This window comes from Apus apus, chromosome 14, assembly GCF_020740795.1.
Source record: "Apus apus isolate bApuApu2 chromosome 14, bApuApu2.pri.cur, whole genome shotgun sequence".
NCBI classification, from domain to species: Eukaryota; Metazoa; Chordata; class Aves; order Apodiformes; family Apodidae; genus Apus; species Apus apus.
In genome coordinates, this window is record NC_067295.1 from 7,557,735 (window position 1) to 7,683,620 (window position 125,886).

Consider the following 125,886-nt stretch of genomic DNA (forward strand, 5'->3'; position numbering starts at 1 on the left):
ATTCTTATGTCAACCAGAACTTTTCCCTCTGTTACAGTTGAAGAGACACTGCAATTAAAAAAGTGACATCTCATGCTGCAAACTGGGACTGGGCAGCATCAGGAGATCAAAAACGTTTTGCCCAAAGAAATCTAGGTCTTTTGTGTGTCCCCTCTCCTTTTTCTTAAGAACAAAAGAGAGGTAGAAAATGCAGTTCTGATGGTTGCAGTGCTGTAAATGGGACTGTGACCAGTGCAGACTTCAGGTACTCTGCAATGTTGTGACTGCCCTAAAGCAACTGGAACTGGTGCAGCAAAATTAATTTTTATCTTTTTGCAGTCTATTTGTAACTCAGTTTTGGTCTATTTACAATCAGTTATGGGGAGGTTTTTATAAAAGAGGCTTACCCAGACCTTTTCTGTTATGCAGAGACAAGTACATGTTCCCACTGCTGTTCATGGCTTCCATCATTCACAAGCCTTTGAAAGATTAACACTGCTGAGGAAGAGATCTAATCTCTGTAGGGTTACTTCTGTGCTGGTTACTTCTTGTTCTGTCTTCATGCATGTATTAGTTACCATATAATTATGAGTGTAAGTTTGTGGTTTATGTTACAATGCGGAATAAAAAAGCTGTAATTGAGTTAATAATCAGATTAAAGCCTATAGGTGGAAAGAAACCTGGCAAAAGTTACTCAGATCTGTGTGGTAGTTTGTCTTGTGTTAGAAGAATTAGAGCAGATGAATGAACTGTTGTCCAGAACAGTGTGTGGACCAGCCAATCCCAGGGGCAGCGTTACAGCTCTGCCTCACGTGGTTCTGTGCTCTGCAGTGCAGAGGGTTCTTCTGGCCACTCATGCAAAATGCTGCTTTTTAAATATCCTTTTAAAACCAAACCCAATCTATCTCTTTTTAAATATGTTTTTCTTGCAGTTGTTAATGATGGAATTGCCCCACCACAAATGATTCTTTTTCCACCGGAGAAAATTTGTATGGATTGGGAGCAAACACAAAGTGTTGGAGTTGGACTGCTCAATCTTGGCAACAACTGTTTCCTCAATTCTACTCTGCAATGTCTGACCTACACGCCTCCCCTCGCCAATTACATGCTTTCCCTTGAACACACCCAGTTGTGTGAGTACTTTCCAACATGACTGTACATCTGTGTGACAGCTCTAAAGGTGAAAGAGCACCAGTGGTTCTGTGAAGGAAACTCTTAGTTGTCTTATTTTAGCTGTAGAAGCTGGTTTGCAACATGGTCTTAAAGGTCATTTCCAACCCAATGATTCTGTGTTTGTATTAACAGGAGGCTCAGAACAGCATATAAAGTGCATTTGTTCCCATCACAATGGGAAAACTTGAAAACAAGATCATTTCTTGTTTCACGTGAATACTCAAGTGCACTGTAATGTAAGGAATTAGGTGAACATTTGGCACTTGGCTTTCCTGCTGGTAGAAACGTGATAAATGTTAGGATATTGGCATAATTCTTAGTCTTTGCAGCCTAGATAGTGTAATGAACTAACACCGTCAGAACTTGTGAGTTCACAGCTGACACACTTAAAAACCACCCCCAGCAGCCTAGAAAGCACTTTGAGCTAATCTCTTATGGAACCCCAACAGGACTTTGTGTGGAACTGTATTAACAGTTTGACAGATTTTATTCTGAAGAAAATTCTGTATTTTTTAAGCCCTTGAATTTGTATTACTTGAATTTTATTTTTATACTTGAATTTACTGAAGCCTAGGAGCCCCTTTTCACAACTACGGATGTGTATTTTACAGAGGCACCCTGTGCTTGCCAGCCTGGGATCTTAATGTTTATTCCTAGAGTCACAGAATCGTTTGGAAGTGAATGAACTCCATACTAATGAATATTTAGCAACCTCTGCTGGCTCATTGACTAGTGCCTTACATACTTCTAGGATTGCAAAACCTGTGGGCAACCTGCACCACCCTAAACCTAAACTATGCTTAGGGAAAGCACAGGGAGTTCAGATGTCTTAATAGTGTTGGCCACTAGCAAAATGTTTCTCCATATGCAGGCAGGTTGAACTTTCGTATAGGCTGTGATGGCAGAGGAAGGGTAAGACAACTGTAGTAAGCACCTCACATGTGAACTGTGTGATCTGTCAGAGATGTGGAGCCAGTTTAGTCACACCTCAAGCCAGAAGTCTGTGTCTTTTTTTTTTTTTGAATTTAAAAAGAAAGGTGTAGCCTATGCCCATATCATTTCAATTGCTGGTAAACTATCCTTTTACTTTTAAGTTTTTCCTAATTGGTGTTTTCCTTTTCTATTTCTTTGAATTCTTGTAATACAGATCACTGCCACAGAACCTGGTGTCTAATTACAGGTTTCATAGAATTTTATAGAACACTTTTTTTTTTTTTATTCTGTATGGGTCTCTTTTGTTCTCAGGCATTCTCCATCACTTTGGCATTCTCGGCCTTTTACAAACCTTATTGTGTCAGTAAACACCATTCAAATAACATAAGCACGTGTGGGAGGTGAAAACTTATGTTTGACTTATGGGAGGGAAAAGAATGTGTTGTTAAACATCTGTCTGTGCTTGTTTTGAAGGTGTGAAAAGATGGTTTCTGCAACCAAGAGATGTTCTATCCATCACTCTCCAAATGTTCTGATCCTGTCACTGAAAAGGTTCCCAAGTTATACCAGTGGAAAGATCAACAAGGTAATACTTACAGCTGTAATGCAACTTTATCTTCTTGGAATGGGAGGTTTCCCAACAATGAATACTCATGTAAAAGCTGCTCATGTTTGCAGGCAGTAACTCTAGACTCCTAACTGTAGTCTAAGACTAAAGTCAGGATCACAGCTCTGGCTTCTTTATTTATAGTGAGAAAGTTCCTGTATGACAGTGACAACAGACCTTCTTCTTGAAGAGCTCATTCTGTAGAAAACAGCCTGTGCAATGTAACTTAATAAACATTGTTGATGAGAATAGGTTTTTATAAGTGAATCAAAAATATATTAATATAATCCTAGTCTGTGTTTTTAGAAGTGATTTTCTCAGGTTATTCCATGAAGAATTTCAGGATGATTTTTGAATCCTCTTGGTGTGTCCTTAGGCAGTAAAATATCCAGAATATTTGGACCTCCAGACATATATGTCACAATCAAGTGGAGAACCAGTCTGGAACAGATTATATGCAGTGCTGGTTCATAAAGTCTTGAGCTCAACTACAGGGCACTACATCTGCTACCTAAAGGTAGCAGTTGATTTCTAACAGGGTAAATCAGTGCTGACAAAGAAATTGTTCCTGGTAAGCACTGTTTTTAGGACAAAAGGGAGGATTATGGGTTTGGTTTGGTGTGTAGTGTTGCATCGGAGATCTCCTTTGGCAAACAGATCATCAGGAACTGAACGGAAGAAAGTGCATCTGCTGGAGTCTTCTCCGGCCAGCAGGTGGCAAACTCGTTTTTTAAAAAGCCAGAGAAAAGTGCAGTAAGAAAGTCAATGTCTGGCATCTCATGACACAAGTCAGGGGCACGAAGATCACGGGCCGTGCAGGCGAACGACGTGTTCATTGAGCCACAGGAAGGCAGCGCCCCGCTTGGATGCACCGCTGGCAGCAAAAGCGGGATGTGAGGGCTGTGAAAAAGCAGTTCTTATAAATCAGGAGAATTTCAGTATGGAGATCTGATCCTCCCCCTCACTGACACCTGACTGAAACTCATGGAAGGGACCTAACAAAAGACCTTCTTAGTTTAGGGTGGCTCTCAAGGGAGACCAGCTCGTGATGGAAACCACTCATAGCTGGAGCACACTTGACTGGGATGATGTATTTTGTTTGGAAGGTTTTTCTCTCTGCAAATGCGAGCCTGATCCTGCGAATCTGTGTCTAAAGACAGGGAAAAGAGGCCTTTTCCTGACACCAGCAGCGATGGCACATGCTATAAAACTGAACCTTCATCTCTAAGGAAAGAAATCAGCAATTGCCTCCCATGCATTCCTTGGTAAATGAGGAGCTATACAGCAGGATAGCTTGACACTTTATTGTTGTGAAAATCTCCAGACTTAAGCAACAGGTCATAATGATAAATGGAAACATTAATATTGCAGTGGATTTACAGAGAACATCACATCTTTACCAATGATTGATACGGAGCATTTGTCATGCAAACCACTGGTGTACACCAAGTAATACTTGTTTCAATACATATCTGTACAATATTTACATTTGGTATTTAAACTCTAGCTAGAAACATTTTCCAAGAAAATAGAGCAATTGGTAAGCCACAAGTCTCGATTTGTAGCATTTGGTCTACAACAGACCGAGCTTTTCCAGCAAGCATATCTACATAGATATGTAATAACTCTTAAAAATATGCATTGTTTTCATACAGGAAGCATTAGAAATGCTGTTTAGTTGACAAGGTTTGGTTTTTGTACCAGTTTAAAATGGTTCAAAATGTGAAGTGACAGCTTGTTTTATCAGCATATGGTAAAATCTAAGTCAGTCCAGCTGAGCTCAAGTATTACAGACACTTCTCTCCCTCAGCTGCACTGGCAGCAGGGCTGATGTTAGAGGCCCCTGGGTTGGACGCTGAGCAAAGCCCCTCCTGTGGCAGGAGCAGCAGTGGCTCTTTTGCTGGCCTCAGATGCTGGAAGGGGCCATGCGAGAAACAAAGAGGTGAAAAACTACACAAGTTTCTGTGCAACAGGAAGGGAGAAGTCTGCTGTGCCCAGAGGACTTCTCTTTAGCCTGGCTGAGCCCTAACAGACACTGCTGCAGGCCACCGAGCAGCGAGTCTGAGTAGCCACCCCTGGGCTTGAAGCCCATTCAAAGCAAGGGAAAGGTTGAGAGATTTTGATTCCCCCTCCTGGATAGTACCTGATTTGGCCCAAATTTTCACAAGCCACTTTGTTTTACTGGCCTCGTGGCCAGTGGAAATTCCAGGCCAGTTTCACTCCCTGTTAACACTGTTACAAGGAACATTTGAAACCAAATCTCACAAACAAGAATGCTCTTCCATTAGCTTTGGTAAATTAAATACATATATTGAGCACCACAAAGAGCTGCTAACGACGCTGCATTTAATGCTGAGAAATAATCTATTTCTGGCTCTAATACCTCAGTTACATGTTACTCTGAATAATTACTTCTGCTGGTTATATGAACTTCAAACTGAATACAGCAAACGAACTCTCAAGGCGTCTCCTTCGTGCTTACTGCAGACATCTTCACCCAGTTAAAGAAGGAGATTTTCTTTGAAGGTGGCATCTCAGAAGATAAGAACTGACACCAAAGTGCTTCATGGCTTATTCATGCTTTTGTAATCTGACATTTCTCCATCAATACTTTATTTGCTGCTTTTCACCTTGACACTCCTCAGTACCACTGGTTCTGGTGCATCACTGCTGGCATTACAAATCTGCTTGCCCAAAGCTCAACCTGACACTTGCCTTGCTCGAAAACAGAACTGGAAGCTGCCGAGCAGAAGACCCAAACCCAGCCCTGTCATCGTGCTGCTTTGCAAACACAGGACATACAGTTCAAGTCTTTTCTATGAAGAGTTTAAATGTGTTCCATTAAGCAAAGATGTTCACACACTAACACTTACTTGAGGCTGCTACCTCATTTGGTGGTTTGACTCCCTTGAAAGTACTTGGATTTGAATGGTCATCCAAGCAGACTTCAATTCCACACACTAGGGACAATCTAGGCGTAAAGAAGTTTCCTTTGTTCTTTTCCTCTCAGCCTTTTTTGCCAACATGCAATAAAGCAGAACACTCACAGGCTGACACCCCATGAAAAAGAAGGACAAATTAGTAAGACGGAGCAATGAAACAGACTCTCCCTTACAGTTTAAGGGAGATACAAAATATACTTTGCTAATGCATCACATTTGCCTATAATGTAGCCAGAGATGCTTCTGTAACTCAAACAAGCAAAATAGCTTTGACAAAGTATTGGGTCTCCAAAGCATTCATTGGCACAGTAGGCACGGCTCAGGTTCAACAAGTTGGTGAAAAAGTGAGTATGAACAGAAGCAGTAAGGTCCAAAAAAAGATTTTTTGCCCCCACCGTGGAATTAGGGGCTTTACCTTAAGAATGGTACGTGCGCTCCCCACAGGAAAGCGCTGCAGCAAAATCTGGCAGAGCAGTTTACATGTTACCGGGAGAACATCAGCAGGACCACAGAAAGATCTGCCACAAATTTAACAGCAAAAATAAAAGGTTTGTGCTTGTAGGGGAGCTTAGTTGCACCAGGTAATCGATGGGGAAGGTTTCATTTGTTAAGAAAAAACCGGCTGTCGATTCGTGGTTTCAGTTTCAACTGCTGAAGCACAGATCCGAAAAATCCCCGTTAAGAATGCAACAAAAAGGATGAATCCTGCTTGGATTAATCCTATCTAGGGCTGTGTCTTACAGGAAGGTGTCACCCTCCTGGATTTCCCGTTTAAAAACATCAAATGCATGTGAACATGTTCGGGGTGTTTTCACACGCAAAGCCTAAACTCACGCCAGCCCTGTCATCTTACCCCTTTCCTAGTAACTTAGTGTTGCTTAAACCACAACAAATCTAAAACATCAGAGAGGTTTTGCTGAATAAAAAGCAGATTATCGCAGTTGTCAAATCTTACTGCTGCTCGTGAGTGAACGAGCAGGCAGGAATGAGTTTGATCCTGCTGGCAAACTCCGCTCCACACCCGTGCCTAGCGCAGTGTCTCCAGGCTCAAACCTTTGTTGCTTGGACCTGCACATATTTCAGTGCAGATCAACCAAGCCCTTTGGCATAACTAGTTAACTATGTAGCTGACAGTCTACTGCTGAGTTGCATTTCTGAAGGAAAGGAAAAGCTATTTCCATAAAGGTAGGAGTGAATCCTAAATGAAAGCTGCATTCAGCTGTTGATCATTTACTGTGAAACACACAAGACTTGAAAAGTCATACTGAGACTGTGGATTTTCTATGCCCAAAAAATTTTAAGTGCTAGATCATACTGTACTGTAATTTTGGTGATGCATTTTAGCAAGAGATGCAAGTCTTTCAGCCACTCCTCCTTTTATGGGAAAAGCGCACAAATAAGTAGTATAGCGTTATTAGCCTCAAATTCCTTCTCTCCCAACCCAAGTAAACTGGAGTTGTAACTAAGTGAAAACAAGGCTTCCATGTTTTCAGTTGAATTAAGTTCCAATAATCATCCACTGGGATTTGAAGCTTGCTTCAAATTTTATGCCCATAAATATTTACTCTGAAAAGGTCTTGCCAATTTTTCATGTAATAGTAAAGTGTATGTATTTCTAAAATGTACAGTCATTATCTTCATTTAGTTTGTCCAATTTTTACTTTATCACTCAACCACATGCTCATTTATAGGTTGATGCAGGTGTACAAGTTGCTGATCATGTTTTATTTCTTATTTGCAATTCTTCGTTTCCTTGTTGCCAGCATATCATAGAAGGGATCCCTGCTGATGCTTGCTCTAAAAAAGAAAAAAGGAAACATTAGTGTGATTAGCAAATACCTGGTTTTGAAAACTTAAACTATTTTGTTCTCTCTTCCCTGTGGGTGAACTCCATGCTCTTAAGAAGGCAACAGATGGTTCAAATACTTCTTTAGAACAAGATATTGCTCAACTGTGATTTGTGAAGAGTTCACAGTTTCATCTTCACCCTTATTTGTTTCTGTAAGTGTGGGTCTGCTTTATAAACCTTCCTAGATAAAGTCAAGCTGTGAAAGTTTAAAGCTGCACTGTGAACATGCTTAAGACACATACCACTGAAGTTAATTATTAGGTGAAGTAAGAATCCAATAAAATTAGGGTTTAAGAAATTCACACAAAGCTTTACTTTTGCTTAAAAATATAAATCTAAATTTTCCTTATTTGATATAGTAGCATTGTTTCCTTAGGACCAGACAGTAACAGGAGACTCCTGTCTTGATCCATCAACCTCATGTAGCTTGTCATTAATCCTAGAGGATGGTGCCACATCAGAATTCTTCACACAAGTTAGAATACAAATTCTCTTAGTATCTTACTCTGAAAAGAGGTTACACTTAATTTCTGAAGCACATTTCAGACTTTAAACTCACTTGATCGATTTAATCCACTCTTCCTTTTCCTCTGGGGTGGGAGCAGATATTCTATACACGACATGGTTCCCTTCCACCACTCTGCCATCAGCTTCAGTTTTACATGCTTTAATTACCTGACCTTTATGACTGGGGTTATAGAGTTCAAAGCAGTTCTGGAGGACAGAAATAAAAAAATAAATTTAAAGGACAAAACATAACTGACAAACATCTTCATTTAACACTAGATCTAAGTTTTATATGGTTTACTTAATAATAATAAAAAAATTATTAACATCTTACTGGTTTTCTAGGGTCTTCAACTTCTCTTATGCTAAGATTTTCTAATGGAATAATTCCTCTAGGTTCTTTGTCCTAAAAAATTAGAAAAATATCACATTATTACCCTCTTAAATACTTTCATTACAAACAAAGCTTATTGTAATATATACTCACTGTTGTGTATTCAAAGTAGTACAGGCAATTATCAGTCAGAATAAACCATCTCCGTTTCCATGTTTTCACTCTTCCCCCTGCAATCAAAAGGTATGGCTGGAGTAAACATGTGTTGTTGTCAAGGCTTCAGCAATGGATAAGAAAGTAATTTAGTTTTGCTTGTTTTTCAAAATACGGCTTAATTATTCAATTGTCAATGGATCAGGCACAGATGAGCCAAGATTAAAGGGGCATGTTACTGTAACTCTTGCACTAAGATTGAACTCCTGAGACATTAACTGTGGTGTTGCTGACCAGCCACAAAAAAATGCATGCTCTCAAGTTGCAAATGTCTCCTCTCTTAAAGAGAACAAGTGCAATAGTTTAGCTCTTGGACCTGCTCCCTCTGCCCATGCCATCACAGCTGTTTACTGCATCAGAAGTATTGAAGCTATAGAGCCCTCAGCTGGTGCTGCTATGGCAAAGGGAGGCCAGTCACCAGCAAAGCCAGTAACTGGGCTCCAGCAACAGGACCATCCCTCTCCATAGCCTGTCTTGTACAAGGAAATGGTCCCATCTATAAAATTAAGGGCATTATATCACCTTCCTTTCACTCCACTCATTAAGATCTCTAATTTCAGACTTTACATCAAGTTTGTGAGATGCTTATAGACATTATTAGCAGAAGACATACAATATATGGTCAATATGGAGCAAATCCTATGTCAAAATGTACCATCGTTAGTCACTTTTAATAATTTAGTATTTAAAAAATATGTTCTTTTTATGGGTTAATATATCATTGAGTACACCTGGTAATAAACAGGTACTGCTCCAAAAATGCCAATTTTTCCTGCATTAACACTTTAGACAACAGCAACCACAGAGCTCATCTTTCTTACACGTGCTGATGTCACAGTTTCTTTTAGAAACACACATTATTGTCTCAGTCCTTTCACCTGGTTTCTGCCATCAGCTTCTTCAGAACATGTCTAACATTCCTCAATTAACTTATTTTAAAAACTCATTTCCAGGAAAGACAACTGTAGATAAAGCATTCACGTGTTATAAAGGTTTAGTTCCACCATAGTTATCTGACTTGGGGATTATGTCACCACCTGTGCATCATCCATTCAGCAGTGATTTAATCTCATTAACCCAACATTTCAAAATAGTCAGTCTTCTTATTGACTACCCGTGCATAAAAGAGTACCATTTATACAAACAAGATCACTAATTTAATCCAAGTCATATCACTAAATCTAAGACACCAGCATAATTTTTAAAATCTTTTTGCTCTACTTGAGATAGCTGGGGTTTTGTTTAATACAGAAATTCAAACAATATTAAAGAACAAATCCAGGAATATAATGAAATTTTTTTGAACCATCCTACTAGATGTTGCATGTGAAGTCTTCCTTTGGCTTGTTCCATCGCCTGCATGACAACTCAGTCCTAACAGACTGCAATGTTCCAACGTGCTCAATAAACATTACATTTCCACTACACACACACATATCTTAAGAAAAAATTAATCTGCAAGCAGGTGCAGTGAAATTTGAGAAGGCAAAATAGTGCAAGATGCAGAAGCTGTGACAGAATGAATGGTTGAGTGAACTGGAAACAGTGAGGGAAGAACTAGTGGCATTTTAGTACAACCACTGTGACAGATCCTTCAGTAAAGTAATGTAGAAACATTCAAACTGGCACATAAGTCACTAGAAAAATGGCCATCACCTTGACTGAGAGTTGGGTCAAGCATCAGCAAGTATTTGGGCTAGGAATGGAAAGCTGAGGGACTTGGGTTGACTCAGTTCCAGATCAATGAATAAGCAGCAGCTGAGTCAAGACGACTGCTGGGGCCGTCCTTGCTATGGCCAGAACATGACATTTTTTCACCTAACCCAAGGTTCATTGCCATGACTTTAAGTCACGTTCTTCTCTCTTGGTTAACACAATTCAACGTTTTTATGATACAAAATCATCACCATGCTTTTCAGGCTAACAGGTAACATCAGCCAGCATCAAATGTCATGGCTTGCCCAGTTCTAGTAGAAAAACAATTCAACAGGAAAGAGGAAGAAACAAAATGGCAAACAGGTTGCTATCACAGAGGCAGCTTAAACTGAACAAAGGAGTTTCTCACAAACTGTGATATTGTGTCAAAAAACAATTTAAAAAATAATCAAGTAATAACCATATATTTAAAAGAAGGCCTGCTTATCACTTAAGGCAGAAACAATGGACATAAAACATACACCTCCAAGAACAATATGAAATGCCAAGTAGTAAATGACAGTTGAGTTTGCTGAATTTTTTCCTGGCAACACCTTCTCTCTTTGGGAAAGCCAGATTTCTCAAACCTGAAACCTTCTGTAATCACGCTGCAGTTTTGATGAAGCTTCTGTCATGGAACATTTCCCAGCTCCAGGACAGTATTGATGTTGAAGCCAGAAAGAAGATTAAATATTTCCAACAACATCCCTCTTACTGCTCCCTTCTCCCTAGGCCAGCCAGTAGCTCACCAGCTTACAGCACTCACAAGGTTGCAGAAATAGACCCTAAGATGCTCCACCAAGCTATGAATTACTCTTCCAGAAAAAGAGCAACAAGGCAGGATTTCTTGGCAGTACAAGGAACTATTCTCACGTATTAGTCTCTGCCTCCCCACCCCATTACTTAGTTGCAGCTGTCAACAGCACAGAAACTCTAATAAAGCCTGAGAGGCAATCTAATCTGTACTCGTCAAGTTTGCAGGGGTCACCATATAACATGCATTTAATGTGCCTTTGCAGTGGGCAAAAACCCAAGGCTGGTTGATAAGGCTTTGCAGCCCCTTCATACAAGATTAATGGGTAGGAGCTCCTGATAATGAAACATTCTTTTTCTTGGCCAAGATTACTGTAGGCTCACAAAACAACAACAAAGGGTGTAGTACCATACTTCGTCTCTTATTCCAGCTCCCAGCCTTTTAAAGACTAAAACTGGAAGGAATTAAGTTACCAGAAGCAGATCAGGAAAGTCAGAGTACGAATCCATAAACACTTACAGAAATTGAGAGATTTAAGTGATGGACTTCTCAAAGATCTGATTAACTAAACTGCAAGGACATCTCAAACAAAATGAAGTGCACTATCTTGTAGGTGGAAATCTCAAGAAACTACAAGAAAAGGCCACAACAAGGCAAAATGTACAGAAAGAGGAACAGAAATCCTCTTAATCTCTGTAACACAGCATAGGATTATTACTGGTCCAAGTACAAACTAGAGAACAAGTTAAAAGAAACCACCTATACTAAAGGGGAAAACAGCGGGCAATGACTTGGGAAATACCAATTTCAAAACTGAAAAAGGCCTTAAGACTAAAGCCAGCAATGTATCAAAAGTTACAAAATTCTACCCAAATCTTCAGCCTGTCTGCATAGTTTTAGAGGGGAAAGCCAGAGACACACCCATCATTAATGTTGTTTTCTCCTCCGTTGATTTAGGTACCACTAGGCAGAATGGACTCAGAAACTGCACAGTTACAAAGGCTGAAGTCTGGGCTGCTTTGAAAAAGAATCTTCCCTTGACTATAACATTAAGTTAGAAGAGCATCAGTTACCAGGAGAGCCAGGGAGGTACCAGAGGGAACCAGTATCCTGATCAACCACCGCTGTTCTCTCACCCTGGATCAGGGAAGAGAACCCACTGGAACAGGCACCACTGGCACGACGGGCTCAGATGCAAAGCTTTTGGACAATCTCCAAGCTCTCAGTGACTGCCTGACTGGTAGAAAAAAAAATAACAGGCTCACGTGTCTGGTTTGAACGATTTCCCCTCCTGTTTGGTGGGATACTGTCACAGTTTCCCTGGAACTAGAAGAAAATATTACGCAACACGAGGTACTTGCCAAGAGAAACCGTTTCAGGCAAGGAAACGCCTCTCTGCGCAAAACGACTGAAACTTGGGCTTCAGGACAGAGAGCATGGACAACAATTTCAAAATATCTAAAAGTGATTTAGGCAGACAATTTCATGGTACTACCACCACTAGAAATTATGACACAGAAAAACCTAAAAGCTCATAATGGCTCAAGCTCAAGCTCCTCGGAGTGGAGATTGATTAGCACTCAGTAGCTTTCAGTTTTTTCACTGGTAGCATTCATTTTCATCACACCATGCTTCAAATGATGTAGAACTGAATGGTAATTTAGGTTTACCAAGATAAAGATGTCTATATAAAGGTACCAGCTGAGTCCAGACAGATAAAACTAGAATTGCTGTCTGGCTGCCAGGTCTGGCACTTGGACTTACACAAAGTCACCTCTGAATTCAAAGCAGCATATTCACCACAAATATTTTGTACCCTCCCTGAACTCTAAGACCCAAGGCCAGGCTAGAGGGTGAGAGTGGCCTTTAGCAGAGATGAATTTTATGATATATGGAAGTTTCATTATATCCATCTCCCACCCAGAGGATAATCAATACAGTGAGCTGGGGTACTAAAAAGAGGGATGCAAGTAGATCAGTGGGAAGAGTTGACTCTACAAAATACCAAATACAAAATACTGTCTTGATACACTCCAGGCTTGCAAGTTGTCGTAGTCATATTATTAGTTTTATATAAAACTTGCTATTCCAACTTTCAAGCATAATCACAACAGAGCACTTGAACTCTCATGCAGGAATGGAGTCTCCTTAGCATTTCAACAATGCTGAAACTTTTAGTATCAGCATCATCCAGAACTGAAGGAAACCCTACCCATTTCACAAGAATTGTTTCCCAACAGAAAGGACTGTAAAAATGCCAACAATGTGGATCGAGACAGCGCTCTCAAACACACAGTTTAAGCCTCCAAACAAATAGGGAAGGAAAGGAAGGGAAGGGAGAGAGGGGAGGGAAGGTTAAAAAGATGGCCAAGTTTATTTCTGGTCACTGCAGCTAGACTAGCAAAATCTATTTGTCTGTCCCAGCCTGTGTCTACTGAAAAAAATGCAGTCTTTCATGGAAGCACAGCTTCATGCCTTTACAGGCTGATTCACCAGAGGCTTCTGGACAAATTTCATTTCTTCATTCAAATAACCCTCATGCTGTGGGAGTGTTACATGCAACACCCTTCCTGTCACACATGTTTTTAGTATTGGGTTTTCTGTGCACTCTCTCCCCTCTACATCCCATGTAATGAAAAGCTGGTTTTATTGACCTTCCACCAGAGCCAGAGATGGGTTATGCAGAGGTACGTGGCAGCTCTCACTGACTTGCAGTCACCTTTTTCTTCAGTTTCTTTGTTCCTCTCCTTTTCAATTTGATCTCTTATATGCCTTATATTGACAGTTTCTTCCAAAAGGGGTGCTGTCACTCCTTTACACACACTCACACTCTTGCTTGCACTCTCGGTTTGTTTAAGTACATGAGAGAGCACTGGCAAGAGAAAGAGAAACACACACAGCATGGGCTTATACCCAACCTCTTCTCCAGACAGCACATTTTATCTACATCATCTTGAAAGCCTTTTCTGTTGGAATAGCTATCACCTCATACTACAAAATGGAAAAAAGCTCCAAAGTCATATTTGAAATTGTGCCAGCTGAGCCAGCCCAAGTTGAAAAACAAGAACTTTGCTTCTTAGTAGTTAGAAACACAGAGAACTCTACAGCATCTGTAGTGCAGAGGTCAAAATAAGACACTGGAGGGCATGTGAACAAATTCCAAAGGCTTCCTGTTCACATCAATTTCCTTCCAGCACTAGCATGACCAGTAGTTTCCAGGTGCAATCAGTAGAGCAGGCCCATGGCCCTACCCAGCCTCTACTTTCACCATATTCACGCCCACGTGCATCCCCAGCACACATCCCTGCTCACACTTTAGTCACTACTCTCCAATGCAAAGTTCCTTCTACTTAAACAAGCAGTTATACATTAAAGTGGCCAACAAATTAGTCTTTACTGGCATGTTATATAAAAGAGGTTTATTTAATTGACGAAGAAATGCTAAAATAAAATTTCAGCCTCCTTTATATAGGAAAAAAGTTCCCTAAGCTCAAGCAAAAACACAGAGTTCCACCAACATCAAGAGTCTGTAAATAAGGCCATCTTCCAGTGCCAGGAGACTGCCAATTACCAGAGGTTTCCTTAATTTGGTGCTCATTTAAGATTTTGTTAAGTAAGCTAAACATGTTATTTGAAAAGGAAAATAATCAGGAATAAGAACAGCTTTTATAAATGCATGGTTCAAATGTAATCAATCTTTCAATAATCTAATATAACTGATGTACAAGCAACAAAATAGCTCTGGAACTTTATAACAAGAGTAAGATTTTTATTTTCTCTCAGTAGAAATCATTCTTTCCTTGTCACGTTCTTCCATGAACAAGGAAAGTGTTCTGAATAGTCATCCTGATTTTTCTGCTTTACATGTAACCACTTCCCTCTTTTGCAGAAGACACTTGCATGTGAGCTAGACACTGACATGCCAGTCTTTCAGAGTGCCACTGATGATGCTATTAGTGACACTGAGTGAAAAAGCACAATGCTACAATAAATTTGATTTTAAAAAATAGAAAAAAGAAAAAAAAAACAAAACCAAAAGAGGAGGAAGGAGGAAGAAAACAAAAGAAATGAGCAACTGAAGAAGAGGGGACTGGAAAGCAATCAGATACGTACCTCCTAATGCAGAATAAGCAGAGACAGCCAGTCACAGAACAGAAAGGTGATAGGTCATAGGCCATAAGGAAAACAAGAAGGCACATTTAAACCACTCATTAAAAATCATAGCCAAAACCAAACCAAGAGAAACTCACAAATAATATGGAAAAATAAAGACATACAAAAATAACTATTTGAAGAGATTTTTTTTGTAGACAGAAAACTGAGCTGAAATTTCACACAGTTTTCTGAAATGACCTTATGGAGACTTAGTTGTTATTTATCAATCACAGGATGTGGAACATAACATAATGCATTTCCTTTTTGTTGCTGAGTTTTTATTTCTCATGTATCAGAAATAAAACTCCAAAGTTTGAAACAAGACTGCTAATTTGGGTGTGAAAAAATAAGTAGTAACAACCTTCAGATGTAAAGGAGTTACTTACTTTGTTTCACGCACTTTAAAATACAAATTGCAAAGACAATCCTATTACCTTCACAAGAAAGCAAGATACACAGAAGCAGCAAACAAGGAAAAAACACACAGCAGCAAAACTGCCCTTATAACTAACCTAATTTCAGCAGCCAACCTTCTCTATCTGGATTAAAAAATGTATGCGTTAGATCATTCCCATCATCCTCTGGAATTTTAAACGGCTCATTCTTAATACTTTCATACAAATTCTAGAAGAATAAAAAAAAAAGAGGAAAAAGACCTCGTTAATAAATGTCTAACAGAAAATGCAACCAGGACATCTTCTCAAACTACTTGTATAAAAGCACAGGAAATACTGTCCATAAAATTCTGGACCATACCTTCTCAACCATTGTTTACTACTTTGATTAAGTTTGACTTTAGATTACTTCAACTCTGAGCAAATGTCTCTTTTTCATAGATTTTTATAAGCACTCCTAGCAAGGACATTTTATCTTTTCAGCATTCAGTATCTCAAAGGTTTCAGTTTCAGGTCTCATTTAGCATAAGTTTTTCCAAATTAATCTGGATTTTCAGAAAATGGTTAGACCATCATGCTGCCTCAGAGAAGGAAGTATTTTCACTGATATCTCAAGGGACAGGAGGAGGCTCCACAAGACACATGAAAAGAAATTAGAGGCAACAATAGCACTTTTTTTTTGCTCTCTCTGACTTAATCAGAAATACTAGTTTATTTTTCTTTCTTTTTTTTCATAAGAAGCAAATTCTACAATAATTTTACCATCAGCAAACTACAGAGATACAGAAAGTTTTCTCTGGAATCTATTCTCCCCAACAAAGTCCTGAATACAGGAAGAACTAGCTCAAAGCAGCTGTGGGTGTCAGAAAATGCTTCTTGCAGCTACTCAAATGGTAGAAAATGTTCTTTTTACTCTTCCTTGTCAAATTTGCTTGAGAACTGTTGCACACACTTCTAAGCTTCCTATTAAAAACACAAAGCAAGGCCTTGTCTTACCCAGTCTAACTTACCCGTAGTAATTCTTCTGGAAGGTCTCCACCTTCATTAATGCCACGATTCATAGAAATAAACCTCTCTACTGTTGGTTTATCTCTTACATTGTGGTTGTGCAGACTGGTATTTAACATAATGATGGCAAATGAAAGCACATAGCATGTATCTGAAAGAAGATTTGAAAAATTAGTTCTCTTTCTATGTGTTGTGGCACAAACCTGTAAAATGAATGTATAATTCATCCTGACTGATAAAGGTAGTAAAAAAAATCCTGAATAATATACACAAAAGCAAAGCCTTGAATCTTCCTTTAAACTGTTTAAGTAAGCCTAAGAAGACAAAGTATGTAACAATTCAAACTAAAAGCCAGTATGGGAATTTACAGTACATTATAATAATAAAAATATTTAAACTCTCTGAAATCATTGCTATCAACCTAAATCAGCATTTCATTTGAAACACTAAAGTGTTGTTGGGCAAAATGTTCTCTGCACACAGATTCTGCTCTGTAGATCCTGTAATAGGCTTGGTCAATCAGACTCTAATTCAAAGTACTTCCAAAGCTTTCTCCAAGGAACAGTCTCCTCAGAATACCATTTGAAGTGCATTTAAACAGACTGAAAATGATATTGACTCAATTCCTTGGCATACACAAGCTGGCTAGTACCACTGAGTAACAGCAAAAGATGACAAAGGAGATCTTATCATGCCTCTTGACATTGTTATGATTACAGTAAATTCTCCCAGAATTCAAGTGCAAGATCCTGTGTAAGAAAAAGCAGGATGGAAACCTCTCTGCTACGTAGAGGAAAAATGTGTTTGCATCTTCAGCATTTTGTTTTCAGTAACTATTTTTCTCTCTAGCTGTTGCCAGACCTGCTTTATATTAACCTTTTCCTAGCCTATTTGCTTCTGAAGTAGTGATCAACAGCAAGCTAAGTGTGTCTATAACTAGACAGACCAACAACTGCAGAACATGAGCGCATTCTGTGCAGTGTCAGTTTTGTTAGCTTTTATGACCTGACTGATCCTGAACCATGTAATTCAACAGAAAAATGAGGTGCATTTCTGAGACACATTATTGCTGAGCAGATTGCTAAGGAGAAAGGATACAGTTCTTATAACAAAAATGGATTACTTTCTAGGTAACATACTATAGCCAAATACAGGTGAAGCGTAAAGTCCTTACAATTGACAGATGAGACTGGCCAACCTATTGGACTCTTCTGCCTTTAAGCACCTAAGAATCTTACTTTCCCAATTCTTAGCCAAAACCTTTAGTGACATTTCTGAAGTGTGTTTTATACTAATTGCCTTAGATATATATTAATGATGAAGTTTTACAAATGGAAATGCATTCTGACCAGCAGCTTGCACCTGCTGGAAACAACATGTAGGATGAGACAGTTTCATGTTCTCAGAAATTCCTCATTTCACATTATTATTTTATCCTGGACTTCCAAATTGGCCATTGTTGCATCAGATGTAGAACACATTTGAGACAAAAATATTTATACACACACACTCTTAATAACCCCTATTGTTTTCTGTAACCAACCTGTAGACTGGAAGACTCCGGGGTTACAAAGGCAATAGCGTGAAGCAAAAGCTTCCATCATACGATCAATTTTTTGAGCCTCTCCTGGGAGTCTGAAGCTCCACAAAAACTGCCTACAGAAGGGAAGAATGGCTGTTAGACTCGTTCCAGTATTTATACGTTAAGCGTATATTACTAATAATCAGAAAAACAAAACAAAAAACACATCCCAAAATATCAGCAATGTCTATATAAAATGTCCAGAAATGTTTTCTCAGTCTCTCAACACACAAGTCAGGAGCTACTATAAAGCAACATGCACAGATGGCTAGCCCAGAAACTCAGCCAGCAACACTGCATGCTATCAGGCAACGTAATATGGCAATTCTTATCCTGAGAGTCTCTTTTTTCCAGACTAGTAAACAATTTTCTGTATGCATCCCATTTTTGCCATGAGAATGCTATGGGGAAACAATCAGTTCAATCCGCCCTGGGTTTCCTGGCTACTGAAAGCAATAAACATTCAGTTAGTCTTTACCTACAAGTGTAAAAAGACACATTACATAAAATATTTCTGGTAGGGGAGAGATGCAAGGAATACAAACACTTAACTTGAACTCCTCAAACATTCAAAATATAGTACTAACAAGAACCCCAGTGCTTAGAGAGGTGCTGTCTGTCTAGTGTAAGTTCACTCTACATGAATCAGGCCCACATCTTGAAAGTAAAGACTCATTATATCACCCCAGTAATTTTGTAATACATGCAGGAGATCTTGTGCTCCTGTTTAGCAGCAGGAACTGAAACAGTTTTTACATTCATACCTTATTATTTCTACATATAGGTACACTGGAATGCATACAGCACAGAAATCTTCACAAATATAGTTTTGGCACAATGTGGCACTAAAAAGCTCAAATAAATTTAATCACTTATTCATTTTAAATTATTCTTTTCTTAGCAAAAGAAGTATCTAAATTAAAACAGGATCTAAACCAGCAAAGTTACATGCTCTGCCATGCAAAACAACTTCTCAATATTCCCTGTATGCTGGGTACCAATGTAATAATCATCTACTCCTGTCTTCATAATTTTTCATTTTAGGACATTCTATTAAAGTGCCTCAGGCCATCTCCAGTTTGTCAGCACCATGTACTGTCTTCTACTCACCTCGTGCAAGGTTCCAACCCAGATCACGAATTTTGTAAGCTACCAAAATACAAACATTTAATAGTAGCAGCTGCTAAGGAAGAATAAAGTCAAACCTAACATTAAACTGGGTAAAAGAGATAGGAATATGAAGCCTCCCAGACTAGCTTCAGCCGCCAGAGAAAAGGGTTCCTTAGCTCAAGCCTCCGGCAACTCAAGTTATCATCACCACATCACTCAACCATAGCAAAGCTGTTCTGACTTCACATCACAAGGCTCTGCACCAGAGACAAAGATCACATGGACATTTCAATTTATCTGATGTCAGGAGGGAGTCACTAGTGGCAGCAAAGCTGGCAGAACTGTCTACATCAGCTTCATTTGCTAGAGCTGTTATGGATTTCCACCAAGATGAGAAGGGACTTCTCAAGGTCACTATATGCTGGCATCCCAGAGAAACAAGTAAACTGTTCACTCAGCAAGGGAAAAAACTATACTATTACACTTTCTTTTACATGACAAGTGGGAAAGTCTAAAGGAAGTAGAAGGGATTTGTTTGCTTTTAGCTACCTCTGTGCTAACATATAAAACAGATCCTCAAATATCCACATATGGCAGGCAGACCAGAGAGTTACAGCTATGTTTTAGTTGTATTTGTCTGAATTAAAAATTTTCACCTCCCAAGGCAGCAGACACACAGGCAGTTGGGAGGGTTAAACCAGAGCTGTCTGCTAACTTGCACAGTAATGCAGGTAATTGTGCTGAGATTTCCGAGGAACAAATCAACACAGTGACTCACATCAATGTGCAATTTGATAAAGGAAGCTCAGGTCAAAAAAAAGAAAGAATTTACTCACCTTAAGGCTTGTACAAGATTGAGATCAGCGAACTCATGGAGTTCAACAAAAGCCTGAAGAACTTTAATATTAAATTCATCTCTATGAAAGACAAAAATGGAAACAATTACAATTCTGAACTTTAAAGGATTGTTAGATACCTCTATTTGCTCCCAAGAATAAGCAAGGAAATAAGTGATCATACTGAGCAAATCAAATCATCATTATTTACTTGAGAAGTATTTTAATATTTAACACTAGTATTTTGCCTAGTTTTGCTGAAATTTAAAAGTTAGGTTAGCAAGAGTCAGTACACCTGAAATTATTTTAGCACAGCTTATTTAAATGACCCAAAACCAGCCTGACCTTCTTTGTTTCACGTCTTGCTACTGCATGTGATGATACCTGATAAATATATCCAGTAAAAAAATCTTTTGTGGAAATTTTGTCATGAACTCTTAAATCCAACAATAATTTTAGCCATACAGCACACAAGAAATAAACCACCCCATTTTTAATTCTAAGAACTGAAAAATGTAAAGCAGTATATTAATTTATGTACAAAGATGAGGAACAGAAATGCTTCAACTGGTTGTACTTACGAATAAAGAGCTTTTTAAAGGAGCTACTTAATATGTAGTATGTTCTTACTCCATTCTAAAAAAATCATTACAATAAAAGTTACTAAAATCAGAATAAATTTTGAAAGGGCTTCTTCTCACTTGTCTTTTATACTGTTAAGTAAAGCTGTTTAAATACAGAAGAAACGTTTTAACATTAATGAGCACAAAATTATTTGTTAGTCTACACCATTGAGTTCATATGCCAGAAGCATGAAGGCTTATAATCCTCAGGGTGTGCTTTAAATACATCACTCAGACAGAATGTTGCCTATCAGCCTCCTCCCAAAAATAGAAAGGTGTTCACCCACCAAGAATCATCTGTTGCATTACTGACTGACTGCAGAGTCAGACTAACCTGTCACCCTCAGGAGTAAATACCTTAAAATGAACTATTTGTTCATTAAGATGTCCCCATATTGTTTACACCCTCCCCTACTAATTAATGTAAGTGAAAAAAAAAATAGAGGGAAATAGCATTTGCTTTTCCTTACCAAATTACTATTATTCCCTTCACAGAAATGAAGAAACATGCAAAAAACAAGTAGAGCAGACTGATTGGATACATTAAAAAAACAGCTCCTTTTAAAGAAAAAAGAAAAAAATAATCTTCTGGCTTCAATTGTTCCTTAAAATGGAGGATAAGTTGCTTCTGCTCTGTGACAGAACAGAAGCAGGATGCTAATTTTTTTTACTTCTCCTAAGATTTTATTATCTAGTTGATAGATTTATACAAAATTTCCTGATCAGATTTGCTATTCAGTATGAACACTATATTTGTATGTATTTAAGTCTTGAAAGATTAAGAAGATCTTGCATTGTATATTTATCTGTATACATGCTCAATATTAAGAAAGGCTGCTTTGTATTTTCAGCATAGACAACAGTGATGTTGTTGCACCCTGCCAGGGATGCAAAAGAGCAAGCAATAAACTTTTACATTTTAAATGTGAACACATAAATAGTCACACAAATATTACTGATGACTCCAGTGGTCCTGGACATATTGGTAAGACCTTTCTACATGAGTTCTGGGAATAGGGATAGAAACACTGGAAGTATTTCAGAACATGTGACCGAGGCAGAATGCAGCTCTCAAAAATGAACACACACTGCTTTATACAAGCTTTGCTAGAATTTTGCTATTATGGGAAATAATATGTAAGTGATTTTATAATAATGATTGCCCAAATATTCAAGTAAAACAACATAATGCTGCAATAAAAAAAATGTTTAAGTGCTTACATACACTGTACAGAAACTTCATAGTGATCTGTTTTCAAAAGACACATATTACAGTGAAACCTATTAAAGCCAAGAGGAAATTGCTGAGCACACACTAAGTCCCTGACACTGTAAACAGAGCACGATGCCTCAGAAGGGATCTGCCAGAACAAATCACTACAGCAGATCCTAAATGAGTCAACTTTTAAACCTCCATAACTGGCATCTGAACAAGAACATGCGCAAGCACGTAGATGCCCGCACTCCAGCCCACACTTCACTCCTGCCTCTTTCTGCTGCCTTTTTCAAAATCAATTCCTGGGTTGCAGAGCAAGAGAAATAATTTGCCTTTTGATTGTGTTTTGAAATAGGATGCACGGATCTGCACGCTGCATGTTTGTTGTACTGGGAGGAATGAAGATACAGTGCAGCTGCCCTTTTGAGACTCCTGCTTACTAATGGGAAGAAGGCAACACCAAAACCTGCCCATAACTATTGTCCCAGGAACTACCCATTTTAGTGAGTGATTTCTTTACTACCCAATTATTAGTGACTGTAAATCACTCCTTGTCTGGGCACAGTATCAAGAGTTACCGGAACTGTTGCAACACAACTCTCAGACATTCCTAAAGCTTATGGTATTAAATTCTGCACTACAGCAAAACTTAAGAGCGTTTTCTCAAAATAGTAAGTTACAATTAATAATTATGCCACAATGTACACATTTAAAAAGAAAAACAACCAAACCAAAAAAAGGTATCAAAGCACCATAGTAATTTTGCTTCTTGCTGTAGCTTTTAAAGATCTCGGAGTGTATGAGAGCAGCTCCCTCATGCAGCCTGGGAAGGGGAAGGTAAGTACCAAAATCCAGAAGTATGCTGAAGAAGTTTCAATAGTTGTACTTTACCTTTCACCGAGGTAATCTCCAATTACCGTTTTATTTAATCCTTCTCCTTTATAAAGGAACTGTGCAATGTCTTCTGCAGTGTTCTGCAGGAGGTCATTTTCTATCAGAAACTGTATTCCCTAGGAAGAGCAATTCCAGAGGAAAAGGAGTATTATGTTTTCTTCCACAAGCATTTATGTAAATACCACTCATAACATTGGGTATTAATATACTGACACAGACATATACACAGCACACTAAGAATTACATTAGCCTACAGAATTGTTTTCAGTGAAATGGTGAACAGATGTTTTTCAGTTAGATAACCTATATTTAGTACTGGTTAACATGAGAACACATTTTTAAGGCTAGAAGTACTAGGTGGCAGTTTGAATCCCTCAACAACAGAAATATAAAATATTAATTGAATAATGTTTACATGTAGTTCTTTGGAGTTAATGTATGAATTGACTTGTTTACAGTATTGCATAAGCATCTGCAGGGACATAATCTGTAAAATCATATAATGAAGAGGTACGTAGGAAGAACTTAATTACCACCATGACACAAATTAAAGCATCTGTTACAATCTACAAACTGCAACCCAATACATCAAGCCACTACTTGTAGTAGAAGTCATGGCTGAAGATACTGAAACCGGTTTAAAAGAGTTTATGCTGACACTGGGATGATCAAGGACTTCTGGTTGTGCTGGAACTAAGCTATTCACAAAGGACTTGAGCTAGACTATTCACAAAGGACTGTTCACCAACCAGTCAAGCTTCTAGCACGAAGCCAGGAGGAGAGTCTTACCCTGTCCCTCAGTGGGTACTTGATCAAGCCCCTGGACTCCTATGCCTCCAAAAATTACTGCCCCTACAACTGGCAGACTCTGGGGAGGCCCAGAGAACTTTCTGCAAAGTGGTAAAAAAGGAGACTGAGAGTTACATAAAGGTTATGTAAAGGGTGGAAGGGATGTCAGGCCAACACTCATGGAATAGCACCCTTTGTTTCCCCACCACACACCCCAAAGATGTTGCTACGCCTGCTGATTTTATAAAAATGTTAATAGCATGCTAGTGAAAAGCAGAAATAGCAACAGTAAGTAACCTTAATGTCTTGGGACTCCAAACATGTACTGAAGAGTCTAATAAATTATTCAAAATATTTTCTAGTAGAATATTTCATCATTTCAGAAATACTAGAAGTTTTTCAATTTGTGTAAATGGAACATATTTCTTTATTTCATTACAACTGGGAAAACTTCAATTATTTTTTTTATATAGCACAGGAGGCCCTGTAGTAACATTCAAAAAAGCAATTATCCTTCTGTTAGGTTGATTCTGGCTTTTTATAATAAAGTGATTACCTGCCTGACAAAAAGCAGTCAATTTTCTAACCTAATTTAACAAAGAAAATGAACTGTGATGTTATAAGGCCTCAAGCTTTTTTTTAAAAAAGTCTGGAATGCAGTTCTCTCAAAACAATTTTATTGTATCTGAAAATTTCAGTTCAATGACAGGCTGGTATTCTGATACTGACAATTCAGTATTTTGATAAGTCATTTCAAAAGAAACATGACTTTGTTGCAAAGAATATATCCATTTTATCTTGAAGCAGAATTAGCTGTTGTCAGATCCGAGTCAAACGGTGACAGCTTTCCTCAAAAATGATCCCTGCAAAGCTTATTTGGTAACTAAACGTTTCTACAAAAATTTTATATGACTTGAAACACAATGTTTTTTCCCCATACCAAGTTATTAAAAAAGCTCTCAGCTCTGTCAACCAACAGAGAACCTTCCTTCTAACAAATATCAGAAACAGCAGTTGAAGATTCCCTTGTTCAACACCTGGACCTCATTACTCACACTTGGGATAAACAGGCTAACCAGAATAGTTTAAAAAAAACACCTGTATAAGTTATTGAAAAAATAGAATGGATATGACTAGAAGCATGGAGAACAAATTGCTGTGCACAGCAGCAGACACTTGAACATACTTCAAAAAACCAACTCCATTTTCCTTTTTCTGGATTTTTCTTCCTATGTTTTTTTGTTGGTTGGTTGGTTGGTTTTTTTAATTCTTAAGATGTTAAAGAACCAGAAGTCAAATAGACAGGAAAAGGCATCTGTCTGGGACAACTCCATGTCTGGAATAAATGGCAGGACAGATCAGCCAAACAGGACAGATCAGCCAAACTCCCATTAACTCCTATAATACCTTTTGTCTTGGTGCAGTTTTCTTTCTGTAGCCTGACGGCAGGGGCAGCTGTACTAGTTTGACCTCTCCCCACCAAATTCATGGCTACAGAAATACTCTATATTCTCTACACATATTGCATAGACTTTTTTTAAACTCAGTGCAATGAAACCTGCTTTGAATTTCATAGCTCTTACAGTAATTTAATTATAAATTTTGCAGTTACTTAAATGCTGCCTTTGTCATCCACAATTCACCTTCTCGGCCCAACACAGGCAGCAAGGACTCACAGTGCTGTGAATTTCACACACAGCTTTCTGTTTTCTGCACAGGGATCTTTGGAGTGTTTCACAAACTCGACCATGACAGCACTTCCCACAGTAACTAACCAAACCCAAACTAGTACGTGAGGGCCCATCACCCCACTGCGTTCAACAGCAATTCTGAGGGAGGATCTCCTAGGTGGGGGCTGAGAGAACTACTCTACATATACACTAGAGCATGGAAAGGTCTTCAAATATAAGTGGAAGAAGAAAATTACCTCACTCTTTTCCTGCTAATGCAAAAACATTAGATCTCTTATTTGGTTTTAAAGAAAAAAACTTGGGGGATTCAGCACCCGTATTATTACCTCAGTGCTTTCACATTCCTAACTCCAGAGACCATCTTCCCTCCCACTTCTGAAGGAAAAACATCCTTTTCACAATGACCCCAAGTTTATCCTATCAACATTAGAAGGACTTACATTTTAGCTGCCTGTAATTTAAAGTAGCAGCTGCAAACAAGATGATCCAGCTTTAGAGCAGCCAGATACTGCAGGCCACCACTGATTCACAGACATTATTAAGAAATTACTACTCTAAGTCTGTTTACCACATTTAAATTATGTTACAGTAGCAATGCAGTCACAGCATCTATTTATAGAAATACTTTCACCCAGCAAGAACAGTAACAAAAAATAGTTAACATTGGAATGAAAGCATCTGACATCATCCTGTGACTTTGCCACAAACTCCTTTGACATGAAAGAGCTGGAAGACAACAGCAAACTTCAGGATATTTCAGGGTATTCTGCCCTCAACAGAACAGAATTTAGACAGTCACCAAAACAGAAAATAAAAATAAAATACATGGTTCAGTAGCTTAAAAAGTTTTCACTGTCTCAAAGTACAGAGTGTTTCTGGTAAGTGGAAAACAGCCTGAAGGACAGCAGTCATCACTATACCTGGAATACTACAGAAAAGCCACCAAAATGTGACTGAAATCAATACAATTAGGAAGAAAACATGTCAAGAACTAACACAGAAAAAAAAATAGCTAAACAATTTCAAAAAGACCTTAAAGAAGACTCCTATAAATTCAAAATGGAATCTCAGTTACAAACAACAGAAGGCAGTAAAACAAAGCAAGGAAGATGTAAAACGAAAAGTAAAGGCTACAGGTCAAATGTCTAAGCAGCTCTTTTAAATATATTGGGAGGGGTCTGTAAGATAACACACAGAACCCTGGATTTTCCAGTAATTGACAATTATTTAAGAAAAGTAGAGGCATTCCAGATAAATTAACTTTACTTCTTGGCTAAATGCATGGTAGACTTCTTGAAAATTGTAACCAACTTTCTACCTGCAGGTGTTTGTACCAGTCACACAGGTACACATCCAGATGTGTCCATATGTACAAACATACAGGTATTCATACATGCCTTTTTCAAAGACAGAATTTAGATATGCAAATATAAAGATCTGTATGACAACAAATTTTTAACCATGTTAAAGGTGTTCTGAAAGAACCAAAAATAAGAGGGCATAGAATAATACATATGGCTTCACTAATAACCAAACAAATATTTTTAGAGTTACATTTGACATATCCACATAGAACACCTCTATCAGGTACAAATAATCTTTCTGCAAGCCAGTTCAATCAATACTGGGCATATTTAATTGTTGATAAATAACCTCCATTATCAAAAACTGCCTCTGATTTGACCCTCTGATCAGTGTGTTACAGGATATAAAAAAAGGCCTCTCAGCTTTTATTAACAGAAATGTTTTCTTAAGAAGATATTACTGTATTTGTCATAGATAATATTAAAAGCAGAAAATTGATTCCTGACAAGTAGAAATAAAAATTCTCTACCTTCTTAGGGTCCATGTTGAATTTCTTCCTTCCCATGGCTATTTGCTTATTTCTCTGTGTAGTTTTGCTACAGGTGGAGAAAAAGAAGAAACAGCAACCAGTTAACAGTTGATTTTTTAAAAACCAACAACTTCTGGAGGAGCTTCTTTTCATTTGTATTTTGGCTACTTTGTACTTTGTATTACAAAAACAAGACATTTACTTTTTATAAGGGGAAAATTATGTTACTATTTTCAATTACTTGAAGTGATTGCAGCTTGGGAACTGCATCATTATCAACTGGACAGTCTAAAACACTATGTTCCATCCATTCTCTATCCTAGTGAATTACATATCTGAATAGGATAAAGTCAGGCTTTAAAGACTTCATAACAGACTGAATAAAGGTGATCCAATGCTTGTTCAGTCTGATAAAAGTATTTGTATTTGCATTCCTGGAAGACCTGTTCCAAGGTCTTACTGAATCATGTTAACATTACTTACCTTTCTTCTACACTAGTCAGATTATCAATTTCTGTCATAACCTCAGCAATTTCAAATTTTAATCTCTGCCAAAAGAAGGAATGACAATGTTAACCTCTATTAAAACATCTTTGAAATAATCTATCAATATTAATACTATCAATTAGGTGTTATTTTCTATTATTTGCTAGTCACTTGAAGGAAAGTGATTAATCTTATGGATTCTTTAGATATTTAGGTTCAAGATTTCTACCACAACCAAATGACTATTAAAACACATGGATCTGAACTCCCGGTGTGTGCTCATGTCAGAGCATCAAGACCAAATTGACATTACAAATTTCAGTATAAGATTTCTTTACCTGGATTTCTCACTCACTCCTATCCTGTATGCAAATCTGATGCTTAATGAGCTGTTGATTACACAAATCAAATGTGTACATATGCACATTACATAAATACAGAATTACCATTTTCAAAAGCATACAAATGATGCATAAATCCTATTAATTATGTTTAATGAATAATGAATGAATGTTTAGTTGAAGCCATTTGTATGCTTTGTTTTACCTGGAATTCATACCTAGGTACGCAGTTTACTGTAACTTAGTCTACTTCTAAGGATCTTTAAAGATAAATTAATTACCTCAATATCATCAATAAGTTCTTTTTTCCTGCGACGAATATTTAAAAGCTCTTCTCTTTCTTCAATCGAGAGGTCATCAGGCACTGGAATAGAGCAAGATACACAGTCTTTTAGCATTTGCAAACATACCTCATCACAGAAAACTGAATAAACCTGATTCAGAAAAGTACATGAACCATGTACATGAAACATCAGGGCATTTTTTTTAAGCTGGGATCATTTGCTACCCTGCTGATCAAAATGAGTTGCTGGTGAAGACGCAGATGCGCTTCTGTCCACAGCTATGGCTGTCACTCACTCTAGCAGCCCCTCACCCTGTAGTGTCTGCTGGACAACCAGCAAATGTGAAAAGTATTCACACAAGGCCTCTGCTTCTCTTGAGCAATTATATTTTCCCTACCAGCAAACTTCTTTGGGCAGAGGTAACTCCCACTTGTAAAGCACTAAACATTAAGTACAAACATTCACCTCCCTTGGAATGATCTATATTGACAGTTTTAATGCAACCTCTTTCTTGGAAATAGCTCCCTAATTATGGAACATCTTTCCTTCTAGTTCAGTAAAATGGAACAATGAAAATAACTATTAAGATGTTTAAATGGGATGGCCGAGGCTGTTTCTTCATGTCATATGCACTTGTTAACAGACTGTAGAAACAGCATTACAAGCAAAGCTTCAGCTTTACAAGAGACTTTAAAAAACATATTTGAAACACAGTCTCAGTTCAAATCTTAAAAATAGAGTATTATTAGTATTTTCAACAAAGAGTGGTTGACCTCCTTTCCTGTCAGGATTCAAATTAAAACATAAAATCCAAATGGTATCAGACCTTGTTAGACATTAAGTAACTATGGCAAATGATCTAATTTAACCACTCCAGATACAAATATAATTCTATTACTTCCAGTTTAGGAAATGAAGTCTCCTGTTGAACAAAACCCAGATTTCAGTATGTTTACCTGCTTTTTCCCTTCATCAGAAATCCACCCACTCCTAAAAATTATTTTCATGCAAATACCAGTAAGATTCTTTTCACATCAAGCCTTATAAATACACGTGCCTGCATCACATCTTTGGCTTCTATGTATACTCTAAGACCTTAAAACATCAAAACTCAAGAGATTTTTATGACCATATGCACACTATGTACATACACATACCACAAATATTCCAATTATTTAAACATTTTAAAAAATGAACTTTGCTATCCAGTGTTGATTATTAAAAAGGCAAACTGTGTATAATCAATCACTCTCTTAGTCAGGAAGTGCACTCAAGTATCCTTAGAGCATTTTTGCAGTATTACATTAGTAGACAAAATTAGATAAATTTGCAGTACCAGTATTAGTGAGAGTTCTTAATTGTTAAACTTTTTGCTACATAGACATTTTGGTAACTCCCACCTTCGTTGGCAACTGGAAATACTAATCAGAACCCAAACATAAAATAATCTTTAAGGATTAAATGTATAGTTCAGAGATGGTGTTTCATTTTTCTCCAAATTACAAAATCCCTGGATTAGCTGCTATCCCAAACTCTTTCCAAAGCAGAACGGTGGGGCTGTAGTTTCTTCTCCCTTGTAGTACCACACAGTGAAAGCTCCCTGGGACAGGTTTGAAATATCTGAAATGAAATTACTACTTGAAATAAACATGAACTGTGACAGTTTTCTGTGCTCCCAAGACTGTCTGCTGTGTTTTTGCCTTTCCTCTGATCACAGCCACAGAGACACAACCGTCACAGTGTAATTAATTATGCTGTTAGACGACAAGGAAATAAACTTAGAAGGCAGCACTTGCAGAAAACTGCACATTAATGCAACATTTTAAAATAACAGTATTAATATCAGAGCACAAAGATTCTGGTATCTATTGATAAAAGATAAAGGATACAACTGAGCGAGATTACAAGTACTGCTCAGCTTCCAGAAACTACTGGTATAGACAATATTTTACTTCCACTCACACTAGAGCAGAGAAGGAATGACTGACTGACTTGTCAGGATGATCCCACAGAGCACTGTCCTATTGTCACCATAAATTGGCATGAGTGCAAGATACTGAAGAAGTTTGCCTTATTCTCATACTTCTGTTGGTTGTGTCTCATCACTGCCTCCCATATCCAGAGCTACTGTTCATGCTAATGAGAAAACATATCAATTGGAAAAGGAATTCCCCAGAAAAAACGGTTCTTTAGAGTCTACATGTGGCATTACAGCCTGCACCTTCAGGGACTGAGAGAGTCTGCTCCAGGGTCCCAGTTGTTTCAATTACCTGTCATAAAACAAAATTAAGCAATATTTCTGTATTTCAATAAGAGCTTTTGAAATACTAATATTGGAGAATGTGCCTGGGTACCCACAATTACTTAAACCTTTACAAGTAGGGAAAAGTAAGGATCTGTGTTTTTCCTTCTCATTGATCCCTAATGATTCAAAAACACCTAGAAAACATTAAAACCCCTACGTTCTGCTCCTAAATAAACTGTTTCCTCAGTGGTACTGTAAGACCACAGTGAGAGCCTGAAAATAATTTTCTTTGGAAAGCAAACTTCTAGAGCCGTTGTGTCCAGGTGTTCTTAGAAAGTGGAATAAGCACTTTCAGTATTTCCAGCTTGAAAAGAAAAACATTCTTTTATTTATTAAAAAAAAAAAAATAAAACCACAGCTGAAATGTTTGGTGTCCAAGCTGATGTGACACTCATGGCAAGCACACAGATAAAAAATGGCCACAGTGCCAGGGTGCACAACAGTGCACCAAACATCTGTACAGTCCTAGGCAAATATTGCAGATACCTGACAAGTGATGATCTGCCCTGGCAAGACCCTTTCCATAAGCCACTTTTTTGACTTCAGCAGCTAGAACACTTGTGCTTTTTCTAACCTGGTGTCCCCACAACCATCCACACAGAAGGGCCTGTAGAGCCTATTCCCTGTTTGTTCTATAAAACAAATTTTCTAGCAGTTCTTTCTGAGCCATTTCCAAGCTTTATGTCTTTCAGCAATTCTAAACACAAAGTAGACAGGGTGGGAGGAGTTGGCATGAACATTTAAATAATAAAAAAGACAAAAGCATTTCAGTTCAGTGAACAAAGTGCAGTTGCAGCATGCTTTCATGCTATCTTCTAATCTTTAAATAAAGACAACATACTAATGTAAGTAATCTGTGTGGAAACCTTTAAGTTTACAGGGAGGGGGTTTCCTTTTTATTGGCCAAGTAGTAAGTAATGAAAACAACAGCAGATATGCTGCTATTAACACTACTCTTACTGCCACCGGGGGGGGGGGGAATCAAACAAATTAATATATTCCAATTGGCCTGCCTCTGTTCAATTACTGTAACTGATCTAAATGCACTTAATTTCCTGTAAAAACCCCATGTATTAGAATACACACTTTTAATAAAGGTAATGTGTAAAAAACCAAACCAAAACACCAACCAAAAAACAAACTGTAGCTTGCCACAGAAATCAGTGTTGTCCTGCAGTTGTGATGTCACTTTGTTAAGTAATTCTCCACTACTGACAACACAAGTATAGCAGCCAAACAAGAGTGTTAGCCCAGAACACTCACACTTATGAAGACGTAAGAAACGTTTTTGAGCAAGTAGGCACAAGAAAAGTCTTCCAAGTGGAGAAAGGACTGCAACAGATCAACTTGTAAAAAGTCCCACAGGTTAGTGAAAATTAGGAGTAAATCCCATAATGGGAGACAGAAATCTAGTACTTTCCAAGTCTACATCCCTGACACTATCATTTTTTTCAGAAGCAAAAAATTAAATCTATTCCAGCTCTTTCTCCAACGGTATTATATGAACCAAAACTCCTGTGTTTAAATGTTGGAGTTTTTTTATTTACTAACCTTTTGACTGGCAGTCACTGGCCAAGGTGTAAAGCAATCTCAATCAACCACTTCAACTGACTTGCAGTCTTTCAGGGCACAGCAATATAATCCATAGCCAGCAGAAAACAAACATCTATCAATACCTAACGATACCTTACAAAGCAACACAACTCCCTGACTCTCACTGCTCAACTGACTTTTTGGTTTCATAAAGATAAATATTTTCCTTCTTCTGTGTCAGCCCTAAATTGGTGGTCTTAAGTATTTTCATTCTGAGCAATGTTCAATTAGATGGAATTTAATTTTGCTGCAATTGAAACATCTTGCAAGTGTAAAGATATTTACACAATGCAAGGCTTAGAACTAAACAAAACTCTCCTTACCCATACACAGAGTGGGTAGACATGTTTCTTCTGGCCTTTAAAATAATACACATTCATCTCTGAGAACAAATCTGATTGTCTTGGGACAACGGATATTCTCAGGCTATTCTCTCTTCCTTTCCCCCTACATGCCCCTTTTTTTTTAAAAACTTAATTATAGGAACACTTTCCAGATTTCAGATGAGATGTATAAACAAAGCTGTGACCACTTGTGGCTATTCAAAATTCCACAGAAGTTTTTGTAGGAAGACATCCTCCTGAGTAGATTTATTTCACAGTGCAAAACCAAACTGTATCTGCATTAGATTTAATAAGTAAAACTAACTAGATTTGGTTGCTTCCCTCTTTTAACTGCCTCACTGCATTAATCTTTGCTATTTAGCCACTGCTGAACATGTTATAGCACAGGAGTGACCACACTTCCCATTAGGGGGGGAAATAATCCTGTACACAATACCCTTTCACACACAAAAACTACCAGTCAGTGGTGTGAGGAATTTAGGACTGAGTCCATGGCTTGTAGTTACTTTGAGAGATTTCAGTCACAAGGGACACAGTGGCCAGAAAGCACATTAGTGGCCAAACCCAGAGGAGAACCTCAAACTTACATCCATCGTCCTCACTGTTTAGCTGCTGGAAATCACACCAATTCAAGATGTTCCTGAAAACATCTTTCACTCTAGGATAAAGAAATACTTCACAGGCAAAATATAGTTAAGCCCTTTCGGGCTTCTAGTAATACAGGGGAGGGGGGAAGCCTAACAATATTAATCCTATTACCACAAAAAAATATGTTTTCAGGAATTTAGAGGAATGACATGACCTCTGACATGATTCACTAATCTTTAAGATTTCTCTCCCCACACTGCAAGGTAGGTTTAATTATACTGCATTCACCATGTTTATTTTAAAGAACAAAAACAAACAATTGGAAATATGGAATAAATTTTTATTCTATACAGAAAAAAAAATATGGCAGGCTAATTGCACAGCCAAGTGTGAAATCATTTATTGTGAAAAACAAACAGTATTTATCATAATCCATAAGAATGACTTTAGATAAGGCAAGATTATATTCTTGTCCGAGTCAGAAGTTGCCATGTATAATTTAATGTTAACATCCCTAGTCAAGCAGAAAGCAGGCAGTTCCAAAATAGTGCAAAATCAGCATCCAGATAACACTAAGAAGGAGGAGGGATGCTAGGAGGGGGGAAAAAAAAAAAAAAAACACAACAAACCAATCCAATCCATGCATTTTACCTGCCTCTCAAAAAACCATTTGGTTTCAGCTGTGGCACACAGAAGTGCTGCCTCGCCATGGTACCTGCAAATGTGCTCTGTCTAGAAACCACAGTAAATACATTTTGTGAACAGGACAGGAGTTTGAAGTGAACAACTGCAGCATATGTATCTGTACAAACTGTATGTAGATAACATGAGCAACAACAGCTGTGAAAGGAAAGAGTATAAAGGCTTTTCATAGCTCTCACATGAGCTGCTAACCCTTGCTGCTAGCTATTAGTTGCCCTTCTTGATGGCAATGAAGCACAAATAATTACAACAGCTTTCAGATCTTCACCTTGCTATACAGATATGCCCATGGAAAGAACTGGAGAGACATTCACTTTGCTTTTTCAGTTTCTAATTACACTGTTGACACAGGTATTTGCCATTTGAAAGCAGTGTGTGTTTAAGTTAATAAGTATTTCTTTTTACTGTCCATGCTCTATTATTTTTATGAACAGGCAGTACTGAAGGCCATGATTACATTTTATTTACCTCCTTTGTATCTTATATTTAATAACATATCTTTTTTTTTTCTTATTTCCATTAGAAAACCAAGTGTTTTGCAACAAAAAAGAACTACCTTCAAGCAAATGAAGGAGCATCATTTGTGGAGGAAGAAGAAAAAAACACCTGGGGACCAGCTCTGAGCGAGATTTAGCAGGTAATGAGTTGTCTCCTAGTCCCATATGTTCCTTCTTCGTTTTGCCACTTTCTGCTCCTAGATCCTGTTTTTTTCTGGGTTTGTTTTTTGCCAGTTTAACAGGACAAATGGTATCACTGAGGGACCACAGAAAGAAACAGGCTCAGCAGAAACCCCTGCCAGGAGGGAGGCCGAGGGGGCAGTGACCCCCTTTGTCCTCAGCCAGACCTAAAATCAGCTTAGATCAGCCCCAGAACTCCACCCTTACAGGCTGCATTCTGTAAAAGTAGTTCAACTTGATATTAAAAATAGATAAGTGTGGATTTCCTTTCAGGAACATTTTTCTTTTGAAGTCACTCTGCTCTTGCATCAAGATCAGAAGGCGCTTCCAGGCCAACTTTTCTTTTTAAAATATGTAAAATAAAGCTGAGTTTAACTTAACATTCTAGGTCTCTTAACCAAAATACATTAATATTTCCATTAATAATATGAAGTTACAATATGCATGGCTATGCATAGTTAAGAAGTGCAGAAAATTTTTGTGCTAGCTAATGTGGCAATTATAAAGGGAGATGTGGGCCACACTGCAGTGGCATGAGCTTCAGAGAGGGTTATGAACAGATTAGCACAGGTACAGGAAACACTATCCAAGGTAACATGTGCCTTCATTAGCATTAGTTACCAATAACTGTTCAAGAAATCTGGTGAATCACCATCTGATTAGTCTTACAACTATACACTGATACTATCATCTTAACATTATAGTCCTGTCAACAGGGAAAACACATCGAAGCAATGTGGGACAAATGTTAATACTTTGCACTGCCAAGCACTGTAAGTAAAAATGCGGTCTTGCATTGTCTTGCTGTTTTCAGGACAGCAGTGCATTTATATTGCCTTAATATTTTCCCACTTGCCTTTCAGCTTTTTAACAAAACGTCTGCATCTGCTTTCTTTTTCTCACAGAGAACAACAGGGAGGAGTGATCAGAATAAGCTTTGTGCAGTAACACCACCAGTATAAATGGATACTGCTCTTCCAAAAACAAGATGCCTCAAGCCTTTTCCTTACCCAGCATCAGACCAACAAAATCTTGTCAAACAGAATAAAATTATTTTTCCCTCTCAATATATGTATGCTGCAAGGCAGAGACTCACAGATAGTTTTGAGAGAACTTGGTAATAATTTTCTCCCTATGGAGCACTCATATGTGCAAAACCAGAGAACAAATATGTAGGTTATTTCATGATAGAGCTGAAATCAAATACACATTCTCTATGTTTGCTTTTGACATCCTTTGCTTATATAGTATATTACATTACAGTAAGCATTACCAAAAAAAGTTAGTCTTTACAGAGCAAATTCTGAATTTCATTTGTTCACTTTCATCGTAAGATCCAGGCCACGTGAGATTTTAGCACCCCAGAGTGAGAGAATGATCCAGCAATTACAACTGGAAAGACCAGGGGTAAAAGCTGATAGCAACTAACGTATCCAATTGCAATGCAGAACAACAGCCACTTTTTAAGTGAGAATTTTAAGAAAGGAAATCTGGGTTCCCCCTCAGCATTATGTAGGTGAAAGGAACAGTATGCCAAGTATGTACAGCATAGCTAAGTGACATTAAAGATACCACTTATTTAATTGAAACCCTTCATTTGTTACAGTGCAAAGAAAGGGCAGCAAAAGAACAGTGGATTTTGCTTGCCTGCAGCAGGAAAACTCTGAAATTAAAAAGCATATATGTAATAGCTTTCAGAGTAAGACCTTTTAAGCCACAGAACAGAAGCAGCGTGTACCTTTTAACTTGGGGCATTTATGATTTTGCCCAATAAAAGTGTAGTGTATTACTACATAGAATTATACAAAGAATGGTATAGAAAAGAACTGGGTGGTCCCATGACTAATTTCTGTGACAGCACAGTTCAGTTCTGATTGAGCCAAGCATACAGGCAATGTTGACAGTGATTTAAAAACACTTCAGTTTTAAACAACTGCAGGATGACAACCCTGAGGTAAGCAAGCTTTAACAGATTTCCACTTAGTCTTTGGCAGAGTGACCCTGTGCTGTATAATACGAAGGCATTATCTAGTTCAAATCCAGATCAGAAAACTGGCAAAGAGTATCTATGGTTGTGAATCACACCGCATTCCCTCTTCAGGTAAAGTGGGAGATGCTTAGCACTGGACTACTTCCAGCTCATCAACCACCACTAAAGAGTGGGAAGCTGGACTGCTCGAACTCCTGCTTCCACTGGCATGGCTTTGGCCCTGCATTCACATCAGAGGGTTTGGGATGATTGTTAGCAACTCCACAGGGCATCAGGCAAAGTTTGAACCACTGACAGAAGAGAAAATCCTCCACTGTTGACTTTTTGTCAACCAGGACTGGCCTCTCTCCCAGCAATCCAAAGGAATATGTGTGGATGAAAAGCAAAGCAGGGATACTCCATCTCCCATGGGCACACAACTCCCAGTAGTCCATGTGAACAATAGTCCATGTGAACAACTGGACTAACCACAGATGTCCTGCTGCCAATCTAGACTGCTTTCAGCTCCAGATCCAAGCACCTCAGACCAAGGGTGGGACAACTCCTTCTGAAAGCAGAGATAATTTCATCATCTCTTGGGTGAGGACGAGGCAAACAAGAACATGCTGATCCCTTCAGCTTTTGAAATGATGTTATGAGAAGGAAATATATATATATGAATGTAGCAACGTGTTTCAGCTTTGCCCTTACAAAACAGCTGTGTTTCCCACAGCACCCTCAGTTACTGGGGAGAGGAAATGGTTGGCTGATGTGCACCTACCTTTTTTCCTAGGAGAGACCCTGGAAAAGACTTGAAAAGCAAACACACCAGAGTAGCAGCAGACATTCCTGTCAGATCCTTTTTGAGTAGCAGCATGGAAAATTGAGAGGAATGTTGCTGAGCAGCTGCAGGGGGGGTCCAGGAACACAGCCCCTACGGCCACCCGCCAGCAGTACCCTTGAATCCTGCTCCAAATACAGGCACAGCTCAACAAACCTACCACGTTCCCAGGAAAACACTCGGGGCTCAGACAGTATTTCTGTCACAAATTTCCAGTAACATCTACTCTTGGCAATAAAGGAGCTGCTTGCTGTACTTCACTTATTAGTGGAGAGCATTAGCCAGTTACTTAGGATTGCTGGCTGTTTCTAGAGCACACAAATCTGATTTTCAGAAAAAGCAAGGCAAAGTTCATATTTCCCCTTCCCCCATGCCTGCCTGACACAGCTCTGGAGTTAGATTTCAGAAGCAGTATTTATTGCAGAAACTTTCTATGTATTCATTTTCCAAGATCAGCTGCACACTGAAGGAGGTGAAGCAACTGCTGGATTTGAAAGCAGCCTTGGTTCTCTGAAGCATGTCTCCAAAAGGCAGCTACAGAGTGACACACGACACTGCTCACCTATCAAATAACTCCTTGAGCAGCAAGAAAGGTTAATTCCAGGATGCCCAGAGCTAGTAGAATGTGATGCTTGATGCTGTGTAAACCTTCAAAGTCCCTGCAGTCTCCACCAAAAAAGTAACCCTGATACCTGCTATGGAAACCTTTGAGCTGTACTTGGGAGAGAAACGCACTATAGATAATACAGTATTTTGCTTCTTGGTCATTTTAGGTTTGATTTGCTCCTGCTTCTTGCTATTGCATCAAAAGACCCATTGTCCACATGCCCTGTAGCCTGAGAGGGCACTAAGAGACGTCAGGAATTTTTTCATAGATTTATTAGTAAAGAACAGTAAGGCTCAGTTTAAAACCATAGAGCATTTTCAGATTACTCAGAAAGCAGTAAATTTAGCTGTTGTGAAGTGTTGGTTGCCACACCATGAAACAATCAGCTTGACAGCTCACTAACCCAGCTATTAAAAGAGTGTTTTATCTGGTCCACTGATAGGAAGTTTGCTGGATGGACCCACTTAGTGTAAGGTCAAATCCCCAGTCTCCCCTTCTTTGCTTGGCAGAAGACCACTGGCAGTTCATACCACATCTGGCTCACCAGGCCTCCACAACAGAGCACAGTCAGCACAGGCTTGAATCGTTTTAAGTGCAGACATAAGTTCTGTGTTACAGAAAGAATTTTCATACTTCAAGCATACCTTCTGGCATTCTGATCAAAAACTCATTTGAATAAATACATTATTCCTATTTAAACTTAGCCTAACTGTTTCTGCCAGATCTGCTAAAATATTACAGTACCCTTTCTAAGCTGTTTTTTCTGCTTAATATTGGCAAAATCACTGCATTCCTCCCAGAGATCAGTGAAAAATAATCTGAACATACAATCTTTTGTAGTTTATTTTCACATAACTTCTCTTTTTTGCTCAGCTAAGTACTTAATAAGAAACATCACAAAAGATCTAAGCAATTTAGTTTTATCACTCTCAATGTCTCTGACTTACAGCTTATAAAATTCAGCATTTTCTTTGAAAATTAGAGATTTAAAAACTTTAAGCAACTAACTGGAAACCAACCCCCAATCGCTTTTTAAATCCACCAGCTCCTGCTTCTCCTATTAATAAACATTCTTTCTCAGATTTCCACTTCATCCTGCCATGCTGAAATAGGAAACATTTTTGTTGACTGGGAAACAATTGAGTGAGACCAAATGCTGTAGTTCTGCTACTCCTCACCATGACACAAAGGGTAACAATAAAAGATATCACTTCCTCAATGAGTAAAACCTACAGCAAATCATTCTTTTTGTTCCTGCAGATACCTGCTTCATAGACAAGGTGGTTATAGGTAGTGTCTGCTCAGCATATTTCCAAAGGTATTATCTTATTCAGAGCAGTGCTCTACCTGGCATGAGCTTTCACTGTACAAAGATAAACTTTGTATAAGGCTGAAAAAAATCTGACTCATTAACATACTTGCAACCATCCTAAATTTGCCTTAGGGCAACCAGAAATACCAAGCTGTAACCACTGTTACACAGTCTGCAGCAACAGTGTCTGCAGCTCTGCAGACACTGCTCACGCAAGAAGCAGCAAGAAAAGTTCTTAATGCAGTTTAGAACTTCTTCTGTATTTCACAAACATGAACCATGCAGTGAGTTCAAAACACCTGGAGAACAGCAGGCACAGATAAATTCCTTATTGTTTTAAGTACTTCTCAACCAGTGAGAAAAGTGATTGGCAATAGAAGTGGTGTCACTATTAAACATAGATTTTTGTCACTGGCAACCATTTAACCCTGACAGCACGTCTGGACAGGCAGCAGCCTACAGTCCACTTCAAAATAATACAAAACTAGTCTCAAAGATTCCTCAACACAACACCTGTCCTACAATCTCTTTGATGTCTTAATAAATTGGACTTTACAACTTTGTTGAAGTGTTTGGAGCTTGATCAGAACACCTGAGTGCCATACCCACCTGAAGCTGCAGATGTTCAGCCAGTGTCTCTACACATCCAATAGTTGGTTCTGAAAGATTACATTTTGATCCTTTAAAGAAAAAGGGTTAACAAAAATCACTCCTATACAAGTTTTCAATCAAGTAAGCCATTAGATTCCACTAATCTGACTGCACATATTTTATCATGAAGGTTTACAACTGCTAAGACATCTGATTATTTTTCCTGAATTCCTCCACGGTTGTACCTTAAAAAAATGTCTTTTCATAGGCCAAGGAACATCTAAGCATAACTAATTACAAACTATCAATGAAGTCTACCCATCCTGCATTATTCTCACTAAGAACTTATGAAAAGGAAAATCTTAACCACAAATTTTCCATTTTAAATGCTGGATTGCTCACTAATTAAAATAAAAAATACTTTATACTGATTTAATGATGATGTACATCTTAAATACTCCATCAGGCAACTTTGCATGGCACACATAACGTGCTCATACTAAATAGGTTACATAGTTTCCATAAGAATTAGTAGCAATGGAAAATGACAGCTTATACAGCCCCTCAGAATATAATCATGACATTGTTCATATTAATGCCTGCCACTGCTGTTAACTCTTCCAGAAAGTCTCAAGAGGAAGCTAGATATAGTAGCAGAAGCTGATGAACTTCCAGCTGCAAGGGGGTGGGAGGGAAAGGAAGCAGACTGATTAGCTGAATAGATTTATTGTATGCACATATTCTATGTTAAAGCCCTGTATCTACTAGAACATAAATTTTTTTCAGTTGTTTGACTGTTCACAATTCAAATACAGGAAAATGCTATCAGGCTAACATGTGTTTGTTCAGCAGGAAACCCTTTCTTCAAAATGCAGAAGGCAGTAAGAAGCCAGAACTTTGCTAGAATTGTCATACTATTATTTCTCTAATGCGAGAAGGACCTTTTAATGTTCTCCCATCACATTAGAAAATCATCTCAACTTCGTATTAGCTCCAAAGAAAAATGTAATGTTCTCTCTCAAAGGTGCAAGATACTATCATGCTACTTTCTTCAGTTTAGCTGGCAGATTTTATGTCAGGCCACAAATATTTTCAGAATTGTCCTTATAATTCATCTGACCAAAGCATCATAAAAACAAATCTGTAAGTAAAGTTTCCTATTCTAATTGCTTGGTTTTAATGATCTTTGACATTGGCAGGGTCTACACACAACCAGTTTTCAAAATGTACTGTAAGTTGACCTGCACTTCAGAAAGACAAACTGAAAGAGATTCCCCCAGGCTCTTCACAAATCAAATAATTATCATAGCCCTTAAAACTGGGAGAAAAGAACTTTGACTACCATTCTTGAAAAACAGGGATAAAACACAGTACTGCTTATTTAATCACTGGAATGTCAAAAAAAAAAAAAGGGGGGGAAAGTAAATTATTTGCCTTATAGTAATTTATAATACTGTATTTAAAACAAAAATGCAATAAAAAAGAAAATAAAACAAGAGTGTTTGGGAGAGGAAACAATCTGACTGAAGCCTGAATACAGGTAGACAATATACATCACCTGATCGATGCAGAAATAGAGCAAAATAAGTCATCATCTACTTAATCAAACAGAAAAAGAAACACACGCAAAATAAAAATAGTACTAATAATAATAATTTGGTTGCAGCTTTACAAAACACATTAACAATTAATTCAGGCAAATTCTTTCAACTCCTATTGTCCTAGACTGCAACAGTCCTGCCACTGAAATAAACCTTCCTCATTCTTACAACCAGCCTTGGTGAGTCCAATCAAGAACTCTAAAAACTACGACATTTTACCTTGTTTTATGGACATGACTGGTATTTTAAATTCTGATTGATACGTGTTTTGCCTCCAAAGCACACTGTTTTGTCATATTTCACTTCCACTTTGAAGTCACAGATCAGCTCCTGCTAACTCAGGAAGGAAAATAAATTGTTGTTGCTGTATGTTCCAGAACTGTGGGGCAAAATGCCAGGCTGTCCAGCAGCCAACAAACCAGCCACAAATCTTTCTCCTTTTTTTTTTTCTTCTTGCCCAATAAAAGAATTAGTATCAACAACCAATTAAGGCGTGTGGAAAGGAATGTACTAATGCTGTCCAGGATTATGCCTGAGACAGTAGTTATGCTTTAAAAATCCTTTCACTGTCACCAGTAATGGAAATAACTTATAGTTCTTCAAGTTTGCTCTTCCAGTCAATTAGGACTTATAATTTGAATACTATTGTTATTAAACTTACTAAATTAGACTAGTCTAACTACAAACTGATTAAGTAACAACATTAAAAATTAAAGACTCAAGAGTAATAGTAAAGAATCCTGCAATTCAGGTATCCATTTGATGGACTCCATCAGCAAGTTAAGTTTGAAGGAAAGATTTGGAAAGCAAGCAGGTACCTACAGAACAGTGCATTTCTACACTGGCATTGCCAGTCTCAAGTAACTAGGAAACAGGATGACTGGCTACAATTACAAAGGAACTTGAGAAACATGACATTTTTAACATGGAAAAAAGTCTGTTCTGAAAGAAAAAAGGCTACATCTTTTTATAATAATCAAGTATTCTCACTATTCCATATACCTGCTGTATTGCTCACTTATTTTGTTTAATCCAAGGCATGAACTGAGAAGGTTGGAAGCACCAAATATACCAAAGGTAAACAAACTACAGAATAATATTAGGCTCCTCCCTCCTTACATACTTAGGCTCTGTAAAGCAAAGACTAGCAAAACACAGTGTGAATATAGCAAAATCAAAACTGTTTGTATACTCCACACTGCAGCATTACATATTGTACCAATACTTTAAAGAGAAAAAATAATTTTGTTTTAACTAAAACTTTGTACTATGAATGAGAAACTGGTATCTTCTTCCATAAGCAATCTAAAAGAATGACCGCCTTCCCACTCCAATAAGCTAACTTCATTTTTGTTTTAAAAAAAACAACAAACCCGAGAACTCTTAGGTGACTTAAAGTCTACAGCAAAATCTGAAGGCGTTTAAGTACTTCAGGATGGGATTTATGGCAGAGTTCTGAAATTGATACTCCTAGTTCCTGTTGCTTTTACTGAAATATTTTTATAGAGAGTTACTTTTTTCCCACCCTACCCTTTTCCTTTACTGAATTTCCACACAATAACTTAGATTTGACCATCACCGGACATCTGAGCAACAATAAAAAAAGTTACAGCTGGATCCTGTATTAGTCCCAGCTGCACAGGATCTTTGGCTGCCTTCAGAAAACAAGAGACCCAATAGGAAAACAGTAGGAGAACTTCTTTTAGCAGCTTACCTTTGAATAAATTGTTTTTCCATATGCTACTACAACAAACTATTTTACTACTCAATGCAAACTGAAGTTATGCTTCCTACTTTTCATCTCTTTTCTAAAAAAATAAAAATAAAAAAACTTCTTCAAAAACCTTTACTACAACATGCCAGAAAATAATCATCTCCATATGGTCTTTCAAGTCTAACATACCACAATGGATATTTCTGCCAAGTCCACCCACCCACAGGCTCCATAAACTTTAGAGTTTTATTTATATTTAATTTGGATTACCAATTTCACCCAACCTTTTCCCTTCCTAACAAGTTACCTTTTCAGGCTTACAACAAAGGTAGGAGATACAAAAGGAGAAAAAGTTTTCAGCAAAATGAGAACAATACCATCATGTACACTCTCTTTACTTTGGATATCAGTGATTTCATAGCGGAAGGACTTAAACTAGTCTTCTTTTTATGTTTGCTCTTATAAAATATCACCTAATCTTTTAAAACATTCATGTGATACTATGTCATTTATTGGTACAAGACCAAGACTAAACACTGCAGTCTTTCCAACTTACATTGCACAAATGAGAGTGAAGAGAGCTAAATGTATTTTGAGTTTAAAAAAAAAATAAAAAAAAAATCACTGGGGGTGGAGAAGCTTCCTCTTAGATATTAAAAAAGTTACTATATTTAATGCACAAAAATCCACTCCCTATAGCCAAAAGAATAATCAACTCCATATGCTCCATTTATCTGTCCTTGCTAAAACATCTACAGCAAATTGAAATACCACAAGCTGTCTAGAAAGGTTGACCTCATGTAAAAAACAGGACAAAGGCTGAAGATCCAGTTTGAGATTCCCACATTACAGAATTAACCAGCAACACCTACATGAAGAAAAAAACAGTCACATACCTAAAACTTCTCAAATCTCTCCCTTCTGTGACTGCAAACTCTTTCATGACACAAGGTCATTACTCTGAACTTTGCCTCTAACTATGGTTACCAGCTTCAACTTACACTTAGGAAACAGTTTCTGTGCAAATTGCAGCTCAGAAACAGCAGCACAAATTATAAGAGATGGTGGTAAAACAAGCACAGGTAGTCTCCCTGTGACCAGATCAATGTCAGATGCTGCTTAAAAATGTTTCATGTATGTGATATGATAACTTTAATAACTTAAAGGCAGTATAATAGGTCAAAACTGACTTGCAGAAGGGCAAGTTAAATAATAATATTCTATTAAAAGTTACTTTTGAGAATAGAAACATATATTCTCAAATATAGATATATATTATCATATATATATAATACAGAATACCTATGTAGGCATTTATGTGATAGATACCACAAGCAAAATTAGTTTTCTCCTATTAGTATGTACTGAAGTTACAAAATGCAAGACAAAACCAATGATTACTTCAGCCTGATAGAAGTTCTTGAAGGTACACCCCTGAAATATTAAAGTGTTTGGTTTGGGTGGTGGCAAGCAGAACCCTTTCAGCTAAAAGAAAAAAAAGAAAAAACAACAACAAAAAACACTAGAGAAAAAAAAAAAAGAAAAAAGAGAGAACCACAAAACAATATATAGTCACACATTCACCTACCCCATGCAATAAAGTCCATAGACCTATGATATTGGATCCTCAACCTGCAGGGTTTGTACACAGCAGCTCTTGTGTGGGCAGCCAGAAACAGCTGAGCACTTTGTATGTACAAGAAAGCAGTCAGGTCCACTTGGTCTTCTCCAGAAGGACTCGAAATAGCCCTATGCCATTCTGACCATTGTCTAAGGGGACAAGGGACCAAGTCCCTGTTCTGCACACGTTAGCAGTTTCATTCATTTACATCACAAGGTTCTTCCCAAGGAATGGAGTTATGCCATAACAGAGCCACCATCTCTTCTTACAGCCAATTGGTTTAACCTCAGATTCCTGGGAAAACTTCCCTTCACATCCCATAGCTGGCCAACTATGAGATACTGAAACAAAAACATGCAGCAGCTTTACAAATTCAAAAATTACATTTGCAAGTGGTCAAAGTTGTACTCAGACAGTGTACACAGGCTGGTGGGAAAATTCCTCCTCAGTGTATTAGAATGACTAGGCAGGAAGTTCATTAGTCCAAACTTCCATGAGCAAGAAAGAAAAAGAAATGTATTTGGAGTCTGACTACTGAATACTGCTTCAAGCAACAATAATTCCTTATTTCATAATATCTCAATGCAATTATAAATGTCCCTTTTGACAATTCCCCCTCTCTTGTAGTAAGGCAACAGGATTTGTTCATGTCAGAATTTGACCCTGCAAACAACACTGCTTATGAGCTAAACAAGGATCTTATTAAAGAACATGATCTCTACAGCACATGAAAGCAAAAATGTAACAGCAAATAAAGACTCTTGGATACTTGGAATTAAACAAGAAAACAACCTGAATGGTATTTTGCAACATGAATCAGATAGTAAAAAAAAAAAGCCAACAACCAAACACAAACCAAACATCTCCACACTAATAATTACACTGACTATCAATGAAGTGGTTGTATAAAAATGTAGAGGTGACTCATTAAATGATTACATCTCACAGTTTGTCTCAGAGAAAACAGTAAGAGGCATTTCCCCTACTTACACATTCCAATTTTTCAGCCTTTTTTTGTGCATGCATGTGTGTGAGAACAAGAGTGAACACAAGGGAGATTGGACACATTTCTTTTCCTACTCATCAACTCCCTCTGCCAAAGTACACCCCGCACAGCACTCAATTTCAATCTAATTTGACTGAGTAGATGTTCCTACAAGCTGTGTGAAAACTGGTAGCTGGGTAGAAGAGCCACTGAAATTAATTCCCACAGTTATTGTTCAGTCTCTTTCATATCCTGAGAGTCAGAAGACTTGCATCTTACCATTCTCACACAGCTTTTTTGTTAAGAGTTTAATCTAAAAATCAACAATTGTTTCTCCTTTGCATTAAGGATCTGTATCTGCAAAGAACAGCAGCAGCTCCTCAAAAACCAACTGAACCCTTGGACATGATAGCAGAAGTCAGACCTGAAAGCAGACTCAACTTTTCACAAATGAACTGATCTTCAACTATTGTTGAATAAATTTTTTGTGGATCCAGAAGAATTATTACTTAACAGTCTTGCAGTAAAATCCATCCTTGGTGGTACCAATTCCACTAATTGCTAAATAACAGCATCAGTTTCACAGTTCTTCTATACAGCTGGCATAAGGTAGCTACTTCTTTTTATTATAAAAAGAACATCTGAAAATGAGGCCAATTAGTAAAACTGCTTCAAGAAGTGTGACCTGTTGAAAAATTAGATCAAAGACCTTCAGTACTCCATGTCCTAGATGAGATTCTGATTTAGATTTCACAAGCTTCCAGCACACAACATTTCCTGTTAACTCCATGAGATCCCATTGAGTTTGTCAAATACTTTTTTTCTAGAAATACTAGATAATGTTTGTTCTTGCCTTTAACAGGTTAACTTTCACTGGAAAACCTACTTGCTTATATGGTACCTATATATATGCAGATATCAGAATTTCATTAGAATTGTGGAAGCAAGTATGCATCACTTTCTTTTCCTTAAATAAAACTTTCTATTAACAAATAGGTTTAAAGAACCTCAGAAAGTAATGAAATAAATGTAACACAGATGTTCACCACAAAAAAAAAAAAAAGAAAAAAAAGAACAAGAATGTTTTTACTTCATAGCAACCAAATAGGTCAAGCCATTTCCTTCTTCAGGCAAATCTCAGAGGACCACAAAACACATGGTTTTCTAGTGGATTTTGTGTGTCTATCCCACTAAGAGGAAATACTGCTGTCCAAAAAATTTGCAATACGAAGTTTTCCCATGAAACTGTTGGAATTAAAAGAAGGAAGTCATATGCAATTAAAAACAAATTGCTAGATGTTAAAAGTTATACAAATAGCATAATTAAACACACTTTTATTACCCAAGTCACATACCTTTCCTACACAACATCTTGCTTTAAAAGAATGCAATGAAGAAGTCAGAAATGCCAACATTATGGGTGTTCATACAGTGTTCCTTTGCTTCTATAAATCTCAAAAACATCACATATTCTTCATCTCCATGAGATTCCTGCCTTGCTGTTCTGTAAGTCGACAGGTTTTTCTAATAAACCGGCTAAGTATCCTCTGTGAATGAAGCACAGTCAATGTGTCCAAACTCCTCTCAAAAATAAGTGCAATCCTTCCACATGTACTTAAGTACTCATGAATTACAGAGAGACAAAGTGAAGCAGACATCATTAACTATCATTTTACTTTTTAAAAGGAGGAAAAAAAATATATAGATTCCTTCAATCATCACAAAACCTACCCTACGTGCTGGCTAGCTCCATATATAAGTCTACAGAAAATGTAATGTGTGATCCCATAACCAGATTAAATCTATTTGTGCATTCAAACAGGAAAATTAATATTGCATAGGAGAACATAGCTTGTTTCATAACCTCAAGATTGCAAAAGTGTTCCAGTGCTTTTGCATTGCCCTTTTACTGCCATTTTTATCACAACCTTTCTACAGACTATTTTTAAAGCAAGAACAAATTAAAACATCTGTTTTCATGTCAATAACCACTTGGGATGTCAGCTTGTGTCCACAGACATCAAAAAAAAGGCAGTGGGTGGAAGCAACATTAAGAGCTCTCTTTTAGACTAATTAAGCTTAAGATCACAATTATGCAATCTTAAGATGTCAAACAAGCCAACATTTTAGCTGGGACAGACAGTGCTGGATCCAGAGCACACAATATATGCTGTGAGTCATCAATTTAAATATGATAGTTCAATTTTTATTTGCAAATTTGGTTATACAGAAACAAGACATAGAAAGGAAGAGAGTATTAAATCAGGCACAGGGTCCTACAAATCTTCATAAAAACTTGGAAGCAGAAATATCATCTTCCAAATGAAAAAACGATTACCAAGATAGGAGGGAAATGAGGAGAGAGCAGTCAAAGAAGCCAAGAAAGAGCAAGATTTCAAAAAGAAAAGTATAGTAAACAGTACTAGAGGCAGCTGGCAGGACAAAAAGGAGGAAGGGAATGTACCGAGTACAAGGGGTCAGGACAAGTGTGGAAAGGACCCAGGATGAGCCTGGAGGAGATGCTCTTCAAACAGTGACTGCAAACAGCTCATTCAATGACTTTCAACATGAAAAGGAGATGGGGCAGTAGTTCAAGAACTAAACCGAGCCAAAGATGTGGGGTAAAAAGAAACAGACTCAAGCATGTTTGCAGTGGGAGGGAAAGGAAGAGAGCAAAAGATAGCAGCAGATAAGATGGAGCTGCAGTATAAGCGAAAAGTTTAAAGCTTTCACAATCTTTATGTTGTACTACGAAAGGAGAGACAAAAAAGGAGGACAAAAAGGTGACAAGCAGAAGAAACTGGAGGAAAGCCATGACGTATTTAATTTGCTTTCCCTTGAAAAAGTGTTCAAAATCCTGTAAAGAAAGAAGGGGAGACAATAAACATGATGGGAATGAGAAACCCAATGTGAACTGCAGAATCTATCTTGGAGAACTGTGTGTTGGCTCAAGATCTGCAGCCCCTCAACTGGTAAAAGCTCTTACAACTACAGTGATATTAAGAGATTGCAATACCCATTCAGTAACGGCAGCACACGGGCAGCCCACTGTCACGTGGCTATTACTGTGATTCCCAGGCATTGTTCTGTAAAGTACACACTGTTCCCATAAGCAAACCCTACAGCTTTCTTTCCTAGCTGTAACAGTGCCCACAGATGCTGTTATAGCCATACTGTTCCCCTAAATCCATGGCATGCTTGTACTGCTGAGCACAACTCACCAAGTACCATTATATATGAACACACCAACTTTGGCAACTGACAAGCTCTGGAAAATCTATCAGCAAAAATTTCAAGTTTGCTTCCAAGTCTCACCTAAAAATATTAAACATTAGGCTAAGAAAAACGTGTTACTGCAATTAACAAGCCCATTTTCTGACTCCACCAGAAATAACTAATATTTACAACACAATTCTTAATATTGTACCATGGCACTTTCATCAGAGTGGTAACAGATTAAATGGTTTTGGGCTAAAATTAAGATACTGCTGAGCTGACAGGTAATCTGTACAAATGTGAGATTAGTTTAACATTAAGAAGTATTTATTTAGCAAAAAGACATTTAGCATCTAGCTCTGCTGGTTGATAAAAGTTATATTTATGTCATTTAGGTTTTCGTGTTTTATCTCTGTGTCTGCTCTTTTATCTCTCTGGAATCAATCCAGGTGGTTGGTCTAACTCTGGTGTATTTTAATTCCTGACATTTATCTAGAGTGCTCTTTAAAACTACAAGCCCTCTTCTAAAGAACTTTTGGGACAACTCTTTAAAACAATCAGTACAAATTACCCACTTTGATGACCAGGGAGTGAAACATACTTAACTTTCTTCTGTGTTAGAATACACTTCTAATTTTATGAGTTTCTTTTGTTTTAAACAAAACATGCAAATTTAGTCTTAAATGCAGAGCAAATGCCTATAACCAGGAAGAGGCCATGTGGACTCTTCTATCTTTAACATCTATCTTTGAAAGACACTAGTGTGAAAAAGAACAGATCAGGCTGCTCACGTCTAAAATGAGATATATAATTTATTTTAAAACATTATTTATAAGAAAAATGTGTGTTTTGTTACATTTAACAGCTTTTACCTATAAATGGATAATTGCCTTGCCCTGCAGAAGAACAGAAGTCATCCTGCTAAATCTGGTTGGCAGCAAATCCATTCTTCCTAGTTCTCTGCAAGACGATCTGGTCTCTTGGTCTGGTTCCTTGAGAAGGGCTTTCTACACAACAGAACCAATGTGCTACCTGGCACCACTGCGGGCAAGTATGGCCAGCAGCTTAACAGAGCATGCCAACTGAACTGCTCTCTTCCCCCCAAAGCAGCTTCAAAATTCAGAAAGCAAACACAGAGTGTGGGGAACTGCAGGGAAATGTCAATGCCATAATTAGTGATACAATTTGGTCTATTTGTCAAGCAGAACCAGGACTTTAACCTTTTGGCATGTCGGTTTAGAGCCCTTCACAGAGACTGTTTAAAACAAACACACACACAAAAGTTGGTAAGTGCTCAGACTTGCGGTCTTTTCCAAGAGGAATGGCACAGAGTTGAATCTGAGGGAGCACAAAGCTGCTGCATGACCAGACTCCAATTCAGAAAAAACAAAGAAGTATTATTGTGCTCCTGCAGCACAAAGCGACCCACGCAGAGCGTTTGTGCACTTCGAGGTTCTCCAGAAGATCACTCCCTGCTTAGTGGCAGTGGTCACACCACCTGCTGCCAGCAGCACTGCCCAAGAGGGCCCCAGCTCACTGGTACCACCATGGAACAGCACACACATAAAAAAGCCTCAGTCGAGTCACAAAAGATGTGATTTTAAACCCAGGGAGGAGAGGGAGGAGGAGAAATTTCCTGGATTAAGTGAACCAGAGAGATATTTTAATCAGAACACAAAAGAAGGCTGAGACAAACACCAACTGACTCGGCTCATATCGCATCAATAATCCATGCACGGAGGCTCTGCTGAAATCAATGGAGGGCTTGTGCCTAAGTGGATTGTATAACATAAATGCATGCCCCTATTTAGGGCTCCACACACAAAAGACAAAGCAGTACTGAGAACAATTCCCTTAATTAAAATTTCTCTTCCATCAAGTGCTTCTAAAATAATAAATCCTAACTTCACATATAGCTCTGTTTTCATTCAGTTTTTACCAGAGGTAGCAAAACAACTGACCCCATTTGACAAATAAGGGAACTGAAGCACAGGATGCAAATTAAACTGAAGAGCAGGGCAGCAGGCAGAACTCAACTGGGAAACAGCAGTTTACCTTCTGAATCACACTTTAATGTTCTAGATATTTAGATGCTTATCTAGTTCAAGTCTCTAATTAGGGTGACTCTGTGCAGTCCTCAAATAATTTTGCATACTTCCTAAAGCACCTGTGCACAGCCATATGCTTATCTCTCTGAGTTTCCCACTCAATAAAGTCCATTTTTTAGGCTTGTAAATGCTCTGCAGAGGTTCAAAACACTGGACTGCCCTGATCAGATGCCCTTGGTACCCCAGGAGTCTTACTACTCAGCGACAATAATGGATTTTTAAATTGGCCGTCAAATCCACACTTTTCACAAGCTTTCTATTGTTTAAAAAAGGAGGAAGAAAAAAAAACCCACAACAAAACAACACCTTTAAATTCAAAATACCAGTTCATTAGCTGGAAATGACCCAACTAACCCTCGTGTTCCAAACTGACATCTATCCATAAGAAAAAGCCAGACTGGATGTCTATACAATAAAAAAGTGCAATATTGACAAGACGCCAGTGTAAAACATTGAATACACTGATGGCAAAAAAATTTCCAGTCTCATTAGTCTACAGTCATTTAACAACAAAGCCAAGTAAGGAGGAACATAAACCCTGGTGTAATCTGACCCCCCAAAAAAGCATCAGGTTTATTAATGCAAAATGAAGTTATTAATAAAAGAACAGTTTCACTTGCATGCTATGAGAAAATCTGACTTCACCTACAGAACCAGCTTTTAGTTAAATACAGACTGTCTCTTCCCTGAGGTTCTGAGTACCTTTCCCCCCATGAAAATCCAACTTTGAATGCTTAACATCTTGTGAAAGATTGATTCAGCAACACATCTACTTTCTAGTTTACATCTCACATGTGTTAAGTATTACATTACAAAGGTTTAGGGCCAGTAACAAGCATGTTCATTTCCTTAAGGACAGATGCAAGTCCATAATACTGTGAAAATAACATATTTTGAGTTGAATGAGCTTTCTGCTCTTTACAATTACAGTATTCAATTGCTTTTAATTATAACTTTTCAGGACTGGCTTGTTCTGTCTTTTCTTTTTTCAGATTTATTTTTTTTTAGAGTTTAAATCTATCGATGACAAAACGAGCAGGAAAAGTGCCTGCTGCAAAAAGGCCACATTTCCAGGGGACTGCTTGAAGAACTATTTTTCTGATTCATCACAGCATTTATTTTTTTTCAAGTTGACAAAACAAACACCACACCCACTTGATTTCCGAGTTCTGGGTAATTATCCTTGGAATTAGCAAGCAGCGTGCAACTATTAATCATACGACGTTCAGCCCTTACTTTACCTATTTAGAAATAAGCCAATGCGTCCAAACGCGGTCTGTTTAGCATTTTATTTAAGAGATATGCTCATCGTTTAATTCTGTACCGCCACCACCGAGGCAGCCAGCCACAGACACAGAGAATATAGGGCAGTCCATTCAGTCAATCCCTCTGCCCCAAGGCAGGATCAGCTACTCCTCAGCCACCATTATCACTGATGATACACCAGCACTGGTTATTTCAGGCAGCAGCTTTACACAGGCACTCACAAAACACATCATAAATTAAAGGAGAGATGCGTGTTGCAAAGTCTGCAGCGCCTTAAACTGGGACGGTGCAGAAGCCGGTCTCCCAAAGGTAAAGATACAAAAATAAAAGCTGCCCCAAGACCTGAGTCGGGATTTTCTAAAAGCGGCAGCTGGCAGCACTAACGCCGCTGCCTTCAGCAACAGTTCACCTTGTTCAAACTGCATGAAGCACCCCACGAGTACCGCCGAGCCTCCCTGAGGATGACAGACACCAGCAGAGCCCTCCAAGTCCCAATGATTCCTCTCACACAGCAAGACACACACGCTGCCCCCCGCAGACGCGCAGCTGCAGGCAGGGCGCGCAGCGATGTCGCGGGGCTGTCACCGGGCCGGGGGGACGGCGACCTGCCCTCTCGCCCCCGTTCCGTGCCCGAACCCCCCCCAGCCCCGGCCGGCCCTCCCCAGCGCGGGGGCGCAGAGCCCGCTCTCTGGCCGCGGGCCGAAGGGCCACGCACCGCACGGCTCCGCGGGAGCTGGCGCAGCTCGGGCTGCCCCGCAGCGCCGGGGGGCGGGAAGGGCGCGGGGGGAGCCACGGCGGCAGCAAATGTCACAGCCCCAGAGGCGGGAGAGATTCCCCCCCGCCGGGACCGGGACGCCCCGGCGGCCAAGGCGCCTCTCCCAGGCGCACGGCGGGCAGGTGAGGGGCCGCGTCCCGCCGCGCCGGTCCCGCCGGTCCCGCCACTCACCTCCGCCGCCTCCGCCGCCCTCTTCGTCCATGTTGGGGCCGCAGGCAGGGCGCTCCGCAACGGCCGCGGTTGCGGGAGGCCCGGGGCTCGCTCCACTCGCTCGGCGGCCCCTCCGAGGCGCTCGGCCCCTCCCGGCCGCCTCTCCTGCCTCTCCTCCTCCACCGCCGCCGCGCTCCGCCGCCGCCCCGCTCTGCCCCGTCCCTCCCCGCCCCGCTCTGCCCCGCGGCAGCCGCCGCCTCGGCCCAGCCGCCCGCCCCTCTCATGTGACCCGCCGAGGGGCGGGGTGGAAGGCAGGCCCGGCCGGCCCGGCCCCGCCGCCCCCGCAGGGTCGCCGGCCACCGCCGCCTTGTCTCCTCCCCGCAGGGGGCGGCAGCTCCCGAGCCGAGCCGAGCCGTGCGGCGGAGCGCGCCCGGAGTGCGGAGCGTCTCCTTTTCCTCTGCGTGTTGGTCGTGCCCTTCCCGGCAGGACTCACACGGCGCGGCCTGGCAGCGCTGAGGCCCCTTGAGCGGGTTCCCCGCGGTTGCCAGGGCCCGCCCGGGCGGGCAGGGGCTGTCGGGGAGCGGGAGGAGCCGGGCCTGCGGGCGCCCGCGGCCCGTGGCGGGGGCGCTGAGGGAGCCGTCGAGTCCGCTGGGCTTCGTGTCGGTTGGGGTTGGCTCTTGGGGTCTGCAGCTGCCAGAGAATGTCTGCAGAGCTGCTGAGTCCTTCGGAGGGCTCTAAAAGGGAGGGGGAAAAGCGGGAGATGACAAGAGAGGACGGAGCTGGCTTGAAGCCGCATCGTGAGAGGCGACGAGGTGCGTTGAAGTCTCCGAAAAGGAGCCCGAGACGTAGGATGTTTCTGTGTGTTTTCTGCCGATTGTTGCTGCTCCTCGCTCCTGGGTGCAGGGTCTGGCGTGTAAATGGAACTGTTCCCCGTACGCGGTCTAGGGGTTTACCTCGGTGTGTGTTGTCTGTGTTGGTAACAGGATTGTTTCTTTAACGCCCTAGGAGTCAGAGCATCTGTGGGATTTCCTGAATCCTCGATAAAGATAAGATCTTCAGTGAGGTGTCACGGGAGTCGGGATATCAGCAGGCTCCAAAGTCTGTAAAGGTAAGCAGAAATGTGCTGGCACAGACCGCTCTTCCTTCCTTCCTTCCTTCCTTCTCCGGCACCACCTCTTTTTTTTAAAAAAAAACTTTGCTGTCAAAATTTTATTAACATAGGAAGCTGTGGGAGGAAAGGGTCAGCCAACAGGAAAATATCGTGTTTTTCATTTTCCTCTTGTAGGCTGGCATGGGGCAGAGCACTGTTTGGGAAGCTGTGTTGGGAGCACTCAGGTCTTGACACCGCTGCTAATAGGTGGTTATTACAGCCCATTTTGCTGAGAGCTGCGGTTTGACTCTAACAGCTGCTCTGGCGATAGAGTATTTTACCTCATCTAGAAGACATAAACATCACATACCTTTAAAATACTCCTCTGTATTTCATATTTTGAATTAAACATTGTTATAAGGTTAGTAAGTTAGTGTATAAAAAGGATACGGTTACATAAAACAGAAGCATTACCTTGGTAAGAGATTTATTTTGAAATGTGTGTCCATAAAGTGCAATTACAGGATGTTTTAAAGTAAGTCTGAATGCAGATGAGCTGACAAGGGGGCTTTGAATAATTTTGCACATTGGGCAAACTGTTAATTTACATTAAAGCGGAATTTGGTTAGTGAGAAAACTTCTAATTTTATAATTGGTCACAATATTGTTTGCTTCCATTTCATATGTGTTGTTTTACACGTTTAATATCTTACACCTCGTATTTATTTCTCTTGTTGCTTTTGTTTGTTAGTATAATTTGTTCCTTCCTTCGTGTATTTCAGTATAACTTAATATACTTTTGCTATAAAGAAAATTCTAGTGCAAAATAAAATCTAGCCCAGTCACTAATTGTAATAGCAGTGAGCCATGGAGAACAATCCCCCACCCACCAATTCAGTGCAAAATTCCTGTTGACTTAATGGAAGCAATATTAGGTTTTAGAATTTGCCAAATTAATATATAAGATGAAGACAAAAATGACTTTGTGGTGCAAGCAAGATGTGAAAAAAGGGTGTCTTAGTTAGTAAATGATCACTTGGGAAATTTTATATAAACTTCATGGTGAAATCAGACAATTCCAGACTTGTGAGAGAAGCAAAATGTTCTTTGCTATAACTTCATTGTTAACTTGAGCAAACAGTTAAATTATCAGTATTTTGCATTATCAAATATATACCTTACTCTGTTGTAACTTTGAAATCTGTCATTCACTACCCTCTACAGATTACATGATCTTTTTTTCTTTCTTTCAGTCCCTTCTGTAGTCGACCCTATTTTTGCCACAAGTATGTTTAGCCGGTTTTATATCCCCAAGTCTAACCTTCTGTGTTGGAAGAACTTCCTTGTCTGTCATTGGTGTAAATAGTAGTCATAATAGCTGGTCTGTTGAAATTATTTTTAGGGGAAAATTGTGCTTTCTCCAAAAACTGCTGTTGTCAGGGTTGATTCCTTGATGATAAGTGTGGTTATTCACTGCATTTTCAGGTAATACACTTTGTTATTTTTTTCTCTCTTTGGATCATTTGGTATCTGGTTTGATTCAGTTTCCACTAAGTAGTAATTTATCACATAATTTTTCATTTTATGGGGTCAGGAGCACATCTGTTCTGACATTTGCCCCTACACACAGAGTCAGTGAAGACAACTGAATCCATTACATCATACTTTTATGGTCTAAAAGGCTCATTAAATATTGAACCATTTTTATGGATTTCAATTTGAACCAGATTCCAAGAAGCAGTGAATGAAAATGAAAATGAAAATTACTCTTTACCCCTTGCCCTTTTTTTAAGTAATCAGAGAATTCAGGAATAGAAAAGCCCTATTGGTCATCACATCCTGTCCTCAGCAAGAATCGATTGATTCCCTTTTTTCTGGATTGCTTTTTCTTGGTTAATGGAAATTCTGACAAAGTCTTCATAATTCATCTCCAGGTTACTTGTAGAAAGAAATAAGCTTAATCTTACTGTGGTAAGTTTCCTCTGGGTAGTATGTTTCAGTGATGTAAAATTCCGTTTTATGATAACAGGTACAATAAACTTTTTATTTCTAACCAAAAGCTACGATGATCTTCATTGCATGGATAGCAAATCAGAAGTAGATAGTAACATTGTTTTCAAAGACAAGAAATAAAATTCTGAACTTTTGCAATGCAGAAATAAAGTGCCATTGTGCATCAGACTAGACTTCAGTATCAGAACAGGGAAATGGAATAATGCACCGTACTGTTGGAAGGAAGAAAGAATCATCCTAGATGCAGACATAGCTGCAAGTCTGCCTTATTGTGACTTGTGTTAGATTTGATAAGAAGGATTTTACAGTTACTCTTCAGGAGAACAGTTAATCTTCTGTGCACTCCTAATAATACAGTCTTGAAGAATATAGATATGCCTTAAAGAATATAGATGTAAACTAAAATTATTTGGTTGGTTTTACTACTTGCTCACTTAGATGCTCAGATTTTTAGAAAAACATTAGCACTATGTTTCCTAAGGCAGTATCTTAGTCAGAACCACTGTCATCAATACTTAGCCATTGTATTAAAGAATACTTTTGTTTCAAAGCTAGACCATCAAACAATTTTTTATTTTATAAGAAGCATTTGCCTATTGGTTTCCAGGCAGGAGAGTCTTAGTCCATCTCCATGTTTTCTTTTTTTTCTATTTTTTTATCAGTACTTGAATAATAAGATATTCTTAACCCCCTAGGGCAAACTCTTTGACTTCCTCTCTCTGGCAGATGGGTTTTACCCATGTATTGTTTCTTGAAATGTTTATGCTGTCACACATATGATATCTTTCTCAGCTAGAAAAATACATTTTTTTTGTTTGCTGCTTGTCTTAGTGATTTCAAAGTGCTTGCACCTTCCATTAACTCGAAAAAATATTACTTGAAAGTATTTTGTCTTGCTTTGGGGAATATCAAAGCTGAAGTTTAGCAAGTCAAACATCTTTTATGAATGGTGCTTTTTTTGTTTGAATAGGAAGCTTGTTCTCTTAAAATAGTAAAAAAAACCCCAAAGTTAAAGATGCCTCTTTTCTAAGAATTTTGCGTGAGTTTTTCTTCAGAGGAACTTTTAATCATATCCTGAATCTTATTTGCAGTTTATTTTGAATTCCAAGTCTTGACATATTTTGATGTTGTTGGTTTCCTTAAGATTTCTAAATAAGCTTGGTTTACTCCTAGCATCACATGCTACTGGTTTTGAAAGTCAATGCTTGTTTCCATTGTGTAACACTGATAGAGCTACTGTTGAGTCATTGAGTAAAGAGCACCAGAATGTCCAAGTGGGGAAAACAAAATGCATTAAAAATTGTGGAGGTCCACCAACTCTGTAATGCTTATGATCTGAAATATAGTTTGCATCAGAACTCAATTCTGCCTGTGTTAATTATGCACAGCACTGGACATAAATGGGCTGCTTTCTAGCATGAAAGCCATGCCTAAAATGACAGAAAAAGAATCATTGGATTTAAAAGACATGGGTTGAATCAGATCACAAGTGGAATTTTGCATGAAGCTTAAGAGGGTTTTTCTATCAGGAAAATGAAAACATTTGATGTAAAGTAATTCCCCAAAGGGGAGTGCACTGATAAAGGCCAGACACTGTTCCCACTCTGAGAAACAGCCACAGTCTGTGAATTCACCTCAGCTGGCTAACTCCCACTTGGAATGATTAAATGCACTATAGCAGACCTCTCTGCAGTCTCACCAAGGCCTGGGAATTTGAAATTCCTCATCCATCCTACACTGGGAGCTGTAGCTGGGTTGCAGACCATACATAAGCCCTGCTCTAGCTGCACGCTTACAGCAGCAGTTGAGCAGCACACTTAGCAGCATTGTAGCAGTGCTGCTAACAGCAGAGGCCCCCACAGTTGCTTCCTCCTCCCCACCCACAGAAGTGTTCTCCAGCAGCTCCACAGGGTAACAGGGCTGGCATCCCATGGTACATGTGGCAGCCAAGTAACAAGATGGAGTCCCTCATGACATACAGTGTTAGAAGGGTTAGACCAGGTGCTCTTGTGGATTTATCATTGAGTGTCTGAAATGCAATTGCGTATCTCCACCTGAGCTGGCTCAAATCTTGCTGTTGGCTAGTCAACAGTGCACAAATCTGGGTTGAATAAAAGTGGAACCATAAATTTAGACAGGAGCAGGAACTGGCAACTAATAATTGTCACTTTTAGTGCTCTCTCAGCTGTTCAAGCAACCATTTTTGAAGCTGTGCTGTAAATAGGATAACTCGATCCAGATTTAATTTAAAAGTTCTGTCTAAAATAATTATTTTTAAACATAATTATTCCATTGATTAAGTTCACACTCTGCTCCCACAAACAGTTGCATTGGCACCATTGCAGCATTGGTAGACTGTGACACACAGATGGTGTGGAAAGAAGGAAGGCAGGCTGCTGGATAGCTATTTTGTCAGTGAGGACAATAGCCCTGAGTAATTCTAACCTTCCTCTGAACCACAGACTCTCCCATCAATTTCACTTTCTGATCCCTCACGATCAGCCCTTTTCAGACTGTGCCTATAGCCAGATTACATGCTTGTTAATGTCTGGTCTGTGCACTAGTAGATCATCTAATGGTAATAAATTGATCAAGATCAAATAGGAGCAGGTAATCACATTCCTGTCAAGTTTAGCCAGTTATGAGTTACAGGGTTTAGACCAAGCTTTATCTTGGCTTTGCACTGCTGGCAGGAAGACAGATCATGCCAACTCTAGTGTAAAATCATCAAGAGTAAAACAACTCTCCATTTCTTGCTTTGTGAGGGTTTTGTTTTTCAAATAACTTTGTACTGGTGGGTTGAATTTATTAAAATAATTTTGTGCCATGTTGCCACCCAAAACCTAAATTTATTGTATGATGAAATTGCAGTTGTATGCTGATGAAAGTATGCCTTCAGCTTCTCTTGTAGGTTATTTTTTTGATACATAGCTCCTGTTGAGTCCAGGTGCAGAGGGGAGGGGATTCCTTGTTAAAAGGTGATGTGTAATATTTTAAATTCTTACCATCTCTAACCAAGAAAGGTCCCTATTTATCCCAACTACTGCAGTTGTAAAGAAACACCCGGGGGTCAGAGGCAAAAAAACATCACTTAAGTCCTTTCCCTCATGGCTGTATATACTATTTTATTATTTTCATATCCTCCTGGATATAAGAGTAATCCCATACATTTCTATACTAAAACAAAAAAAAAATTGTATTTTCTTACTATAAAAAATGCACTTTCAATTTTAAAAGCAGACTTTTACTTTAATTGTCTTTTCCTGCTGTATTTCTCTGTATAGTTTCAAAGAAAGAAAAAACTGCCTCCAAGAGGATGTTAAGGGAGGGACAAAGTTAAAACTTGGCATGCACTAAACCAAATAATTTTTGCAAGGAAATGGAGGAGACGGGTCAAATTAATTCCTTATGTAACTCCATTTACCTCAGTGGAGTTAAATACAGGATGAATTTGGTACCTTATACCTCTGTGGTCAGAAAGGATTTCTGTGACCTTAGTCAGCACCATATAAAATAATAATTCTTAAGATATAAAATTATAATTTACATCTGATAGAACTGCCCCTGTTATTTTTAGTCTATTAATATAACTGTAAAAGAACAATAGGTCTACAGAACAACAGCAAAAACAGCTTCATAAAAAGATTAGTACATGATGATTTGCAGCTTACATCCATAGTAACAGTTTTTTGTGGAAATGAGGAATTCATGACAGACTGCTAATATGGGCAGTGGCAGCAGGGACAGTTTCCATTTCTTGTAAGTTCCAAATACTTTTCACCAGTTTGCTGCATTGCAAATTTAACTTTTTTCCTCTCATCTCATTCTTCTCCCCTGACCACCCGTTATTTACTTCTCCTTTCCCTCTGGTTTGAGTTCCACTGTGTGTGCAGGGGCATCTGCAGCTTCTTACTGCTGAGTTTTCTAGATTTTTCTCTTCAGGTAGAAATATTCAACCTCTGGGGACAGGTGAAGGAGAGATGTTTGGTCTCCACCATAATGTCTTTTTGGATTTTAAATTTCAATGTGCTTCAATTTGAGATGCTTTAAAATAACACATTTTCACTGTGAGAACCCAGCCTCCATGTGCCATTCTGTAGTACTCAAATATAGCTGTACCCAGAGATTATTTCCCTTTTAAAACTTTGTTATGAAACATTAACCACTGCCTCCTCACCCCACTCCCAAATTCAGGAAATACTTTTTGTATCAATATGTGAACAACTTTTAATAGTGTCATGCAAAAGCATCTATATAGTATATTAGTGCGATGAAATTGAAGTCAACAGTCTGTCTTTTTTATCCTTACCAACTTGCAACTATCTTTTTTAATATAGAGGAAAGGATTTGTGTATACATGCATATAAAAGATGTGAAAATACAAAGGCATTTATTGAAAACAGACAAAACCAGGAAGATGATAAAACAGCAGAAGGAAGTGGCCTCAGAAATAACTCTTGCTTTGTATAGCAGAATTTATCACTAAACCTAAGGCTGGCAAGCTGCCATGCTTCAGATAAAACAAGCAATGTAATATTAAAAAAAATTAAGTGTACAAAATACAGTAGATGCATTTGAAAAGCTGATGTCCTAGAAAGTAATTAAATGTTTTTTGTTTCTCTTTTTAAAAAATATGTATCTTTAAAAGCTTCATTGTATTTTCAGATACCAGCAATCTCAGCTGTACAGATGTAGGCTCTCTGAGGATGTCTGCATCAGGTGTGCCAGTCAGCAGGATGTAGGAAATTCCCAAATATCCAAAATTAAAGAAAGATGGTGGAGATACATTTTGAAAGCAAAACATTTGCTTTAGCAAATTAGCAGAACTATTAAAACATGTTCTGTGAAAAAATTATTCACAGATTTAAAAGCTACTGCACAATTTTAATCCACAAAGAGACTCAAGTAAATGTGTACTGCTCAACATCCTCACACTGGATAAAGGATATTTTTTTAACATAGTATCTTCTGTATTTCCTTGTATTTTGGGAATTGGGGGAAATCAAAAGCTTTAGGAAATAACAGTTCACTTATACCTGAAAGACTTTTCATATAAATGTTTTTGAAGTCTGCTGTTGACTGCAAACACTTCAAAAGCATGAGAATCTAGGATATTTAGGTCAGCATTGTACCAGCTGAGAAAAAATGAATTATTTTCTGCAAGGTTGTTTTCTCCTCTCTAGCCTGGTGAGGCCTGCATCCTGGTATTCCTGCTAGAAGAGAGAGCCTTTTCAGAAGAAGATGGATAATAAGCACAGCTAAATTCTCATGACAAATAAAATTGCGCTGTTGCTCTTTATCTGTAGGGCTTTTCTGGAGCTCAGCATGTTTGGAAGACTCCAAACCTGAAAAACAAGATGGCAGATTATTATAATTAAAATAAAGAGGTTTTTTCAACATCTTAATTCCATTTGCAATGTAAATGGGCTGTTATCTGAGTACTATTTATATTCTTAAGTAATGTCTAATTTTCTCACAGTGAGAAACCTTTTTTAACTTGTTGACAAGAGCAGTTATCTCCTTCACAGATTACATAATTTCATCAAGTATTAGGCATTTCTTATATTTGAATCATCCATGTCTTGATTGCTATGGAAATTCTATGGAATTTCCAGATTTACTCTTTATGAAGAACAGTAGCCTGGTAGTTGTAGCTGCTGCTTTTTCCTGAAATGCTCTGGACTTGCCTCATAATTTATACAAAGTTCTCCTTTCTATAAATGTTCTATTTAATTCTGACTTATTGAAGCTGAGATATACAGATATGAGTTAAAAAGAGATAAGTTCCTCTTCATATTCTTCAGCTAAAATAATGAAAAACTGTTTTAAAACTATTAGAAAGGAGATAATACTGTTTTAATAAGCTTGTGAAACTGCAAGTAATGCAGATAAATGCAGATAGAGCAGTCTTCTCAGAAACCTAAACTGCTAATCATTTAAAGATCTTATTCCAGAATGCTGACCACAGGCAACAGGAATGAGTAAAGAAGCATCTTTAGCACCATGGGATTTTGAAGACCCATATTAATCCCAAAAGAAAAAAGAAAGGTGTAATTTTAGCATGTTCAACATAGAACTCAGGGATGTTTCTATTCTTTGCTACTGGACTTCCTTATCATGTATGGAAAGAATGAAGAAAGTTATTCTTGAGCTAAACAAACAAAGGTATTAATGCATATCTGTGTTTATATGTAAATATTTTATATATTATTATATATAAATGCAGTCAGAAAACCACAGTTTTGTATTTTATGCTGAATAAATGGTCTTTTACTTCTAGATCTAGAGGTATGCTGGCAATATGTTGAGCAAAGGACTCTCTGAAGGCTCCTACAAAGCTGTTCATAGTATCCATTATATACTACATCGGTTTCAGTCCAGTTTTGAACAGAGGCATGAAAAAGAGCTCTGAAAATATTTTTTCCGTATCTGTTTCTTCCAACAGCCTAATTTCTTGTAAGGACTTTCTAAGTAGTGTAATTTGTTGTGACTTGATTAATTCACCATTTTGAGAAGATAGTCCAATATATTTTCTTGATCATTAGTAATAGATAAAGATGTCCAACATCTGTTTATTTGACTGCAGCACCATTATCAAGTAGCTGAATTTAAAGAAAGTGATGCAAGAGCAAACATCTCAGACATGAACAATGTGTAGCTGAGAAACAATAAAACTAAAATGTAATACCCCAGGGGGAAGAAAACAACACCAAACCAAAACAAAAAGTTATTCTTACTTTGCATAAACAGCTGTAATAACCTTGTTAACAACGACCTTGTGCAGTTCATGTGAGAATATCTAAAATTAAAATGCAATAGTGACCAAAGCTATGTGAAAATTCTTAACAAAAGCTGTTATGAGTTTAACAATTCAAATAAAGTAGCAAGTGATGCCATTTTATAAATTGGAATTCTTAGAAGTTTCTTCTGTTTTAGAAGACCATCCAGTATGGTGTGATTTTGCACACTGCATTTTTTTAAAATAGTTCCCAACTATTTTTTGTTACAAAATAATACTTGTATGTTAAGATTTATTTTCTACAAGGAGTACAATGTTTGGAAAGCATGCAGTGAATTTCAGAATACTTCAGAAACATGGTATAGTCTCAGTTTGAATTGCTGGGAAGATTCACATTGACTCTACTGTAGCCCTGGACTTTAACCTGTCCTAAGTTTAAGGATATTCCCATAAAACACACAAGTCTGGATCTTGTAGTTTGGTTCACCCAGGGAGATCCTCATGCTAACAGAGCTGTGATGAAGTCAGTGAGGCTAGACATCAATACTGATCTTGTGTGATTGGATTACAGGATTGAAGCTGTCATTTGTCCTACTAAGATGACTCTAAGTTACTTAAGTAGATAAATCCTACTATCAGATTTCTTACTGATTACACTTCATGAAATGCAAAAAAAACCCCAAACTAACCAAACCCAAACCTTGCTTACTTTCTCCATTCAAAGAAGCCTGACATGACAGACACCTGAAGGTGCAGAAGCAAGCCCTTAGAAAGGTGCTATACAGTATCATTAAAATACTTTTTTTGTTTTGTTTTTTTGTGTGTTTTTAAATCCTAAATGCTTTTATAGTGAAGGGGGGGAATCAAAGACCAGAAATTGGAAATTTAACTATTCTAGGAGGTCATACATTCTCATAGTCAGTGTGCAATATTTGGAGTCCAAGGCTAAGATCTGAAAGGGGATTGAGGGATCTCTGCTGTAGATTTTTTTATTATACAACACAAGACAGGGTTACTGAGCTCAGAAGGGTTATTTGTGAATAACTTCCAGCTTTCAGCCACTAGCTCAAGATAAAGAACATCAAAAACATCCTACCTCTCTTTGGTGGTGGCTTTTTGTTCAATGAGCAAGAGGTGAGCATTTAAATTCTATGTTAGTTTTGGTCTGTTACACTTGGGAATAATTTAACAACGGGTAACACCTGAAATAATGCCAATCTGCTTGGTTTGGTTTTTTGTTGTTTTTTTTTTTTTTTTAATTTTCTTTGAACAATGAGGTTAAAGATAAATGAGTATTTTAATATGTCTAGAAAATATTTGTGATGAAAAATAGCAGCAGTGCTGCCTAACACTTGAGAGACTTACATCATGCTTTTTACAGACATACCAGAGTTCTTTGGAACAAGACCACCATCCAGTATTTTCTTTTTTAATGGAAAGTAAAGCACTCCTTCTACTTTTAAAAAATCCTATGTCCTTCAGAAATATGAATATCTTAAGCAATCTTTGGTATTTGTGTTTGGTTTGAGGTTTTGGTTTTAAAATTTTAAACTGTTATCACATCTGCCAGAAAAGGCAAGAGCTAAGAAACATACTGAAGACATAAATGTTGTGATGGGTCTAACTTGCTGCAAGGTTCCTCTGGCAATCTCAGACCTGCATAGAGGAAATTTGGCCTCCTGTACATAGGAGCAGCTCTCATAGAATTCTACAGTATGAGATGAACAAATATACAGAGACTACTGCAGAGTTACAGACCACTAACTTATATATGACTTCAAAACACTTCAAATCCTAATAGGAATATACTTGGATATATGTGTTAGCATGTCTATGGCCAAGTTTATTTGCAAAATTATTGAGTTCCATGAAGTTCCCCATGTACTGCACAGATCATGCCCCTTTATGTAAACACGTATAGCTGCCAATGAACCATCTGAAAGTGATGACATGAGTAATTAAGGCTAGATCACATCACTGTCACAGTGGAGTGGATGGAACATGGTGGGCAGCCCAAGAGGTTAGAGACCATTACTTCAGTAGGTACCATGCACATTCCAGAAGCAACAAGGCATCAACACTGAAGTGCATAGAACATTGATGGCACTTTCTCAACTGTGGGTGTTTTAACCACCTGCTGAAACTTCACAGCCCTCATTAGATTACTACATAATTTTCCTTCACCCCTCCTTTCTGTTTTTTTTCTGTTAAGTGCATGTTTTGAGGGAAAAGATGCTCTCAAGCATTCATAATTAAGAAAAATAGTGCATGTTAATTTGGTACTCAAGGTATCAAGTCTTCAGCTTTGTCGTAACTGCAGCAAATAACAGTAACACTTCCTTAAAATGTAGCCCTTGTGGCATCAAGCAACCTTAAGATCAAAGAATACTGTCAGAAATGTGATCCCTTTAAATACATTTGTACAATTTATACAGTGATAATCCAAAAGAGAAGCACCAAAACTAGCTCTTTTGTTAATGACAGACAAAATATAATTTTAAAAAACATTTTTATTTGTTTTTAAATAGCTTGATAAAACCCATCAATTGGCATTCAAGAGTTCAATTGTAAACAGTTACAACACGTTACTGCTGTGTATTGATCTTGTACATTAACATTTGCAGTGACAATCTGCAAGAGAAGTCAAAGTCAGCATATCTATAAACTGAAATGCACTGTACTAAAAAAAAGATGCCATAACTGAAAATACTTAAAAGACTGATGTTTAACTCCCTCCTGTGGTGTAAGCAAGCAGCATCACAACAGCTTCTGGAAGCTCAGATAGCCTCTATATTACTCAAAAATCTGTATTCATCTCATTAGGACAACTGGTTTCAAGTCTCCTATGGAAACTCCCCTACAATAAAATGCTAAAATATAAAGTTGTAAACATCTTTATCTGGAACAAACAAAAATGTTTGTGCCAGCCTTCTCCATCTCCCACATTGCAATAAAAAAATAAATTCAGGCCAAAGACAGAGGCCACAAATTAAAACTGCTCTGCATGGATAACATCACAGTTCACTGAAGTATTTTAAGTGTCAGGATTTAGAATTAGGGTTAGTCACCAGCAGGAAGCACAACCCATTTTCAAGAAAGTCCATGGAACACTCACCAAGTGATGAATTGGACACTAAGCATTAGATTTAGCTACTTTTAAGAACAAAAACTTAAATTACATCTAGGTATTTTTGTATCTGATATTAGGAAAAAATTGTCTGCAACCAGAAAAACAAGGAACATTCGACACTTCAAGTTTGGGTTTTAACACAAAGAAGGAAAATATGGCCCTCAAGATGTGTTATCTTTTAAGTATATTTCATCACGAACAATGAAATAATACAAGGTTTAGAGCAGTTAGATAGTTACCAATTCAAAAAAGACTAAGATAATTGAGATTTTGGAATGCAATGCAGGATTAATTTAAAAGTACACACCAACAGGATTTACTCAGTGCAGGGTGGCAAAAGCTGCCATCATTCTAGCACTTCCATATTATTCTTTTTTAACACAGTGAGATTGGTATCTCTGTCCTGTTTAAGTATGTGAGCTGATTATAAATACCAGTACTTTCATAGGCAGCAAGTTGTTTATTTGAAAATAAATCAGTTATCAAATGCAGCTCTTCCTCCTTGAGGATTAATCAGCTTTGCAGTCAGATATCAAGGGGATTAACCACAAACCTAAAAATGACTTAAAAACCTGAAGAGTATTGAACCTAGCATAACTGTTTCTTAAGTTTTGACCTCAATGTATTTGATAACCCCCAAATTCTAGGTGCAATTCTCAGCTGACAGAGGCACTACACATTTTAATTAAATACTAGATTTTAATCAAAGCAGCTGTTTTGAAGGGAAAAAGCAGAAACATGTCATATTGATTACCTATTGCTCTGTCAGAGACACCACTTGTCATACACCCTAATGACAGACTATGGATGCTTACGTCTCTACATGGTTTCTGTCAATTTGTTATGCATAATTAATTACAGGGGAGCGTTTCTGAAATGGAACAGAGTATCAGCCTATGCTTTTGCTGACAAATTATTGGGAAGGAAGAGAAGAAAAATACTGGTAAAACCAGCCCATAAAAACAAACGGAAGAACTTGACAATAGGATGATACATTCAGAGAGCATGTACAGGCTTGCTTCTTCCAAAAATGTAAAGTGTATACACTATAAAGGGGGACAAGGGACAAGAAAAGGAGAAAGCAAACTTTGGCAGTTTTAAGAAAGTGCAGTCTTGACAGTCCTAAAAAAACCCAAACCCAACCAAACAACAAAACCACGAAAAAAAGCCAAAAAACAAAACACCAAACCCCAAACAAACAAAGAAAAAAGCTCCAACCCAACACTGAAAAAGCCAAAGGTTAGATGTCTACAGATAAAACTGTCATGGTGCACCATGATGCACACAGACAATTTCTAAGATTGCACTAGATAATATCACACTGAGAAGTACACCACCAACTCTACTGCATTTTGCTTTGTAATGTCTGAAAGTAATTAAGCATTTGCATAAACATTTCCACATCATACTGTGATAAAACACTTTTTAACTACATGCTGAGCTCTGTGTGCACAAATTTGAATATATGTTTTCTTTTTCAAAGCAGTACACCATATAGTAAATTTCCACTCACATGTATATTTATGGGAAACTACTAGGCAGTTCTCTAAATATTGAATATTGTCTTAATTTGTTCTCTTATGGCAGAAATAGAACCCTTTGCTATATAGTGGAGGAAGGATCTGGACACTGATCAATGAAATTTTAGAAAGCACGAGTTGTTTAGTAGAACCCTGACATTTTACTTAGAAATACCTCTTTACAACATAAAGAGAACAGCAAGAGGAAAGAGGAACTGGAAATAAGAAGACAGGTCCTGGTTCACTACAAAGATCCCTTACCCCTACTAAAAATGTTATTCTTCTGTACTATATAATAATAGTAATTAATCTCAGCCCCAACAGCACATTTCCTCAGAAAAGCAGTTTCCATATCTCACTGAAGCCATGAAACTATACACAATGGCTCTTAGCTGAGACACCTTCCACCTTTTGAGATGAGTTAATATGAAAACATTTGTAGGAAGAGAACAGTGGCCTAAACCACGTAGTGTTTGGTTTCTATACAGCTTCAAAGGATTGCCATCCCTCTGGTTCCCTCTCCTGCAGACAGTAAAGGCCATCCGAGTGTTGTTGCCACCAGCCAAACTTCTGTTAGTGCAACAACAGCACTTTCCACTGATGGCCTCCCCAAGTTTAAAGTGCAGTATATTACATGAGATTTTAACATTCCAAACTACCCTTTATTTGAATTTCAGAAGGAATGTTCAAGTTAGAAAGTTACCTTTTAGGTTTTAAGCAACAAAATCCAAGGCAAACTGTCTTAGAATGGATTAAATCCACTCCCTTAAGACATACTCTTTAAATCTTATGTTCAATATACATATAATACACACACACACACACAAAATCTATCATTTCCCTTAGCTCTATTGCGTAAGTATTTGAAGTGATCCTATAATAAGTGATTAAAAGCCTGATTTTGCTTAGAACAGGATTGCTTTATCTAGACTCTGATCATTCCAAGATCATTCCTGCATAGGCTTATCATCAATAAAGAGATAGCCCTTGGCACCCCACTGTTCTCAATTTTAAATTCTAATTTACTGGTGATTTCTCTGATGTTTTATTCCCTTCCACTCCCTTTTTTTCTTGTATATAACTATTGTTCTCTAAATATGTGGTTCCCGAATTATGTCCAGCAGAGTAGAGGCTCTTCCAGGCCAAACTGTTCAGCTGAACAGACAAGGAGCTCTCAAGTAACAAGTAAAACCTGCCAACAAATTATTTCTATAGGAGGTTCAAGTATCCAGTTGTGGATTCAGGATTGTGTTTATGTGCCACTTTAAAAACAAAAAGCTCACCCCACAGGAAAAGAGTATTTCTTTACCTATGTAGCTACTATAGAGATTAAGATATAGTTGCACAACGTTTTCTTTAGCTTAAGCCAGCTTAAACAGGCTCCAACTCCTCCCTGTCTTCATTCCTTTACTCTCAGTTCTGCCAAGTGGTGTTTGAGTCAAGCTGGATGCAGACAACAGCTTAACACCGTAACTCAAATCCTTGTTTCTGATGCTTTGGTGTTTCAGATCCATGTGACTTCAGCAACCTTGATCCACAAACACTCAATAACAAAAACTCCAAGGGTGCTGAATTGCAGCAGTGGAGATGGGATTGAATAGTATGAAGGAAAGTAATCTGTTACTATTTTTACACTTTTGGTAATTTTATGACAGGTAATCATGCAGTAATTAATAAAAGTACACACCAGGGAAAAAGTTATTTTCTAAATTAAATGGTTTTTATCTCTTCTAACATCCAGAAGAAATAGCCAACCAATGGGGATAATAAAAACCATATAATTTAACATTAAAAGTAGTATATCTTATTTTTAGCATTCAAAGTTAAAAAATTCCAACATTTCTCCCTGTAACACTGATAATTGACATTTCATCTTCATAATCAAAGACTTCTTTACACAAGTGTGCTAACACCCAAATAAACACATTAGAAACTCTACTGGTTTTCTAAGTGAATTCAGGTCAAATTAAATGCAACATCACTCACTCTGTTTCCACAATGAAGTAAGCTAGCCATGAAAAAAAGATGCTTGGTGTGTGAGCCGCTGGCATGACTTCACTCTGCATTAAATCCTCATTTTTAACTCGGAAAGGTGAGCTGACAACACATTCTAACTCATCATATCAATACCTCCCTCCTTAGGTAAGCCCACAGAACACGTGAAGCCCACCTACACCAACTCCCTCACTAAGAATTTTGGACACCAAGTTCAAACTTTGACCTACTGCACAATGAGTTTCTCCATCTAAGTGCCCATGGGAGCATATTCCTGCAAATTCACAAGCAGCTCTATTGATTCCAACATGCTTGCTCCATTCTTTGCCAAACCCTGTTGTCAGAAGCCTGTCCCAAAGCCAAAGTCAACAGGCCCAGAAACTATTACTGTGCTTCACTGATAACAAACACTTTTTCTAGGAAAGGAAACATTCTTTTAGAAAATTTTTATAGTGTCTGTTGTTGCACAATGGAGCTCACACAATATTGTTTAAATTAGAGCAGCACCACCCTTGAAAATGAACAGTGCTGAGAATTATTCTGTATTGAAGACCACCCTCCCAACACCTTTCCAGTTCAAAGTGTTTTAAGGCTGAAAACATTAATTACTGTTGGATCCAGGGCAGGAATTAAATTCCACAAGAAACAGTTTGATTGGAAATGGTTGTAAATAGTAGCCAGAACACTCAGCTAAGACAAACCCTACAGAAAACAAGGGATCTGTGCTAAATAATCAAACTGGGTTCTAGTCTAGTGTTAATGGCAGACCTGCAGAAGTCCCGAAGAGTTTTGAAATTAAGCAGTTCTTTCCACTCAGATGCAGATATTCCTTAAAAATAAAAGTCCCTGTTATTCCAACAGCCAGTTTTGGTAGCAATTACAAAATATAATTTTTACTTTAGCTGTCTACTTCTCACTAAAACCTGTACTGTAACCTTCTCTCTGCTATTTAATCAATTAAGTTTCTATTAATGTTAAAAACGGCAATGATTAAAACCTTAGTACTCCTTTCCCTTCACTGCTGCATACCAGAGGCCTGCTAGTGCAAAAGCCAGCACAGAAATTGCCAGCTGTATCATGTGAACATTATTAGTTGCATATTCTATATTTGAAAACATTTTCTTGTATCCAAGTGTTTGCTCTGAAGATAGAAGGTTTAAGTAACAAAGATAAAACCATGGTTTCTGGTTGTTTAAGAGTCCTACACTGCACTCATACAGTGAGAGAGCTGGAATAAAACAGAGATCAGGAAGATCACCAGGCTCCAGTTCTTTAAGAGATGCAGGCTGCAATTCATTTTCTTTGCTGATGCTCATTTCCAATTCCAGAAACTGCAGGTTTTGTTTATACCACAAATTTCCCAGCCACAAGTGTGCAAAGCATACAAAGTTGTCTCCTGGGCAGCATGAGCTAAAGTCTCCAGCAAACCTGCAAGCTTCCTCCAGCCAGCCCGTTACTGAAGTGTTATTAATGCAGTGAGAAACCCTATGAAGGCAGTCTTTCCCAGAAGAAAAAAACAGATGAAATGAATCCTTCCAAGGAGTAGCTGCACTTGAGTTTCCCTCTGCTGATTCACTCAAACTTGGAGGCATTTCCTTGCCAAGAGAATGCAGAGATATAATATTAAAGAGAGAACAATTCCTGATGTTAAAAAAAAGAAATTCTTTTTGTAAACTGCTACTATGATTTTGAGAATTGTTTAATGTGGAATGTATGTGTGTCAGGTGAGCTGCTGCCTTGTGATGACCTGGGCCACTGTCACACACACTGTTCTGGTTTAAATCTTCTTTCTTCATAGTCGTAGAGAAGACAAGCATAGCTTTGCTGTTTCATAACAGGTTTAATTTGAAGAAGAATGCAATTGACTAGTTGCAGCACACAATGCAAGCAGCACACCACATCACAAGTCAGTGGATCTCAATGTGGACCTAAAGAGAAGAATACAGAACGTTATTATGCCGATATCCCAGTTTCTTGGTGCCTAGTATATAGAGGCAAAAAAAAAAAAATAAATCTTTAACATAAAGAAAAAGGAAAACCCAACTGCAGAAAGTAACAGTAGTCCAGACAGACAAGCCTCCCTACAGGGTGCTTGAGCACATCCACAGGGGTAGGCAGTACACCCAAATATAAACTTTCTTCTGTAGTTTCAGTGTAATCTGCTACAAACTCGCTTTTGGTAACCAGCATCTAAGTGAGTCTGCAGATGAGCAGCTGGAGAGATTTGCTGTGTAACAGGACAACTTTCCTTAGCCAACAGAAATGTAGACTGGAACTGATTAGAGGCTTAACATTAAAGGTAAATATTAAAGTAACCTTCCTGTAAACAGAAGTGCACACTGAAATCAGACACACAGCACTGGAAATCTCCTATGCACAGCTTCCCAAAGGGAACTGGTCAGGCTGGCTGCACCAGCACAGTTAGAAGGTATTGGTTATATTATAGTCAAATGATAAGCTGATGTTGTTACAGAGAACTATTACATACCAACACAGATAACAAGCAAAGGCAGGACATTTTTAGCCACCAAGGTTACTAAGCTTTGTGTACAGTTCCTGGCGCTGTGGTTTGATTTCAGGGTTCAGAACTGTAAGGCAAGGCCCAAAAATAAAAATGAGATGCCACGTTTTGACCTCTTCCCGTTTTAACCTACATTTTGCAAGTCACAGACTGCAACCAGACTTGCCTTTCAGCACTTGGCCGCTAGCTGGACATGCCATGTTTATGGGGAGAAAGCCGTGTTTACTACAGCTACATTTATGGGGAGAAAGAAAGTGTCCAGTCTTTGGCCAGTGCTGATGTTTGTTTGTGATAGCCCACAGCCTGCTTCTGTTGCCAGACAAGCTGAAAGAAAAGCTTGATTTCATCACAAAACCAAATAAACTTCAAGCCTGCAAGGAATAAGAGCTCCTAACGTCTTTAGGTCAAAGCTGTTCCAGGGAGTTCCACCTTTGGAGCTCGAGGCAGGAACGACACAAATTAAATTCAAACTGCCATTGTCATGCAGTGACACTGTTACCTGAAACTGCCTCTCCTGTCCCTCTGCAGTTGTTCTTGGCTGACCGGAAAACAACAAACTGACGGAGGCAAGGACCCTATTAGCTCCTTACCGGGCGTCGGCAGTAACTACCGAAACGCACCCATTTCCCGCCTGTCCGTAAGCTCAGGAGGGCAACACGGACCGGAGCTGAGGAAGCGGCACGTCCGCTGCCCCCCCGGAGCCAGCGCGCAGGGGGTGCGGGCACCCGAGCAGGGCCCGCGGGGACCCCGCGGAGCGGCCGCGCAGCGCGGAACGCGGCGGCACAAGGCAGCGCGACCCGGGGGAACCGGCAGCAGCTGCCGAGCCCCGGGGCCGGGCCCGGCCCCCGCGCCGCCACCCACCTGCAGCCGCACGTTGAGCATCATGGAGGCGACGATGTAGAGGTAGGGGAAGTTGATGCGCAGCTTCCAGGCCAGGTCGAAGAAGATGAGGAGGGTCCGGGTCAGCCCCTTGCAGAACACGCCGTAGGACCTGGCGGCAGCCGACTGGGAGAGCCTGGCAGCCAGGGCGGACAGACCCGCCGCCATAAATCCGCGCCCGCGGCCCCGCCGCGCCGCCCGGCCCGGCCCGCGCCGCCCCCCGCGCCCCCGCTGCGTGACGGCTGCGTGCGTCACACGGCGCGCGTGCCCGCGGGGAGGGCGGGGCCTGCGCGCGGCCCGTCCCGCACCGCCCCGCCCGCCCCGCCCGCGCCGGGGGTCGCTCCCTCCCTAAAGCCGCTTCCCGGGCAGCGCGGGAGGAGAGGCCTGAGGGCTTGGCCCGGGTGCGCGCTCTGACCTTCTCCATCACAAACGTGTGGGCTCTCGGCACTGATCGTGGTTTCTGGGCTTGCGTGCCGTGGTTCTTTGAAATTTTGTTTCGTTCTTTCTGCGTTCTGGTGATCAGTTCTGTGAGCCTGCTACGTTATTGACTTGTTACGTTTTCTTACTGTCCTCTTAAGCCTTCTCAACGTATATCCATCACGTTTAGAAGTAGGTCCTCGAAGATTTATGCAAAGGTTCCTCTACACTTAAGTTGCCATAGGTCTAAGAGACTAAAAAATAAGGCCCTTGATGTGCCTACCACACAGACTGATCTTATGTCATTGCATTCCCCTGTTTAACAGTCTGTCCTCTGCGTGGGATAGGCCTCTTTGGGAAGGGACCTCTCTTCACTGTCTTTGTGACACAGAACAATCCTCATGCTTGAGATCCAGTCTCCAGGGCTCTCTGTCAGAACTAACACCACCACAGACAAGTGAGGAACACTTAGTATTTTAATGAGACAGAGCTTAGGCTTATTTATGCTTCCAGTTCTTTCTTTCTGGTCCCTTTTATAACCATTGCTATGTATGCAAAAGTTGCATAATTGATATTACTGCCTGTGATAAAATGATTGCAAGAGACTGAGATCATAACAAACTGGGAAAAGGGGAAAAGTCAGATATTTTAAACAATAAACCATTTTGTTCTTTTCAGTTCCTGTGATGATCTTTACTTTTTCGGTCTGAAAGTTCAGTTTGAAAACAGCCAGATAGTTCCCAACAAACCCCGTCTTGTGAGTGTTTGGGTTTTTTTTTAGGACTGCAAGGAAACTTGCCATCAGCTCTGGTAGCCCATCTGCTCACACTGTGCTTCCCTTCCAGGGCAGTGATCTGCCTTGGCACTACAGAATCCCAGCCACCTCTCAGAGAGTTTATTGTCCATGGTGACAAAAAGCGTTCCGTTTACTCTTATAGTTTGTGATGATGTCAAGCTTAGAGCCCCCTCTCTCCAGAATATTTCAGAAAAATAAGTGTACAACACACTGTGGATTCTAGCAACACAGTGTTGGGAAGTTACAGTGGGATACATGGGAGGCTACCAACAACAGCTCTTGCACTGAGGAGCCTTGGTACTCCAACACAGGCAATCTTTAAAAAGCACAAGACCTCATTCAGGTACTTTTCATCAGTTTAACAAAGGCAGGGTCTAACATTAAATCAAAACACCTAGCTACCAGATGTAAGCAGAAAGAACAGTCGCCCAGCTGCATCTCATGGCAAAACAGAAAGAAGGGACTTGATCTCTGTCACCATTAACCTAGATTGTTTTGCAAACAGAACAATTTGGTAATTTTTATATTTAGGAAATGGAGAATAAACCAAACATCTTATTTTGAGAAGTCCTCATAGAATTTTTTACTTAGCAGCTTATTAGTATACAACTGGGAGGGGAAGTAATTTTTTCATACCATTTATAGATTTTATTTAATTAAGTTATTTATCATATTTATTTATCTTACAAGTTCTTTGGAATTTCTACAAACGGTTCCAGTGAGTAGTAGATCCCAGAATATATAATCACTTTTTACCAATTGTCTTATTTCTGTAGTGAATGTACATTTCTGTTCTGAATACTGACCATGCAATATGAAGAGCTACTGATTTTAATTTCTGGATTTGGATCTACTGTGGTTTTTTCAGCTGTCTGATTATTGTCTCACTTTCCAGTCCAAGAGAAGTTGTTAGTTGGAATGTGAATCACAGCTGTGCAGCATGACAGAGGAAAGTAGGCTTCTTACCACCCCGTATGTCCTTGGGCAAACTGACCATCAGCATGTCTGCAAGCCTGGAGCAAAAGAAACACTGCGTACTTCTTAGCAAATCAAGTGGCCAGGTCAAAGCTTGTAGCCCTCAGTCTCCTTTCATGTGAAAAAATGATTGGACAGTGGAAGGCAGTACAGCTAGTAATACAGAACAGGCTTATGTAATGGCTAAACCTTTATCCTTTTCCTCAACATTTTAAAGCTAATTTCTGTGAAATGCTTGATACCAGGACAGGGAGATGTTGAGGAAACCCGCAGCTTACCCGTCTTCAGCAATGCCTCACCTCAGGACATGATGTGATGCTTACAGTTATAAAAAGGCTTATTCCCCTATTTCTGCTGAGTTACAGCAATAAAAACCTGAAGTGACACAGAGAAGGCTCAGGTCCTTGTTTATACAGATATAATGATCTCTCTATTCCGGGGAGCTTACAGCCGTATACAGGGATTACTGTATAGAGTCCCACTGCCTTCAACAACAGTTCTCACTGTAGTAAGCAGTGTCTGTTACTGCCTGCTAAACCTGAGGGCAGACATAAGTGAATGCAAAGCCTTATGTGGTTTTTATAACTGAAATTCTCGACAGAAGAGATATTTATCAGAAGCTACCTAAAGAAAATGCAGGACTTGTTTCTGTTTTATACATATGCCAGCTGAATAATCTATGCTAATATCACATGAATGTGATGCATTTCTTTTACAATGCTTCATTATTGATGTAGAGATATACACTAAATTTTTATTTTTATGCTCCTTTAATCTGTTACCTCTGATGCAGCAAATGCTAACATTTAAAATTGTGGTTTCTTTTCTATTGCTGGTTTTGGTTCCTCTAGAGCAGACTGTATTTGAACAGTGTACATATCACATGCTAGGGTTTTTTTCACAGTCCAGGAAACTAATAATGCAAAAAAAATGTCTGCCTGGTATATCTAGAAATTGTGGACCATTATTTGTGCATTATATTATTTTCTAATATGAATTTTATGTCACAGTATCTCTCCAAATTCAGCAAAAATATTCTGAATTTCCTCCACAGAAATAGTGTCACTTTCCTAATTAAAACTGTCCTCTGTTAGCTTGACAAAGACATGCAACTAAAGAATTCAAAGATCATGAATAAAAAAACCCTCAGAATCTCAGGCAGCTGTGTTAGGGGTGAATCTTTCAGTGCTAGCTACCATCCAAACAGCTTGAATAAGTACTGCTGTCCTGATTTAGAAGTGGGAAGGCAGGGGGGCTCAAGGAGTGACAGGCCACGATGGCAGGTAACACTAGAGGTGGAACCAGGGTCCAGGAAGGATTTTTTTGTTGCTTAGTGCAGTGCATTAAAATTTATTTCTACCATTGACTATGTCCCTAATACTACATTATTAATTGCCTTTTATCATGAATGCAAATGAGGATAAAATCAAGCTATAAGTACTACTTTTAAACACCATTATTTTAGCTATTTTAAGATTAAAAAGCATCTGGAAGCCCTGCTTTTCCCCAGTAAGAGAAATCTGTCTTCAGTTGGTTTGGGTGGGGTTTTTGTTTCTGGTTTTAATAAAAATACCTAAAAAGAGATGAGTGCAATATGCTGGAAACCTTATTCCTCCCTCTGACACTTGTGATACACCTTTGCTTCACATGAAATTGGTTCTTGCACTTCAATCCAACCCCTAGTTTCCAGTGGTGTGAATGACAATGACAGCTTGTCATTCCTGAAACAGTTTGTATGCTATCACTAAGGACAGACGTTTACTTTTGACCTACATGTTGTGGCATGTTATTTCCTGAAGGCAACTGAACAGAACTGGTGTCAGCAGGAAGTGTCATCCAGGAGTAAGAGAATACACCAGTGAATCATTCTTAGGTGTTCTCTTTGTTTCACTGACGTGTTTCCTTGTATGTACAGTGTGTATACTGGTACATACCTACTTCTCTGTGCATTTGTTTGTGGCTTTATTAATGAGCTAATGTCTTAAAGGACACAGAAATCGTTTGGGATGAAAGATACTCTAAAAGTGCAAATAATTATTGTCTCTGTAATGCTGATAGTCTTGTGTCATGGTGAGTAGAACTTTCCAGTATTGCATCAGCATGATTACCCTGCCACTCCCCATCCACCAAGGAGAAGGATCCTCCTTCAGGGCCAGCACGGACACAATACACACACATTCAGTTTCCAAAACAATTTCAAATAATTATTTCCTCTCAATGTCTAAGAAAAGACTTTCAAGAATTGTAATGGGTGAGAGGAGATAAGGTGTAGACTGCAGAACAATATTAGGACTGATCTAAGCCTCAACTTTATGATTCATGATCTTATCAGAATTATGGAAAGATTTATAACTGGTTATTGTTACTGCCACTATTTTCTTTTTACATACTCCTCCGTGTAGTGCATTTGTAGCTATTCTATATACAACTCAGCACTGCAGCCATATCTATCAAACTGACAATTTTTCTATTAAGCAGTTTGTTATTAACTTTTCACTCCTTTGCCCTGTTGTTCATTCTGGTGTCTAAGTTTATTTTATTTTGTCAAACTAATGATTTAATATGTTCCCTGTATTTTAGGTCTCTCCTCTCATTCTCAGGGGAAAAAAAAATGCATCTGCAAAGAACGTTAAGCATTTTTAGCATCATATAAGTTACTTGTTTCAAAACAAATACAGTACATACTAGTTAAACAAAAAAGGTGCAAGAATCAAGTAAAATGTAGCTGAAATGTATTAAGTTTAATAATAGGATAATTAACACATCATGTACTCCAAGAAGCATACACGTAAGTAATAATTTGCCTTCTAGGGCAAATAAAGAATAGTTACCTGAAGAGAGATACCAACTAGGATTCAAAATGCAAAATTTGGATCAACTCCAAAAGGCTTCTTTTTATCATAAATAAAGATTTCCAAGCGTGTGGGGGAAAAAATGTATAAATCTATTACCACTATCATCTATCCAAACTATAATCTTTTTTAAATTATTAACAGTAAATATTTATTTAGGTATTTTCTAATGTTGGCAATTCTATACCCAAGTGGGTGTAAAATAGTCAATTTAAAACACATTGAAAGCATATCCTGTGTTTTAACAGAAGTATTTTTTGTACAATGCAAAACAGTCAATCCCAAAGGAATAGGATGGAGGAACATTCATAAAAAGATACAGCTTGTCTCATAACAGGATCATAAAAGCAATTTATGCTAATGTGTTTTCTCTGTTACAGCCTCCATCCTTCTTGTAAGTTATTTTGTAATAATATTTTACATGTTGTTTCATGTGAAAAACACTAATCATCCATCTGTTCGACACTGGATAAAAGAAAACCAGTGGAGGACTAGCTAAGTGGTGGGAAAATCAGATGCAGTTTTACATGGCACTTGAATCTTCCCAAGTTCTGGGCCTCCCCAAGACTGTGACATAAATTAGAAAGTCTTCATGTCTGCCCTGTTTCTGTGCAGTATCTCCAAGGCCCCAAAAGCTGTTGCAGCAGCCCAGAACAGCAGGACCACTGTGACACTGCCCACACCTTTCTTCCGCAGCTCCCGGCTGCCGGGTGGAGAACAGTTGCTAGGTCATGGATGGCAGCAGATTCTTGGCTTTAAGGATATTTAGCTTAAATGACAAGTCATTTCAGCTTCCATCTGTACAAGAGAACACGGACATACAAGTGTTGCAAAAATAACCCTTCAGTTCACAGCGATAGTGATGATGTTTTCCTCACTGATGTGAAATATCTGAGAGTTATCTTCAGCAAAAGAAAAATGGAAGAGAGTAAATAACATGAAATGCTCTGTCCGCTGATGAAGTTGCATGGTGTGGTATCAATTTATAAATGTTCCAAAATTAAATGAAGACCCAGTCACTGGAAAACCCATGATGGTGGACACTGTATTGATTTCAGTGAATTCATCGTCACTTTGCAGAAGCAGCACGAGCACGGGCCCTTTCCCCAGGCTTCCTTTTGAGGAATGGGTGGCAGTGCAAAGAGAACAGCAGTGATGTGCATCAGTCCAACCAGAAGCTTCTCTGCCAAGCAGAATTATGGCAAGAACTAATTGTAGAAATTAAAAGATTCCTGAGATCATGTCATTAGTTTAATTGACCTTCTCTGCTTGACTTTTACTTAAGTATTCCCTGAAAATAATGGGTTTGCTTGGGGAAAAAAAAAGAAACCCAAGGCTCTTGTGTAGCCTGGCAGTCCCTGGGCTGTCCCATCTTGTGAAGACTGGGCACGGATCTGTTCTAAAACTTGCCAGCAGAGTAAATTAATGTCACAGCACATCAGGAGGGGGGAGAGCGGCAGAAGGACCTACTGGTGAAACGTGCTGGCTCCGCGCCGTGCTGGCAGCCCGAGGGAGAGGTGGCGGGTGGTTGTCCGGGGAAAACGGGCTTTGCACCCGGTCAGGCACATCAGGAGCCTTGTGGGGCGTTTCTGGTAACTGGGCTTACATGGCCCTCAGTACATCTGTAGGGAAAGATTCTCCCCGCGATGTGCGTCACTAGATGGGTGCGCTGCCCTAACGGGGTGGGTGCTGGGGTTGCGGCAGTGCCAGGAGTGAAGGACAGGGTCCAAAGTGATGTCAGAAAACGGCTTCTTTTTGTGTCGAGAGGGGTTTGTCACGACATGACAGCACGGCACCCGGTCGATGCCTCACCGGGGGTGACGCCCCGACCCGTGGTGGGGGCAGCGCAGCCCGGGCCGGACGGGCCCTCCCGGGGCCGCCGGGCCCGCCCGCAGCGCTGGGCCGCTTGTCTCAGCAGTGCCAGCGCATGAGGTCACATTTCAGTACGGCTCTGACTGTTACATTAAATAAATAACTACATCAGAAAAAGGGGATGCCCCCGGGGGCCTCCCCGGTCCCGGGGCGGAGGGCGAGCCGGCCCGCCCCGCACGGGGTCACCGCCACAAGCATGGCGGCCGCTCCAGCCCGGCGCTGAGCCAGCCCAGCGCAGCCGCGCGCGCCCGAAGCCGTCCGGCCGCCACGGAGAAACCCGAGCGCGCCCGAAGCGGCTCGAAGCCCGCTCGGCTCCGCTCGGCTCCGCGCGCCTCTCGCCCGAAGAGTCCCGAAGCGGCGGCGCCGAAGCGGCTCCCGCGAGGGCGGGTCTGCGGGGGCCGAGCGCAGCCCGGCCGGATGTGAGTGGAGCGGCCGCTTCCTGTTTCCCCGCAGTCCTCCCTCTCCCCGCCTTGGGTGGTGGCCGCTGCCTCGTCCCCACTCCCGGGCGCAGGGCGGAGGCGGCCGCGACCTGGTGCGGAGACCGCCGGCGGCTGCCTTCTTGCGCGCCCCTCCCCGCCCGCTCCGCAGCTGGACCCGCCGCCGCGGCGCAGCCCCGATGCAGGCCATCAAGTGTGTGGTGGTGGGCGACGGGTGAGTCTGAGGGACCCCTCGGTCGGGCCGCGGCCCTGAGGAGACCCGCCGGCCTCTGGCGAGAAGGAAGGGGGGGGGGTGTCCGCCCGGCGGGGCGGGGGCGGCCGCCCGGGCCCCCCGCAAGCTGTGGGCGCTGCCGGGCGCGGCCCTGCCGCTCCCGGGGGGCTCGGGGCGCGGGGCTGTGGGCGCGAGGCGGTGCGAGGGGTGGGTGTCGGCCGCGGCTTCCTGCTGGTGGCGGGGGAGGGGAGGGAAGCGTGGGGCAAGGCGGTGGCTGCTGCGAGCAAATGGTGGCTGCCTGGGGAGCGGGGTTTCTGCGGGGGTGGGAGCGGGCGGGGGGTGTCTGCGGTGCTGGCTTCCTCCCCGGGCCCTGGATGGCTGTTGGGGGAAGGTGCTCCGGGGGTAGGTGCTGGAGCGGGGGCCGGATAATCCGTGTTCGTGCTGACAGAAGTGGCTTTCGCCTGCCTTGGTGCAGGAGGGTGTGCGCTCCGGGTTCGTTCTGGCGGGGATGGGCCGCTTCCCCCGGCTTGTCCTGGAGCTTTCTCTTATTTCTGGTGTTTCTTCTATCACTAGACAAACCGAAGTCATCAAAAAGTGTTAAGAAAAATGACCATGCTTTTAGGGATATGAGAAGTTTAATATTGATTTGAAAGACCTTTGGTGAAAGTAACAAACTTCTTATTACTGTTCATAGCTTACATCTAATTCTTGCAATAAAACTAAGTGAAACTCTGAGCAGATCATAAATGCTTGTGAATAGAGGCTGTTTTTCTGCATGTTTATATCTAGTCTTTTAAGATTTCTGTCTAAAGGAGACTGATAAAGTACTTGAAATAAAAATTATAAGTGGATGCTTTTTAGAATCGAGTTAACTTCTAAGTTTAGCTGTCGGATTTCAGTGAGGAATGTGAGAATTGTGGTAGGGAAAGAGTTTGTGTGTTTGCAACTTTTGCGTATTCTCCATGATGCTGTTCCCATCAACTCGGAGGCATTCTTTCTTACTGGATGTCAGAGCTCAGGGGAACATCACAGGCCAGCTGGAAAACAAGACTTGTCCTATGCAGTTTGAGAGGTTTTTTTTTCCCTGAGGAGAAACAAAAATCCCAGTGTAGGCTGGGCATAATTGGTATCACAGCAGACTTCTGTAGATGACAGAGGAGTGAAGTAAAGCTAAATGTTCTTGCCACTGTCTGTAATTTCATGTGGTGGCTTAATTTTCCAAGTTATTTATGTGGAGGGTTTTTTTTGTTGCTGTTGTTTCATTTTTAAAGATGTAGAATACCTAAAAAGGCAGCTGAGTGTGACTTATACTTGCTCCATATAGCAAATATTTTTTTACTTGTTGTATAAGATTTTGAGCAATACAAACAGGAAAGCAGTATCTTGACAAATGAAGCCTTTTTGTAGTAATGTAATTCTTTGATGCGAGATAGAATAACTGTGGACTCTTTTTCTGGGTTTTTTTAAATGTTCATTTTAAAAACAACAAATTTGCTTTTCTATTAGATCAGTTTTTTTAATTCAACTGAACTGTGTTATCTGTGACAATGCTGTAAATAAACATGATGCATCATGTTTATGGGTGGGAAAAAAAGTTCAGTGTACTTCCTCCCCTAGATTAAAGAACTTGATGCAGACAAACTGTGTCATGTCCAGTATTTCATTCAACAAAACAGTTCTTTTCGTCATTTGCTTTGTAAACCATCTTACTTCTGAACGTGTTTATTGCTCTTTGTCTTGGAAATTAAAGTGGTGTAATTCTACCTGTTTTGTATGTAAGTGTGGACAAAATGCAGTAGTCTTAATTTGTTTTCCTTCCTCTTTACTTAGAAACAAATCTCTCTTAAAGATCCATTCAGGTATTATTGCTCATTTTTGGTAGCTTTGTATCATTCTCCATTCAGTGTTTAAAAAAAAAAATACTTAAGTATTAGTGTTTTCTCTGTGCTGCTGCTGCTTCAAAAGTTCAAGCATACTACAGGTATTCTAGGAAACGTGCCATGTTTGGCTTAGATAAGGGCTAGAGCTTTAGTGTTTCTGTAAAACAATGCAAGTTAAAGATTTGCTTGTGTAATATAAAACCTTGGTATTGTTTTATGTCCTCTCCACCAAGATCTGCTAGGAACAAAATAAAGCTGTAGAAGTGCCTGTGTGGTGATTATTTTTTGTAATTTATAAATGAGTAGGCTGTTTCTCATACATAACTCATGTTTGTTCCTAGAGCTTTTACTGGTATCTGTTTAAACAACTAATTTGACTAGAAAAACACAGCATGGATGCTAGTTGTGCTATCGTATTTTGCCCTGGTTTTGTTTTACTTTCCCCACTGTCAGGATTGTTTGGGAAAAAAAATGGCAACTGTTGCTTTGACTACTTGATGATACAGAGCAGGAGGAATGTGCAGGACAGATGAAGAGCACTCCACTTCAGTAACTGCAGGAATTGCTCTTGATTGACACTTTAGAAAAAGCATTGGTGGAAGTTATTTTTAGCAGCTTTTGTTTTCACTCTAAGAAGGCAGCTGCTAAGTGGCACGAAAACTCCAGTGATGTCGTGTAACATATGGAGAAGTTCTGCGTTTTGGTCAAGCTTCATGCTCTTTTGTAGGCATTTTTAAATTGTGAAAATATTGTAAGAACAAGAGCAGCAAATTCAGAGTCCCTGTTTGAAATTCGGCTTAATTTGAGACCTTGTCTGCTAAAGCCATGCTGTGTTTGATTTGATAGCTTGTCGAGAAGGGGGGGAGGGGGCAGGGGTAGAGTAATTGACTTCTAATTAAGTGTAGTGCAGTGTTTGTGCAAGATGGTCAACACCTCGGGTCTCTCCGGTGCAATCTGTAGACAGCCTAGTGACTTGAAATGTAGTAGCTTGTGTTACTGAACTTTTAAAGTTAAAAACTATAGTAGTGTTGTAGGTACTGAACAGCATATTTGGGAGAGGGTGTGTCAGAGCGAAACAGCTTCTCTGGCAGAGCTATGTGTAACCAAACCTGCTGCAGACAAAAATGCTGAACTTTCGGTCTGAGGATGGTACTGGAGAAATCTCAGTTGCTCTTTAATGTTTGAGTGGAGGCCTGGGCTGTTGTGCATCATGTCTGCTAGGGAGGTTGTGCATGTGCATCAGAGAAAGAAATAAATTACATAATCAAAGCTTTTTATGAAGGCTGCCACCTGATTATAGATATCAGCATTTCTGGAATTAAACCAGCAAGTACTTCAGTTTGTCTCCCTTACCATGGCTGGAAATGGGAACTAAAGTCTCACAATTAGTAGTGGGGCAGCAGGAGACTCTTCAACCATCTGTGCAGCTCTCGTGCTGGTAGAGGGCAAGAAGTGCTGGTGCAGGTTCCTCCAGTGGATCCAAGCAGCTCTAACACAATGGGGAAACTTATTAAGAATACTAGTGTAAATAAGGCCAGAAAAGAGATGACGTGTTTTGTTTTCAGGAATTATTACATTTGTGGTTTTATAAGTACATTGATTCCTGGACTATAGCTGGAAGCCATAAGGCACTGTGTGCTGTCTTTTATAAGTCTTTAACTTACTGTTTAAAGGCTAAAATGCTGGATTTCTGTAGGCCATATTTTTAATTACAGTCAAATGTTACTAGTTTCATTTATGTAATAGTGGGTGGACAGAGCTATGATTAAGTAGTTGCTAGAAATCTTGTTATGACTAATCTTGGTTTGGTGTTATTTTAGTTTCTTAGTCTCAGCCTTTATGTACAAGGACTTTTATTTTGCCAAACAGTTGGAATTCACTTTAGGGGAGCTGGGGAGTTGCTTTAATACAGAAGTTAGAAGTCTAAAAATGTTGATAAAAGTACTTGGAGGGTGTATTTTATTTATAAAGGTAGGCACGAGTGTTTATTTTTTAAGACTGGTGACCGTAATGGTCTGCCTCTTAGGCAGTGAGCCAAAAGGCAAGGAAAGCAACAAACCTAGCTGGAGCAAGTCTGAAACAAGGTTGTGGAACGTGTTTTTTCTTGTTTAAATGGCTCTGGCTGATTGGTGCTGCAGAAGCTCAGGCACTTCTGAGCTCGGAATGAAATCTCTCACCACCTCCTTCCTGCCTGGTTTTGATTAGCCAGAGCAGACTCACCAGTTGCAGTGCAAGGTGAGCAAAGTGAGCTTGCGTGCAGAGAAAAGTTCTTGATCCACTGCTGAAAATGTTGATTTCAATATTAATTTGTTAGAAGCTTAAATTACTGGTAATGAACTTACTAGAAAATGAAACATCAGACCGAACAGGTTCCAGAGGCGTGAGAACGCGTCACCTCTGTGCCTCAAGAAATGTCCCAGAGAAGGTGGCTTTTGTTCCTCTTGGTGTTGTGGAGGTTTTCACATTTGTCCTTTAGAAGCCAGACCAGGGTAACCTGCTTTATAGTGTTGGGAGTGCAATTCAGGAGTATATTCAAACTGACCTGACTGATAGCTCAGGGAGCTAAAATAGCAAGTTGTAATTTTGAGGAGGCAGAGTGAACAGCTTTCTCCAACTCCCAGTCCTGGCTTGTTTCAGTCAGTGAGGGCCAGTGCAAGAGAAGATGGGATATCTTCATTTGACAGCTGTTGAATTAGCTAGCTGCATTGTCATGCTGCTCCCCTGTTCTTTTCCAAGAAGTTTTTGAAGGGTAAATCCCTCTCCTACTTATATCTCAAGCCTGTTACTACCGGAAAATGTTCAGAGATTTTATTTATCAACATCAGAATTAAAAACTCCCCCCCCCCCTTTTTTTTTTGTGTTGTTGGTACAGATTGGTAAAAGAGCGGGCATGCTGAACATAAAAAAAAATAAAAATCTCAGACTGTGCACGGAGCTGGCATCTTGTTTCCTTAGAAGCAGGTGTGAGAAGCAGTGTGGAAAACTGCATGGTATGATTAGAGAGAGTTGCAGCAGATGGGATGTTATGCTAGGTCGCAGCTCAGAAATATAACATTACAATTAAAAAATGGGTATGTAGAGTAAAGTTCTACATAATTTTGCACGCTGAAGCAACTCTGAAAGCTCAAGCATTTCAGCTAATGTCTCCAGATGCTGCTGGAGATGCAGGTTCCTGGGGCTAATGCAGTGTGGAACTCCCTAAGTTAATACAAAGACTTGTTACAGGTTGAGCTACAACATACACAGTAACTTGTGGTTGTGACAAAGCTCGAATCTACTTAACCTGCCTTAAATTGTGTGCCACTAGGAAAAGCTGGTTGATATTGAGTGTTAGATCATTGTAAATGATGTTCTGAAGCCAGTCTTTTGTTATGTGAAGGAGCAGTCCACCTGCTTCCAAACCAGAACTTCAGTGATTTAAATGGAAGATACACAGTAACATTGAGATGGGAATGCCTCAAAATGTTTGCAGCTGGAGAGCTAGTAAGGCCTTCACTAAAGCTAATTTCTGTGAGGGTTTTTTTCTTCTGCAGAAGCTAAAGGGTTAATAGGATATTTTTAGCAATAGTGTTTGGTGTTTGGGTTGGGTTTGTTTGGTTTTTTTAAATATTAACTGTAATTCTAGACTAAAACTTCAGTGAGTTCCTTCAGGTTGTGAAGATTCAGTTCAGGAGGCTTGGGAGTCAAACCTGACATTAATGTCAAGATCATATGTGTTAAGTACAGTAGGTTCACAAGTATTTCTGGTTTGCTTTGAGCAAATCATTGTAGGGTAAAACATCTGCAAGACAATGCAGTTTTCCTTGCATGGGAGTTTGAGAACAGGGATTGGATAGACTAAGGCAGTCAGGGCATTATTGCTTTTGAGGACCTAGTTGCATACTCGCCTCTGGAATCTCTCAAACTGTTAAAGGATTATGCGCCTCAAGTGGGAAGCCAACATGGGAACCAGTCTGCACTGTCAGAAATACTCTTTGCAGAGTCTATTTTAAAAAAAGAAATAGGGTCCCATTAAAATTTTTCCAACCCTTAACTGAAACTGTAACAAAAACTTAATGGTGTTGTCAATCTAGTATTTAACTCTAGATAAGATGTGGGTGGAGAGGGAAGGAGGAGGATGCCAGAGGTTTGAAGGGAACCCAGAACAGAACCTTGTCCAGCCCTGGTTTGAGGCTGTTCAGGATTAGATCAATGGGGAAATGTTCAGTGTTCCAAGTTTGTCTGTAAATCAGTTTATAAAATATTTGACTAGTTGATGAAAGCATGCAGGGAGTCATTTTGGGGCAGCAATAAATATTGTGAGGATTGTGATTTGTGTTTGCTCCTCAAATACTCAAAAGTAATGATGTGTTGAGAAGTGGGATTTGTCAAGCTTTTTCAAACTTTACTCATGTAAACGGATACAATTTTCTGGAAAAATTACAGTTTTGGAATTGTGTAAAGAGTGTCTTGAAATATTTTTCAGGTTTTTTTATTTTCATTTCAGGGAGTTGGAGTAGGGCAGTCTTCATGAATGTTCAGTCAGGTGACTAGCAGATGTTAGTAGGCTTACTAATACTTGTGGGGTTTTTTGGTCTGAAGATTTAATAAAATTTTGTGATTTACCACTTCACAAAATGGATGTTTATATAGATGTTTTCATTGCCAGTAACCTTAAGGCTATGGTCTATTAGGTATTTTCCTGCATAGTAATGACTACTGACACTAGATGGCTGGATGTAATCAGTGTTAGTCCCTAAAAGGAATATTACTTCTCATTATTCAAGAGGTGTTTTACATTGAAGTTTCTTTTATTTATTTTTTTTTTACAGAGCTGTAGGTAAAACATGCCTACTCATCAGTTACACAACCAATGCATTTCCTGGAGAATACATACCCACTGTGTAAGTACTTGTAAAATCCTAAGAACTCATTTATGTCACCTTCTCTGTGCTAACTGCCATTCCAGATTCCTTATTGGAATGGTTCATGTGGGCTCCAACCACCCCTCATTGTTTAGCTGAGTGTCTGGGGGTGTATAAGGAGAAGCACTTTGGGCTTTCACAGCTTAGCACAGTCACACCTGTGCTTGTTCTCAGTCTGTCAGTTTGGCCTCTGTCTGCCCCCCAGGCCTGGCTTATTGGGGGCTAAACATTTAGCAATGGTTTATCAGGTGCTGTTCTCTTTTAAACTAATGTGTTACGTCTGTCTTTAATACCATTCATAATAAGCAGTCCAAGGCTGAACAACTTGTCAAACATCTTCCTGTAGTCAGAAATAGCTGGTCTTCATGACTAGAGACCTTTTTTTCAATTGGTCTTCCACTTCTTGTGCTACTGCCAGTCCTGTGCTAAGCAGCCACAGCTGGGTAGCTCCTCAGTCGAGATGGTGGGACTTGTTTATTTTGGTCCTTCCCCTTTTCTGACATGTGAGGTTTTGTCAGTATCAGTATTAGTGCAGTTCTCTTTCTGAGGGCCTGTCGGGGAGAGCTGTTTTATACATCAGCAGCTTCTTTGCCCTTTTTGGATGTCTGTGTTTATCTGGATATGTTGCTCTCAGTATTGGTGAGGTTTTCTTAATTTAAAGAAGTACATAATGAGAGGTAGTTACCCTTTCAGGGCCTTGCTGTCTCAATTACTTCAGTTTCCTTTTTTTCATCCTAAATTCAGATTTTTACATTACAGTATGCTTGTGTTCCCAGTGAATATAGTTTATCCTCAACAAGGTATCAAAACCTTTGTGCCTACAGTGCTGATGAGATAAAAAAATCCTGCCTCTACTGGCCCCTGATTATTAACTTTGAATATTTTATTGGAGGATTTTTTTATTAGCAGGATTAATATATTTTTTTATCACCTGCTGTTGTTGCTAAGGTTTCCTTGGTCATTGCTCATGTATCTTCTATTCTGAATCTTACAGAATGAGACAGATTAACATGCTCAATGTCACACTAAGACTGGAAGGTGCTTGCTAAGTACATCACCTGCTTTCCTGTACTTACTGAGATTAACACTTCATGTGGAAGTGTTAATCAAAAGGATGATTTCTGTTCAGACTGGTCCAAGTCTGTTGTGCATGTTTTTTTCCTTTCATTACCCAATACCAGGCCTGCTATTTAAATAACAACTTTACTGTTTCTGGGGAGCAGAAGGATGCAATAAAAATGTTCTTTTTGTTCCCAGTTAGTACTCCCTAGGAAAAAGTCCTCAGGTGCCCCGTTTTACTGGAGGCTAATGCAGCTAACTGACTCTTCCTTATTTTTCAGTTTTGACAACTACTCTGCTAATGTAATGGTGGATGGAAAACCAGTCAATCTGGGTTTGTGGGATACAGCTGGTCAAGAGGACTATGACAGACTACGTCCGCTCTCCTACCCACAAACAGTAAGAGCTGCAAAGTCAAACTAGAAAGAGTCTGGACAGCTTTGTCTGACCTAAAAGTGTTTTTCTTTTTGAACATATGGGCAATTTTGTCACATCTGGAGTTGTATTTATGAGTAACAGTGACTTGTTGCAAGCTCCATTCTTCATCCTACATGCTGTAGCACTACAATCTTTGATGTGTCCACAGTTGTACAGATATAAAATGTGCATGCTCGTGTATTTATTTGCATGCACTGATACATGTTGCCTTTGTGTAGTTGCAGCCTGAGAATTAGCTAGAATGCTTGACTTAAAACAAGAAAAAAGAAACAAACAGAAAACCCTCAAAAAAACCAAAAAACCCCTTGGTGAATAGTCTCATCAGCCAGTCCATTGATTTTACAGCTAGCATGCCTGCCAAAAGCGGAGTTTGTTTTTGTTTTCAGGCGTGATGTTTGGCTGCAACCTGACACTGTCACTGCTAAGCACTTGATACTGTCTCTGTGAAGATGTTCTAAATGTGAAAGGGGCAGTGCTGAATGAGGATATTATTGGTATTGACAGAGGCTGAGGCCGAGCTTTGCAGTACTCTTAGGCCCGTGGGTATCTTATTACTTATTGTAGTTTGTGCCATAACATCAATACAAACGTGCTCCTGTCTTCAGTGCTTGTAACTGGCTAAGTCCTGTCTGCATGCTGCAGCTTTCCCTGGGTAAGGAAAATGCTGAAGTGACCTGCTCTGCTCTTCCCAGTGTGACTGCAGCTCATCTGTGTAGAGGCTGTTTCTGGCCTCTGTAGAGCAGTTACATGTATCTGGTGGAGCTGTGCTGTAAGTAAAGAAAGGTGGTAATTTGCAGGGTTTTTTGGCATTGGTAACTTTTATTGACTGTCAAATGTATGCTAATAATGTAAAATTGTTCCAGTTACTCTACAGCATAACTGCTGTCTTGAATAATACAAATTTTATTTCATGAACTCTGGTGCTTTTTAAAGTAAACTCTATTAATTAACAATTTTCCTTAATTCAGTGCTCACTAACTCTTACAGTTTGGCCTTTCTGTTGGTTATAACACTCAAGATGGATGTGAACTTGCAGGTTGTAGGCAGCTTTAGTAGAAATGCCAGAAATATCTGCCTTTTCTAGGAAGAGAAACAATGGAAAGTTGTTCTTCACTATTATTTAGGTATTTATCAAATACTTAGGATAACTTGAGCTTTGTTTAACATAGTAAAAATATGTTAAAAGAATCTCAGAGTAGAAGGTGTGTTGAAAGTTCACTGGGTATGAGAAAGCAGAGTTGTCAGGGAGAATATTGTTCCTTCCCTGTGTCAAAGGGATAGAAAGCACGTGCATGTCTTCAGCATGCTAAAATAATGGTGACTTTCTGATAGACTGCAAAAGAACTCCATGTCAATCTAAGCATATTTTGGGGAAAAAAGGAATCTCTTCTGTACAAGCATGTAGAACAGTTAAGTGGAGGTTTGAAGTACTCCCAGTTCCTCATGTTGTGTTTTACAGCAGAAAATGAAAAGGGTGGTAAGTCTTGGAACTTCTTTTGAAGCAACCTTCAGATTTGTAAGATTTGTGCAATACATAAGATTAGTCATCAGTTAAGGGACAAAAATCCACATGGAACTAACAAAAAACACAGGAAGAGAACAGTGGTGCTGATGAAGCCTGATTTTTGTATTTTTTTCAGGACCTGTATTCAGCCTTCCCCTTCCTTCACCCTGCTATTTAAAACTCGAACCCCATGTGTTCCTGTGGCCTCTGCTTTCCTATTTGTGCACCTGGGCAAGGGGAAAGCAGGAATTGCTGATTCCTTGGCCAATATGTGTGTCTTCAGTAGCCACTCAGCAGCTATGAACTTCACAGTGAGGATTTTGCCATAGTGGAGGCATTAATCTTTTCCTTATTCATATTTTAATTTTTTTTCCACTTAAAATACACAGGAATGTGATACCTTCTCTTGAATGTATCTGAAATCTACCAGTATTTCAAAATATTTGGGGAAGGAAGAAGTTGAGACAGAAAAGGTGGTTAACCTTTGTTTCCTTGGGAGATGAAACAGAAAGGAAAACTAAGTTAGGATGATGGTTTTCATGAGAGGTTTGATCCTGCAAGTCTTCCCTGGCAATGCACACAGACATTTATGGGGAAGTCCAGTGGCCCCTTCTGGATGCAGGGAGCTGGCTGTGCTGAATTGCAGGGCAGTGTCTCTCTGAAGAAGAAAGGCCACGTTGTGAGTATTTGTGGGCACAGATCCCTGACTGAGGGAACATGCTCCCTTAAATCCACTTCAGGAGTAACTTTATCTCCTACTGTTACTAGGTTGGAGGAGCCAATGGTAAGGGTATATCTTCCAGTCTGACAGATCAACCTATTGCCGTATGTAAAACTTTAAGTAAACTTCAGTTCCAAGTTCTGTCATCTTGTGATAAATTGGCCCCTATTTTTTTAAGCAACTACTTTTCTTGGAACTATCAAATTGCTAGATTGGAGAACTGTTACCAAATCTCTGTATATGAATTGCTGTGACTAAACCTTTTCTTGCAAACAAACAGCTTTTCCTCCTATTTATGAAGACTGGTAGTGTGCAAGACACCTGAAATCTTCAAATAATTCCTCTTAGTTACACTGATTATTTTTTTTGGGAGATAGTGAAGGAGAGAGTCTGCACAATGTGCAGAACTTCCATTCACCACAAACCTGCAGAATTGGAAACCAGAAGTAGTGGCCATAGTATCACATGATTTGATGTTTCTTTCTCCTTCTGGGACGCTGCTGTGGAAACTTGTTGGGGTGATGCATGAACAACTGGGTTGCAAGTGCTTAGCAGTGCAGATGTCAGATGCTGACCTAACAAAATGCCTTGAAATGCAGCACAATCAACTAACATTCTGAAATGCCTGATTCTTTAACACGTTTGATACCGGAATAACTACGGATGCAGAGGTAGGTTGGCGAAAGCTGGGCTTGTGTGCGAGTTGCTTATTGAGTTTGGGGTCATACAGAAAGGTTCTGCTGGATAGAGAAAAAACAATGTTGTGGTTATTTTGAATGCTTGCAGACTACAGTGTGTCATGTCTGGAGCTCACTGGTTTTTGAAGGGTGCACTGTATGGCAGTTAGTGGAAACATTTGCTCTAAAATGTTTTATCTGCTCTAATTTATCATGTTTCTTTTGCCTTCAGTTGAAAAGCAAGATTTGTAAGATCCTTGAAAACACTTTTCTCTCCACTTCCTCATAATTTAGAAAGGGAAGGAGAGAGTTTTGAGGTTTGTAATACCCTTTTCAGTCCTAATTCGGAAAAATTCTGAAACCTTTTTATACTCACATTCAGTAGAAGAGGCAGTTCTACATGATGCTTTGGATTTGGGCATGGAAGTAGTACGTGTGGAAGTAGGTGTTTGATTTTTATTCAGTACTGTATATTTCACCTTTGCAATTAAGATTAGCGTATTAATAGCACATTGATATTTGAAAACTCCTGCCAGCATCTACCTTGCAGCATCCTGTGCTCATGAATTACATGTCTTTGAAGGCTTAAATGACTTGGAGGTCTGCAAAGAGCACCCAGCCCCAGGTCAGAAGCCAGTCTAGCCACTCTTCCTTGCTCCCTGTGTTGGTCAGGGCTCTCATCTGGAGGATTTTTTCTGAATGTCAGCAAGGGAGATTAAATGACAATTGGGGAAAAGCAGCTTGCAGTGCAGGGGTAGTAGCCTTTTATAAACTTGATTACAAGCTATTTGTTGTTGGTTCTTTCCCCCTGCCCCTGTTGTGTCTGTTTGTAGCTGCCTGGGAATGGATTTCCCACTGGGAAAACTACCTCTGATTGTCACGTGCAGCTGTGTTGTTGACCTTCCCCTTTGCAAGTGTGGTACAGGTGTCTGTGATACAGGTGCTGGTGATACTAGCCTTTGCAAGGTGATGAGATTCTGTAATGTTTGCTCTGCTGGGCTAACTTCTATCAACTTGTTTTGTAGGATGTCTTCCTAATCTGCTTCTCCCTTGTGAGTCCTGCTTCCTTTGAAAATGTCCGTGCTAAGGTAAGTACCAGCTGTTATAATTGTATTTCTGAGGGTCCAACACAGTGTTCATTCATAGGGAAAAATATTAGGTGATTAAAAAAAGTCAGGCAAGGTGAAATGTAATTTGAAAAAGCAGAAATCCATTCGCCTGACTTCTTGGTCATGGAAGTTCAGGGCACAAGTAACTCTTCATAGAAGTGTGACTCATTCCTGGATGCAGTGACAGGGTCACAGTAGCTTGAGCCTTTTCAGCCAGCAAGGTTCTCAGATCAAGAGGAGAACTTTGCTCTTAAAGCAATTGAAAAATATTTAAAAGTAAATACATGTAAAAAATCAGGTCGATAGGACTTGTTTCTTGCACCAGCCAGCAGGGTAGCACCTGCTCTGCTGCTGCTGTGGGCTGCAGGTCCCTGGACAACTTGGCTGTAGGGGCTTGTGGAGCCCTCACAAGCCGGAGGTGAGAGGTGCAGATCAGGGATTTCTGGTGTGTGGGAGAAATCCAGCCCTCAGCAGGGTAAACTTTTAATTACATGGAAATACCTGTTGGCTTCATTAAAAATGTTAGCAGTTGTATGTTTCTTAATACTGCCTTCCCATGGGGTCTTGTGTGCTCCCCTTCCCGTGACTGACCCTTGGAGTGTGGGGAAGGGCCCCGAGTCTTCCAGGCCTGCTTACCCAGCCCTGCTCTTCCCTTGCAGTGGTATCCTGAGGTGAGGCACCACTGCCCCAACACTCCCATCATTCTAGTGGGCACCAAACTGGATCTCCGGGATGACAAGGACACTATTGAAAAACTGAAGGAGAAGAAGCTGACTCCTATCACCTACCCACAGGGCCTTGCCATGGCCAAAGAGATCGGTATGATGGCAATGGGGTTATTGTTGACTTGATCCCAGTTTTGTTTGTGGAAGCTGTTGCACCTTAATGAAAAACCAATGCCTGGCTTTTGTTGTGGCGTTAGCTAGAAGCAGCGCTGTTGTACTTGTGGAAAATGTCTTGGTAACAGCCTCCTTGCTTCCCACAGGTGCAGTGAAATACCTAGAGTGCTCAGCACTTACGCAGCGAGGCCTCAAGACAGTGTTTGATGAAGCGATCCGAGCGGTTCTGTGCCCCCCTCCTGTAAAGAAGAGGAAGAGAAAATGTCTGCTGCTGTAAAGGTTCCCCTCCCCCTGCCCACTCCAAACCCTCTGCTTTGCTCGGAACAATGGAGCATTCACACTCAATGCCAAGTTTTTTCTGTTATAAATTAGTTCTCTTCCATAAATTCTTGAACCAATCAACAATTTCACGGTTTCATTTGTCTGAGGTAAGAGTTACCTTGCATTCTTCTAAAAGCAAACTCCTGAAATGACAAACCTATGTAAAGCCTTATTTTTAAAATCCTGTTCTTGCTCAATTAAGTGTTGCCAAACTCTGCTGAACTAAGTTGCATTGTTGTGCTACGAACACTAAGCACTAAAACTGTTTTTTAAAGATTCTTGAAGATGACTCTCATTTCTAGTAGGAAATGCAAAAACACTTTCTAGTTTTTCACAGTAACAGGACCATAGAATTAGCAAAACTCTGCCCTCTAATGGGTTTTATTATTCAATGTTTCTCAGCCCCGGTCAGTGCGTAGCGTTGTGTATCAAACCTGACTCTTTGACAATGACTGACACCTTGGAGTCACAGTGTAAAATGCTTTATTGTTGGTAAGGGCTTGGTTGCAATCTAGTTCTTGCTGCTGTGATTGAAAAAATAAATAACTATTCTTACTGAAGTGTATCTAGTCCTTTTGACAACATTGTATTGTGATGGATAAATGGAATATTGAGTTGGATCAAATGATAGTGCCAGACAGTATTTTGACACTGTACAGCTGTACACTACACTGCCAGGGCAGCTGAAACTGAACTGACTTCTCTTGCAGGTTAAAATCAGCTGCCACTTTCCCAGAGGTGCAGTAGTGGAAGAGAGGTTGGTGTTCATAGGGAAATTCCTTGGGAATTTCAAGTAGGGCATTCATTCAGTTAGGTACAATATTGAACCAGTCATTCCTACAACTCTTGTGTAGTAAATGCTTTTCTTGTAGAATCTTCTTACTGAGCAATATAACTTGTATTTTAAAACCTTTCTGATTATAGAAATTGGCTTTTTTTTTTTTTTAGAGTAGATTGTTCAAGCATATCCTCCTTATTTTCCTGTTGTTTCTGGCCCAGTAAGTTATATGCTTTCTGAGGAGCTTTTAGTCTATTAACTAGGTGTAAAAATCATGTGAAGCAGCTTTACACATCTTAATTTTTATATTTTAAACCTCTATAAACTATGAACCTTCTGAACTATCACTATTTGCCAGATGTCCCCAGCACTGTAACATGACTAATGCAGACAGTGTTTTTGATGTCACTACATGTGCAGCATAGATTGAGTCATGGTCACTTGGGTCTGTGAGGTTCTGTAAATTAGTGCTAATGTTCTGTACATCCTAAACAGGCAGGAAGATGATGTTGAACTACACCCTTTCAACCACTAAAGCAAAGTTTAAAAAGAAAAGTTGCAAAATTGTGAAGTTTTTACATTGATCTTTTGCTAATGCAATTAGCAGTATGTTTTGCATGTATGACTTAATAAATCCTTGAATCACATGTGTGGCAATGTTTGAATTACTGAGCAAGTGTCCTCATTCTTGTACCACCCAGTCTGTTCTTTCTGCCACTGCCACCAGCAGAGGTTCCTTGTCCCCTGGGGGGTGAGAGGTGATGTGCTAACCACAGGCTGTGATCCTAAGACCCAGAATTAAACACAGCACTTGGCACCATTTCTTCAGAGGCCTTACACTGTCAAGTGAGTTGATACCAGCTCCTGCTGCTTATGCAATGGTATAAAAGCTATGACAACCAAGGCGGGGGGGGGGGAGGAACAGAGACCCATTTCCCTCTGTTGTGTGCAAACAGCAGTGCTTGCCTCATTGTCCCTCTAAAAAGGTTACTTTAATGGGTTGTAAAATGATGGTTCTGGTGCAGCAGGGGTTGCACCAAATGCTGCAGCCTTTAGCCTTTTACACTTACCCGTGCTCCAGGTGTGGTAGCTCCTTGTCTTCACGGTGGCAGTGTCCCCAGGGACCAGCCTTCCCCTGGGTGGGGCAGAGGGACAGGGGCAGCCTGAAAGCTGCACCACTGCCTCCTGCTCGAAGAGGGAGCACCAGCCAGTCCTGCACTGTTGGTGCTGACTTACCTTGCTGCCTGCATCTGGCTCTGAGCCAGCAACACTGCCCTCACACCAGCACATCTGAACATAGTAAGACAGAAGTCCTTCTTGAGTGCATTTTATTTTGTCTCCATAGTCAGTATCACAGCAAGAACATCCACACTGGTCTCAATCATGTATTACTTTTATGAATTTGTATAATTCATATATTTTTTTTTAACTTTAGAAATGCTGCAGAGCCCTGAAAGAAGTTAAAATAGCTGCACGCTAGAAACAAGGAATCAACGACTTAACTATTCTATTTTTTTTTTTTTGGTAGTCAGAGCTCATGACTGAGATGATATCAAAACATGAACAGTAATTTATTTTTTTTCTTCCTTTCTCATCAAGTATAGTATTAGTTTTTAAAAAAATAATAAAAGTAGTCACGTGGATCAACAAACAGACCAGGCAGGTAAATTAAAAGACTATTGCACGTGTAGCCAAGCAGCCTTGAACCACAACACACTCCCCCACGCCACCCCAGCCCCCAGGCTGTGGGGACAGCCCTGCTCACTCACTGCGTGGGGTAGCTCCTGCAGCACCCCGGGCTGGGCACAGGGACACGGCCTGAAGGGACACGGCAGCAGAAGGGGCTAGTGCGTTCCCGAAGGTCTCACAGGTCTGGCTCCACCTGCAGGCCCAGCTCCCCCCAGGCAGCAGGGCTTGGCGCTGGGTGAGCAGGAACTCACTGGGGTCTGTAACAGCTCAACCTTCAGCACCAGTGCAGGACCTGTGCTTCAACCAGCACCACGTCACTCGAGGTCGCTGCCGAGGCAAGGGCTTATAGCCCTTCTTTATGTTATGCCATGTGAGAAAAGTACGGAAATCCACTTAGGTCTGCACGTGAAATGTGTCTGAATACTTGAACCCTACAAAGAGAAACCCCCCACCTCTCCTGTGAGCTATGGCTGTACCTCATGGGTGTCACACTCTCGTGTTTGACATGAAATGCATGATTGATGCTCCTGAGATAAACTGTTCAGAGCCTTCAGCACAACATCTGGCATGTGGTCTGTCACCATCTTGGGACTTATTAAAATGCTGCTGAAGACTGTTTCATTTGACCATCTTGCTGTATATTTAATATCTGAAGAGCACAACCTAAAAACAAAAATACAACACACCACAGGGATTAATCACCCTGGTATCAGCAGGACACTGGGCACTAGGTGTAATGCTAAAAAAACATCAACAAAATAAAAAGCCAACCCCCTAATCACTGCTCCAACAAAACCACAATCTTCACCCTTACAGGAGTTTCAGCTTTTCTGTTGTCTTTGTCTCACTTCCCTGCATCCACAAAAAAGCAGCAGAGGACAGGAAACTAGGGGCTGCACAAACACACTGCTTACTGGGGCAACTGGGCCTCTCCAGCCTGGCCAGGTTGGTATTATGGGCAATATTTTGCCTTTCTCATCACCAATATCCATATGACTACCAGTAATTAGGTATTTTATCACTTAACCACTACTGGGACATAAGGCTGCCAAGATCTGCCATCTCAGGGAGGAACGGCAGCAGGTCCCTGCTGACCAGCCTTACAGTGTAAATGCAATGTATGGGCAGAGTAAACCAGGTACTTCTAAGGTGAGAAGCTGCTTTAAGTAGATTTCAGGAAAGCAAGACAATGATATTCATTTTTCTGCTTACCGCTTAGAGCTGGATTCTTCTACAATGTGGATAATTCTTCCAGGAAGATACAGACGTGGATACTGAGGTGGTGAATTTAGGTGTGATTCATCATCAAGGGCATTGTAGGAAGGAGACCGATGAACCATTAAACTCTCCTCAGCCAGGAGGGGCTGGGTGAGGGCATCTTGGTTTCTACCATCCAGCTCTGTTGGGAAGTTATCTGGATCTCCCCCAAATACCTCATACCAACAACCACGTAGCAAAATCTGGTACTGAATTCAGAAAACAAAAGCAGGTGAAGTTGGGCATCTCTTCAAGGAACTTAGTCTAGTTGTGTAGTTTCAGGTGATGTGAAACTACAATTAGAAGACTAAAAATTACTGAATGCTCCCAGCTTTTTGTTTGATACAATCTCCTAACCCACTTTTCCCCCCAGAATCCTACTTCACCATTATCTAACCCAAGCCACCAGTAACACTGAAGAAAGCATTTCCATCTTTGCCACTTGAATTATTCTGTGTGGATTCTGCTCTGCAGATTTGTTTTTTCTTAAATCTCTAACTTCTACCTGTCTGTTTCCTTAACCTGTATTTACAACATCACCCAGGCCCTCTCCACGACTCCTGATCCTGGGACTACATGGAAATCCTGTGAGTACAGCAGGTTTAACTTTAGATGTTCAGAAATGGCAGTTTTCAATCTTTAAGCCACTTGTCTGTACCTCCAGTATCATCTTGCCTGACATCACACTGCTCCAGCACTTTCAAACTGTTTCTCACTAACAATAAAGAGGCAAGCAATTAACACCATAACAGAGAAGTATTTGCTTTCCAAATGAACTCTAAAGGTAAAATTTAAATAAAACCACTGATTTGTTTACTTACTGATACTAAATGGTTAGTAGAGTAAGTAATCTTACTGACTTTTCATCATTTTAGCATTTTGCATCTTGTTTTCTTTAATTTTTCAATAGTCCCTTCATCAGCAAAACTAGCAAAAGGATCATTTCAGGCCTTGGATGCTGCACATGGATATATGTTCTATGTCTTATTGAATCTTAATTTCCAACAAGGCAGCTTTACAGGATGAGAGACTAACACAAATGTCACTGGATTAAAAACAAACACTTTTGTTCCAAAATGCAATTGTAACTCTCATCATTAAGATCAAAACATACACCCCAGCAAAGCTGGGGCTTAGCCAAGCTAACAATCCCATTGAGTTTCAACCAGGACTGCATTTAGTTACCTTGGGTCTGTTGCAATTTGCCACAATTCTCACTATTCTCCTCTTTAAATCCTCCATGTTGGGCATACTTAACCTGTTTAAACACACACAGAGCAAAGTGAAGTAAAGCCTCCTAGTCTGCAATCTGTGCTGCTCCAAAAGAACAAGTCAACAATACATGCATCTCACCTTGCAACAAGGTCCTTTCCCACAATGACTGAAACAATGAAGTGCTTAGTGTAATCTGCAAGGGACTTGCTTAAAAAAACCAACAAGATGAGGCACAATTAGTTCTATGATGATCATTAAATCCAATAAAAATATAAACATGTAGCAACAGCAGCAGCATTTGCAGTCAGTTCTTCAGAAGGCTTTCAGACCTACTTGCTAGAGAGTAATTTCAATGATGATGATCATGGAATATGTAGATGTCAAAGCAGAGCAAGCCAGACTAGTCAGGTGAACATTTTATTTCTGAAACATTTGTTTTAAGTTCTAATTGTACCATCTGACAGAATTCACTAGATATACTTCATTCTGTGATATCTTCCCAAGAACTCAACTGTAACTTGAGATGCAGCAAATCTAATTCCAGTGGAAAATGTATAAACAAACTCTTAACATAGTCAAGCTCAGGGTTACCAGCTAATGTACTTGTCAAGGACCTTGAAAATTTTTACATCTTAGACACAGGACCAAATAACAGCAGTCTTACCTTAAAAGTCCTCCTGGAGGAGAAAAAGCATAGCATTTCAGTGCTGGGAAAGAGTTCCTGAGCATGATTGCCAGTATAGCAGCTGTTCCAGCACCCAAACTATGACCAGCTATCACAAGTTTATATTCCTACAGACACAAGAGAAGAGTGACACACAGATGAGCACAGAAAAAAACTTTGTGTAATTTTTCTGGCAAATAAAATTATTTGGAAGGTAACTTACTGGAGCAATTGTGAAAGCCTTGTTTAAAATCCCATCATTTATTAGCTTTCGATGGATATAATTGGCAGCTTGAGTTATTCCCTACAAGACAGCATTTAAGATTAGAAGGGTGTATCTGATCTGAAGTGTGACACACATGTACGTTACATACAACACCATCACAGAACAACTTCCTTTTTGCAAAGCTGGTCTTCTCTTTAACATGCTCCCAACAGAGATCTAGTTGTAACCCAGTGGTCTTGTATCTAATGTTTAAATGGATTTTGGAGTATTTAATGAGGACACCAAGTCTGACAAGAAGATTGCAAATTCTACCTTGCAGTTCCCATACTTGATGCAAGAACCAAGTCACTGAAATAATTTGTGCAATCCAGCTCACAAGGAGAAAACTTTTCTGCTTATTGTTTATGGGTGTTTATAGTTATTGCACTGCTGAGATGACCTACAAACAGCACAGACTGCACACACCTTATGCACAAAGCCATTCTCCAAGACATCCTCCAGTGTCAAGTCTTCACAGTCTGCTGAAAGATCAGTCAGGATGTCCTGCAAACAAGACAGTTTTGTCAGGCTGCTCTGCAGGGCTCCAGGGCTCGTGGGTCAACATTATCACAGGGACACCAATAGGGTGACTTCCAGATGTGTAAGCAACGCAACACAACCCACCATAAACCACTACCCAAGTAAATATAAGGAGCAATCACAATTCTGATTTCAGCAACTATTTCCAAATGGCCAACACAGACATTATGAACATACCTCCACTTGCAGTGGAAAGGAATTACAGAAGGGCTTACAACTTATACCTGGAAGACTCCTACTTGTGAGTGAGTTATTTTTACATGTGCCAGTACAACACAATTTATTCTAGATATTAGGAGTTCTCCTCTCCCATTTCTATAAAGCTAATTATTTGTATCAGATGGATGGTACCTCAAAAGACAAGGTTCCTCTCACTGCAACCACAATAGCTTCTTTTCTGTGATCCAAAGCAACAAAAAATGGAATCTCATAGATCTGGAGGGGAAAAATGTAATCAGTAAAGACACCAACTTTTTCTAAGAGTAAGCATTTGTTCTCACCTTCTGAAAGCTCTCTTACTGAGCTCTCTATTTTATTCCGGAATGAAGCCGAATTATTTTCTTACCAAGTTCTTTTAAGTCCCTTTTATGGCAATACTGAGAGAGATTTATGTCAAGTTTTGTGGCTGTTTCTTTAGATTAAAAAAAATCAGCACAGACTGTTTTGGGGTCTGTTCTCATTTGGCTTTGCATCCTGCACCTCATAAATGCTGAAGGGCGAATCAGAACTTCACCCCTTGCTTTCAATGAATTAATCACTAAGTTTTTTTGTTGAATGCCTGCCCAGATTGTTTACCTTGTTATGAAAACTGATATGAATGAAGTCTCTGTACTGCAGTCCTGTTATTTTTAGGATGGATCCAAAGTGCAAGTTGTGACGCTCACTGCCAGTTACATCAGAATCTGTCAGTCTGTTTCCACAACTAAGAAACAGAGGAGAAAAACTTTCATGTTCCAGTGTTTTAGGTTTCCCTTCAAGGAATCAAACTCAGTTACATTTGAAGCAGGACTTCTGCTAAGAATTAGTACAGGAAGCCTGATACAAGGTGTTACCTCTGCCCACAAGCCTGGCTTGGCTTGACCAGCATTGTCACACATTTCTGAGTCCCAGGACTGGCAAATCCTCACTGCCACAGAACTACCAGCACAGCAAGCAATGCAGTGAGGAAAGAATCCTGAGGACTACAGCCCAATGACAGAAAATACAAACAAGCAAAATAAATTCTGTACAGCAGGCTTATCTCTATTTTTATCCACTGTGTTATGTGGTAATTTTTTTCAAAGCCACTCATGTTTCAGTAGTTATATTCCATGTTACTAATAAAGTAAATATAGGTAACAGTCAAGAAATGTCAGTGGTCACTTAAACATACAGCAATCCTACACAGCATTTATGCATACTGCAATACTGACTGTAAAAATACATTTGAGTAAAGGGGGCAAAGGAAATAAAATGGAGGCTAGAAGGACAAGTAATTTTTGCTATTTCCCTTAAGACAGGGAAAATTGTTGATACACTTTATTTCTATATACACATATGTGCCCCAAAGGCAACTGTAAAAAGCCTAATTTTAAAACGTTTGGTTGAATTGCAATTCTTTGTCATTTTGCTAAATACTATTTCTCTCTATAACAAACTTTGCTTAAGAAAAAACAGTAAATCTGTTTCTGGGGGTGGAAAGATGCTGTATTTTCATTTACATTGAATTTGTAAGTGATAACTCTAACAGTCAAACTCATGTACCCCTAAGACTGATATAATCTACTGCATCAAAAATACTGCTATTGAAACAATTTTATTTCTGCTAACATTATTTAAATAAAAAGAAGCTATATGCTTTTAAGCTCTTGATCAAACCTACCAGTCACCACTGAGCTTACAGAGTGCAGTAAATGGGTTGGTGTATATGTAGTAGGGCCAGCCATAAGCAGCTGCAGCAAAGAGCATATAGTGAGCAGAGTTCTCCAGTTCAATATCCAAATCACCTGCCTGAAAGGACACAGGGAAAGAAAAGGAAAGAAAGATAGGAAGAAAGGTGTGTTAGGCAGCCCCAGAATAAAACCTGAACACAGACTAGTGAAAGTCAAGGCATTATAAAATATGCACTATCCAAAAGGAAAACCTCAAGGTCTAAGAGGAACTGAAAATAGCCACTCATATTCTAGGAAAAAAGTCTGTGTTTATTTACGTGGCTACACAACCCAAGAATCTTGAAATGCTCTCAATAAATTAGTTTATTCCAATATCCACACACTGATAAGCTCAATACTGACAATAACATTCCTTCCAAATATGTCACTTAAGGATGTCAAAGGAATGGCTAAAGAGCCTGTAGCAGATCTCTTTGGTAAAGACTTTAAAACCATGACCCCATCACACTGGCTGGATTCAAAAGGAAGCTGACGGAAATGGACTGGTTGAAGTACAATTACATACTTCTACAAAACGCAGACCAAAATACGGTAAAATAATTTACAAAATTTTACTATAGGTGGCTAGCAAAAAATTTCTAAACTGTAACCCATCATCTGTAAGCATTTAGAAGATGCTACTTTTGTTTCTTCCTTTGGATATTTGCAGCAAACATAATTTAAACAGACCAAAATACTAAAATACTAGCTTTTCAGTCCTAAGCAAATAGTGCTAAATATTAAATATCCTCTGTTCCCTTTCTCTCCCAGCTCTTCAACAATGATCAAATGTCCTAAATGGTTCCTTTTCATATATTAATTCTACTTATGCAAAAGCAGACAACTATTTTGACTGCAAACTCATCAAGATGTGTTTACTGCATTTATTAATAATTTAGATTGTTGTGCATTTTTATAGTAGTGTTTAATCTTGTTAAAAACCAACCAACCAAACACAAAACCACAACAAAAACCAAATCAAACCAAAACCCCCTTGCACAAAGAACTGCATTTCAATTTGATCTAGCACCAACCATCTCCTATTGTAATTGCACCAGAGGCTGCAACAACCCAACCTCACCACAAGAGATGATGGAGAATGACACAGGACTTCTTCAGGGTCTTTTGGGCAACTTTCCATTTTATCTTGCTCTTGATGGAGCAGAGTCAAACCAGCTGCTATGTCACTTGGCACCAGATCAGTGTCCTGTACAAAGAAACAAAGCAGTGCTTAGAACTATCCAGACCTCAACATGACAAAACTATCTCATATGAAAATGCACACAGAATCCTATTTTTTCAATTTATATAAATACACTTCACTTAGAGACAAGGAGCATTGGAGAAACAGGTCACAGCAGCACCTAACCTTCCACCTCTTCTGTACCTATTGAATGTTTTCTTCAGTAAGGCTGATAACAATTCTGCAAATTAATTTCATCACAAAACACCCAACAGAGGACTGGCTCAGCCACATGGCAAACAATGATCCAGACATTACTGATCACTGTTCTACACTGCTGTGTGAAAAGCTCTATGTGAAAAGAGAACAACTAAGGATTTTACACAGAAGAAGGCTGCAGGGTGTGGGGCACTCATCTCTCCACACCCTCTACCCTGTAAACCACTGAGTAGGCTGCAGCTACAAATCATGTCCAAGTGCCCCTTAATAAGTAAGACCTAATAGTCTTGAAATGATTAACAGAATTTAAAGTCAACACTGAACTACAACTTCCCAAGCAGTAGGTGACATAAATTTGAGCTAAATAAACACTATGCAGAGTCAGATTTGGCAGACACTTTCTGTTTCCAAAAAGCAACTTTCTGCACATGCACACTCTAGTCTGGTCTGTGCTCAGAGGGGCTGGGAATGGGAAGGCTGCCTTAGTGTCCTGTGGGGCTCAGGTTTTTAACAGGTAGGAAGAGGCCTGATTCTCTGCTATAGGTGTGACTCTTTACACATCATCAGTTGGGAAAATGGCTCGATATTCACATTTTGAAGAAAGGAACTCATCCTTGTTGTCCTAAATAAATATTCACCTAAGAAAGAATACTGTTCTCTCACAGCTCTTCACACTTGTGAAGGGAGAGAAATCTTTGCTAAAGGGAGGGAAAAATCAATGTTGCATACCTTGTATGAAAATCACCTTTAATTTTGAAATAGGTATATTCAAAACCTGATTTCTAGGCACAGAGTAGCAGGGACCTCTGGCTGAACAAAGGTACCTGTGTGCTGCAATGGCTGCAAACTCAGAGTTAGTCAAAACAGAGTCAAAAAGAAGAAAAAGCTTTCCTTCTTACTGAGAAGTAGTTGCGGAAAAGCTCTGCGATGCTTGTAAAAGCCACCCGGTGGTCATCGTCTTGCACAATGCAGCAACACAGTAACCTGATTCTTTTTTCCCAGACTCTGGTGGCAGTGTTCTTCACCTTATACAGCAACTGCCCTGACTGGCTGCTTTCCAGGTTCCAGTTTACACTGTCAGTGAGGTAAAACGTTTTTTTCCCCCCAAGTGGATCAAAGGCAATTACGACTCCAATGATGGTAAAGATGATGATAACCCAGCTGCAAAACAGAAGGAAGTGGGATAAGATGACCATGAAACCTGATACTTGTGACAAGAAAACACAGCTTAGAGATCTTGACAGACAAGAAGCAAAGTCAGGTACGAAATACTGCACGAACACCATCTGTTACCGTCTAAAGGGTGCACGGCTTGTTATTGGGCTTTCAAGCCACTAGGCACAAGAACAAGGCTGTCAGCTCATTTCACACCATCAAAATCAGCCCTGTGCTTTGGAAATAGCAACCCAAAGAGGTAAAGGTTCAATTTTTCACTACCAGTTAAGTGATCTAGTTCCTATCCTTCTCACGTTTACCCAGTTTTCTACATTCCCACCTATCCCTCTTACTCTTTCTGATCTTCATCTCCTTTATTACACTCTAGCACATGCTCTCCCAAGGTAAGAAGCTCAAACTTGTTTAAGAAAGGATCCCAACCCATTCGAGCTGCCTAGATTTTAAAATTAAAATTTTCACAATGAAAATCCTCCTGTGAGAAACCACAATAACTAGTCTCTGAAATAGCCTTCAATAAACACGTATAAAAAGCATGTCAGGAGTATTTCCCATTTCAAGTACACTGCCAAGCTTAGGCCTGGGAGCAGTCACCTTTACCTTGCAATAACTGTCCCAATGATGCCATTTACCACAGTCTTCTCGCAGCGCACACTGCTGTCAGACACCCATACAGCTCCTGCAACAGCCCAGATGAATTCAGGGACATAGAGAAGTAGGCGTATACAAAGCAGCTTGGGAAGTGATTTTCTTGGGCCAGGATTAGAAATTGTTCCTGAAATTACAGGAGAATTAAAAACAAGAACTGTTTATGAATGCATGTTAAGCATACAAAATCCCACTTGGATATATGGACTTTCTGAGCTTTACAGAAAGCATGGAACTTAACTGAAGCTATGAAGCATTTTCATACTAATGGAAAGCGTCACTGAAGCTGAGAAATAAGAAACAGCAGCAGGTTTAGAGCTATGATTTTTAGAATCCATTACTACTCAAAATCCCTCTCTAGTCAGAGACAGTTCTGCAGCCAACTTGAGGCAGTGGTGCTGTGCCCAGCATAAGCCAAAGTGGGGTACTGGAGCACTGGCTCACCTCCTGGTGCCCTATGGCTTTCCATGCCTGCTTTTATTATTATTCTGCTTAGTTTTTAGTTGGCTGAGTATTTCATTTTAGATGCTACTTTGCTGGGCTACAATGAAATTTTGCTTACTGAGTCACTAAATAATAGATTTGTTGACATTTTTACTCAGGAGAACAAGAGTAGGGACCATAACCAGAAAAAATACTTCTTAGACTATCTTTTGTATTGTTAGGTTACTAATAACCTCTTCTTTTTAGTACTCTTAGGCACTTAAAAGTGAGTAATTTTTGCCCAGCTCAGTTCCTTAAACCAGTTTACTGATCACCAAGTAAACAGGCTGGTGGGCTGTGCATGCTCACGTGTAGGCAGGATAATTTGTAAAGGCTTAAAACACTGCAGAAAAAAAACAACTCTGGAAACTATTTTCCAGCTGTAAAGCTGTGGTTCACACCAATGACAAAGCTATTTAAAAAGCCCTTGATCCAGTGGTTGCTTATTCCCATTCCCAGGCTGTAGGCTGTACTGCAGCAGCATAGCTGCCTACACAGACACAATCAGATCGAACTTCGGCTCCTGAAAACAACCTCTTCCCTTTCCCAGCACCACAAAGCAGTCAGGTTCACCACTGGCATCATGAATGCCCACATCACAACAGTGCGACGGGTGGTGCAAGAACCACTGCTCCCAAACCCACGCATTATAACTACAGCCCAAGACATCTCACCACTTATCTTCTTGGAAATTCAGCCTCAGAATTCATCAATTTCTTAGTTATAATGGTCTTGTAGCTCTACTTCTATATAAACTAAGGCTCTTTTCTCCATGCTATTTACAGTTACATGTCTCATTACATCTCTCATCTCCTCAACTTTGATATAAATAGCATAACTTGGCTAATAGTCTCCCTTTCCCTCCTCTGGATACTGTAGGAAAACCAATGGTTAGATGCAAGGCCAGGATAATCATCCACATCTCTGCTCTCTCATCATTTCTCTTCATGCACTCATATAATTTGAATATTATTATTGGCCATTTACCTTGCATACTGATGTATACAAGAGCAGACAATGCACATATTATAGCAGCCAGGAGAAGGAGGAGGCCGAGCAAGTAGCTGTGCAGTGATCCTCCCCCAGGACAGTTAAACTGCCCCTTATGGATTGTGTAAAGAACAAGAATTCCAATCCACCTACAGGGAAGTAAGATAATAAAAGTTATAGCTGGAAGGGAAAGTGCACACTGCAAAGTGATCACCTTTTAAGTCGCTTCCGTCTTACTGAAAGCACCAAAGATTAACAGGACGGGAGCTGTTACATAAGGAGTTTGTCAGGACGAAACGACTGCAGCAGCAGCCCGCGGCAGTTACAGCCAGGTCGCTGCAGGCCGAGCAGCAAACTGCCCTGAGGGGCGGCTCGTTGCCACAGATCCCCAGGAACCGGGCTGAACAAAGGAATCGTCTTATTAATGACTGCAGTAACGAAACCACATCAGCACTAACCAGCGATTCCATACAACGAGCCGTTACGGTTCCGAGCGTGAGGAAGAGAGCGCAGTAATGACACGAGGGGCGACGATTATGTAAGTGCAGGGGCTCCAGCTGCGGGACCGCCGCGCTCCTCCCAGAGCAGCGCCTCAGGTGAAGGGGCAGCCCCGCAGCCCGAGCCAGCCCCGCAGCCCAGAGCCAGCCCCGCAGCCCGAGCCAGCCCCGCAGCCCAGAGCCAGCCCCGCAGCCCGAGCCAGCCCCGCAGCCCCAGAGCCAGCCCCGCAGCCCCAGAGCCAGCCCCGCAGCCCGAGCCAGCCCGAGGCCGAAGGGCCGCGGCCCCGCCGCGAGGCGCTGACAGCCCCGCCGCCCCGTCCCCGCCGCGCGGAGGAGGCGGCCCGCGCGCCGCTTACCACACCAGCCTGACGAACAGCTCGAAGGCCCCCGGGAGGACGAAGTCGTCGCTGCCGATGGCCCAGCGCCTGCCTAACAACACCAGCCCCGGCATCCCGCCGGCCCCAGCGCCGCCCGCCGCTGCCGCCCCGCAGGCCCCGCCCGGGCAGGCCCCGCATCACGGGACCGCCACGTCCGGCCGCGCCGCACCGAGCCCGGCCCGCCCGCCCAGCGCGCATGCGCCTTGGCGCCGCGACGCATGCGCGAGGCCGGTCTCGAGCGGCACCCGCGGGCCCCCGAAAAGCAGCGAAATGCTGAACATCTGCCCCAAAAGCCAGGTCAGCACCTGGAGTGCGCCGGGCTGCAGCTGCTGGCTGTTGGCACGCCGGCCCTCTTCCCCCCCTCCCAGCCCCTGCTCCTCTGTTAGGGGACAGGAGCCAAGAGGGACACTGCAACTGAACTGGGACAACTCCGTGAGATGGAGGCCAACAACCTACCCAGGTCCTGAGCCCTCATACTGACCAGCACACATCTCACACGGCTACAGCCAGAATCAGAATCTTGTATTTCATTACAAGGAAAGACCTTAATTTTGAGCAACAGGATCCGCAGGGCAGATGTGAGGCATCAGAGAGCACAGCATCTTAGCGTGCACACTCTGCAAACAAAAGACTGTTCATATTTGGGGACAAGGCTGAGAACCATCACCAACTATGGGGATAACGATGGTACTCTTAAGTTACAGGAGATAAACGACTTCTTGAATATAAAGCAGAAACACGTAAAAGCAACAAACCCTAGCCTGCACTAGACTGGAGACTGTGCTCTTGCCGAACAAGCAGAACTAAGTCACCACTGCCTCGTGCAGTGATAGTGCCCCTCACAGCCTTAAAAAGTTCACATTTCAACAGGGGAAACAACAACATTAAGCAGCTTGTCCTTATCACAACTTTTCACCCAGTTTCAGGCTAACAGAAAACCAAAATTCAGGAATAATAGAAACATTTTCACCATTTCATAAAGTGTTTATTGAGGATGGTAACACAGGATAAATCATGCAACAGCTCAGTAAAAAAAGGGAATCATTTAAAGGATAAAGAATGGTAACTGGTGCTGCTGATCTTGAAAATTTTATAAAAAAAACCTCAATTGTCCAAAAGTGACACCAAAAACCACTTGAAGCTGAACATGGAAGTCGCTTATATAGCATTCATTAAAAAGAAAATGTAGATATTGTTTAAAATGATCACCTACAGATTACTGTAATCAACAACTTACAAGTCTCTCCTTTCTACAGCTGCAACAGTGTAGCAGGTCTGTACATCCAAGATATTTAACCTTTTCCTGAACAAAGAATACAGTCACTAACATCTGCCACTGAGCAACCCAACCCCATGTCTTACCCTTCACGACTTGCGCTGCCAAGTGCTTTCAGTACTGGGATTATCTTCCCAAACATCGTGGCAAACCAGGAAAGGGCCCATCTGTGTGGCCTCAAGAGGTTTCCTTACTGTCCTCTTGCCATCAGCCTGTTTTAGAAGGAGAACGACTACAAAATGTGACTGTTCACCTTCTGGCACCAACATACATTTAAATAGGAACTCCATGTCAGCAGATGGCACAAAGACTGGGCACCAGCACATCACATCAAACATTGGTGGTTTCAGATTCAGAGTTGACATATATTCACCTTTTGGAAAAAAATAAATATAGTGGAATGAAAATTGAATCAAAGGGAAAGAACAGATGACTACCATCCATCAAGGATGCACACAACTGTGCACTGGAAAAAAAAAAAAGAAAAAAAAAATCAGTCATTTCAAAGAAATTCTTGAAAATTAAAAAAAAAAGTTTGCACTTGTTCCTGGTCATAAACAATCTCACAAAAATCTCACTTTTGGAACTATTCCAATTGAAACCATACACTGAATTTATTAATACAGTATAAGTTTCTTTATGTAAAAAATCTTTATACATAGTAATAAAAAAGATAAAGGCAAGATGCATCAAACAGAAATCTGCTGGTTGTTCTTCCTCCGTTCTTACAGAGCCGCTGATGACTACCTGCACTATCAAGAGCTGTGTTTCTGACTTTCTGTCTCAAGCATCTTCGCCTTTGCTTGTGATAAGGATTGTTCTGTCCAAGCATCCCAAAGGACAGATGCTGCTGATGGTTTTTTGGCACTTACGCTGGCAAACTGAGCTTCTTTCCCTTGAGTACTGTAAGGAAAAGTAGGAAAGAAAACAATTATCAACACAAAGATGTGATCTAGAAGCACACATTGTTAGAACTTCAAAGTGACCAAAATCTATCGCACCTAAGTCACACAGAGTCACTTTGTTACAAAATAGGTGTGCTGCAGACACTCCTCCTGAGCTCATCTCTCTTTCAACACATACTGGTAAAACCATGATGACTTAACAGCTATTCCAATCCTGCCCTCTTGTGGCACCCCGGAATTCTCACTTTTCCTCCTCAGACATACCAGCTTGTGACTGAGGTTTCTCAAGAGTTATATATGTAACTAAAATACCACAGACCCACAGAGCTTTGTAGTTATATGATGGAAGCTGGAATGTGAATAAGGGCAGAGTTACTAATGCACCCAGCAGAAATGATGGCTTCTACACTTAGCAGAAACTGAAACATTCAGAGTCCTTTAGACTCTTTAAGGTACTTAAAACATTAAGAAAGGTGTCTGTAAGTGTGGAATCTGCACAAAATGCATGTTGTCAGGAGAAGGAGGAGGATTATGCTTATTGATGGAAGATAACAGCAACATCTATTTAGCCATACTTTAAATTTGTCAATTGAATTTATCAGACCATTTATACATTTATATTTTACCCATAATCAAAACAATCCTCTGAAATGCCCCATGCTAGCAGGAAGTGTATTTGATAAATCTACCTAGAAGATTTCAGTGATAATTTGCATTCAGAATTAACAACCTAGTAATACTGATATGGCAGATCCCTATGAACGTGTTAATTGCTACATCCCACACCCTGAAGCTGGAAGTTCTTGCACCACTTACCTTTTGTAACATACAAATAGAAGAAGTCACAGTAAAGAACGGTCTGGACCACACCAGCAACAACTGCTATGAGGTCAAAAAATCCCTCAAAATAGTAGCGCCAAATCCAGTTGACTAAGTACAAGGCACGGTACAGACCCAAGAAGAAAAGATAGTGAGTAGTGATGGTCTCTGCTTCCCCAGTTTTGCTGATCATAAAAAGTTGAGGGAGAATAGCAACCGATTCCAGGTAGATGGAGAAGGTCCAGAGTATCTGAAAGAGGAACCAAACCCCCACAGGTATATTCAACTGTCTTAGTGGTAACAGAAGCACAGAAGATATTTGACTTGACCTTTCACTCCCTGACAATGCCATGAACAGCTACAGTATTTTGGCAAACTATCCCTGCTACAGGAAACATGAAGTTAAAGCTTCACAATCAACCACAGGATGGCACAAGGGAACAACTCTCTTGACAGACAAGACTCCAAACCAGCTGTCCAGTGAGCTGGCAGGCACAGGTTTACTTGTGAGGAAATGTTTGTGCACCCATCAGACCAGGATTCACAGTACCACGAAATACAGCTTACAGAGCTGGTGCTGTAAAGAGCTGCAGGGAAGATCAAGTCATTTCTCCCCCCCGTTCTTCCAACTTGTTTGATCGACTGATTTAAAGAATGAGTTAATACAGAACAAAATTTAAAATACTGTCTCAAAGTGTAGCAGTTAAAATGTCCTTACTCTCTAATACTATTATTTAACTCAAATAAATATAAAAATGTAGCTCAGTTCTCTTAAAATAAGTATTTTAAGCTATTATCTATTTTGTGGGAAAAATCACCTGTCTGAACTCTCTGTAATTACATTATAACACACAGCTGCATTTCAAATGCAATCCAATTCTTTCTGATACTCTAGACCACATGCAACACTGCAGAATTTTCACCAGCTGGCACTAATTATTCACAAACTGCATTCTGGGGCATTTCCTTAACAAACTTAACAGAAGGAAGGATAGTATACTGGGAAAAAAAATAGTCTTCTGCTTAACAACATAATAATGCTAGTCTCCTGAAGTGCCTTGTGTTTCCACAGAAATCTACACTGTAAAGATGCATTAAGGAAACAGGATTAGCCTGAACCCAGTAAACACAGGAATCTTTCAGGCATTCCTTGATCAGTCTAAAATGCTCACATTAGTTTTCTAAATATTTTAGAGAAAAAAAAAGTATAACCTCCTGCCCACAACCAGCTCACCTCCAGAGGAGAGAAGTCATGATTGACAAGAAATGAGAGTCCACCAACAGGAACTATCAGGAACTCCACTCTGAATGTATCATGGTTTCCATCATAGGTGGCCTTGAATTTCATGTAGATCAGATACACAGTGGCATATGAGCAAGCAATGTAGATAAGCTAAAGAGCAAGGGAAGAAAAAAACAAAACAATGCACAGAGGTTACAGGATTAGATCAAACTCACTGAACAAAGATATTCCTAGGCAGTAAGAGGAGTAAGTGCTGTCTTTTTTGACTGTCTGCATTTTGTTTACATGCTTTCACTGTTCCAGGCTATCCCCACAGGTGGTATTTAACTTTTCTCAGCAGAGTAATAATTCAAAACCAGTGACTCCAGGCTCTATTGGTTTTGTTACCTTAGAAGCATCACCTTGCCTCTGGCTGAAATGAATGTCCAAAGTGGCTTTGAAGACCTTTTTCTGAGTAGACAGAGCTAAGAAACTGGAGCAGGAAAATCCTTGCTGCTACTGTAGGCAGGGGAAGCACAGCCCCAAAATACTTCTGTTAAAAATGTGCATATGCATTAATGCAATAAGTATAGGTCTTCTTACATACAAAAAAGTCTAGAAGTGGTGTGGCTCATGTGGCAATTAAAAACCTAGTAAATAATCCCCATTTGGACTCAGTCATTTAACATAGTACAAATTAGCTGACTTGATTTAGACCTTTAAACATCTCTACAATCTGAGGAGCAGCAAGTGGCCAGTTGTTCTTCACCAACCAGCAGGCCATAAAACCTGCAAAACAGACTGCTAGAAGCACTGAACCAGAAGTCAAGTTTCAATTTCAGTTCTAATGTTATCATTTTTAACTGTTATGGTACAGCAGACTTACAGAACAGGCAAATGCCCTTATTTTACAGATGAAAAAACAGAACCAGAGAGAATACATGACTTTCTAAAGGTAAATCTGCCATCATCATGTCTGATCTCACATTGTCCAACACAGTACAGTAGACTAGACAGTTTAGCTTCTGCCCCAGTTTCACCACAAAGATTAAATATGCCAAACCATTTATCATATTAAGTATAGGTTCTTTACAACTGAAAAGTAACAGATTTAAACACCTGTTACTTGCATATGCTACTAATCTCTAAAAAGCTCTGCTCAGAGACAAAATGCTACAAATACCATATGAAGGAGCTCTTAAAGACTCTACTACACTAACACCCCACCTGACTGGAGATGAAGGACCACAAGGCAGCCTATCAGATACAGGGAAACCCTACTACAAACGTAAACTGATCTAATCCTAATTGCTGTGATCACAGAAGACACTAAAAGAATTCTTCCTGAGAATTATAGTGTGTTTTGGGACACTCGACAAGTTTTCATTTTTAAAGATACCAAAACAGAAGGATGTTTAAAAGACTGCAGAGCGCACCAGCAGAAAAGCATCCAATACTCAGCTACAGGTAGCTTGAAAAAGAAACTGTAAGATACAGAATACTAGAAATTTGGTCATTAAGAAAGGCAGATAATACTGATTTGTGTATTTCTGTGTATATTCCTGGAACACAGAAGAAACTAATTTTCTTAAATATCTGATGATCACTGCCAAACAAATAAAGCAAGTTGGCACCTGCAGTTTAATTACTATTTTGTTAAGAATACTGAAGAAAATCCTAACTTTACAGAAATTACCAAGCTTTTTTTTTGCTGCCAACTACAGCATTTTCCTCAGATTACAAAGTTCATTCAGTTATACTCTGGGTAAGCTTTTTTGTGTATTACTTCATGTTCTCTACAACTGGTAAATTTTATATACTCCTCAAAAGATGCAGATAGAAGCTGTGTTGGGACACTCTAGCAGCTCTGTCTTGGCTCCACAATAATGTGCTGAAAAGCCAATTAAATCTAACAGTCTAAGTAGTAACCTTTGAAACTGTAACAGAGGCTTCTATTTTGCAAGTTAACATTGGATTTGAACAAGAGGGACACTTCTTCATTACTGGACAGATTCAGTTTAGTCTAGTATCACAAGTGTAATTTCCCACTGTGTTCCTCTTCTGGGGAGGAAGGCTGCAGAACTAAGATGTGGTCACAACCCTGAATCACAACCAATACATAAAGTGCAAAAAACCTGGCTGCTCCTTTAGTGCACCCAGCTTTCATATTCTCAGAAATTACATAGGAAAAAAGCTTGTATTTCAAGAATATTTTACTTAATCCGCAGTTCTTCGTCTAGACTATTAATAATAAAGCTTAAGCATACACATTTGACTTGTTAGAAGAGGTTGAAAGGGTTTAAGATCTAAAATGTTACTTTACAATATTATTCCTCTAATTCTTCAGTATGTTTTGTATTGTTGACTCTCTTGTCTTTCCTCTTGGCAAAGTTACACTATGCTCTCAACTAAAGTTTAAGAGCATTAAAAAATCCAAGAATAAAGGAATTGGCTTTAAAAGGTGTCTGCCCTGCTGCCACAGATGCACCAATCTCTACTGGTGCCACAAACATGCTGCCATCTCCCAGTCTACTGCTTTATTTTCTTGTACTCAGCACCAGAAACTGCAGGCATAAATAAAAAATAAGAGAGCTGAATCTGGGCTCACTAACATTCACTGGACAAGCAAACAGGGTAATCTGATGGAAGTGACATTCCTAAAAGCATACTTCTGTCAACTGCTGATCAGCCTCTGACCAGACAATTCCAGCAATGCATTTTGAATACTAATTTACCTTGGAGTGGATAAAAAGCTATTGGCTTAATCTCTAATGTCTCAATTGAGAAATGCCATTTATTTGTACCATTTTCCCTTAAGCTTTTACTTCCAATAACCAAAATGGTATGTTACAAATGGCACAGTCCCCATACAAACAGGTGTTTTAAAATTCCACGTAGAGTGTAGAAAGAAGTAGAACTTTGAGTCCATTTCCCAAATTCTTTATCCAAAGCCCATCTAGAACATCTTTGATAGTAACCATGCAGTGGGCCACCATTTAAAGAGGCTTTTATTAATTAAATTATGCACTCTGCATACAACATTACTACCTTTTCTAACTCTTCAGTATACTCTACCTTCATAGATGTGTTATACAATGAAATGAATGAAGTGAAGAGGTCCAGATAACGGGTAGTGAAGACCAGTGCAAACAGAAGCTGGCTTTTCCCAGAAATACCTAAAGTGATAAAGGAAATAATTAATTATTAAAAAATTGATTATGTGCTTTAAATCACTTAATTCTAAGGATTAGAAAGGACGTATCCTTTATTTCTTGGCATGCTGATTGCAAAAGTAGGACAAAATCCAGGCTTTGAGAACTAGGCTGTATAAAGAGGACTTTTAAGTTCCTGTATCTCAGTAGTGTGAATTAAGTTATCCCTGGACCATTGTACTGGCAAAGTGCTAGCACCACACAAGATTCAGAAGTTACTCATAGCAAACCTTGCAGGTTATATTTTTGTAGATTACACTATCTGTTAAGTGTTATCATTGCCCACTGTATTCTCAGTGCTGTCACATGCCACAGTACATTCTTTTGGTGCTGAATAGCTGGAAAGGTACAAGGGCAACAGATACTACATATCCAGTGATAATCAGAAAGTATGCTAGGACCAATAACTTGGTTTTAAAGGAATAAATTGATTTTAAAATGTAAGGCAATTCAATTCAGAAACTTAATTGACCACATGGTGAGGGGAAAAAAAATAGTCAAAAAGAGATGTTACTATGCACTACAACAAAATAAACAGGTAAGTGAGCTAAAATCAGGCATCTACGTTGCATTTTCAAAGTAACTTTCAATTTTAGGCCAAGCCTCTACATCAAAACATTAGGTTGTACTTAACTTCAGCCACTACAGCAGGGCTAGAAGCATAAAAGCTTTGCACAATCAGTCATTAAAAGCTCCAGAAAAGTGAGGTGAAGCATCACACCATAATACTGATGTGGTGGTGTGTCACAGCAGGGGGACAAAACAACCTAGCCTGTGCCTCTATCTTGTTATTCCAATTATTCTTGTTTTCAATCACTCAGGGTGAAAATATTTGAATCTGCTCAGCTAAGCATGCAAATACTGTTCGTAAAACAAGAGGGAAATATATTCTCTAGGAGAGGGTTAATGATGCAAGGCTGAAAATCCTTGTCACTTTAACAGAAATATTTCTGAGAAAGGCTTTTATGAAGAGTGCCACAAAGCAATCAGAAGAAAAGCTACCTGCTATGGTTATTGAAGTAATTTTTCATCCCATCTTAAGAAATACGGAACAAGCTGCCCCAGATGAAGTGATTTTGTTTATATATAAAGCACAGGAATGGCTGAAACAGTAACAATTAAAAAAGGATTTTGTTTGCAACTTTCATATGTGAAATGTATACAAGGGGAGTGTAATGTACTGCCTGCAGAATAACCCAACTGTGGGACAACAAACAGCAAACGTCTCCAAACCTAAGTTATACAGACTGTAAAACTACAGAACAAAAGCTGTAAGTATATATACATAAAAAACAACTCCCCAAAAACCCCCACACAAACCACCTCCCAAAGTTCAGAAAAAAAAATATATACATTTGATATTTCTTGAACTAGAAGCAGGTTGCAAACACAGCTGTAGCAGCAGCCTCAGCTGCACCCCAGGTGTGCTCGCTGGCAAGACAACTCTCCACAGAGCCCTGCTCTCCTGCCAGTGAAACCTCTCTGCAAGCAATGCTGTGCTGAGGTCTGGAGCTGCAGGACAAGGAACTCCACCTGGACACATTCAGTACAGCATCACACTATGGCATGTCATCACGTTAAATTATGTAGCATACTATTTTCTTTTAGTAAAGAACTATGAACAGCAAAAAAAAAAAAAGAGGATATAAGTGACATTAATTATTGATAATGGCTATAAATGTGGATCTGGATGTAATTTCACAAGAATACAAGTAATATACTTGACAAATTCCTCTAAGCCATTGCCAGCCTCACCTCCTCCCTAACCCAAAAGTTGTAAATACTGAAAGCTTTAATAAAAATTACAATAAATTTTTAATCTTTAGAATAGCCAAACGCTCCTGAAACAGATCCTGAAGTAAAGTTTAAACTAATTTTCAAGTAAAGCAGGCTAGATGGGCAGGGTTCAAAAAAGACCTATGGAGAGACAGACAAACAGGGAAAAATCAAGATCCATACCACCAGCAAAACCAGGGGAAGGAAACAAGTAAACACTCTGTTGTGAGAATTTGACATTTTAAAACTTTAGGAAATACATCAATATACCTGTCACTGCGCTGACCTTGGCTCATGGCTGATAAATGCAATATATCAGACTACACTGCTGTTATTCTCATCCTTCTCCATTTTCTTTTACTCCCATAAATATTACTTAGTTCTGGAGCAAAACATATTTTAATTTCTTCTTCCCAAGCTCTGCAACCAAATTTTGAAGAGCCAAACCTCTCATTTTTGTTTTATTCTCACGCATGGAACTCCTTCAGCTTCTGCCCTCCAGCTTGGCTACAAGCAACAGCTCAGTTGATTTCCACAGCCAGGGAAGACAGCAGAGCTGAAATTGCAGTACCTTCTCATCAACTTCATTCTGCTGTTGTGGGCAAGGTACAAAGCAACATGCAGCAGCAGAGGCATTCAGTCAGGTTGGCTGCAGAGTGTGTATTCAGTACCTACTATGAACTGCATATCACAACCATAAAATCTACAAACAACAGGAAAGCCAGTCCATACTCTGTAGTGGGAACTTTACAGACTTCTTTAAGTACTTAAAAAAGTAGTTTGGTTCGTTCAGTATGTAGCCCACATCTTCTTTGGTTGTGCTAATAAAATATTAAAGTCAAGAATTCTGTATTTCAATTAAAAAAAAACCACCTAACTCTAAACAAAAAAATATCATTTGAGAAAGGCAAAATTTTCCTGCAAAGAGAGAGAAGAAAATTCATACCTACCTAAAGCAGAATTTTTAAAGAAAATACACACAAATTGGCAGCTGCCTATGGCAAAGTACTGTCTAAAGTCTTTAACATAGCATATGAGTGTGGACACACAAAACCATGAGAGAAAGCTATGTTTACTAGCTAAAGTATTGCACATTTACTAGCTACACTTTTTTTTTTTAATATTCAGCATATAATTTGACAGCCCTGCAACTGCAGGTCACCTTTAACACTTGACAAATAACACTGAGAAAAGCAAATCAATCTTTAGGCAGTAATTTACAGAGCAAACAATCCAATTTGACTTGGAATGAATCAGAAAATACAGTCTGAACATGACAGTCTCTGAAAGCACAGAATTCTTCAAGTCTCATGAATTTGCTAATTATGACATGAAGTCAATAACGGAGTTACCTGCTACATTCTCCACAGCTCCTAGTAATTATTTTTTCAGCTATTGTTTGGAGTGGCAAACATTTTTTCCAAATTCTAAATTTGGAAACTCAAATAACCAGTCATGCAAAAAATTGTTTCTCTGTCAGCTCTGAAATTATAACTTGATTTGTTTTCCTCTTGTTCTCTTTTAACACATTGGGTAAATTAGTAGAGGAAAAAACAATTGTCCAACACTGAGAACACAAACTGTTTCCTGATGCACATTATCCCAGCCTCACCTATTTTCATCAATTAAGAGTCATTTCTTAGGAAAGAAAACAGGGAATTCAGAAAACAGCAGGTCACAGCAAAGGTACACCCTGGTTTCACCCTCGTTTCCAGCTGCTTTTACAGGCCTCTGAGCTCCTTTTGGAACAAAGGCCTCAGACACACAGAGGCAACCAGAAGAGAGGAGTCGGCACCATGTGGTTTGCCAGCTCTTCGTGGATCACAGCCTACAGTTCAGGCACCAGTTAGGAGCCTTTATTTATTTTCTAAGCTTCTACTGCTTCAAAAGTGCACAGTTAAAGCAGCTGCTGGTTTGCCAGTGTTCCCTTAGTCACCAATAACCATGAGATATGTTTATTTAATTTATAAACTGCTCTAATATGCAATGTAAAAGACTCACAGAAAGCCTTTAAGAAGAGGCTTTTAGCAGCTGCTCAACATTAGCCAGTATGTATTTTGGGGTTATTGTTGTGTATGGCTTTACAAACAATTCTTCTGTGAATATACATTTATGAAGCTTTTATTGGTAGAAACCAACACCACAACAGACTGCCACAAGGAACAGGCTGGAGCCCCAAAGATAAAATCTCACACTCTTTTGAGGTGCTCTTCTCATTCTAGACAAACTTCTTAGGCCTCAGACATGAGCTTCATAGGAGTCAATCCAGAGCCATGTTACTTGTAAGAACTAAGGCAGAACTGGAGGACACACACACAAAAAAAATCAATCCCAGATAAATGCATCCCTATTCATTTTTTTTTCTCAGTAAAATTAATGAAGCATGTTTTCCAGTAAAAGAGACTATGCATGTATGTTTATGTTCAGGGAGGCTGGCTAATCTGGTAAAGAGGTGAGTGCCCTATGTAATATAGACCCATTTACTTGTCTGTGTTGGAGAAAGCAGTACCAAAGATGATTGATATGAGCCTATTTTCTTATGAATAAATCCCTAGTAACAGAGATTCTGAATCACAAATGGCTTAAGGAAAACAACATCATCAGATCACTTTTAAGCAGAAAGATGGGACTAGGTTACATTGTACTATACTAAGTAAATAACCTCAAGTCCAAAGGTCACATAAGAATCTCTTGACTAAAACCCTACCTGAATTTTAGCTTTGTAATAATATTTTTCATTTTCCTTCTTCAGACAGCAAGAGATATTTATTTTTTAGATCATTAACTCATTGTTATTCATAATCTTGATTCTATTTCTCAAGTAAAGTGAAGGACAGAACTCTACAGAAGAGTTGGAGAAGGCCAGGTCCTTTCTTGCCAGATCCAGGCAGAATTCCTGATCCACTTGAGCTTGAGCCAGGAAAGTTCATTAGGAAGGAGCTCTTGTGCTCCACGACTTCAGAAACAATAGTTCTGCACTATCACTGCATTTGGACTGTGGAATCACTTGCTTGAGCTCTTTTGCAAATAACAGCTTTTTACATCAAGTGTGTTTAAAACCAAAAGCTATTAATTTACTTTTTTGTTTTTCATTTTGCACTATGAAGTGATTAGCTAAAGCGACCTGACATAGAAACATAAAGAACCTGTACTTCCTCCTACCTGCAGTGCAAATCTCTTTCATTTCCTCATTCTCAGTCCTTTCAGATTGCCACTTACACTGATTCTTCATGCTCTTAACTGAAGACTTTACAGATACATCTGTACAACAGCCTTAACTCAGCATTTGAACGGTATTTCATGCCAACACACGGCAAACCGATTTCAAGAATAATCACTCTTACTAACAAAAGAGAAGCTCACTGGAGAGAGGGCAGCATCAGCTCGCAGCCAAACCCCAGCCCACAGCAAAAACTGTATTTTCAGGGTCGGTGATCTGATCCACGTAATACACAGAGCACTGAAACGTTCATTTTGAATCACTACAACTCCTGGTTTCCTCAGGGAAACCAGCTATGCTGCGCTTCTAAGAACTGCTTGCAATTCCCTCCAACCACCACACCGTGCACTGGAAGCGGAAAAAAAAAAAAAAAAAAAAGCAAACCACATCACAGGGACTTCGCGCAGCACGTAGGGAGCACGGGAGGAAGAAGCAGCGTTTCCCCCCGTGCGGGCAGAGGGGCAGCGGGAGCGGGGCTTCTCCCCGGAGCCCGGCCCGGACCCAGCGCCAGCTCCCGCCCCGCCACACCTCTCCCTCTGCCACGTCAGACCAGGCCAGGATCCCGACGGGAAGCCTATTCACTCCAGCCTGAACCTCTCTCCGGCAGCTTCTTACTGCAGCTGGTCATGCGAACAAGAAAACACCCCAAGGCCTCATAACCACGAATCACAGTTTAATTCTTACTGCAGAGCGGTAAACAAAAGGGAAGAGGAGGGCGCGTTAGTCAGGCGCGAACGCAAACCAGTGCGGGGAGGGGAAACGGGAGAGAGCGACGGGAACTTCAGGATCCGCAAACTGCAAGTCAGCTACTCCCAGCGCTGCACCAAACCCACAGCGTCCACGCACCAGCGCGGCGCTGAGAGCTGCCAAGCGCACAGGCAGAGAAAGCTGTGCTCTGTCGGGACAGGCGGGAACACGAGCTCCGTCTCCTCTCCCGACAGCGGCGGGAGGTGGCGGGCAGGCCGCCCCCGGCTCCCCAAACCTGCCTCCCCATTCATTCTCCCGGCGCCCGGCAGTTACGTAAGGAGGGAGCCAGCCTCCCGGGCACAGCCGAAGCTTCGCTGGCGCTCGGGGATTAAAGTACAAATAATGGCAAGCCCCTAAGCCTGCGAAGGGAGTCACAGCTCCTACCACTGCACCCCCACCCCGGCGGGGGGAGGGCGGCGGGGATGGGCTCCCCCCCTCCCGCACACCCTGGCTTTGGAGGGGGCAAGTTAAGAGGGAGGTCGGTCACGGCGACGGCTGAGCCCCCTCTCCCGAGCTGAGCGATCGTCCCTTTCCACCTGCCCGGGGCGACTTCTGTCCCCCCGCCCGGGGGCCTTGGCGCGGTGCCTCGGGGGGGCAATCTCCCATCCCCCGCCTCTCCCCGCCTTCCCACAGCCGCCACTCGGGCAGGCGGGACCCCCCGCACCGCCCCAGGCTCCCCACAGGGAGGGGGCCCCAAAAGGGCGGCAGCAGCGACGGCAGCAGCCGCACCGCCGCGATGAGGCAGCCATGGCGCCCGGCCCCGCCGGGCTCCCCTCAGGCTCCGCGGCCCGCAGCGGCCCGGCCGGTCCCGCCGCCCTCCCCTCTCCCGCCCAGCGGCCCTTCCGCACGCACCCGCGCAGGAGCGGCTCTTCCAGATCTTGAGCAGCAGGATGATGATGGCCGCCAGGTGGGACAAGTCCCCGGTGAGGCGGAAGATGTTCATGGCGGCAGAGGCGGCGGCGCAGCCCGGAGCCGGGGAGCGAAGATGGCGAAAGCTCAGCGGGCACCAGCGACGTGGCCCGGGGACGTGGCCAGACAGCCGCCGCGCCCGGTGCACCCTGGGAAGCGGGAGGGAGCGGCCCCGCCCCTCCGCGCCGCCTCCCGCCGGGGCCGGGAGCGCCGAGAGAGCGGGGAGCGGTGCGGGAGCGGTGCGGGAGCGGTGCGGGAGCGGTGCGGGGCCCCGGCTCGGCCCTGGGGCGGCCTGGAGCCGGGGCTGGCTGGGCCGGGCCCGAGGAGCCAAGTCCTCGCTTGGGGTCCCGCGCAGGGTGTGCGGCACCGAGGGCCGAGCAGGCCACGGCCCCTTGTTATGTTTTCGCCTTCAACTTTTGGAGGAACACACGAGCGAGTCTTTGTGAAGCGGCAGTGCAGGGAGCCGCGCAGCCGGGAGCGGCTCCGGCGGGGGAGGCCGCGGGCGCAGCCGCGGACACTGGGCTGGTTGAGCAGTTGATTCAATCGCTGTTGCCGTGTGGGGTGGAAACGAGCTATTGGCTTGATTCTTGATGCGGGATCTTCCAAGGAAAAAAATACCAGCCAGGCTGTGTGAGCTCACGTCCTGGGTGCCTGGGCCCGAAGGAGGGCATCACCGCCACCCTTGGGCAGCGTGCAGCTCCAGGAGGCATCTCGTAAGCACTGCTCTGATCTGATGATCTTTGGGAAAAAACAAAACCCAAACAACCAACCATAAAAGCCAGCACCAGCCAAAACAATCAAAAAGAGCTACGGATAGACCCACAGGAGTGGCATTTCCAATGGCTGTGGAAAACAGGTTAATCCCAACTAAACAATAGTGCTTTCCTTTTTTATAGCAGGAAGTTACTTCTTAAAAATCTCTTGGTTTACATTACTATGCCTATTGTTTGAGGAAATAGCGTAAGGACTTCACTGTTACACAACAATGTACAGAAAATTCCCCCCAGCAGAAGGGTATGTATTATTTGAAAATCAGTGAAATGATCCCAACTGCAATCTTTCATTTTCTTGTTTAAAATGTAGCATAGACTTTGAAATAATTTTAAAAGTTTGATTTAGATTTGAACTCCATTAGACTAAGTATTCTAAACAGATATGTAGTAACTTTCCTAATCAAACAGTGTTTGATGTAATTACCACTAAGTTGCCTACTTGAGGACACGTTAGCAACCCAGACAGTGTTTGAACTGCCCAATCCAGGGTACAGACTGCAACACCAGGCAGAGTGTGGCTACATGAGAACAGCACCGTGGCTGTTCCACCACTGCACACAAGGCCAACACTTGAGGTCTGAGAGCACAGTTCATGCCTCAGAGCCCTGGCTGAACTAGCAGGGTTAGGTGTTAGACAGGCTTGATAGAAATATATACCTGTAGTATGTTAGATTTAACACAGTAGCTACTAAAAACACTGACAGATGCATAACTGGAATCTGTTTTAACTGATACATGAAAGGCAGAGAGCTGGACATCCCACCTCTCTCAAGCCTTTTCTCAGTTAATGCAGGATATATTAAGAACTTGTGATCCAAGTTGTTTTCTGACATCTGATTCAATACTGAAACACATCAGGCCCAGTTAAAGATGACCTAGGGCAGCTTTAGCTTGTGCATCAAAACAACACATTATTTTATCTATAGCAATGGCTCTTCTTTGATAAATCAATTTCTGCATGATAAAAATTATTGGGGAAAAGAGTACCAAAAAATACTACTTGGTCGTATTTGTGGCATATTAGTATTTTCCATTATTTTAATATTTCTCCTCTAGGAATTTAGTCCTGTCTTCTGTTCTCCTTGTCCCCCAAAGAGAAGATATTAAGTGAGATACTGTTAAATATTTGCAAGGCTAATTAATACCAGCTAAAGCATTAGAAGATAGATGTTACACTTGCCAGCAAAGCAAGAACTCCAGCAATCTCAACTCCTCCATTTAATACTGCAATGTGTAGTCACTTGGATGGAAAGCTCCAAACATGCCTTGTATTCCTGCATCATGAGGGCAAGAAAATCCTCTTATTAATCCAGATTGGGAAAGCAGACTGATGCTGAATAGGAAGGGGCAGGAAGAGACAGATGGACATAGGCTGCTTGCTACTGATCACAGCAAAAATGTAATACACTTCTAGATGCCTATTTTGGGCTACAATTAAAGAACCAGATGTGACCTCTGATAAAAATATCCTATGGTACAAAACTGCTACAGGTCCTGATACCAGACAAGGTCAGCTGGATTGTATGAGCTGATGTTGTAATTTCTCTCTTTAGGGACTGAGTAGATAGATATGAAAAGATAATTTGATAATGGACCAGGCACTGTACCAAAATAGGATACCTGGATGGTTCACCTATTTATTTTGGTTTCTGAAGTTTGTTATTTATCAGCACTTTTAAAAGCATGTGGTATAACAATGCACAAACTACTGTTTCTGAGGAACAATTTCAAATGTTCTGAGGTACCTTGGAGTTTGTGTTTATTCTTCACTTTTCTATCTAGTTTCCTTCCTGCCTTCCTTGGAGAGGGAAGTCAGATTCCTGACCCCAACAGCAGTGCAGTAAGTGCTCCACAAGGCTGTCCCACACCATATGACACAGGAGAGAATATTTTACCAATCAGGACTGTAAGGGAGTAAAATAAAGTTCTTAGCCCTCTTTAGGCCCATGTATCTGCAGATCTTGCTTTAAAACAAAACAAACCCACACATTTATAAAAAATATTTTCAGTGAGATAAAGAGACCACTTTGCTTAAAGCTGTGTACCAGCCTGGAATATCAGCCTTTTTAGAGGAGGGGGAAAAACACAACAAAAACCAAACAACAGCCAAACAGAAAAGGAAGAGGGCATTTGGAATTTGATTTCTACTTCTCCCTAAGGAAGATAGCCTATCACAAGGGAACAAGGTGCCACAGGGATCCTCAACTGATACATCATCACTGCTCGTGTGCACCCTTGGAAGCAGCATGTGGATTAACCACAGCACAGAAGGAGCCAGAACACCAGCAGGTGCACTGTGACCAATGCTATGGGGCTACCTGCTCAAGTGACACATTCCAGGTGACAGTTTGATTCCTGGCTTAATTATGTGTGTAATTTGAGTTGGTCAGACCTCTCCCAAAACCTCAGTTGCGTTTGGCTGGCACACCTGGGAGGCGTGTCTCACATCTGCCTCAACGTGGCAAACAAAGGGACTCTAACAAGGTCCTGGTCTGAAATGATGGGGCTGCAGTCTGTGTTGTGGGAAAGCAATCAGGTGGTGATGATTCTAAGGTAGGCACAGCAGTCAAGTGATAAGCCACATCTGCCATTATGCAGTATATAATTGCCTCTGAGTATATTAAACAGAGGGGCTTCTTAACTTCATTTTTAAAAAAAGGATGCAATGTTTTAAAAAGCATTATCTTCAGAGCCTCACACTGGTGGGAGTTGGTTAGCTCTGATGTGACAGATTGAGATCACTGGGAGTCAAACATTCCATATACTGTACAAAACCTGACACCAGCCCTAAAACCAGCTTTACAGGAACAGTTTTCAGACACTGTGGATGGGTAGCTGTTTTCTTATCTTCAGGGATTTAAAGATACCAGACATGGCATTTCCTTGGTACCAGGTAGTTAAGGATATTTTCTCTATCAGTGATCCAGAACTAGGAGCCCCTTTCTCTTTCTGAACACTACTCTGAACAGAAATTGTCAGGCACTGAAATAAGCCAGCAAAGTATTTCTTCCCGTCTGTTAACCCCTTAAGAGTCCTACATCCAAT

At 40.2% G+C, this 125,886-nt stretch overlaps 5 protein-coding genes and 1 long non-coding RNA gene across 12 annotated transcripts; 2 read left to right on the forward strand and 4 right to left on the reverse strand.

The window, feature by feature from the left end:
* Nucleotides 1-3,981: 3,981 nt before the first annotated feature.
* On the reverse strand, nt 3,982-53,408 carry CYTH3 (cytohesin 3). 4 transcript variants are annotated; one of them, XM_051632139.1, is made up of 13 exons: nt 53,217-53,408; nt 28,228-28,310; nt 27,603-27,667; nt 27,120-27,186; nt 22,803-22,921; nt 20,073-20,153; nt 18,088-18,200; nt 16,547-16,695; nt 15,654-15,765; nt 8,478-8,554; nt 8,325-8,396; nt 8,043-8,197; nt 3,982-7,431 (listed from the first exon to the last, which is right to left on the reverse strand). In XM_051632139.1, the coding sequence occupies exons 1-13, from the start codon at nt 53,245-53,247 to the stop codon at nt 7,359-7,361; spliced, it is 1,197 nt and encodes a 398-aa protein (XP_051488099.1). In that variant the 5' UTR covers nt 53,248-53,408; the 3' UTR covers nt 3,982-7,358. The 4 variants fall into 4 exon arrangements, with proteins under 4 accessions (XP_051488099.1, XP_051488098.1, XP_051488100.1 ...); XM_051632138.1 differs by lacking the exon at nt 53,217-53,408 and having other exon boundaries at nt 28,228-28,344; XM_051632140.1 differs by lacking the exons at nt 27,603-27,667; nt 53,217-53,408 and having other exon boundaries at nt 28,228-28,270.
* A 174-nt stretch (nt 53,409-53,582) lies between these two features.
* On the forward strand, nt 53,583-74,176 carry LOC127390467 (uncharacterized). 3 transcript variants are annotated; one of them, XR_007890872.1, is made up of 3 exons: nt 53,583-54,007; nt 54,201-54,303; nt 72,732-74,176. It is a non-coding gene; the product is annotated as an uncharacterized LOC127390467 (long non-coding RNA). The 3 variants fall into 3 exon arrangements; XR_007890873.1 differs by lacking the exon at nt 72,732-74,176 and adding an exon at nt 62,579-63,203; XR_007890871.1 differs by lacking the exon at nt 72,732-74,176 and adding an exon at nt 54,481-62,572.
* On the reverse strand, nt 65,530-73,250 carry LOC127390466 (small integral membrane protein 10-like protein 2A). The gene is made up of 2 exons (XM_051632149.1): nt 73,065-73,250; nt 65,530-71,610 (listed from the first exon to the last, which is right to left on the reverse strand). Exons 1-2 carry the CDS (start codon nt 73,248-73,250, stop codon nt 71,590-71,592), a joined length of 207 nt encoding a protein of 68 aa, XP_051488109.1. The 3' UTR covers nt 65,530-71,589.
* A 6,232-nt stretch (nt 74,177-80,408) lies between the features above and the next one.
* Nucleotides 80,409-95,519, forward strand: RAC1 (Rac family small GTPase 1). 2 transcript variants are annotated; one of them, XM_051632148.1, is made up of 7 exons: nt 80,518-80,645; nt 87,334-87,405; nt 88,767-88,884; nt 91,196-91,252; nt 92,851-92,913; nt 93,594-93,753; nt 93,920-95,519. In XM_051632148.1, the coding sequence occupies exons 1-7, from the start codon at nt 80,611-80,613 to the stop codon at nt 94,048-94,050; spliced, it is 636 nt and encodes a 211-aa protein (XP_051488108.1). In that variant the 5' UTR covers nt 80,518-80,610; the 3' UTR covers nt 94,051-95,519. The 2 variants fall into 2 exon arrangements, with proteins under 2 accessions (XP_051488107.1, XP_051488108.1); XM_051632147.1 differs by lacking the exon at nt 91,196-91,252 and having other exon boundaries at nt 80,409-80,645.
* Nucleotides 95,520-96,183: 664 nt separating this feature from the next.
* DAGLB (diacylglycerol lipase beta) lies at nt 96,184-108,144 on the reverse strand. The gene is made up of 15 exons (XM_051632137.1): nt 107,962-108,144; nt 107,106-107,257; nt 105,588-105,762; nt 104,714-104,975; nt 103,494-103,619; nt 102,364-102,491; nt 101,298-101,424; nt 100,854-100,937; nt 100,389-100,466; nt 99,921-100,001; nt 99,698-99,825; nt 99,172-99,240; nt 99,004-99,076; nt 97,774-98,027; nt 96,184-97,224 (listed from the first exon to the last, which is right to left on the reverse strand). Exons 1-15 carry the CDS (start codon nt 108,054-108,056, stop codon nt 97,026-97,028), a joined length of 2,031 nt encoding a protein of 676 aa, XP_051488097.1. The 5' UTR covers nt 108,057-108,144; the 3' UTR covers nt 96,184-97,025.
* An 801-nt stretch (nt 108,145-108,945) lies between these two features.
* Nucleotides 108,946-122,213, reverse strand: KDELR2 (KDEL endoplasmic reticulum protein retention receptor 2). Its single transcript, XM_051632146.1, has 5 exons — nt 122,012-122,213; nt 115,280-115,380; nt 112,217-112,375; nt 110,980-111,232; nt 108,946-110,161 (listed from the first exon to the last, which is right to left on the reverse strand). Exons 1-5 carry the CDS (start codon nt 122,100-122,102, stop codon nt 110,127-110,129), a joined length of 639 nt encoding a protein of 212 aa, XP_051488106.1. The 5' UTR covers nt 122,103-122,213; the 3' UTR covers nt 108,946-110,126.
* Between the last annotated feature and the right edge of the window lie 3,673 nt (nt 122,214-125,886).

Bases quoted from the DNA above. Each gene is read 5' to 3' on its own strand.
- RAC1 (XM_051632148.1), top strand. From the start codon at position 80,611: ATGCAGGCCATCAAGTGTGTGGTGGTGGGCGACGG. The intron at 87,406-88,766 runs GTAAGTACTTGT...CTTATTTTTCAG, and splicing joins GGAGAATACATACCCACTGT to TTTTGACAACTACTCTGCTA. The intron at 91,253-92,850 runs GTATGTAAAACT...CTTGTTTTGTAG, and splicing joins TGACAGATCAACCTATTGCC to GATGTCTTCCTAATCTGCTT.
- KDELR2 (XM_051632146.1), bottom strand. From the start codon at position 122,102: ATGAACATCTTCCGCCTCACCGGGGACTTGTCCCACCTGGCGGCCATC. The intron at 111,233-112,216 runs GTGAGCTGGTTG...TTCCTCTTTCAG, and splicing joins ATGACTTCTCTCCTCTGGAG to ATACTCTGGACCTTCTCCAT. The intron at 110,162-110,979 runs GTAAGTGGTGCA...TTTTCCTTACAG, and splicing joins CTATTTGTATGTTACAAAAG to TACTCAAGGGAAAGAAGCTC.
- LOC127390466 (XM_051632149.1), bottom strand. From the start codon at position 73,250: ATGGCGGCGGGTCTGTCCGCCCTGGCTGCCAGGCTCTCCCAGTCGGCT. The intron at 71,611-73,064 runs GTGGGTGGCGGC...TCTTCTCTTTAG, and splicing joins TGCTCAACGTGCGGCTGCAG to GTCCACATTGAGATCCACTG.
- CYTH3 (XM_051632138.1), bottom strand. From the start codon at position 28,344: ATGCTAAAAGACTGTGTATCTTGCTCTATTCCAGTGCCTGATGACCTC. The intron at 15,766-16,546 runs GTAAGTTAGACT...TTATTCTTCTAG, and splicing joins TTCCAGAAGAATTACTACGG to AATTTGTATGAAAGTATTAA. The intron at 8,555-15,653 runs GTTAGTTATAAG...TTTTGATTGCAG, and splicing joins AGGTTGGCTGCTGAAATTAG to GGGGAAGAGTGAAAACATGG.
- DAGLB (XM_051632137.1), bottom strand. From the start codon at position 108,056: ATGCCGGGGCTGGTGTTGTTAGGCAGGCGCTGGGCCATCGGCAGCGAC. The intron at 100,938-101,297 runs GTAAACAATCTG...TTTCCCCTCCAG, and splicing joins ATATCAGTTTTCATAACAAG to ATCTATGAGATTCCATTTTT. The intron at 99,077-99,171 runs GTGAGATGCATG...GTGTTTAAACAG, and splicing joins GGAAAGGACCTTGTTGCAAG to GTTAAGTATGCCCAACATGG.